We start from the raw sequence: 136,099 nt of genomic DNA, 5'->3' as shown, positions 1-136,099 counted from the left end.
AATATAGGCTAAGGAGCCGTTCACTCTTCCAGAAAGAAGGCGTTCATCCTATTCCTGAAGGTTGAGGCAAGACAAAGCTCCCTCAAAGGCTCATGGGGAAGGGTGGGAGTGGGGGTACAGTGGCTGAGCAGTTCAGAGCGTGGGTCTGACCCAGTCCTGGTGTTTGTATTGGATGGTAGCCTCCAGTATGAGCCTGACTCAGAGCAAGCTTCTCTTCTCACCAAGAAAGTCATACCCAAACGTTTGCTTCCTTTCCTAGCACCAGTGCACAGCTGGCACTGCCCCCGTGCCAGCCCCGCTGCTCCTGGGACAGAACGGAGTGCCAAGGCAGCAAATGCTGGGAACGAGAGGCTCGAGGAGGCTGTCTCATGTGGCAGAGGTCAGCCAAGACTGCAGATGCATTACCACAGAGCGCCTTCCTGTCTGTTTGCTCCCTCCGGGGAGCACGCTGCTAAGGCTGAGCAGGGTTGCGCATGGGACTGAGGAACACTGCACACACTCCCTCCAGTTCTAAAGGAGAGCAATGACGGAACTGAAAATTAGAGATGTACAAGAAAACCCTCACCAAGCCAACTTTCTGCTACGGCCTTTCCCTTAGGAGAGCAGAGGAGTCAGTCACTCTCTTCCTTCAGCACTTGGGACTCTCTGCCCCTATAACAGCTTGAGCCTGATCCATGGAGCATATGCTGGGGCTCAATGATAGATAGAAAGCTGCCCTGAATGCCAAGCCTGGTTGCCAGCCCCAGGCAGTGGTTGCCGGTAGGGCAGAGGCAGCCACTGCTCTGGGAGGGGCAGTCTTTGATGGGCCACAGGCACAAGCTGCAATGAAGATCTTGAAGCAGAGCTCCTTTTCCCCTTAGAGGTTGCAAGAACTGCGTCCTCAGCCTGCACAGAGATGGGCCTTGGGAGCACAGCCGCACTCCCTTTCCTCGCTCACACTGACCCCAGGTGCCGGATCCCAAGGCAGGAAGGTCTCCTGGAGCAAGGAGTGAGGAGCGGCACTGCGCTCTCCTCTTCTGGAGCAGCGCTCCCCCCACGTGCGTGCCCAGCACAATGCCCGACACAAGGTATCTGAAAGCGTTGCATCCACCCTGGCTTCCCTAGCACAAGGACGGGCTCTGCCCCACATGCCACACAGCAATCCTGGCCCCGCGCTGCTCCGGCTGCAGGCAGCATGGAAGCAGGGATAGCGCCAGCCGAGCAGCAGCCACTGCTGTCCTCGCAGGAAGGCGGCCGAGGGGCCGGGGCTCGTGGCCAGTGGTGCGGGGCCTCCTTCCAGGCACAGGGTTGCTGCAGATTGGCGACGTACAGCGGCTCCTCTCCTGGGCTCTGCAGGCAGTGTTTGTCGCGGTGCTCGGCACACCGCGCTCTGACATCGCTGTCATTTTCTCAGAAAGCTGGACAAAGGTTTCAAAATGTCAGAGATGCACACTCTGTTAGGATCCCTGGAGACAGGTAACAACCTCTAAAACCCTGAAGTCTCCCGAATTTATTGACCCCAGAGACAACCCAACCTCTTATTTCCGTTTCGGGCTCATCTCCTCCACCCAGCCGCGTGCCGGGGCCGGGGCCGAGCCGGCAGGAGCCCGCTCCGCTCCGCGCTCGGCTTCCAACGCCGCCTCGAATCCGCGCGTCGCTCCTCCTGGCGCCGCAGCCGCTTCTGCCGGTACCCTCACCGGAAAAGCCGCTCGAAACCCAAACGCCCTCCCGAGCGGTTGCAGCAGTCCTCTCCGCTCCTCGCGCACCCGCAGTCGCGCAGCCCGCACGCCTCCTGCGGCGCTCCGCACCGCCGCCCGGCGGAGCCGGGGGTCCCGCGCCCCTCCCGCAGCCCGACCCGAGCGGCGGCCGGCCGGCAGCGCGTCCGTCCGGGCTCCCGCTCGGCGCTGCCCCGCCCGGCGGCGCGGTGCCCGGCCCGCGGCACGTCTGCGCGCGGTCGGGCGGCTGCGGCTCAGCCGTGCGTGCGGCGGGGCGGGGAGCGCCCGGCTCCCGCGGCCCGCCCCGGCGCGGCGGCGCGGCGCGGGGGAGGCGGCGGCCGCCTCCGTGCTGCAGCGCGGCGCCGCTGGCGGGGGCCGGGGCCGGGCGGCAGCGCGCGGCGCGGAGGATGGGCGCAGCGAAGGGCCGGGCCGCCGGCGCCGAGCACCCCGCCCTGCCCCACCGCATCGCGCGGCGCCGCGGCTGCTCCGCCTGAGCGCGCCCGGCGCGGAGCGGCGCGGAGCCGCATGGCCCTGCCGCCCGTTGCCCCTGCGCGCCGCGCGGCCGCCGCGCCGTAGCTGCCCCCCGGGGAGGCTCCGCGCCCCCCGCCCCGGCGCGCGGCGTTCCGCAGCGAGGCGCGGAGAGGCATCGCTCGGCGAGGATTCGCCTGGCTCGGCTCCACCGCGAGGTCGGCGGGCGCGGAGCGGAGCGGCGCGGGCTGCCCGCGGCGGGGCGATGCGAGCGGGCTCGGAGGGCTGCGCCGCTGCGTGCCCCGCGCCCGCGCCGTCCCCCCGCCTCCCGCCCGCCCGGCGCGGTGTGTGCGTGTGTGCATGTGCGCTGCCGCTGCCCGCGCCGGAGCCGGAGCCCAGCCGCCGCGCTCCATGGGGCCGTCCGCGCGGGCTGCCCTGCCCGCCCCGGCCGCCGGCAGCCGCCGCCGCGGAGCCGCTCTAGGATGCGGCTGCTGAGCGATGGCACAGGGCAGAGAGGCGGCCAGCCTGCCTGCCGCGAGAGTCTGAAGCCCCGCCGGAGCCCGGCCGCGGCCGCCGCCGCAGGGGAAGCGCTCCGGACGCCGTCTTTCCCCGAGAGGCACCAGGTAATCGCGGAGCCGGCGGCCGTGCCCGGCTCCCGCCGCATTGCAGCCACCGTTACTTATTCATGGGGGAAGGGGCGCGGGAGGGCGGCAGCGGCGGGGTCCCGCCCGGCTCCGTGCGGGGTTCGCCCCGCGTCGGGACGGGGCCGCCGCCGGCGCCTGGGACGCCCCTCCCGGGAGGGCGACGGCGACCGCGGGGCCGCGCGGGGCGCGGGCGGGGTGGGCGCCCCGAGCCGGGCCGGGCCGGGCCGCGCTCCCATCGCTGCCCGCGGGACGGCGCCGGCGGCCGCCCGCGGCTGGGGGTGCTGCAGGGCCGCGGATGCCGCGGCGGCCGCCGCCCCCTCCGCGCCGCGGCGCGGTGCTGCCGCCGCCTGGGGAGCGCCGGCACCGCCGGGCCGGGCCGGGGCTGCGCGGTGTAGCCCGAGCCCTGTGCTGCCGGGGCCGTGCCCGCAGCCCTCCCGGGCGCTCCCCGTGGGGCCTGGCTCGGCTCCTCCGGCTGCCGGGGGGGCTGAGCTCCTCCGCAGGGAAGGGACTGGGCGCAGAGAGCTGCGGATCCCGGCTCCCTCCTCCCGCCTGCCCTCGCCGCGGGAGGCTCTCGTCCGCCGCGCCGTCCTGCTGCCCTCGCCCCGGCACGCGCCTCTCTCGTTGCGCCTCTTCCCTGGGAGGCTGCCGCTTGTCCCCGGGATCCCGGGATTTGTATTCAGTGCCGTCCCTTCCCCTCCCCTCCTTCTCGTGTGTAGTGAGCGCTCCTAGTCTGCGGGAAAGCAAATGTAGGACGCGATCAGCCTTATTTTTTTTCTGGTGGATGGCTCCCGTTAGGGGAGACAGCACGGCAGTTGTTGAGGAGCCAGCAGAAACCTTGCAGCCATGTTGATGTGGGGAACAAACAAACCTCCCGACTGCGGGGATCAGCCGCGGCTGAGGAAGGGGCCATGGAGGGCAGCTGCACGGAGGAGCGGTTCTGTGCTGCCACATCTGGGGAGCACCGGCAGAGGCGGGCGAGAAGCTGTCACAGAGCCCCTTCTGGTGTTGCTCCTTGCCAGGCGCTGGCTTGGCATCGGCACAGCGTCTGCAGCCCACTGCCACTGCCCTCTGTCATTTTCTTCTGCGATACAGGGCAGCAGTATTTCCTCTCCTGCGCCGTTGTCTTCTCTCTCTAGCCTGGTCTGTCATGGGAAGGCACTTTTCATTGCATTGAGCATCTGGAACAGGAGGGTGTGTTGGCTTTAGCTGCAGGTGTGAACATCAGCTGACCAGCCCCCAAACCGAGGAGGGGAAAGCCGGGAGCCTCTGGCTGGAGCTGTCCCTGACTGCTCGCTGGCTGACTCCCATGGAACTGGGCAGCCCAGGACACGTATGCCTTGCTCATCGTGCTGTTGGTTACTGATCTTTCCCATCCACATTTACATTCCCCAGAGTAAGGTGGTGTCCGCTCATTCCTTTTGAGAATCCTTGGCTGAATGTTGCACATCCAGTCCTTCTCAAGTGAAGGTCGCCGGACAACAAAGCAGTGGGATGGTTGGATCCTGCCTGGGCCACTGGAGCCTTTTGGGGATAGCTGTATGTCTGAGGGCTGCTGCTGCCTTGGGAGGGCTGGGCTGGTTCTGGCAGCACAGATCCTGGCTGCAGCCATCCTGGAGCGCAGTGCCCCGGGCTGCTGGGGCCATTGTGCCTTGTGGTGTGGTAGGGCCTCTGCCTGCTTCCATTAGCTTGGAGTCATCTCTGGGGCTGTGGGCTGTGTGTGGGTCTCCCCTTGGTGTCAGCCCACTGCTGCGTGGTGCTGCTGAAATCTGTCTCGGTGGGGCAGAGCTGCTGTGCTCCAAAACATGGAGCAGCGATTCCTCTCTGTAGGTCTGGGAGTCAGGTTCAGTTTTGCAGGAAGAACCATAGCAGAAACTGAATGCTCTCAGTGCCCGAACACCTTTCAGATCTACATTTCTAAATATAAACTGTACTCAAGGGATTATGCATTTGTTTAAATGCATAATAAATGCATTAAGACTGTATCAAAATGCACACCCGAGCTTGCCAGCTAGGCCTCCAGTCACAAACCTTACTAAGAAGCTTCCCATGGCATATTAACTTGCTTTTTTGTCAGAAAGAGCACTTACCAGTTTTATCATGGCAGTGCAGTCAGTGGAAATAAATCCTGGCTATTTGAGGCATCTAGCATGAGTTTGAAGCTGAGCTGGTCTACCAGTTTCGTGGCTTACTAAAACCTACATGAGTCCAGGAATGGACTCCTTGGGCTCACCGATCTCGTCTTCTGTTTTTGCTCAGGGAGGTGCAGTGTTACTCAGATGGTTTCCTACGTGTTGGCTTTGAATTGTTTGTGCAACTCTTTTGTCTGAAGAGGCTTCTATTCGGCTATATTGTCATGAACTGTGGTAGGCATTGGCTGTAAGGCAGAGGAAGGAGGATAAGGTGTTGTCTGTCCAGCCCAAGAATGAGAATGATGAGGTATTTGGGGCAAAAGAGGTGGGAACCCAAAAAGAAATGTGTCCGAACAGCACAGAAAGAAGGGAACAGAGCTTCCCCGGACAAACCTGTGAGCTGCTCCCACTGCAGTGGAGGAACATTTTTTTCCCAAGAAAGTTGAAAAGATAGGGCTGGTGTTCCCATTGGCGTGGTCTTGGCGAGCAAAGGTGCCTGCAAGCAGAGAGGAGATGGACGCCCGAAGGTACCTGGAGAGCTTGTCCATCTGTTGGGGCACATGGGGATATGTCAAGTGCTGGAGAGCTAATGGCTTTCCATTGTTGATCAATATTTCCTATGCTTTCAGATGTGCTAACGGGTCTAGTTTAATAGAACAATCTTTGAGTATTCTCTGAGCAAGCAACCCATCCAGAAAATCATGCTAATAGCTTTGTTATTAACAGGCCTGGCAGAATTTGAGCCAAGTAGAAAAGGCTTGTCTAAGTGCTGTTGCAGCGTTTGGGGCCAGGCAAATTCCATGCATTAGGAAAGATCTGTACTCCTTTGACCAGACATCACTGACTGTTGTCTATTTATATGCATCTAAATATATCCTCTGCAGACTCCAGACTCTTAGCTAGTAGTAAAATTACTTTCCAACATTATGCTATTAAAATGTGCTTGCTGACACTATTTGATGAGTTTTATGCTAAGAGATGTGTGTGTGTTCAAAATAAAAATTGTTCTTGAAGTAGTTACCTGTAATGCTTTGGAAGTAAAAGCATGTTGTTGGTGCAGATGGAGAGCGAAAAGAAACACGGCTGAACCGCAGCAGTACTGGAGACATGCTCAGGCCTCTAAGGCCAAATCCAAACCGCTACTGGCTTTTGTTGCTTAAAAGTGAGCCATTCCCTCCATAAATACATATAAAATAATTGTGTACCTTGCAGTGAAATGGGAAGATTGGCTTCTGATTAATCAGGTGTACCTTCTGGTACTCCAAAGTTTGAGACATCATTCTGGAAACAAGCCCTGGAAGAAGCCCCTTCTTGTCTGTTGCAGCCGTGCAGAGGTGCAGGCAGCCAGGCCGTGCTCCTCAGCGCTGCTCCTGCCGGCGCCACCCCTGGTGCACAGCGGCAGGACAGGAGCGCGGGATTCTCCTGCCCAGGTTTGCTGATCTGTCAGCTCCTGAGGTCTGGGCGTTTGGGAGCTGTGCTGCGTGCTGCCCCAAAGGAAGCGCCAGGAAGTAACGGCTGCTGGAGGGGCTGATCTCACCGCGTGCTGTGGGGCGCAGTAACTGCTGTCCAGGTGGAGTTTTGGAACTGGCATTAAAGACCCGGGGTAAAAGATGATGCCCCAGTTCCAGGCTGTTGCAAATATTCCCAGTTAACTGCTGCATAAGTGGTTGCACTGGTGATTCTGTGTCCACGTATGCATTTCTCTGGTTCCAGTAGGGCTCCTGAAGATGGTTGGACGCCTTTGATGTGCTCCCAGAAAAGAAACAGGATCCCCTCCGTGGGTTGCAGTGACAATGGCAGTGGCTGTCCAACTGGCCTTTAGCCTGTGAGGAAAAAGTAATAACGGTAATTTTCTGTGGCATCTTTTGCTTGTGGTTCTTGGGGGACTAAGAAAAGCTGTAGGGGAATTGAGAGCAATTGGTATCTATAGGATGTTGAAGTGGGCCATGGAGAAGTTAAATGCACGATTTTCAGACGAGGTTTCAAGTCTGGTGTTTGGTCCCCTGATGCCCAGGGACAGGCTTGTGAATCATGAATCATAGGATGGTTTGGGTTGGAAGGGCTCCTAATCATCATCCAGTTCTAACAGGAACATCTCTCAGTAGACCAGGCTGCCCAGAGCCCCATCCAGACCATCCTTGGACACCTCCAGGCGTGGGGCATCCACAGCTTCTCTGGACAGCCTGTGCCGTGGCCTTACTGCAGTTATAGGTGGACATTCTGAGATCCAGACTATGTTAGCCAGAGGAGCCCAGTGCCCTGCTGTGGATCAGAGGCACAGATTTCAGTGACAGCTGTCTTAGCTGCCAAATCATCCTGTCATTTAGAAGGGTGTAATGAAGTCTGTGGTGCCTACAGGGAGTAAGACCTGGGGGAAGGTCCCTGTCTGAGTGCACATCGAGGCAGTGCCTGGTGCGAAGGAGGATGGCAGCACTGGCTGCAGGGCTCTGCTCCACCGTGCCTCCCTTGCTTGCTGACTGTGCTTGGGGCTGGTGCTGTTCTGCTGGCCCGAGCCGGTGTAGCAGCTCTCGTGTTCTTGTGGGTTAAATCACTCTACAGATAATGTCTGTCCTGAGCAGGCTGAATAATGCAAAAGATGATTTGTCACATGGCTAATTCAGTGGCTAATGGAAACCTCAGTGAAGGCCTTTTTAATTGCATAGCACGGGGCCAGCAAACTCTGAATGCTGTAGCTGGTTCCCAGTGCTGCAAAACTTGTGTCTGTTGCTTTATTTCTGAGCTTGCTCTTCCAGCTAAGTTTCTCAACAAGAACTCAGCAAATCATTTCCATGAGAGCACACAATTAGCTAATTAACAGTTGAGTGCCTTTTTTTTCCCTTGAAGTTTTTTTTTTGTTGCTCAAGTTTCTCTATCAAGATCACATTGAACTATTTTTTGGGTTTTTTTGTTTGTTTGTCTTATAATAGAGACAGCTAAAACTGTTTTCATTGCCAAAGCATTGTTATGTTGCCACGTATCTGGTATTGCCTGAGTTTATAATTCCTCTTTCTGCATAGTCCCTGTGCCTGTCTGAGGGACACAGAGAGGAGAGAGACGGTGGCAAGAGATGCAACAGCTCAGTATCTGCTGCAGGAGGAAGGCTGACCAGCAGCAGTACAGCAGTGAGGAGAAGACCTTCAAGTAAACAACAGCGTGGTAGAAAAAGTCGGATAGATAGGAAACCCAGAAAGGTGTCAGTGCTGCTGGCCCTAAGGTTCAGACGTGGGATTTATTGATAACACCCGGCATTGCTCAGGTCAGGGACCTTTTGTGGCAGGGCTGGGTGTGTGGTGCGCGGATCATTTCCTCACAGTGCAGCTGGGGGCTGCAGCATGCAGATCCAATGGGTTGTGGAGTGGTTCCTGGGAAGGTTTCTGTGCACACCAGTGTCATGCTGCGACTCCGTGACTCACCACTGCGCCTTGGCTCTGTGCGTGTCCTGTGAGAGCGGGTCCAGGGAAGGCCATGGGGATGCTCAGGTCTGGAGCACCTCTTCTAAGAAGACAGATGACGGAGCAGGGGGTGTTCAGCCTGGAGAAGGGGAGGCTCCAGGAAGACCTCACTGTGGCATTCCAGTATTTAAAGGCGGTCTACGAGAAAGTTAGAGAGGGACTCTATTAGGAGATGTAGTGGTAGGACAAAGGGTAGCAGTTTTGCATTGTTTAAAGTGACTAGATTTGGGTTAGGCAATAAGGGGACATTATTTACTCTGCAGTTCTGCAATTCTCCTCAGAGTGCAGTTGGGTCCTGGCACAGGCTAACCAGAGAAGCTGTGAGTGCCCCATCTCTGGAGGTGCTCAAGGCCAGTCTGGATGGGGTCTTGGGCAGCCTGATCCAGTGGGAGATGTCTCTGCTCACAGAGGGGGTTGGAACTAGATGGGCTTTAAGGTGCCTCTGAACCCAAGCTATTGTGTGATTCTGTGATTCTGCTTGTGGGATAAACTTTGGGAAGGGAGTAGACTCACAGTCATGTAAAGGGCTCTTTGGGCTCCTCATCATTCGATGTCCTGGCTGTGGCAGTGATGGTTTGAGCTGCTCCAAACAAATGTGACTGTGTCACCAAGCAGTCATGTGGCAGTCGTTGCAATTTGGCAGCCTGTTCTGGGGTATAGCCTTCTTTTCAGCTATTGCTTATTTTCTTGCATGAAGCCCTCACTCTAACTTCTGGTGAACATCACAGATGCCTCACTTATGCTTCCCCATCTTTGTATCTCTATGGCTGCAAGCAGCAAGAAACCCTCCCATTATGGTCTAGTGGAAGTGCCCATGGGGATATGGTTATTCCCCTGAAGTGTGACTTTGATTGTTCCAGACAGAGGTTTGTTGAAGTTACGGATAGAAGGAAGATGTTTCAGCTCATCGTTTGTTGAAAATACAGATATGCGTGCGTGTGGCAACAAGTAGCTGCTGTGCCCCTGCTGCCACCCTTCCTGCAGGGAGCAGCCATCAGTAGCTCACTGTACGTGGCTGTTCAGTCCAGCTCCCCCAACTGTTTTTGCAATTAAAAGTTTCAGAGCAGTTCTTGTGGCAGAATGGAGTCTTTTATTATTTTATATTATTTATTTATTACATTTTCAGAAATCTTTAGCGCTCTGATGTGTAATTCTCATGTTCCAGCTCCAACAAAAAATAAAAAGTGCTTCCACTGGAACTAAGCTGGATTATGCTGGTGTCAGAGCTGAGCACGGTTTCTTGTCCTGTTGCACCCTTCACTGAGGTGCAGTGCGTCAGCAGCGTCATCTGTTTTGCAGACTGGTGCTCATGCATAATACAGCTGGGGTAGTTGGGACTGTTGGAAGGACTAGAGAAAGCAAATGCCTGGGGGGTTGTCTGGCCCTGGCCCCACTGGCTGCTGTTAGCCTTGTTGCTACAGGCACGTGGGGTCATGCTTAACTGTACTGGAGGTGCAGCATCCCCTACACGACTGCTTTGTGGCAGCAAGCCTGGTGCTCTGCTGGAGTGCGGTGTGGATTTGGCATCTGCCCTGGGTAGCAGCAAAGACTTTCCCGAACCTGTTCTGCATGGAGAATCTCCTAGAAACAGTACAAAAGTTGTGCATGCTGTGAAATATTGGTCTTTAAGAATAAATCACAGTGCCATGCGGTGTGGGGTGATTTACAGTCATATACATCTCTGCAGAGGCTGCCACCTTAAGAAGAGTGTTCATTTCTTCAAGTGGTGGTTTTATTAAATGAATGTTGGCCATTAGCATAGAATATGGAGGAGCAATTCCTGGTGTTGTGAGGATACAGTTATAGTGAGGGATGTGTGCAAGACAAACATGTGCCGCCTGCCCCTGGTGGCACAGGTGTGACCTGGGGCCGTGGGCTCAGCCCTGCATTGTGGCTGTGCTCGCTCTGGTCTCAGTCCCAGTGCATGGGAAGAAAGGGGCAGTGCTGACTGCTTGCTTTCCGAGGCACCAGAGACCCCTCCTGTGGATGTCACATGGTGGATACTGGGATCACCTGCAGAACTCCTCCCTGCTCCCCTGCTGATATGGGCCGTAGAGCCCTCCTCTGCTCGCAGCACCACCCAGGGCACCACGGTGAGTGCAGGAGTTGTGCTACAAGGCGTTCGTCCTTTTAGTCCGTGTGACCTCATGCAGGGCTTGGATTGCTGACAATAAGTAAACAAGCAGAGCGCACTTCAGTTTGCTTTTGTGTTGGGATGGCCTGACCTGTGCATACTTTGATGCAGTTGTTGAAATGGGAGGCTGCTTCCCTCAAGGCTCACGTTTCTGTTGTATTCATTGTTGCCCATTGGTGCCCTGGGTCAGGCACTCTGCTCCTGACTTGTTTTATTTAAGAAGCAGTCTTCAAGCAAACACCTTCTGTGTGTAGAAGCAACCCCCATGTCCTTCCTTGCTTATAGAAAGGAAACATGATATATACCGTGGAAAAAGGCAGAGTAGATCAAGATGAGTCGTCACAGCTGTCTGCTCGATACAAATGGCAGCTGGATGAATTTCTGTGGGAGATTAGAAAAGCAGTTTCTAAACAAATGTTCCTAGGGTAGCCCTGTGAAATACATGAAAATGAGTAAAAGACAAACTGCTTAGGAAAACGTCCTTTGATTACTTACACTGATGAGCCACGTGATTGTCGTTGGCTCTGTTTGAGTGCTGCAGCCTTGTGCCGTTCACATCCGTCCTGCTGTTGTCTTCCATGGGAGGACACAGGCAGCTCAGCTCAACATGCTTAATTTAGTCTAAGAAGCGTTCAAAAAGCCTGTGTACTGCATTTGGTGTGCACTGGAAAGCTAAAATAGCAACAAAAGGAGATGACAATAATTAGGAGTAAAATTCTGGCAGTCAGAAAGAGAGGTTCTTGGAATGCAGGCACCCTCATTGCTGACTGAGATTCAGGCTGCAGGTGAAATCGGATCCCCAGATGGTTTCCTGACGGTCACTAAAGCTTTCCTGACTTACACTGAGAACGTGAAGGGAGCTGAGGAGAGCAAAGGGTGCAGGCATTACAGTTACTGCATAAATCAGAAGAATCGGGCTCTGGGGGGATGCTGTGCTTCTCCTTTGCTGCTGGATGCAGAATCCAGCCCAAACTGTCTCTAGGGCAGCGGTGCATTCTGTGTTGGACCGCTTCCCCTTGAATGCTGTATCAGCCATGGGAACAGCAGCCTGCAGTTCATCCTCTTCAGCTTCTGTTGAGGTGCAGGGATTGTAAGAAGTGCTGGGTATGAAGGTGTGAAAGTAGAGTTTTTTGCATTGGAGGGCTGATTCTGACCTTAGAATTGTATGAGCGGGGCGCCAGGAGGGAGGCTGTCCAGTGTGCTTCGAGAGTGGCGTCCCTGAGACAAGATGCCGCTGCCTTGGCAAAGCACGCTCATCTCCCTGACTCATGTTGGCTTGTGTTTATGCTGGTGAGTGGCAGGGGGCAACAGGAGGGCATTTCAGGTGACACACTGAGTGGGTGGGGATGTGATGTCCATAGCTGTGTGCGTCTGTGGGATTGCGCTGGGCCAGCGTTGGTAGGGCTTGATGGACAGGACGGGGGCAGAGACTGGAGCACATTGAGAGCGTGGCTGTATGCTGCCCCACAGCCACTCCTGGGAGCAGCTCTGGGTGCCCATGGTGCCCAGCCCTGCAGCAGAGGGTTGTCTGGGTGGAACTGGGTGCTGCTGGAGCTGGCTGCTGTGGTGCAGGTGCTGGCTTGCTCACGTGCAGGCTTAGCCCAGGCTGGGAGATGCTGTGACACTTCTTATCTCTGTAGCTCAGAAACGCAGTGCTCAAGGCATCCTGATGGATTTGTGACACTCCCCGTGGGACTTGGTGCTCATAAACCAATTAAAGGATTACATCGTTATAATGTGGAGAGTACTCTTTGTTTATTAAGTAATGGAGGTATAATTCAATTAGTGAAAGGCTGACCTGCCGATGTCAAGATGTGGATGCCAGCCAGGTCACAGTCTTGAGCTCTGCTTTCCAGCTCAGCGACAGTCTGCTTTCTGGCTTCTGGACCAAAATGACAAAAGCTGAAGGGAAATAACTGTGCCTCGCAAAAGCCTGTTGGAGGAAGGCTGGGACAGGTGCCCCTGCAGGGCGCTGCAGTGCCCTTGTCACGGGGTGAGCACAGGTAGAGCTCCAGCCTGGCCCCGGGCGGCTTCGTCTCCTTTGCCTGCAGCCGCTCGCTCAGTGCCCTCGTGGGTCAGCGCGGAGGCAGCGGGGTGCCCAGCAGGTCCACAGCTGGAGGGACAAACCCACGCTCCGTGTGAGTAGCTCTGGAGGCTGCTGCTGAGCGGTGGTTAGAATGGCAAATGTGTGCAGATTTTTACTGGCATTCCTTTGTGATGTGGTTTCAGCTGGGTAACGCTCAGAAGGCAGCCTGACCAAACTGAGTGGGGGCCATGCCGTGCAGCATGGTCAGCCCAACACGAGTGTGTGGCTGAGGCCAGGAGGGTGCAGAAGGTGTTTCTGCACTGCCAGAACTGTCCAGAAGGACCGGGACATTTCACTGTCCAAAAACGTACTCTGTTGTTTGGTTGGTTTTGTTTGTTTTTTTTCCCATGCGATTCCATGACAAAATGGTAATTATGGTAATTCGCAGCACAGATCAGGCAATGACTACTTTGTTATGTGTTAACTGCAAATGTAGGGTGTATATACGCACCTGAGTGCAAATGCAGACATAAAATGAACTTGTGTAGCCTGTCCATGCTGGCCTCATGGAAGCATCTGACAGCACAGAAGAGTCAACTTTGAGGACTGAGGAATGGCACATAAGCCACCCCTGTGTCCTGTGGCACTTACTTTCTCAGCTGCACTTGCCATGGGGTTACTGTCTGTCAGAAGGAAGAGCCCAGCCTGCTGGGTGTCTGAGCAGAGGGCCTTGCAGCACGGGAGGCACACAAGGTAAAATAAATGGGAGCCTGGCAGTGAACCATTCCCCTGCCAGGGTCAGCAGTGCAAAAGGTGCCCACTGCTGAGCTGGGTCTGGCATTGATGCTGGGACACCAAAGCCCAGCACGGGGATTTCTGAGCTGGGAGCAGTGTGCGTCTCTGTCTGGGCACTTTGTGGAGTACTATATCATAAAATCCTGTAGGAAAAACCTGCCACAGGGAAGAAGCATGCACTTTTTTGGGTGAAAGGAGAGATGAATGCTGATTTTCCAGCTGCTGCAAGGCCTTTGTGTAGTAACCATGGCAACCAGGCTTCAAAGACAAAGGGTTAGGGTACAGGTTTCCCAACTTTTTCATCAGCAGAGAGTCCTCCCAGTGCCATCATTTCAACACCATCCCTCCAACACTGTCTCTCCAGTACTGTCCTTCCAACTCCATCCTTCCAACACTGTGCGACACTGTCCTTACACCATCCTTCCAATGCCATCCTTCCAGGATCTGAAGGAGCCTACAGGAAAGCTGGGGAGGGGCTTTTGATAAGGGCAGGTAGTGACAGGATGAGGGGAAATGGTTTTAAACTGGAAGAGGGCAGATTTAGACTAGATGTTAGGAAGAAATTCTTTACTGTGAGGGTGAAGAGACACTGGAACAGGTTGCACAGCGAGGTTATAGCATGCCTCCCTGGAAGCGCTCAAGGCCAGGCTGGATGGGGCTGTGAGCAACCTGGGCTACAGGAGGTGCCACTGCCTGCAGCAGGGGCTGGAATTGGGTGATCATAAGGGTCTGTTCCACCCAAACCATTCTGTGACTCCATTCCATGACCCTTCCAGTGCTGTCCTTCCATGCTCACAGTGCCATCCTTCCAGTGCCATTCTTCCAATGCTGTTCCCATGCGACGAGGCTGCAGGAGCAGTGAGAGCCCATGCAGCCCCAACCTGCTGGGGGCTGCCTTTCCAGCCTTGTCTGGTGCAGGGCCCTGGGTGCTCAGCCCCTACTCACACAGTCTGGTGTTCCTGCTGTATTCGTGTGCTCTTGCAGTGCTTGAAAAGTTGCACACCTCCCCCTGCACCGCTGCTCTCACAGAAGCTCCAGCAGCTTCTACAAATCCTTCCCAAAATTGTAAGATTGAGCCCGTTTTCTTGGAGGGCCAAAGTGGAAGCTTGGGATCTCTGAGGTCAGTCACAGCCGAGCAGCTCTTCCCTGATGTTTGGTGTGAGCTGTCACAGGCTGGCAGTGCTCAGCTCTCTAAACACTTTTTATTTTATTGTCATGCTGCAATGTCTTATTTTCTATTTACCTGTGCCCTGTTGCTTCCCTCTAAGGCTGTAACTTTGGCATGACATTCATTCCCATAAAGTACTTAGTACGTTAATATGGTACAACCACAGTGCAGTGAGATGGTATCTAAATACTGCCAAATGTCACTCCGTATTGATGAACGGATGCTGTTCCATCAGGAAATTAATTGCAAATACAACACCTTTGGGCATCCTGGAGCAATGGTCTCTGCAGTGCTCCCAATTACCAGCCAGCACTTGCATGGAAAAGATAATGGCACATGAATGAGTTAATGGCAGTTGGAAGGACGGAGGGGAAGGAGGATACCTTTTACAAATTAATGAAGGGGAAGAAAACAGTGGAAGGAAAATCAGTTCCTCCACAAATGAGGACAGGAATGGAAACTACAACCTGCCTACAGAACCAGCGTGATTTGAAGTTGGCTTTATCATCTCTGTAGTGTTGGCTTTGTCTCTGCAGTGCCAGAGCAGCAGCTCCCAGCAGACCCAGCTGTGGAGCTGCCTGTGCCTGGTGTCCAGGCGCTCTGTGCCTCGTCCTGCTCTGAGCAGTGCTTCGCCCCGTCCCATGGGCTGCGTGGGGACATCCTGCCATGGGGCAGCAGAGGCTTGGCCACTGTCTGTGATCCTGTGGTTTGATCTATCTGCAGGCTGAGAGCAGGGAGGAGCAGTGCTGTGCCAGACGGGGCAGAGGAGCAGTCAGGCAGAGCAGTGCTGCCTGCAGGCAGTGAGCACAAATTGTGGGTGCTCAGTGTGCAGCTCAGCGTGCGCACAGTGCTGCCTTTCCCACCTGATGCTGTGGTCAGGTCATGGTTCTGGCAGGCTCTGCTCGTGTCCCATGCAGTGCCAATTTTTCAGACTATATCGGTGGATTCCGCCTGTTATCACCGAGGACAGAGCTGATGGCTGAGCCCTTCTGCCTGTGCTGTTTCGTTAGATTCGGCTACTGAGGGACACCAGGCTTCCAAATGGAATTGCTTTGCTATGCAAAAGGCCTTTTCCAATATATTTCCAGCTGTGCTGTGGTGGGTGCATGTGCTGAGAGTGTCAAACGTTGGAAGGAAATTGCGCATCAAGACAGCTCTTTACACTGAAAAGCTGCAATAAGGATGGTCAGATCTCATTCAGAGATTGAGTAGAAGGCTGACGTGGAATCACGAGGAGATGGTGCTCAGTGCTTTTGGGATTTGTTTGTTTGTTTGTTTGCTGTGCATATGTAAATGAGAGTTTAACTGAATTCAAACAGCAAAGCAGCACATTTCTTTAATTTAAATGGGTAGAATAGAGTGAAGCATTGCTATGTTCCTTCCTGGTGCTGTGGGCTGTCTCATGCTGTGGCTCCACTGCCCTGCACTGTGTGAAACCCATTTCCTGTACGTTGTCATCTTCAGATGATATCTGTCAGATGGGGCTGTGCTGTGCTGTGTACTGGCTCCCATATCTTCAGCACATCGCTGAGCTCCCCTGGCCACTGCTGTGCCATGGAGAGGATGCAGCCAGTCATGCAGTGGTGTGGCTGCCTGCTCACAAGCACTGCCATCAGCACTCAGCTGTGGCCTGGATCCCAGAGAAGGCCGTGGTGAGGATGGAGTCTGCAGAGGGGGTGAGGGCAGGGGCAGTGGTTGCACCACAGAATTGCAGGAATTTGCTGTCTTTGGATTAAAAAGAGTATTTTCTTGCCTTAAGGGCATCTGTCCTGAGGTTCCATTCCTTTACCTGGGTGAGATGTCCTGGCAGCTGCTGTCTCTACTGTTTCTAACCATCTTATTTGTTGTTTCTGCTTTCCCAGCAGCTTCTGCATGGTACCAACGTGGCTGGGCAGTGCTGGAGATGCTGTTGCTGTCTCCAGGCTCACCACCAGCAAGGTACTGCTGGGCTGCTACCTGTGCTACTCCCCCACTAGCACTGTCAGAGCTGAGCAGGTCGCAGGGCTGAGGGATGTGGCATGTTGCACAGCTGCTGCTGTGGGTCAAGGCTGCTGGGAGCTGCTACTGGGAGCATCATGGCTGCTTGTGGTGGCCTGTTGCGCTGTTATGTATCCCCATGAAATCCCCACACCTCCAGTTGCTGTGGCCTCACAACCCCTGTGGTGCTGCTCTGGTGTTGCAGCAGAGTGCAAAGAGTTGCCACAGTGCAGAGGGGCTGTGGTGTACAGCAGCCGTGGTGCAGCTGAGTTATGGTGCAGCTGTGGTGCATCAGATCTGTGTGCAGCCATGGTGCAGTGGAACTGTGCTGCAGGAGAGCTGTGGTGCAGCTGAGTTGTGATGCAGAGAGGCCACGGTGCAGTGTTGTGCAGTGGAGCATGATGTAGCAGAACCATGGTGCAGAGCAGCCACGGTGCAGAGCAGCCACGGTGCAGTGGAAATGTGGTGCAGAACAGAAGTAGTGCAGAAATGCTGTGATGCAGAACAGGCATGGTGCAGCAGAGCTGTGGTGTGCAGCAGACACGGTGCAGCAGAGCTGTGGTACAGAGAAGTTATGCCTGGCTGCTGGATGTGGGAGTGAGAGAGACCGGGGGTGGCTTCCCCTGCTGCTGCACACCAGTGCCGGTCAGCTCTCTGGGAGGTGACATTTAAAAGCAGCACCCACATTCTGTCTGATGAGAAGAAAAACCAGGAAGTTTCTGTGCTCGGAGACTCAATCTCTCAGTGCAGTGGAGTGGCAGAGGAGGAGGGATGGAGCCCTTCAACAGACGTGCAGCGCTGGGCTGCGGCTGCGCTGTGTCCGTGGTTTGGAGACTCGCAGTCTCAAAATGTATGTGCTGATGTAGAGCAGCATATGAACACTCACACAGCGGAGTCCCACTGTGGCACGTGTTGCACACAGAAGTGCTGCTCTGCAGAGCTTGCGGTCAGAAACATGCAATTGGCACATGAGTGATGTCCAGATGGGAGCAGCCATGAAGCAGCGCCCAGACCTGCAGAGTGCTTCAGTCTGGCAGCCTGGAGGGCACAGACGTGGGTTGGTCTGGCCAGGAAGGAGCTCATCTTCCTCCCACACTGCAGCACCTGGCCGGTAACTGGACAACAGTGCAGCTGCATTGGTTACCACAAAAAGTCTCTGATGTGCAAAATGTGCAATCCTGGCAGGAAAGCATAACTGGGATATATAGAAGTCATTTATCTTTCCAAAGACATAAAAGCCCTGTTTCTGGGAAAGCTGTAGCTACATGCTCACAAAACCAGTACTTCTGAGTGGCAAAATAAGTTGGAAATGATTTCCAGCCGTGGGAGCACTGAAGTGCTGCCATGGTCTAATGTGTCCCAGTACTGGAACTCTAAAATACTCAATTTTTCTCCATCTTTCTCTCTCTTATTTGTAATTGTAAGCTTAAACAAGAAGATTAGAAAGAAGAACAAAAAGAGATGGAAAAGTGAGAACTTTGATAGCAAAACTGGAAATTAAAGCAAGAAAGTTTTGGATTCTTTAAAATAAAACTTGATTTTCAGGAAAAGGCTTTTTATTACAAGAAAGTCAGTTAGCTTCAGTTCTTTGCAGCAAAAAATTCAGTATGAGAAAATATTTGCATATCTCAGAGCCTTCAGTGCAGTGGGAGTGATAAGGATGGACCAGCAGTGTTGCTTTTGCATTTCTGTTGCTTTCTTTAGTACAGTAAAAGGAGCAAACAGCAATCAGCAGTAGCAGTTGTAGCACTGGCAAACGATGGCAGTACATTCAGGGTAGCTGTGGGGAACGATGCTTTCACACCGCCACAACATGCAGTTTGTGTCTGTGCCGCTGCACGTGCTGGTCGGAAATGGTCACCATCACCGTGTTACAACATCAGCATGTTACATGCTGCCCTGGGTGGAAGCTCTCCTCTCCTGAGGGTGTCTTCACGTTGGTTGAGGGTTGTTACCTTTACAAGGTCTCTTCTGTGACTGATGCTCTCAGTGGCTCTCTGGCCCGCAGTCTGGGGACCTGTGCAGTGCCCCGTTTCAGGGACGCTGTCATACCCACGTGCACCCATCAGCTCCACGGTGAGGCTTCTGCAGTGCCTCCACAGCACCCTGTGGCTGTGTGCAGTGGAACCTTGCAGCGAGAGGCTGGGGTGAGCAGTGCCCTCCTCTCTTGCATGCGGCATGGCTGGGCTCTGCTGACAGAGCAGCCTTCAGGTGTCCTTGGATGAGCACAGGCACAAGCTGTGGCCGTGCTGCCTGAGAGCCTGGGTCTTACTGCTGCCCTTGTGGGAAGAGGTGGCTGGAGGTGCCTTCAGGACAGGCTGGAAGGAGCTCTGCAGAGAAGAACCAGGATGTGTTATTTGTCAGCAGGGTGACCGTGAGCCAGCAGTGTGCTCTGGTGGCTAAGAAGGCCATTGGTACCCTGGGATGCATTGCTCAGAGCGGGGCCAGCAGACCAAGGGAATTTTTCCCATTCTCCATTCTGCTCTGCACTGAGGAGGCCGCAGCTGGAGCACTGCAACCAGTTCACAGAATTGAACTGGTTCTTGGTTCCCCAGCACCAGGCAGATGGGAACTGCTGGGAGAGCCCGGAGGAGGGAGCGGAGATGGCAGGGACACCTGGAGCACCTCCCTATGGGACGGGCTGAGAGCCCCAGGGCTGTGCAGGTGGAGGAGAGAAGGTGAGGGGATGTGAGCGGCGCTGGTGGATATCTGCAGGGCAGGGTTGGGGATGGGGCCAGGCTGTGTGGTGCCCAGTGCTGGGACAAGGGACACCAGGCACAGACTGGAGCCAGGCAGATCCGTATGGCCATGAGAAAGAACTCTGTGCAGTGAGGGTCCTGGCACTGAGTGGTGGTGTCTCCTTCTGTGGAGAGATCCAACTTCCCCCTTCCCCCCCCAGCCCCCACTTTCGTGTGCACCCTGCCCTGGGGAACTGTTTTAATGAGGGGTTGAACTGAGTAATCTTCAGAATTCCTTTCCAACCCCTGTGGTTGTGGGACTCTGCGATGCTGTAGGGATTCTGTGATTTGAGGGGATTGAGTGCACCATCAGTAAGTCTGCAGATGACACCAAGTTGGGAGGGAGTGTTGATCTGCCTGAGGGGAGAAGGGCACTGCAGAGGGCCCTGGATAGACTGGATCGATGGGCCAAGGGTAACTGTATGAGTTTCAATAGGGCCAAGTGTTGGGTCCTGCATTTTGGTCACAACAACCCCAGGCAACCCTGCAGGCCTGGGGAGGAGTGGCTGGAAAGCTGCCTGACGGAAAGAGACCTTGGTGGAAAGTTGGCTAAATATGAGCCAGCAGTGAGCCCAGGTGGCCAAGAAGGCCAGTGGCATCCTGGCTTGTGTCAGGAATGCTGTGGTGAGCAGGACTGGGGAACTCCTGCCCTGTACTCAGCACTGGTGAGGCCTCACCTCGAGTTTCGGGTTCAGTTTTGGGCACCTCAGCACAGAAAGGACATGGAGGTGCTGGAGCAGGTGCAAAGAAGGGCAACAGGGCTGTGAAGGGCTGGGAGAATGTGGCCTATGGGGAGAGACTGAAGGAACTGGGGCTGTTTGGGCTGGGGAAAAGGAGGCTGAGCGGAGACCTGACTGCTGTCTTCCAATATCTGAAAGGTGATTGCAGCAGAGCGGGGCTGGTCTCTTCTCACTGGTGAACAGGATGAGGGGAAATGGCCTCAAGTTGCAGCAGGGGAGGTTTAGGTTGGATATCAGGAAACACTTCTTTGCAGAAAGGGCTGTGAAGCACTGCCATGGGCTGCCCAGGGAGGTGGTTGAGTCACCATCCCTGGATGTGCTTACAAACCGTTTGGATGTGGTGCTCAGGGCCGTGATGTAGGGGTGGGCTGTTAGAGTTGGGGTAGGATGGTTGGGCTGGGGTTGGACTCGATGGTCCTTAAGGTCTTTTCCAACCTGAGCAATTCTGTGATTCTATGATTTTATCATTCTGTGATTCTGTGATAAGGTTCAACCAGGTGAGCTCTGCAGTCTGTGTATGAGGAAATAACTTGGAAATCTTCTGATGATTTTTTTTCTGCTATATTTTTTTTTTTTTTAATACAAAGTGCCATGCTCCAAATGTTTAAAGTTCAATGGCTTTTCCTTGATTCAGGCCAACTTTCTGAATACGCTGCCCTAGGATGATTGGTTGTGCATGCAGCAGGTGTGTGCTGCTGTGTCACACACCTGAGCACTCCAAGGAGTAGTGCTGCATTGCTGCATGGCTGCATGGCTGCATGGCTGCATGGCTGCATGGCTGCCTTCAGTGCCACCAGAGCTGTCAATGCTGGTGGTCTCCTGGCAGTTGGAGACATTTGGTTTCCCCGGGAGTAATTTTGCAGAAAGCCTTAAAAAGAGAAAAAGCAGTGCATTTTTACAGGCAGCCTTCTAGGGAGAACAAAGTGCTTCCCTTGATTTCTGTGCATAATTCAGGGATAACTCAATTAGCTTCAGTAAAGTCATGCTAATTTACCCTCTGTAAAAGTTTGAGGTTTCCTGTTTCTTCAAGTCTTTTCCTGCATAATGCTTCTCTTTCTCCTTTTGTGAAAAGAGACCGGTGTAATGTTCCCGATGTTAATTAAGATAGAAACAGATTATACCTCTGTGTATTCAGTGCAAAATAAGCAAGATTAGAACACAGCCCAGACTCCAGATTACAATCACTGGTGTGGTCACTGATTGGCACAGGCATCTGCAGCAGCTGGGATTTCTGCAGCTAATGACAGAACAGCGTAAGGCGGGATGTGTTACAGAGGTGCTTGAGAACTGCATCAGTTTGTTTCCATGAAAATATCAGAGATTTGGGAAGGTTTTCTTGAGGGACAGGTGCTACAGGCAGCCTCTGTGCCAGGGCCACCGGGAGCTGTGTGCTGAGGTCACCATAGGACCACAAGAGCTCTGGAGTTGGAAGGAACCCACAAGGATCCCACAGCAGCAAAGCCAATGTCAGAGCGGCGTCCAGCGCTCCCCGAGCTCCAGCAGGCAGGGCTGTGCTGCTACCCTGGGAGCTGTGCCACCGCCTCTGGGCACAGCCCTGCCCTCACCCCCACCTGCCCTCCCCTGACAGCTCCATGTGTTCCCTCGGGCCCTGCAGCTGCCACAGAGAGCAGAGCTCAGGGCTGCCCTTCTGCTCCCTGCGAGGAGCTGTAGGGATGACATGAGGGCTGTAGGGATGGCATGAGGGCTGTAGGGATGACATGAAGGCTGTAGGGATGGCATGAGGGCTGTAGGGATGACATGAGGGCTGTAGGGATGGCATGAGGGGCTGTAGGGATGGCATGAGGGCTGTAGGGATGACATGAGGGCTGTAGGGATGGCATGAGAGCTGTAGGGATGACATGAGGACTGTAGGGATGGCATGAGGGCTGTAGGGATGGCATGAGGGCTGTAGGGATGACATGAGGGCTGTAGGGATGACATGAGAGCTGTAGGGATGACATGAAGGCTGTAGGGATGGCATGAGGGCTGTAGGGATGGCATGAGGGCTGTAGGGATGACATGAGGGGCTGTAGGGATGACATGAGGGCTGTAGGGATGACATGAGGGGCTGTAGGGATGACATGAGGGCTGTAGGGATGACATGAGGGCTGTAGGGATGGCATGAGGGCTGTAGGGATGGCATGAGGGCTGTAGGGATGGCATGAGGGCTGTAGGGATGACATGAGGGCTGTAGGGATGACATGAAGGCTGTAGGGATGGCATGAGGGCTGTAGGGATGGCATGAGGGCTGTAGGGATGGCATGAGGGGCTGTAGGGATGACATGAGGGCTGTAGGGATGACATGAGGGCTGTAGGGATGACATGAGGGCTGTAGGGATGGCATGAAGGCTGTAGGGATGGCATGAGGGCTGTAGGGATGGCATGAGGGCTGTAGGGATGACATGAGGGGCTGTAGGGATGACATGAGGGCTGTAGGGATGACATGAGGGCTGTAGGGATGGCATGAGGGCTGTAGGGATGGCATGAGGGCTGTAGGGATGACATGAGGGCTGTAGGGATGACATGAGGGCTGTAGGGATGACATGAGGGGCTGTAGGGATGACATGAGGGCTGTATTTACTGTGAGTAGCTGTAGGCTTGCATTTTTCCAAGCTGGCAAATTGCAAGTTGCATTGCTATTCCACCTTTTTGTTTTTGTTCACAGCTGATACAACAAGGGTGTTTGCTTTTTACCTTCAGTCTGGCGCCCGTTGTGTTGCCCCTGGAAGCAGTGAAGATAGAGTTGGAAGGCCACGGGGGCAGGCAGGAAGCTGTGGGAAATGTTTTCCTGACCCACATGCTGGTTGCTTCTGGTGGCTGTGGCCAGGATGAGTCTTGCCTTGATAAGCTGATGGATTTGAGTTTGGGGGGCTGTAGGCGGCCGTTTGTTAAGTGGTCATTTTGTGAGACCAACAGAAATCGCGCAGCAGAGGCACGGCTGATCAATTTTTGAAACAGCAATTAAAATCTGCAGTTCTTGCCAAAGCTTTGTCTCTTATCTAAAATGCTCAGACACATTGCTGAGTTAAGAACATTAAGACCAAGAGACCCATTAAATTATCTGGCGCAGAAGAGATAGCTTGAAACCTGCAAATTTACTTGATCTCATGCTGCAGATTTGATGGTATCTTCTTTATGCACTAAGATGCAGAAAAGAAGGGAAACGACTTTTTAGAACAATTCCTCTGGGCCAGAAGCCCTGAAAGCAAGCTAAGAATTTTTTTTTTCCCTTTTTCCAATATTTGTTATAAAATGTTTTTGAATTTGTCCGGTTGAAAGGAAATCTGCTTTGTTTTCTTTTTATTATTTTCTTCCATCCTACAATATGCCTTATCTGTCTTTTGGGAAAAGACAAAAAGATTCAGCACTGTTCTGTAAGCCATTCCCAGATTAATTAAAATGATCTGTGATAATTAGATTCAGAAACTGTTCAAAACTGTAACTCAGAGATGAGGTAAGGTCACAAAAATAATCACTGTACAGCTTCCCTGTGTTTCAGTGATGCTATTAATCCCTAATCTAGTTTCTCTTTAAATTCAAAGTTGGGGGTTATTAGAAAAAGTAGCTTTGATTTAAGCTGTAGGCTTTATTTGTTAACTAATACTCAGTAAGCTTTGTGCTCATACAATCCTGACAAGCCTGAACAGTGGGGCTCATTAATGTGAAGCTACATGGGACGGTGAGAAAGAGAAGAATCATAGAATCACAGCAGGAATGGACACTTGAAGGCCATCTGGTCCGACTCCCCTGCAGTGGACAGGGACACCCACAGCCCCGTCAGCCTGATCTTGAGGGGCATCCACCACCTCTGTGGACAAGACGGCCAATTAACATGGGAAATAACGAGGTGCTTCCCTCAGCACCTGCCTGCCTGTGGCTGTGTTGGGAGCGGCGGGGCTCCCCTGCCCGGAGCAGCCCTGGGGCATTGCCCAGTCCTTGCTGCAGGCTCTGCTCCTGGCTCTGCCCTTTCCAGTGCTGTTTTCGGAGCTGCGTTTCTGTGAGACCACATTTCTGTGGCTTGTTCCTATCCCACAATGATTCCTGCTCTCTGAGGGTATGTTTTTTGTGGTGCATGCGTGCAGATGTGCTTTCTGACGTCAGAGGAAGCGCTTTAATGAAAATATTAAATCTCCCTGGGTCGGGAACCAGGTGCAGAAGGAGATTTGCATTTAGAAGCCAATAAAAGACTGCCACAGGACTGGGCCCAACTCTTGGCAAAGACAGGAATTGACAGAAAAGACGAAGGTTCTCATTGGCGGTGCAAAAAAGAGAGGACTTTTCAGTAATTATTTCTGTTTGCCATTTGCCAAGAAGCAAAAAAAATGCACACTCACAGTGACAATGAGATATTTTCTACTTCTGTGGGAACTAAGAAAAAGGTTAGAAAGTGACAGTTTAAGTGAGGCATTTAAAAGAGGCAGAGCTGGATAACTGGTACCCAAGAGTATTAAAATAATTGGCCAAGTCGCTCCCTGAGACAGCAAAGGTTTATTTTTAACAAATCCTGGAACACTGTTGATCCAGTGGAATGGGAAAGGGCTAATGAAAACCGATAAAGAAATCACACTTGATTGGATCTGGGTCCACAGGTTTGTCTGGTAGCAGCTCTGGTTGTTTCTTTCCTTCCCTTTCCCCTTCCCTTTCTCCTTCTGCTCCCCCTTTTCCTTTTTTTCTGAATACAGTTAGATTTGACTGTATTTTTACAGGCTTAGGGAGGAGATTTGCAGCTGCCAGTTGCACAAAATGCCATTGGGTGGAAGGACACCCAGCCTGAGCTCTGGGCCAGCAGCGGGAAGTGGAGCACCTCCAAACCCCCTGGCCTGTCACAGTAGGTCCTTCCTTAGCTGCTGTAGCTGCGTAATGAGCAGTCTCACATCTGATTGACTGACAGTTGCTTAATGATGACATCTGAGTCCCTGTGGTGGATGTTGGAGCCCACGATCCCTGCACAGACTGCGAGTGTTGGAGGCCTGAGCTGCTGCACACACGATGTGTTTTGCGAGGTCACGCAGTGCTGCAGGTGCAGGGCATGGATAAAGGCTTTTCCTTGGCCCACAGTGCTGGGGGCCTTTTGGGCAGTTCTCACCTGCCCTGGTCTCTGCTCGCAGGCCTTTGCTGGAGGGGAAATTTTATGTTTCAAAACTTCAGTGATTTTTTCTATCTGCGTCCCATCTGACACAGTTTTCCCTATACATTTTCCTGTACCCTGTGACCTCATATGTTGTCTGCCAGGTTTTTAAGCACTTTGGCATCATTATTCCAGTGGCTCTAAATAGCATGCCATCAATTTCAGAAAGAACTGATACAGATTGACAGGACAAGCTTGCACTATAATCTCTTGATTATACTACAGAGATGGGTGCAGTGACTTTCAGGAGGTGCTGTGTCCTCTGCAGATTCGTTCCCTCAGTCTTTCTGAGGGTGTCAGTTCTCTCTTTTGTGAGCCCAGTGACCACGTGCTGTTCTTTGCCGAGTCTCCTAATTGCTGTACCTGAGCAATTTCTCTGCTTCTGCTTTTCCCCTAAATCTGTCAGTGATCTTAATTTTGCTAATGTTCCATGCTGCTCGTCTTTACTTTCTTCTGTTGCTTTTCCGTATCAAGAAACCATAAGTATGTGTTTCAGAGCCGTCAGTTTTGTCAAACAAGCAGAGCACTGCCTCCCCAAAAAATCCTAGCAGCAGGTTTGGAGCCAAAGGGAAATCTGCAGAAATAGTTGCTCCCTTATGGCATGTTGAGCATTTCTCTTTTGGGCAAAATTTCCCCAACCTGACAGATGTATCTGAAGTTTTAAAAAATATTGGTCCCAGTATTTCACAGAAACTGTCATCTTCGGTGGATAAAGGCAAATGCTCTTTTCAGTATGCCCACTGATTTCCTTCCGATTTAGGTGCAAACAAAGGCCCACCCGTTTCGTGCTGCAGCTGAGCTCCCGTGGTTGCTTTGTGCTGTGCTCCACGGCCAAGTTATTGTGTGCTCCGTGGCCAAGCAGTGCCTTGCTCCACAGCCAGGCTCACTCCCTGGCCCTGCTCCTGGGGCTGTGTCCTCTCCCACTGCTCCCTATGAGCTGTTGGGAGATCTGGGCACCACCTTTCTGTGGTTGTATTCCTCTGAGCATATGGTAAGCACGCGCCTCGCATCAGAACAGGGAAGGGCTTGATTGAAGCCAAGCTTCAGCTCTTTGGAACCAAATTCCCTCAATTTGTCTCCTGCCCTCCCTGCAGTGGAGGCAGACACCTCTGCTCACCTGGCCCCGTGTCCCTGGTGCCCTCTGGAGCGCTGCAGTGCAGCACCCAGCTGCGTGGTGAGGAGGTGCAGGCTGCGCCCGTGTCCCACACTGCTGTACAGAGCTGCTGTGCGCTGGGTGCTTGGGAGCCCCTGGGTGATGAAGCTCAATTCTGGCCTGGTTTGTAATGGTGAACAGTGGGTTGAGGCAAGTGGGGACAATTGGTTTGGTTGCCTTGAAGCTCACGGGGTATCATGGGATGATTCATGAGGCTTGGCGCTCACTGCTAGATCCCAGCAGCCAGCGAGTCACATTGAGCTCTCAACACTTGCTCTCTGAATTGATCTAAGCCCTAAGGCCACCTCAGCACTGAACTACATTTGAATTGATTTTACCTCCAGGACTGGAGCTATTTCAGAACAGAGAGGTCCCGCTGTTGATGGGCAGAGCCGGGCGCTGCTCCCACAGCTGCTGTGTGGGGAGGGCTGTGCTGCGCCGCGGCTGTGATGTCGGGGCTCCTGGGAAGGGGGATTGCTTGGACTTCCAGGCAAGATAAAGCAATGGATTAATTAGATAGTTAAGTGCTAATAGCACTTGAGAAGAGATACACTCGCTGTATGCCCCTAAGTTTGAATTTATTAAAACTCCTTTCTGTATGGCCTATTAATTTTTGATGACTTTAGATAAATTGTGCGCAGCCTGAAAATAAATTAAAATAAGTGCATATAAATCATTTACTATTCTTGGCTTCTGGAAAACAAATTTCCATTTCAGCTCTTGTTGTCCGTTTTTATTACGTGGAGCCTGCCTGAGCGCATCATTCCTTATTGTGATAAAAATGTTTTATCTCTGTGAGATTCCCTGATCTTGCCTTTGAAGTTCTGAGGCTGCTGTAGACATAGCGCATCCTGTATCGTTTCAGCAGCTAATTTGACCATATCTGTTTTGATATACTAGCTAACACAGACCTAAATCCTGAATAGGTATCCTTTCAGAGATTTGCAGTTTGCAACTGGTATCAGTTAATGTTAAATTACACTTTGGTGCTTAAATTCCAGCGTGTGTTTTATGGCTCGTATCCTCAAGTGACATAGAGGCACGTGTAGAGGCAACTCTAATAAATGCTCATCTGGTTGAGGCTCATTTAATTTACTCCATGTTCATCTAAGAGTACGGTGACTAAGAAAAGAGTTGGCCTCAGTTAATCCTGAGACGATTGAGAGATATTATTACTAAGATAATAAACATCCATCTGGAGTAAATCATTGTTAGTTTCTTTTTCATTTAGTTTTGTACATTATGCATAAGTGAGGTGGTGGAAGAACTGAGTTATTTTTACAGCACTTAATATAACCCACAGGCTGCTTAGGCTTGGAAATCCAATTATGATTAACCCACGTCCCCCAGTTTTGCTTTGCTGCTCCACACTAATGACCTCCCTCTTTGGCACTGCTGCTTTGTCTGCCCTGGGTCCTGTCCTGTCCTGGTGACCTTGGCTCCTGCTCCGTCCCACCCAGCATGAATGGCAGCCAGCCCTGGGGCAGCCCGATGGCACCCCTTGTGATTGCAGGCGCCCTGACCTGGGGACGGGTGTGCTGCAGTGCCTGCACCCTCCTTGGCCAGGGCACAGGGGAGGGGGCACCGCACGCATCATCTGTACAGCCCAGGTCACTTGTGGCTCTTCTGAGGCCACAGCAGGTGTGGGCGATGGGGCTGAGGTGTGCGATGGAGCTGAGCTGTAAGTTGGAGCTGGGGCGTGAATTGGGACATGGTTACATGATGGGGTTGAGGTGTGCGTTGGGATGTGGGTACGTGATGGGTTGTATTTGCATCGGAGCCTGGCTGCCCAGCTGAGCTCCTGTGCACGATGGAGCTCAGGTACGTGGCAGAGTTTGGCTGGGTGTGCAGCAGAGCTGCAGGGTGAAGCTCAGGTGTTCAGAGCTGAAGGCATTGTGGAGGGAGCACTTTCCTGCCCAGCCACAGGTAGGACAGCTCACACACTCCAGGTGTATGAAATCCTTTGGTTTCTTCTCACTGCTGCTGCCCGCTCCAGGCCTCTGGTGCATGCTCAGACCTCCTCTTAAGGCACAGGAACTCACTTTCTCACGGGTCCTTGCATTCTCCTATTGAAAGATAAACATAATTGACAGGCTTCCTTTTTTTTCACTTAGCAGTGTAGTGCGTAGAGAATGTGTTCTGATTAATCACAGCTGATTATCAACGCTGTCCACATTTTTCAAAAAGTATCATGAGGTGAGTTCTGAGCATGTGTTCCTGTGGCTGCTTCAACCTGCCCGGGTGCAGGTGTGGAGCATGGTAGGGCTTTGTTGCTCGCTCCGTCTGCCTGTCTGTCGGCCTGCCTGTCTGTGTATCTGTCTGCCTATATGTCCATCCATCTGTCCATCTTGTCTGCCTGCAGCCGGTGCAGCGCAGCGCTGAGTGCTGGGTGATGTGGACAAGAGGCAGCTCTGCTGCCCGGCAGCTGGTACCAGGCAGGGGCAGGGGATGGCAGTCAGGACATGCCTGGAGAAGGCAGGCAGGACATCTGCTGTGGCACGGAGACGGCTTGGGCTGCTGCTGGGGAGCACGTTGTGCTTTCGGTACTCAAAGTGAAGCCCGTGACATCAGGGCAGCTGTTGAGCACTGCTGAAGGACGCTGTTACCTTCTGCCCTGGGAGCCGTCCCCACAGCGGTGCAGGCTGCTCACATGTGCTCAGGTGCTTTGTAGAAGTAACAAAGTGCTAAATTTCTCCAGGACATCAAGCACGTGGACTATTGGCACCACGCGTATTGGCACCCAGCAGAGTGCTGCCTTGCCCCAGCGATTGGAAGCAGTGTGTGACTGTGTGCAGCACGCACAGGAATGCAGTGCTGGGTGCTACACTGAGACACCTACGTAGGTGTGTGGGATTCTGCCTTCCTTGGACAGACAGAGCATGCCAGGGGAGCTTGACAGCATGAAATACTCCAATTTCTGTCAAAACATGCTGAAACCAAACCTCTCGTTTTGTTTTTCTGAATGGCAAGTCAGGGTTTGGTGGTTTGTTTTTTTTTTTTGATAAAAAATAATGAGATTTCCCTCATGGGAAAATTAGATCTGAGGGAGGATGCTTGCTGAGGTGGGAAATGCCTGAACTGGGCCCGTCCAGGCTGAGACTGCAGTCTCTGGGGCCAGGACCCAGGGCTTGGCAAGAGGCTTCTTTTCTAAAATAGAAAAAAACTCAGAAAAACAGCATCCTTTATTTTTGAAGACTTTTTGGTTAAATTTACTTCTGAAATTTGCATCCTGAAATTAAAGTTCTAGCAGAACTGATCTGCTTTGACAGAAGTCTTTGGTCTCTCAAGAACAGTGTTTTTGATTTCAAGAATGCCTTGTATTACAGAAATGCCTGGTGACTGCTTTCAGAACAGTTGTCAGTCATTTCCAGATGTTATACTTCTGTTAGTTTGCAATCATTTGTTTGTAACCCTAAGTGTCTGGGCTGTGTTTGGGCTGAAGCATTCCCATGGATAGCCTACCTCCAGCTAATGAAGGAGCATGTTGTGGGGCAGTGCCAGGGTTTGTGAGCTGGTGCCAAGAGGATATCAGGAAAAACTCCTTCTCTCAAAGAGTGATCAGGCATTGAAACGGGCTGCCCAAGGAGGTGATGGAGTCTCCATCCCTAAAGGTGTTCAAAAAACATGGCAGTGTGGCCTTTAGGGATGTGGTTCAGTGGGCACGGTGGGGATGGTGTGGCATTTGTGATGGTTTTCCAACCTTGCTGATTCTGGGTTCTAGGAGAGTCCGTGCCCTGCCGATTCGTGGCAGAGCTGCTCTCGTGGCGAGGCCACGTCTGTGCAGGCTGCACACAGTGCTGGGAGCTGACGGCCGCTCAGCCATCCCCAGCTGTGGCAGCTCTGCTTCCCCCCGGCCTGCTGCCATTCAGGTGGGTTTCTTGGCTCCCCGCTTTGGGTGCAGTGTGCCTGAGGCAGCCGGGCAGGTCCTGAGTCTGGGGGAGCCCAGGTGGGATAGGCCTGCTGTGAGCCCTGCGGCTGCACAGGGCGCTCGTGCCGTGGGGACGGTGCAGGCAGAAGGAAATGCAGCAGCACGGCCTTTGGAACACTGCATGGCAGAGCACCGATTTGGGCAAGCTTTGTGACAGAGGAGCATCAGAGGAAATCCTTTCACAATTCTGTTGTGTTTTGATGGTGCGAAAACTCTCAGTTTTGAAAACCCCGCTGTGGTCTGATTCAGTAAAAATGTTTTGGTAAGATAAAAGCTGTTTCGTTGGAGCAATTGTTCACTGTGTTCGCTTAGGCCTGTTCACGTTTTTCAGCTGCACAATTAATGCAGATGCTGCAGTTGGCACTAGCATATTTCTGTAGCATTTTGTACAGTGGCACTCAGCGGCTGAGGAATGGAGTCGCTAGGTGCTCCTGATTGAAGCACTGACATTCTGCACTGCTCCTCCTTGGCTCCTCACACTGTCCTGGCCAGGACCCGTGGCTCTGCAGTGGCAGAAGTGGGCTTACAGCTTCATCTGCAGGCACAGGGAATTCCCATACGGATTGGGGTCTGTGAAGGGAAATGTACTTCCTTGCCCTTCTCCACCTGAGGGATGGGAACTTCCTTTGAGAACAATGTTTTATTATAACAGTCATAAAAGAAACCGTGCTCTGCTTCCTCCGTTGCATACTGCCACATGAATAATTACTGCTGGCTCAAGGAAAATAAAGGTTTTGTAATAGGTTCTGTACAGACATGGGGGAGAGGAGTGCTGTGCCTGCTGCGTCTGCAGACCTCTGCTGCTTGCCGTCAATCCATGCACGCTGCTTCCAGTAAGTGCAGAAAGGCAAATCCGGGCAGGAGTGATGGGCAGTTCAGGTGGGAGGTGCTGCCTGCAGGCAGCCATTCCTGTACACCTGCCTCAGAAAGTCAGTGGCTCCCTGGGAGCACCGCAGATGGGTGTGTTGCTGATTGCTTCCTCTTCCAAGGACAAGGAAAAAATGCAAAGGGAAGAGCCCTCAGCTGTGCCTGCTGGAACCCAAGGAACAACACTGCCCTGAGCAGCTTGTGGGGCTGTATGCTGCGCAAGACAGGAGTGCAAATGTACCCTCTGCTTTTCATCAGGATGAATGAAACCAAGAGGCCATTTCATCTGCAGGTTGAGCATCTCAGGCCTGACACTGTGTTGGAAGAGATGGAATACAGGAGTGACACTGGCACTTGGCTGGGTGTTCCTCTGCTGGTGGAATTAGTACAAACAGGTTGGCATCACATTTACTAACCTGTACAAAACTAGGCCTGGCAGGAGACTTGCAGTAGTGAAGAAACCTCACGGGATGCCATGGCATCCTGCAGTAGGGTACCGAGGCTTTAATGCAAGCATTCTAAATCGGCAGCAGCAACACTGCAGCAACACTGGGCTGTGCTGGGCTGAGCACTGCCCTATGCCCAGGCTGTGGGCAGCACTGGTGCCACCGTGCCCCTCGCTGTCCCTCTGCCCACGGGAACTGCCCCTCCTGTGGGCACCTGGAGAGCCCTGCAGGCAGGGCTGCGGGAAGTAGGGCCGCCCCAAACCATCTCTGCGGTGCTCAGCAGCGCCTTGCCCAGCAGCAGCCCATGCTGTGTGCAGTTTAGATGCCCATCTCCTCGGGCTGGTCACGGAGCTGTGAGAAACACTTCCGGAGCTTGGAATGCTTGGGGGCCCGAGGGCGGCTGCCTCGCCAGGTTTTCTTACGGCAGAGCTATTATTAACTGACATAGCTGCAGCCTTGTTCCTACACCACTGTGTTGAGTCATGCCATGTATCACTCTCGGCTCCTTCTCTGTGCTACAAATGCCTAATGAGCTGCCTCGCTTCAGCACATTGTTCCTGAGCTTTCCTTCCTGTATGAGTCGCTCAGCACTGAATTTATTGAATTTCAGATGCATGAATTTCAGCCTGGGATTGTGGTGGCAGAGCAGCGCTCTGTGCTTGGCCGTGGTCTTGGAGCTGTACAAGCAGCAGTGGCACAGAGCTGTGCAGCGTGCGGTGCGACCACGTGGCTTCCATGCAGAGCCACCAGGATGACAGTCCCTGTCAGCTCAGTGAGTGAGTTGGCAGCAGCTGGTGGAACAGCTCCGCTCTCGGATGTTTTCAGATCAGTTGCTGGGAAAGATGTGCAAGGGAGAGAGCGAGCAAGTGGTGGGGAGCAGAACAGAAGGAAAAGCAAACCAGGTTCTGTGCCTTGCTTCAGCTGCTCCCATCCCGGTGTCACCCACGTGCATACGGCACGGGGCCTCTGCTGCACTCAGCCCTGCAGCATTCAGCCCTGCAGTGTTGATCCTGCGGTACCTGTGGGCTCCAGCAGTCCCCACATCCCATCTTCCTCACCTGGCAAAACACTGGGACAGCTGCAGGAAATGTGGGGCTTCACTGGATCCTTCAGGAACGAGCTGTGTTGGCAGCAGGATGAGCTCGCTGCCCCCAAAGTGTCCGTTCTTTCCTGGCTGCTGCTGGCAATTCTTTATCGATCATCAGGGAATCACTCTTTGCGTCACTTCCCATTATCTCCCGAGTAAGCCTGAGCAACAGTGGTGACGCAGGGAGATTTCCTACCCAGAGCAGTGATACAACCTGCACAAAGAGGTCAGCGACCAGCGAGAGACTGGGAATTAAGGCATGATGAGCAATTTTAAAATCATTAGTGGCACTGCAGGCTGAGATAATCGCATCCCACGCAGCAGAGGATGAGGGCTAAGTTAAGAGCATCCAGAAAGCGTGGCTCTGTCCTGAGGGGTGGGGGTGTGCCCATGGCAGTGCTTGCTTTGGGCTGCCTGCAGTGATCCCACAGCCCCATCCAGCAGCCGGGGGAGGCGGTGCTCCTGGGGCAGAGGCACACGGCTCACAGCCAGGGTGCTGGCAAGGGTGAGAGCGTGCATTGCGTTGGCATCGTTGATGCATCCTCTGTCTGTTTTACACTGATGAGGTCTTGGAACAAAGTATTCTATCAGAACACACTAATCTCTTGGGTTATAATAAAATAAGCGGGCAAAATAAGTGAAAATAACAACTTGCAAATTGTCTTGAAGATTACAAACAATTTAAGGAAATAGAGTTGCTCGTGAAACAGATGAACTGTGGGGAATAAAAAGCCAAAGTGCCACAACACCTCAGTCCTTTGCTGGCACATAACCTCTTTTTACTGCTTGGCTGTCTCCATAGCAGAGTGACAACGGAGAAATGTGTGAAATTGACATTAATAATGGATTCAGCTCCCTTTAATGCTGCCCAAGACGCAGCCCCTCTCCGAGCGCAGCAGCTGAAGGCAGTGCTCTAGGAGGGGACGGTGGGCAATGGGCACAGTGGGCCCTGCAGGGCTGCCCTGGTGCCCTCATCACCCTGCCATCACCAGGCTTTTGTTTCTGCTCAGCTCAGAGCAGAGGGGTTGGACCCGTCTGTGGAAGTCTGTGCTGGTTGGGCTGTGATCGGAGCAAACACCGCTGTCCTGAAAGTCAAGAGAATATAAATGGAGGGTTCAGCTGGGAGAACTGGGGGGGGGTCATGGTTCTGTGTGTGTATAAATGGCAGCACCTGGCCAGCTTACTGTGCAAATGCTTGTTGCACATATGATTTGCTAGAAGTTTTCTGTAACCTTTTAATTGAAAACTGAATAAATAAAATGCAGTGCCATGTGTTTGCAACGTGGCAGATGCGAGCACAGGAATTGGGGTATTGCAGGGTGCCCCATGTCAGTCATGCCCAGGAATGCTGGTCAAAGGCCTAATGCAGAGCTGGAGAGTGGCTTGTGCTCCGTGCCGTTGTCCATCTTCAGTCACTGAGCAAGTGCCCTTAAGAGAAGAGTGGGCCCAATAACAGAGAGAACCAGGGACTGACAGCACTGACGCTCTCTGTCCTGACCTTGGCTGTGCCAGGCGCACAAGGAGCACCCGGTGCTCTGCCTCTGCCCTGACTGCTGCGTGGGGGGGCAGAGAAAGCAAAATACCCTTCTGAGTGCACCTGAGCTGCCTTTGCCGCCTTCCTCTGAAGCCTTCCTGTTTCTGTTTTTCTGCTGTGCCTTTCCTGAGCCACTGCCCCACAGCTGAGGGCCTGCTGGGCTCAGGGGCCGATGGCCACACTCAGTTCCCAGCCCAAGGCTGATGGCTGTGCTCTCCTCCCAGCCCAGGGCAGCCTCTGCTTGGCTCTGTGCCTTGAGTTCTGCTCGTGGAGACACTGAGTGCTGTGCTCACAGGTGTCAGCATGTGTGCAGTGCAGTCTGGGTCTTACAAATAATGTCTCTGCTTTCCTTAGAAATCTTTTAAAACAGACATTTTTCACTTTAATCTTGCATGTTTAGACCTCATTATGGGGAGAAAAAAATACCTCCTTGCGTGTGTATCGTTTAAGGCTTAAGGCTGGAGGAAAATGAGGGAGGATTATCAAGTGGGTGGGCAGGAGGAGCCCTGGCTGCTGCCCACTATGCCTTGGCCTCCCAGGGTGCAGGTGATGGGCAGTGGGGAGCAGGCAGCGGGCAGCGCCTGAGTGCGGAGCTGCCTGTGGTCCCGCAGTGCTGTGCAGCCATGAGGTTCCCAGGGATGGGGTTTCCCAGGGATGGCGTGTTGCTCTGAGTGTTCTGGTTTGTAGGTGCTGTGTTTGTGTTTCAGAAAAGCACTCAGACGTGTTTACAAACCATTGACCTTTGTGAAATTGAAGCTCTGCATTTTCCGCTTAAGTCTGCGCCCATGTTCGTGTGGCTGCCAGATGCCTTTCGAGGCTCATGCCAGCTATTTCCCCATCCTTCATCTGCAGCAGGTGAATACAGACAGCTTCTGGACATTTTTCCCCCACCATGAAATTACATTTGCAAAGTCCTTGAAAATCACAGCTTCTCCGGAGGCCGGGAGGGGTAGGAAATGCAGTCAGCAGGTTCTGCCATGACCTTAGTGATGACAGATTATGTGTGAGGCAGGCACTGCATTAGCAGCTGGCTGCAGCTCGCCAGCGCTGTGCTGCGCTCAGGTTCCCCACACACTCACCGTGTGCAGCACCTACAATCCAAACAGAATTGGATGCTGCGAAAATAGTTTGCTAATAATTTACTGCATCCTGTATTCCTGCTGCTTCCCTTTGTCACATAGATCTCAGTATGAAATGAATCTTTACAGCATTGGACAAATCTGCAAAATGCTGCACTAAATATCCTAAAATGTATTACTGCTCCCAGTGAAGATGGGGAAAAAAAATCAATAAGCCACACGTAGGAAAAGGGAAGCAATTTCAGTACAGCAGTGCTGTCACTTCGTTCCTGTGTCCCCTGGTTCAACTCCAGGCTGACGTTTCAAATTCACCAGCTCTACCCATGACCGCAAGTGAGTACGTGAAGTGATGGGTGCTCACTTACTTTCACAGCACGCTGCTGATTGAGGCCTTTTATTCGAGCATGGGAGCTGCTGGCACCTGAGCCCCAGCTGTGTGGGGCAAGGAGAGCGTGAGTCCCAGGCATGGGGCTGTTGTGACCATTCCTGGGGTGCACATCCCACAGTGCTAAACGGGAGGCATGACGGCTTCCTGCATGGGCTTTATCAATGGGAGAAACCTCTCCGTAGCTGGAAAAAGTGATTAAAGGGGAGAACTTCTCTGCTCTGAAATAGGAGCAGTAATCTGGGGGCTCTTGCTTCATGTAACCATTTCAGGTCATTAAGAGGGAAGCAGTGGTGCTGTGGTCCTGGTGAGAGCGGAGAGCTGGAGGCTGACAGGGCTGTTCAGTGCTGTGAGACCATCGTAGCATCTGCACAGCAGTGAGTTCTGGAGCCAACTGTAGCTCACAGTTAATTTTTGTAGGCTCTGAATAACTCAAAAAATGTTGTAACAAAACTCATCTAAAACTTCTCTTCTGAGAGCCTTTTTTACTCGAATCACATGTACCACACAAGGAGCTTGATGGTCCTCATCTCTTTGCAAACACCAAGCACTAGATGAAAGCCCTGCATGCCTTGGTAGAAAATTAGCATTGACCCCTTTGTTTTCTTTTCTTTCTTTTTGATGCTTTAAGCAAGCAGTGAGATTTAGGCAGTGCTTTGTGAACCAGGTGAGCTGCTCAGTGCCGAGCACACAGGTGGCAGCTGAGGCTGTGCAGTGCAATGCTGTGTGTGGGTTGGCTGTTCCTATTACGTGAAATAAATGTATGTGCTGTGCTTCAGCTGCAAATACCAGTTCATCTATGCAAGACACACAGCTTTTAGAGCACTTTGTGAGCACTTGTACAAACACACAGCTTTATTTTAAGCTTTGCTCACATTTATATTGCAACTTACTTAACACTTCTAAAAGAAAAAACAACAAAAACTCTGTGAATGGTAAGGAACAGTTTTACAGGAACGGCTGGGTTCTTGGCAACGGCAGGATCCTGCAGCACCTCCGGGTCTCATTGAGCCATCTGAGCACGGGGACAGACCTCTCGTGGGTGCCACGCTTGGAGGGGAGCCATGCACCCACATTTGTCTGCTCCCTTCATTCTCCCCAGCACCTGCCAACAGCATTTCTCAAGCTGCAGCATGGGAGAGCTGACAGACCTGGCAGGGTGCTAAGTGATGATACTGGTGCTAGCTCAGCCCTGGTTAAAGTCATAGACTCGTAGAATCCTTAAGAGTTGGAAGGGACCTTTGAAGCCCATCCAATCCAACTCCCCTGCAGTGCGCAGGGACACCACAGCTCCATGAGGCTGCCCAGGCCTGATCCAGCCTTGCCTGGAAAGTCTTCAGGGACGGGGCATCAACCACACCGCGGGGTCACCTGTGCCAGTGCCTCACCACCCTCATGTAAAGGACTTTTTCCTTGTATCTAACCTAAATGTACCCTCCCTCAACTTGAAGCCATTTCCCCTTGTTGGTTAGAGGGCATGGTGGGTGTGGGGTGGGGTTGAGTTTGGTGATGGTTGGACTCAATGATCTTTAAGGTCTTTTCCAACCTGAGTGATTCTATGATTCTGTGATCGTAAGAGGTTTTTTCCAACCTTAATGGTTCCATGGTTGTATGAACTGTGAGTGCAGCATGGGACGTGGAGTGCTCCCTGCCCAGACTGGTTGCCTGGGGTGCAGGGTGCTGGGAGCTGGCACTGGGTGTTGGGTGCAGCTCTGCTGCTCTGCTGTACCGTGCTGTGCTGTGCTGTGCTGCCTGCTGCTCAGTGCAAGATGGGATGCGCTGTCTATGCTCTCTGGGCTTCCCTCTCTGGTCCCTGGAAATACAAAGGAAGGAAGCAGTCCCCAGTGTTGCTCCGAGGTCTGGTGTCCCCCTCCACTTGCAGCACTTCAGCTGCCTCTATGACCAGGCAGCCCTACCAGGAGGATTCTGTCACAGGTCAGTGGCGGTTCTCTGCTTTGTCTGAGGTCACCCTTCCCTCCTCCATCAGATTTTAACTTGTGGGGAAGTTCTGGTCCTAGCTGTAGGTAAGGGACAAGGCAGCTCCCTGAGGGAGCACCACAGTTTCTGTGCCGGCTCCACAGAGTGGCAGAGAGCAGCTGCAGCCTTGTTCCAGCACTGAGTCATTAATTAAGGGTGAAAAACCTTTGGTAGGAAGGGTCTGTGCCTGCTCCCATGACAGCCATGGGAGGCAGCATTTTATTTGCAGTGTCATGTATACCAGGAGTGATGGAGGGCCGTCGGCACAGCGCGTCCCACTGACTGAGCTGGGGAGCTGTGTGCTACTGCATCTGCTCTACAGAGGATGGAGGCAGGAGGTTGGAGGGCTTGGTTCCCTCTGGTGTGGGCAGCCCGGGTGCTGGGAAGGGTGCTGGGCAGCATAGGAATGGAGGTCACTGTGTGCAGGCTGTGAATTTGTATCTGCTTCTGACACTGTGTCAACTGAGTCTTACAGAATTGTCTGAAGCTTTGCCTTCTACAGTGTTAAAATGCACCTTGCTGACTTTGTTTTAATTTTGCCTGCTTCTGAAAACAGTGTTGGCTGAATCTGAGAAGTGCTGAGCACATTTCCTTAATCACAGCTACAGATCTAAATTAGTGGTGTTGTATTAGCAAATCTAAGCGAGGATGGTGTTCCCAAGCCAGGATGACCAGGGCCTCTGGTGGTCCATGGTCCAGCTGTGGATGCTGCTGGGCTGTGAGGTCTGTTTTGAGTTTGTGTGAACCAAATGTATGGTGGGATAGAAAATCCCATCTAGAACAGTGGCACCTGCTTGGGGAGGTGGCTCCCTGGGGTCCCAGCAGGCTCAGGGGTGTATGGGGCAGGCTACTTGTGCAGGGCTCTGTGATCCTCTGGTCAGGGTCAGAACTGTCCTGTTTGCACCTGCAGAACCGTGCTGGTGTACAGTGCTGACACAAGAGGTGTGGAATGTAACCCTGCAAATGTATGTAAATGCTGCCCGGGAGATTTGCTTTCTGCTGCAATTAATGCAAAAAATTGTCCCCAGCAGAGGTGCAAAAGGTTTCGTTCTAAAAGTTTACAGCTCCTGACAAGAGCGGGCTGCCTCCCGTGAGGATAACAGGGAAGGGAACCAATTTAATTGGTGCATTTACAGCCCAAGAATGGCCAGTTTTCGCTGAAGGAGTCCCATATAAATTGATGCCGTGTTGGATTGTATAGCACACAAATTGCACTCTCAGCTGGCTGTAAAAAGGAAATTTGTTTTTATATCCTCTTCCAGTTGTCAGATAAATACGGATTGTCTTCAGCAAGTGTTGCTGGCATGTGACAGACATGGGGTGGATGCTGGGAGTCCCCATCCAGGTGCTGCCATCTCCACGGGGAGGAGCCCCACGGGGCAGCCTGCCTGCCCTGCTGTGCAGTGCTGGAGGGGCAGTAGGGCCACAGGAGTGCAGTGCCTGCAGCCTGCAGCACGTTAGCGTGGATGGATTGACTCATCAGGAAGCCATATGTTCTGGGATTTCACCGGGGGGTTTGGGATGGTTCCCAAAACTACAGGAATGATAGGCTGTGCCTTCAGTGGTGGATGTAATCGTTATTTAAGTTAAAGCTGATGGTTGAAGACTTCTTTTTTATGTTATTTTATTATTTTTTTTAACGAGGGCTCTCTGGTTAGGATCGGTAGTCAAGAAAGGTATTAGCAAAAGAAAAAAATAGTGGTGCTGACAGGCAAGTTTTAGGGGCTGGCATCTTCACAACAATTTTCTGCAACTGCTTTTCCATGGCATAGATGGGTCATGGATGGCTGGACAACAGGAGAAATAATTATTATTTTGACATTAAATATCCATGAAGATTCAAGATTCCAACCCAAACCGTTCTGTCATTCTATGATTCTGTATTTCTGTGATGCGTCTGTATTCGGTATACGAATAGTTCTGTCAGTCCCAAAGGGAGCTGGCTGCTTCATTTCCTTTGTGCAGCCCTGCTGCAGCCAGGTGTTTACTCCTACAACTCACTGTGTTGCTCAGCTCCTGCCCACATCTCACTTCTTGGAAGGGAGGCAGATGTGGGCTGCAGCTTTGCGTCGGTTCACTGGTGTGTGGAGGCAGGGTGGCAAAGGGGCGTTCAGAAATGGGCCGTGTAGCCCTTGTGGAGTTCTTAACAGAGTTGCTGATAGATGATTGCATTTAACTTCTCTGGGCATGTCTGTTATCTCCCTTGTTTTCATACTCTGTGCAGTTCCTGGATCTAGCAATGTAAAAGATAAGGATAATTGAACTGTCAGAGTTTCTGGGATAGGAGTGCGGTGCTGCTGTGGCATCAGGGGAAACAGCAATGCTCTGAAATTAGCCCATATTCCACTATTATTCAGGTGTCTGTTTTCAGGAGCTTTCTTGATATTTTTTTTTCTTTGTGCACATTATTGTTTTTTGAATGACATAAAATTAGCCCCTTCTGGGTTTACTCTGAAAATAGCATTAAGAGCTTAAATGTTCAGTAGAACTGGTTACAAACCTACTGCGTGATTTAGAGGTCGCTGAGGGTTTCAGCTCAGCAATTAAAGCGTACATGAAACATCCCTTTTTCCAGTATGTAAATGGCATAATCATAAAGTAACTCCAGATCATGAGGCCAGAGTGTCAGTTTAAAGCCCTGTGGTGGGAATGGTGGTGCTGGATGAGAGGCACCACTGCTGCAATGCACAGAGCCACCAGATGCTTCCAAACCGCACTGTTATCTGCACATGGATGTGTATATGTGCATATATGTGTGTGTGTGTGTATGCATACATACAACAATCTCAGTTGTCCTCCATGTCAGGATATGGACAGTTGCAAGACATCTGGTAATGAGATGAGACAGAAATTCTGTTCTGTGAACCTGTTTCGTGATTTAATCATAGACAGTTTTCCTCTGCTTCTGTTATGATTTCTGTTACGATATACTTGCTGATCTTGCAGGCATTAACAGACATTTATTCTTCCTTACAGGCTCGTGAACCTGATCTACAATGGAAAAACTGCTTTTGTTTCTGCTGTTCATTGGCATAGCAGTGAGAGCTCAGATCTGCCCAAAGCGCTGCGTTTGTCAGATTTTGTCTCCAAACCTTGCGACCCTTTGTGCCAAGAAGGGGCTCTTATTTGTTCCACCAAACATTGACAGGAGGACCGTGGAATTACGGCTGGCAGACAACTTTGTTACAAATATCAAGAGGAAAGACTTTGCCAACATGACCAGCCTGGTGGACCTGACGCTATCCAGGAATACAATCAGTTTTATCACACCTCACGCGTTTGCTGACTTGCGCAATTTGCGGGCTTTGCATTTGAACAGCAACCGATTGACTAAGATCACCAATGACATGTTCAGTGGGCTCTCCAATCTTCATCACTTGATACTTAACAACAACCAGCTGACTCTTATTTCTTCCACAGCTTTCGATGATGTTTTAGCTCTTGAGGAATTGGATTTGTCTTACAACAACCTGGAAACGATCCCCTGGGATGCTGTGGAAAAGATGGTTAGCTTGCACACCCTCAGTCTGGACCACAATATGATTGATCATATTCCTAAGGGGACCTTCTCCCATCTCCACAAGATGACCAGGTTAGACGTCACGTCTAACAAACTGCAGAAGCTACCACCTGACCCTCTCTTTCAGCGAGCTCAGGTACTGGCAACCTCAGGAATTATCAGCCCTTCTACTTTTGCGTTAAGCTTTGGTGGAAACCCTTTGCATTGCAACTGTGAGCTCTTGTGGCTGAGGCGTCTCTCCAGAGAAGACGACCTGGAGACGTGTGCCTCTCCCCAGCTGCTGTCGGGCCGGTACTTCTGGTCGATCCCTGAGGAGGAGTTCCTGTGCGAACCTCCTCTCATTACCAGGCACACCCACGAGCTGAGGGTGCTGGAGGGCCAAAGGGCAGCGCTGAGGTGCAAGGCCCGGGGGGATCCAGAGCCAGCAATTCATTGGATTTCACCTGAGGGCAAACTTATTTCTAACGCAACAAGGTCTGTGGTATATGACAACGGTACACTCGACATCCTCATCACAACAGTGAAGGACACGGGCTCTTTCACCTGCATCGCTTCCAACCCAGCAGGGGAAGCCACACAGACGGTGGACCTGCACATAATCAAACTCCCTCACTTGCTGAACAGCACTAACCACATCCACGAGCCTGACCCTGGCTCCTCGGATATCTCAACGTCCACCAAGTCGGGCTCCAATGCAAGCAGCAGCAATGGGGATACAAAAGTCAGCCAAGACAAGAAGGTGGTTGTTGCTGAAGCGACATCATCTACTGCTCTGCTGAAATTCAATTTTCAAAGAAACATACCTGGAATACGCATGTTCCAGATCCAGTACAATGGCACTTATGATGACTCTCTGGTGTACAGGTATGGCACGGCCAGCCCAGCCCAGCCCCTCCCCGTTGCTCCACACTGGTTGCTGGTGCAAGCGTTTTGCTGCCCACTCCTCGGAGGGCTGTCAGCCTGCATCTCCTAGCCACAGCCCGGCTCTTGGCTGGTGGAGAGGGTAATGCAGATTGGGAAATGGCTGTGGGTTGGGTTATTTCTAAAGAATCCAAAACAGACCTCTGATCCTCTTTAGTAATCTGATTAGCAGAAGGATTGTGAAGTTAGATGAGCTGAGTGGATCTTAACGCGCTCAGTTTAATGACAGCATGGGGACGGTGCTGCCTGCAAACACGTTTCTGCAAGCACACCCTGCTGCCATGGTGGTGATGCTTGGGAGGAGTGAGCGCGCGTGTCCTGTGCATTGGGTGACTTTGTTCTGAGTCTGGGCTGTAACCGTCACACCTTTCAGAACTGTTGTTTTCTTAATTTCATCTACAGTTGCTCTCAGGAAGGGCTTTGCCCAGACAAACTGTGTGGGGGGAGCGTGGTGCTGCCCGCCGCCAGGGCAGGGCTGCGCTGCCAGGGGAGGGCTGGGAGGGGGCTGCGGCAACACGGGTTTGTTAACGCCGATGTCCTCGCCCCCAGGATGATACCTCCCACGAGCAAAACCTTCCTGGTGAACAACCTGGCTGCTGGGACCATGTATGACCTGTGCGTCTTGGCCATCTACGACGACGGGATCACCTCGCTGACCGCCACCAGGGTGGTGGGCTGCACGCAGTTCACCACCGAGCAGGACTACGTGCGCTGCCACTTCATGCAGTCCCAGTTCCTGGGCGGGACCATGATTATCATCATCGGCGGGATCATCGTGGCCTCGGTGCTCGTGTTCATCATCATCCTCATGATCCGGTACAAGGTGTGCAACAACAACGGGCAGCACAAGGCCACCAAGGTCAGCAACGTTTACTCGCAGACGAACGGGGCCCAGGTGCAGGGCTGCGGCGGGGCGCTGTCCCAGTCTGCCTCCAAGCAGGCGGTGGGGCACGAGGAGGCCGCCCAGTGCTGCCGGGCCGCCGGCGACGGCGCCGGACCCTCGCCGGAGCCCAGCCCCGGCCCGGAGGCCACCACTACCTCGCCCTCTCCTCACGCGTGGGCCGCCGGCGCCTCCGCTGCCCAGAAGCCGAAGCGGAAGCCGGGGCCAAAGCCCAGCAGCGAGCCGCAGAGCGAAGCTGCCACGAGTATCGAGTCCCAAAACACTAACAGAAATAACTCCACTGCTCTGCAGCTAGCTAGCCGTCCCCCCGACTCTGACCAAGGGGTCCCCACGTACAAAAGAGCACAATCCAAGCCAAGTAAGTTCCTCACCTTGCCGGCCACCACGTCCAGAGCCAAGCGCAGGCTGTCACTGGGCGGCGAGCTGCTGCTGTGCCGCTGCCAGCAGGACGCGGGGCTGTGCTCCCGGCGCAGCCTCTCCATGAATGGGATGCTGGCGCAGGCGGGCCGCTCCGGCGCGGAGGGCGGAACAGCGACGTTCTCGAGCTCTGAGTGGATATTGGAAAGCACTGTGTGACCTGCCTTTGGGGTTTTTTTTTAAGTTTACCTTTTATTTCTCTGACAAACAAAATGCCAAACGTTGTGTGAAGTTCCCTCTCCTGGGGAATTGGATTCGGAAGTCCACTGTTGTCTCACTGAGTGATGGTTTGTCCATGCGGGGTTCTCTATAAGCCACCCAGTGCACACGGGGTTTTGTTTAGTTTCCATTTGGTTTTATTTAGTATCCAAACAGAAGGCAACATTCAGAGTTTAAAAAGAAAAAAAAAAGGGAAAAAAAAAAAAGGTTAAGGGGTGAAAAAAAGCATGAAACAGCACCAGTGCCTTCCCTGCTCTAGGACTGGCTTCCTGGTTCTGCGGTAGCAGAAAACGCAAGAGAGAGTTTTCACAGAAAAAGCCTTTTATAAAGGAAATGAAATTTCCTCCAAGCTAACAAATAACCACTTCTGGATCAATCAGTAAAATGATATTTTTTAAAATGGTCAGACTGTATATTTCTTTTCCGTGATAATGGTGTTGCCTTTGTTTTTAGGCAGATGCTGTACAGAAACAACAACGCTGTGTTGTTCTCTTGTGTAAAATAAAATACTCACTCGGTACACCCAGCCAGCCTGGCAGTGACTGCCCGGGGCGCCCAGCAGTGTGCAGGGGATGCTGCTCCCTTCCTGTCCCGCGCCGCAGTATCGGTGCCACAGCTGGGAACCCCTTCCAACAGGACCGGCGCCTGATCGGTGGCTCCCTGCTTTGCGATGTGGAAATGGAATGTGTTGAGCTCCTGTGTGTGCCAGCACCTCGAGACAGCGGGGAGTGAGGGGCAGCAGTGGGCAGAGGCAAGGGCAGCGCTGGGGGCAATAACCTCGCTCGTTCCAGGCTTGCAGGGGCCTATCTCCTGTAAGCACTGTGCTTTGCATCTGTAGTCCCTGTGCACAGCGGGGTGGCTGGGAGATGTTCGCACCTTAACAGTGATGTGCTGCTTGGCTCCGTGCCCCTGGGATGCTGTCAGGCCACGGTGTCGGCCTTGAGCATATGGCAATAGGTGGTAACAGCTCAGACACCCCTGTTGCGAGGGTGAGAAATGTGCTTCTGCTGCTCTGCTCATTCTGAAGAAAATTTGAAAATTAATACTAATTAAACTCATATGGTCATCACATTTAAATCAAAGGCAGCTTAACTGAGCCGTCTCAGCGCATTCTCAGATGCTAAACGCTGTTTTTTTATACGGGCTTTGCGACCACTAAAGCGATAGAACAGTTAAATTTTACACCCTGCGTTCTTGTGCTTGAAGGAAGCACAGCCCGGCAGCTGTGTGCAGGTGCTCTGGCTCTCAGGCACACACACACATGCAGTGCTGGGCCCCAGGGCCGGTGTGGGAGAGTTGTCTCCTGCAGGGCATTGCGCTCAGGGCTGGGTGTGCAAAGCCTGCGGGTCGTGGTTGTGCTTTGCTCCAGCGGCTGCAGGAGCCGGGAACTGGAGGCGGGCTGGAAAGCGCAGGGAAGGAAGAGGCTGTTTCTTTTTTAGAAAGCCCTTTTTCTTCTCTTTGGAAGTACAGAGACCAGAAAGGAAATGAAGCACCAAAATTAGAACTACCCATTTCCTGCTGGAAAAGCTAAAAAGAAATCCCTCCAGATTTCTCTGGAAGACCGCAGTCTTCTAGAGGGGGGCATACGGACAGAAATAGGCTCACAGCGCACCGCCAGAGTCCAAGTTGTGGAAGGTTGAAAGTGAAGGCATGGTGAAGCTGGGCAAAGGGGGGTAATGGTCCTTGGAGGAGCTGGATCTCTGCAGCCGGTCCCTTCACCTTACGATGGGTAAGGAGGCACCTTTCCGTGTGCTCTGCTGAGGTACTTGTCCTAATTGTGCGTTTTGGAAACATCAAATGGAAATGCTTTGTGTGTTGTCTAAAACTGGACGCGTGTCTGATGTCTTGTGAAAGTGCTGAACTGTTCATAGCTTCGGGGGGGGTTATTTTTATATTTTTCATTTCTTACTCAAAGGAATCGATTTTCCAAACGCTGAAGCTGAGTAATCTATCTGCAGTACGTTTGTATAAGCAGCTTAGAAGGACCATATGTCACCGTGTTTTGTTTAACTCTGCGCTAACATTGCAGACCTGGGTGGCTTTAGGGCTCTGCTCACATCGGAGAGGAGCGTCCTCTGGTTGTGCACGGGGTGTTGGTTCTGTGCCATCGCCACAGGGGTGAACATACAGCGGGATGTTCAGGCCTGGTTCATTCCAAGTGTGGGAAGCCTTGGAAAGGGGGAAATCTGTCCTTTCTGTTCTGCAAAACCAGAGCTGTAGCAGATAGATGCAGAAAAAAGTGCCAAGGTATCTCTTGATCAGAAGAGTGACACTGAAATATTTGTTCAGTGATGTGCTGGAAGTTTTCTAATTCTTTGGAAGCCAAAACACTCATGAAAGAATCCCAGATGTGGCTTTACCCCATTGTGGTCACACAGCACTGTCATGCAGGGAAGGCCTTGGGGAGGGGTGTGGGCAGCCAGGAGTTGCTGTTCTTGAGATGAGCCCCTTTGGGCTGCACGAGTGAGTGTGCAGCACCCTGATGCGGTGTGCAGCACCCCAGGGCAGTGTGCAGCATCCTGACCAGCACCCTGCTGCTCGTGCTCTATGAAAACGGTCACCAACACTTTGGTTGTGGGAGGGTCTCTGTGTTTCACAAGCACCAGGCAAGGAGAAGAAAATTCAGAAATGTGTTTATTTGTACTGAGATTTCTGACACACGCTTTCTCTTACGTATTTCTTAAATCCACTCCTAACCCTTTTTCGAAAAGACACTCGTTCTGTTAAAGAGGGCTGCTTCAAGTTATGTTTGGATGGAGAAGCAGGGTTTTGTTGGGTGAAAAGCTGGTTGTGTTAGTTGTTCTCTGTGCTGCCTTTCTGCTGATGTTCTGGGCATGTTCTTGATGGTGAATATATGGTACTGTTCAGTTCTGGGTGCAAATGTGGCTTTATTTCTGCCAACGTGCTCTGGTTGCTGGAAAACTCTCCCCAAGCACCAGTGCAGATCTGCAGTAATGAGCAAAAGAGGTGTTGGGGCATGGGGACGAGTGTGGGGCGGGCGATGCCCCCAGTGCTGCAGAGCAGTGCTGTCCCACGGGGGCTTTGCTGTGTGTCACCATAGGGACGCATCCCACAGAGCCCTGCAGGAGCAGCAGGTGATGGCAGGGCCCATTCCCATTCTCCTGTGGTGAAGCCCCTCCAGCAGTCGTGTGTGCAGCAGTGCCAGCGCCGGGCCCGGTGGTTTCCTGCAGCCATCGCTGCACCCTGTGGAGCTGCTGGGGGCTGAGCTCTGCTCCGTGCAGCACAGAGATGTTGGCATTTCTCAGAGTACACCAGGACTTTGCTGGTCACCACCTCGTGCCTGTGTGTTGCAGTTCTGAGTCACGTCAGCCCAAGCTGTGGTGGATGACAGTTCTGTCACAGCCAGCTGTCCCTGTGTCTGTGTGTCCTGCAGCCGCCTGTCCCCGTGTCCCACTGCTGCCAGCAAATGCTGCTCATGTGTCCTTGAAGAAGCACAGCGTGGCTCTTCCTGCACCATCTGCAAATGCACCCCGAGCTGCAGCAGGCACTGTGCAGAGAGGCAGTGGGGGTTTATCCTCAGTGATTGACCCAACAAGCAGAAGTAATGTCACAGCTGCTGTCATTTACTACTGCTTCTCACTAATTGGGAGAAACTGGAGCCTTGGAGGTACTGCTTGCAGAGTGGCAGCATTTGTCAGACTTACAATATCTCAAGAAAACGTACTGTCCTGTTCCTTTAAGGTGCTGTTGTAACAAGTGATGTGCGCTCACTCTCTAAAAGGAACAATAGCAGCTGTAACAGAGTAACACAATGCCTCTCCCATGGTAATTTAGGAAGTAATTTTAAGGTAGGTCAAAGTTCTGGTTTGAAAAAAAAAAACCCAACAAATCACAGCAAGATCAATAGGGTCCTGCTTACTGAAACCATGCATCCAATGCTTTCTCTTTGAAGACATTTTTCTGCATGCCTTTTAGTTCAGTACTGGCTGTGACACAGATACAAGGATTGCACTGAGCTGCCCCTGCACCTGCTGAGTGCTGCAGCAGCATCTCCTGCCCTCTGTGCAGATGCACAAGTGTGCTCTTTTGTCACAGTGTGATGCAGGTGGCTGCATACTATCATTTTAAAGGAAAATGGTCTTCCTGTACGCAGAAACCCTTTTCCTCTATGTAACCAATGTTAGCAGCCAGAGCATCAGTGCTTTGCTAAAAGAGCATCAGCACCGTGGCTGTGCTGCCTCAGCTGTGCAGGGCGCCTGGACCCACAGTGGCAGCCCCAGGTAAGTATTGCACTGCAGCACTGTCACCGCTGGCACATCCACAGGGCACGCAGGAACAGCAGCACTGCAGGCAGGTGGGGACAGTGGCTCTAGGCCTGCTGCCAAGCTGTGCTGCACCGTGCATGCATGCTCTGAGTGTTGGACAAAGGCAGTGCTGGAAATAAGAACAAATGTGCCGTATTCTGTCTCTGCTTGGTTGTGGTCGTGGCGTTGCTTTCATGGCAGCATGGATGGGACGCAAGTGTGCAGGGTATGGGGTCTGGAATGGGTTAAAGCATCCACACTTTGCATCAGTAACGTGAGCCAAAAGGCAGAGCTTTCTGATCTTGCTGATAGTGAGTGCTAATGCCATTGATTTATTCACAAGAGCCAGGCGTGAAGGCTGATGCTGTGGCAAAAAGGAAGCTTAGCTTGCAAGGAAAGAGTCTAAAAAAGAAAAAAGCAAATGTGGCAAATTGTTGGCTGCAGAGAGACGAGATTGAAGCTTTGTCTGTATGAAAATAAACAGAACGAGCTCTACTGCCTCTGTCATGCTGGAACAAGCCACGTCTGCCAGGTCATTCGAAGTTGTTACTCGGTTCGTATCAGCCTTCAGCTTGCCGACAGCTGGTATCAGTTCATGTGGATTGTTACCAGTCTGCAGGCAGGGACAGGTCACTACTGGCTCAGTGCTGACCCGGGACTTCCAGCATCTGGGAAGGGCTGATGGAACCTCTGGGTCCCCCTGGCCTGCAGAGCCCTGCAGAGCCCCTCAGGAGTGGTGCTGAGATGGAGAGTGGTGGCGTTCCTCTGCTTCTGCCTCCGTTGGTACCCAGAGTGAGGCAGGCAAGGAGAATGTTCACTGTGCACTGTGTATGGGGTGCACACACCTGCTGGGAGCTGCTGGGGCTGTTAGTGATGTGGAGATGCTGCCACAGCACGTCCTGATACTGTGGAGCCACACAGGCAACTGCTGAGTGCAGCGCGTTCTGGGCACAGAGCAGCACTGCAGCCCAGGGGAGCGTGGGACCTGGACCTGCCTGGGTCTCCCTGCATCATGGGGATGTGTGCATGTGCCTGTCTTGCACAGGAATTCAATTTGGACAGGAAAATGAGAAAAAGAGTCACGGTTCCAGTGCAGCTCCCTTCTCCCCATGCTCACTTGGGCAGAGGGTGGTGGGCAGGGAGTCCTGCAGGCCCCGGTGCACGGCTGCAAACAGCTGGAGAGCTGTGTCCTGCAGCAAGCCATGGCCACACTTTGTGCTTTGCTTCTGGTGCTGAGAGGTAAGTTGGGGCCGCAGGGCTGGCAGCAGCGAGGTGCAGGGCTGCAGTCACTCAGTGGAGCTGCAGGGCCCCACACTCCCATGGGACAAGACCAACAGTGTGGCTGCTCAGGGACAGATGGGCACACGCTACACGTTCTGTGCATGGTGACTTTTCACTTGCATGTAAGCCTGGCAAGGACCAACGCTGGGCTCGTGCCCATCCACTGCTTCATGTTGGTGTTTCACCTCTGTGCCACTTCCAATACTGCACAAAGAGGTGAAAACGCTGTCGTAGAAAAGGGCTTTGCCTGCGGGGAGTCAGGAGCAAATCTAGAGAGTGGGGAGTTCTCTAATTGTGGAGAAGTGAATGTTCCCATTCCTTGCCATGGGTGTTGCTGTCCGTCCGTCCGTCTGTGTCAGTCATTCTGTCTGGAGGTTGCAGCACGGTGCTGGGCACTGTGGGTTACCCTCACTGTCTCTGTTCTCTCTTTGCACAGAAGCTGGGGCTGACCTGAAGGACACCCACACTGCTCCACTCCCTGAAAGCAGTTGCCCCAACGTGGTTATGCGGCAGAAAACAAAGCGATCCCAGTGCACCAAGGATTGATGCCACACCGTGCTCACACTGCCCAGACAATTTCTTCAAGTCACAGCTGAGGCCAGGAGGCTGTGGAGGTCGGCAGTGTCGGACAAACATTCCTTCCCAGCTCACAGATTCCCCATCTTCCATCTGCCACATTCAGTCTAAATACCTTTTTTTCTGGTGTCTGAGGTTTTTATAAAACTAACAATGAAAACTTGGGTGGCAACAGCTGCAGTACCGCTTGTGTCAAACGTTGCCAGTGGTGACTTCACAAACTGTAACCATGGTAGCTTACATCACTGTAACAAATAAATGTTTTACTACAACGGAGCTGGCACTGGGCTGATTCGGGGCAGCGATGCCCGCTGCGGCCGGGTGTTGGCACCACACACTCCTGCAGTGCCAGCCATGCTCTGTACTGTGGGGTTGGAGCCTGGGGGCAGCCGGGGGCCGAGCGGAGAGCTGCAGCCCTCCCACCCATAGCGCTGCAGCCCCTGCCAGTCCTGTGCAGCACTGCTGGCTGCTCCCATCACTTCTCGCTTTTCAAACGAGATCGAGAGCTTTGCTTTCCTTCCCTCTCACTAAGAGTTTTACACGGCTTCCAGACATCATTGTCACTTCTGCAAACACCACAACTCATCAGCCAGCTTCAGCATGGCTTCTGCAGGACAGCTGGTCTGTTTGTGTGCGTTGTCAGTGGGCCACTGATGTCGCTGCCCATGCTCTGCTGCCCTGCCATACCTCCCAAGGCTCACAACAGCAACCAGTCACAGCAGCAGCTGTCACACAGGGACAGCCACATCTCCCCACGTTGCCCTGAGCTGCCCCCAGAGCACCGTGGGCTCTGTATGAGGCTGTCTGGGGCAGGTTGAAGGCCATTGGCTGGGCTGTGAAGCTGCCGGGCTGAGCAGTGGGCACAGGGCTCACCCTGGGGTTGGGGATGTGCAGGAGACACCGGGTCTGGCCTCCAGAGCCAGTGGCAATGTTTGGGGCAGGACCCTGCAGGAAGGCAGTGTGGGTGTGCTAAGGGGACACCCAGCAGCCTGGTCAGGAATTAGACTCACAGCTCGAGTTGTCCGAGGTTTTTCTGGCACTGCACACAGCCTCAGCCTGAATTTATATGGATTACAGTCACAGCAGGTGACCTTAATGCACGGATGTACAACCAATGAATATACAGATGATTAGTATATTTGAGAGCTTGGCTCATGTAATTATTATACTAGAACAGAAAAGGACGCTCACCCTATCCTGGGCTCACGTAGGAAACTCCAGTAGAGTGGATCTCCAGACGAGATCCTTCCCCACTGGCAGTCAGCTCTTAAATGGGCCTAGGAGAGCCGCAGCCAGGCTGCGCCCCTTCCAGCAGCACAGCTGCATTGCCTTCACCTGTGCTCCTGTGGCTGACTCAGTGCCACAGAGGTTCAGGCTGTGATTCAGCTGCTCCCATACAACGGAACAGTTGGGTTTTCTGGAAAAGGAGGAGCCCCAAACAAACCAGCTTTCAAAAATATGTTTGATGAAAACAGTTCACAACTGCTCACACCTTGTAGATGCAGGTGCTTCCCCCAGCCTTGCAGCACCGCTGCCTTTTCCACCCAGGAAGCAGATGGCAGCCCAGGCTGCAGGACAGCCCAGCAGAGTGCAATGTAATTCAGGGAAGGAATGAGAGGTGCTTTCCTCCTCTGGACATTCTGCATTGGGCTGCAGAGATGTTTTAGCCCTTATAAAACAACAAGCTCAACATTCTTCCTGCAAAGTCTGTATCAGCTCTCAGGATTTCGTTTCCCATTAATGCTGTGTTATTACTCTTATTTGATGACTTCAATTTCAAGCTTTCATGCACATAGTGGAGCTGCTTTTCCCTTGCTGGTGTTTTCTTACGTCCTTTTAATTAATTGTCAAGGTAAGTTCCACCTGTCAGCTCAGTATTAGTTAGAAATCTGTGTGTCACTGTGGTCAGATTTGCTGAGGTTGTGAATCAGGTTTTGCAGAAATACCTACAATGTCTATGGAGCAGAGTGTGCCAGCTGCACGCTGTCATCAGCAGTCTGCTGCTGGACCAACAACAGGGGACAGCTTCAGCGAGGATGGCTTAATGGCATTCCACCCGTACAATGAGGGGGAGAGGAATAGCATCATACCAACAGGCAAAGATGGCCTGCTGAAGAAAGATAGGATTTGGATGCTCGGTGAAGAGTCAAACAGATGTTGGCTGCTGAGAAAGCCCAAAGTAGGTGGGCCGCCAGCAGCACTGCCTTTTCCCAGCAGGTGCTGCCCTGGGCAATGCTGCCTGTATCTGCTGTTGTGCGAGTGGGTGGTGGGACACGGGCTGAGGGACATGGGCTGCAGGGACCCCTGATGTCCCCCATTGCTCACAGCCACCCGTGTGCCCAGCAGAGCAAGGAGTGCATCAGCAGAAGCACATGCTCAGGACAATGCATCTGCAGCCACCAAAGAGCAGTGGAAATCAGAGTGGGTGGAAGAGATGAGCACGCAGCCCTCAGTGAGCCCAATCACCGCTGCCCAAAGCACCCTGAGGGGAGGATGGTCGGTGGCAGCCTTGGTGCCTGTGCTCAGCTCCTGCACTCCAGTGGTGCCCCAGGGAGAGCTGCTCAGGAAGTAAACTCTTCTTTCACAGGAATCTGCAGACCTACCACAGTCCTGTTCAGCTGTTGTTGTGTCTTGGTTTGTTTTTATTTTTTTTTTCAATGGGAGACAAATGAGTTAAAGAAAAATTTGTATTCGGACAAAAAAGAATCCTTTGAGCAGCTCAGGACTGTCTGCAGGCAGCCCAGGCTGGAGCAGATCTGCAGCAGGGATTCCTGTCTGCATTAGCCATGCTCCACGTGCACATCGCTTGCTGAAGCCTCGAGCTGGACCCTTGCATGGGCACAGGCCTTCTTCCTTTATGCCCCACCACGTGTGTGCTGCTGCCAAGGGAGTGGGTGCAGCTCTGCTTGCCATGGTGTGGCCCTGTCGGCTCACAGCTGGTTTGCAGCATGGGCCAGGAGCGCCCCTGGGAGCATTGCTCTGCACTGTGAGCCTCCTGTTCCTTATGCCCCTCCTCATAAGCCTCCGTCCTGCTGCATCCATGACAGCATCACCTTCACAGCTCTGCACACAGCTCTGAGAAGAGCAGCTGTGGGTGTTGAGGGTGCTTCCTTAGTATTAAACAAGACTGAGTTTAGCAGACTCTTCGAACAACATTTGACTTTTTTTTCCTTTTCATATTTTTTGATGTCTTCAAAGCTGCAGCCATGGGGTCACTTCAGGTGGCCCCCAAGCTGTCCCCCCAGCACAGCAACCAGCAGAGCAATCCCTGCAGGGGCCTGGGGCCAGCTCATGGCCCAGGAGGGAACAGGAAGGCAGGAACCACCTCCTAACTCTGCCATGGGTAGCTTCAACATGTTTCAAAAGTGTTTTTTGAACAAATGAGTGATGAGAACTCTGAGAACAGTATGGGAATGTGGAAACAGCTCCCCATGTTTGTTTGCTGTCATTGAAGTGGATGTGCCCAATATTGCATCGCACTGAAGGTGGCTCTTCAGCTGCCACAACTGCAACTCACTGACACCAGACACGAGGAGCTCCTTTTCCTGCGGTGATGAAGACTTAAACCAAGAGATCAAACATACAGTTTTAATATGGGCAATTTTATGAAAAACAAAAACAAAACAGCCTGATCTGGGAATAAAGCCAAGCAGACATGGAGAATTCCCAGCAGGGCTTGCAGCTCCCAAGGCATGGAGAGCACACAAGCGAGGTGGACCAGAGCTCTTCTGGAGCATGGTGGAGTGTGGCTGCTGGGTGCAGGGCAGCTGCCAGCTCTGTGCCTCTGCTCCCCCCAGCTGCGGTGCTCAGCGGTGCTGGGGCAGTGGGAAGCCTTCAACCCTTGGGCACCTTCTGAGATTCCACATGCTTTCCAGAAGTGATCTCTAAATTCTCATATATACATGCTATCTGAGGCAGATTGGTTCAGCTTTGACACAAGGCAACAATGATAGATGTCAAACATGCTCTCAAGGAGGCTACAGAGACAGATAAGATAAGGAGGAATGCAGCGTGCTGCTGTCAGTGCCTGGCGTAGACATCTCACAGCAGATGAATGATCTTGCAGCCCCTTATTTTTCTGTTCTATTAGAAATAAGTCATCCTTTCAAGTTACAGTATCCACTGCTGTATCTATGCACAAACTTTCGAACGACAGTAGTTGTACAGCTCTGAAACATCCATTCTTTCCTCAATCTGGAGTATTCATCCCTACAAAAAGTCTGACCTTCAAAGTCCCAGAACCTGAAGGAACTTTAAAACTCATTGAATTCCACACGTCCAGCCCCCACCTGCTCTGGTGTGTGCTGCTTCGTCAGGAGCAGCGCAGAACACGCTTACCCCTCCTCTCGTTTCAGTCGCTCCATCATCACACTGCATTTCAGTTTCAGCAGCTTTGCCATTTCCTTGAAGGACAAACATGCTGCTGGGGCGTCCCAGGGCAGCACATCACCGTGCCCAGCAGTGATGCTGCTCCGCAGCCTTTGTGGTTACCATGTGCAGCCCACACAGACAGTGTGCTCTGACAGAGGAGGGAGACGAGGGGCCGTGGCTGCCACAGAACATCTGTGCCAGGGGAGACCCTGGGAACGGGGCACAGCCAGCAGAAATACCACTGAAACCCCTTCCTAAAGTGCTGCTATACAGATTGGCTCCAAACTCTCCCCCTCTCCCCTCAAAAGAAGGGCAAACCTGGAAAGGAGAAGGAACAACCCTCATAAGCAGACATTTCAAGTTTAGCTTTTACGATAGGCTTGGGCAACGAAGTGCAATGAGCCCAGTGCCAGCCAACGAGCAGCACCTGCTGCAGACATATAAATAATAAGGATGAAAGAAGGCAGCTACTGCACCTCCTGGCATGTTGCAAAGCCAGCACAGTATTTGGGTGTGCTCATGGGGCTGTGCCTGGGACCATCCTTGCTCATAAAGGTGTACATGTGTGTGCATCTGTTCCCCTGAGAGGAAAAGACAGGCTGCAGAAAGGAGTCATTGTCCCGAGGTACGTCCTGGGCAGCCTCCTCTGAGAGAAAGACAAATACAGGTTTAGTGCTGATGCTTTGCATGGCTTTTGTGAACAGCTTTTTTTAGATTCTCTCTTACCCCTATGAAGGGGAATTACTGACAGCAGAACTCTCTACAGTAATGCAACTCAGCTCCTGGGTTTTTGGGGAATTAATGGACTGTAGGAAGACAGAGCTCCATTGCAGTGTGGTTTTGTGCAGTGGTGTGAAAGCTACTTCATGCACTTAAGCTTCTGATGATTCACAAAGCTGAAAACAGCTCAACCTTCCTGCATCCTGCTTTCATGTCTCTGTTGTTCCCCAGCCTGAGGGGAGGCCGTATGGCTGCTGGGGTCTTGGTTCTGGTTGGCACTCAGCTCTGGAACTGCAGCCTGAAGCCTTTTGCTTCCCCTAGCCAAACCAGTGCTGCTTTGCTTACTCAGCTCTGGTTTCCCTGTCTGGAACAGTTGGGATGAGGGGTTTTTCTCTTGTGGCCCTGCTGGGTTTTACTCTTTGATCTCATTCCGCATCTTGAGGGAGAAGGGGCCTGGCAGTTCAGGGCAGTCTGAGCAGTGAGCTTTTATTTTTCCTGCATCAGCTGCTGTGTGAACACCTAAGAGAATGTTAATTTTGTAATCAAACAAACAACAAAATAGCAACATAAACAACAGAAAAACACTTGCAGCTTTCTCAGGATGCTCCAGCTCTGACCCAGCAGAGCTCTCCCAGCAGCTCAGCGCAGCCCACCTGCACGTCACGCTGGCTGCATGTGTGAAACTTTTGCAGTCATTAAGTGGGGACTGGATGTGACACAGCACAGACACAGGGCCCTCTCTGGTGAGTAACTGCGTGGCAAAGCACCGCTGCAGGGAGCGCTGGTTTGGAATATGCAGTGTTGCTCTTCCTGTTACTGTGATGCTGCTGAGATGATGTGGAACTGTGTTGAATTCTGTTTTAAATGACATTGAAATGTATTTTTTTATTTGTCTCATGTAAGAGACAAATGTAATGTACAATATCTTTTCTCCATTACTCCACAGAGCCATGTGGAGTCAGGAGCTGGATCGGATGGTCCCCGTGGGCCCCTTCTAACCCTGGGCATTGTGATTATCATTCTGAGGTCGGTGAAATGCAATGGCACATGAGTCCCTGTGCCGTGTGCTCTAAGCCCTCAAAACTGTGTGCCTGGTCAGGCTGCTGGGATAGCACTGCAGGAAATGGCAAAAGCTGATGTGGGCATGGCCATCAGCTCTGCAGGTGCAGCAGCTGGCAGGCTCTGTTCAGACACCAGCTCAGGTTTTCTTACCTCTGCCCCCACAGCAGCAGAGTTCCAACCTTCTGCTGAGTGGGGCACAAAGACAGGGACAGCCTTTCTGCCTGCTGCTGTCCCAGCACAGCTGGCACACATTTTGCAGGGCATCACGTGCTTGGTTCTGCTTTGCTCCTGCTGCATTTTCACTTCATGACTACCCATCCAGCTGCTGTATATTTCTGCCTTCACCCCTCCAAGTAAACAACAACAGGAGCTGATGTTGCATGGTGGCAGATGGAGCCTAGGAAGTGCTGTCTCCGCTCAGTGTTTGCGTGGTACAGAGCAAACACTGGCAGCACTTACTGATCTTTGGAGAGATTGGTGCCAGCTGCACGTGGAGAAGATTGCTGTTGTACCTCTGCTATGAGGGGCCTTGTGCAGCACCACACCCAAGAGTGCAAAGGGGATACACTGATGTATCCCCACTGATGCAATGCGGTGCTGTCTGCATTACATTCTGTGCCACGGCAAATGCTGTGCTGAGGAGTCGCCCAGGAGGGGCCCAGAACTGGCAATGGCAAGGAAGAACCCAGTTGCCCCCCTGCCTCTGACTGCCAGGGTAGAAGTGGTCCCAGCTCAAGGAATGGGGACTGTGGCAGGGCCTGCAGGGGCGAGTTGATTCCCCCCATCCCTGAGGTCGCAGGCACTGCCCCCTCCTCCCCAGTGCCTGGGCAGCAGCAGTGCTGGCAGTGGTTTGGCAAAGGAAAGTCTCAATGTGGTTGGCAATGTCTTCAAACCATGCGGGTCACAATGGAATGGGGTGGCACGAAAGGAAGACTTGCAGAGGAGTGTGTATATGCTTTGGTACTGGGACTGTCCTTCATTGCTGCCGTGTTCATCCTGGCTTCAGACCTTGCTGCTTTACCACTACAATTCTGGGCAGTCTCAGCACTCTGCTTCTGAGCAGAAATGCAATGCCAGCTTTTAAGCTTTTTGGAACGCAGTTCTTCCCCCCTTTTCTATTCCGTTTCGCTTTATAAGCCCCTCATAGCCCAGATTAGCAGCCTGCTGTGGTGTTGGGTCCTGGTGGTGGGGCTTATCCTGGTGATGCTGTCAGCTCTGTTCACCCCGGAGCCCCGCTGTGGAATCCAGAGAAACAGCAGTGAGGGATCACAGCTCTATTTTTACTCCTTGTTTGCCTTTCGTGACAGTGCAGGTGCTGGCTTGGATGGGAGTGTTCACACAGCTCAGCCCACGTCGAGGTATTTCTGTGCCAGGGGAATGTGTGGGCTCTGCCAGAGCTCCGCCGATGTCTGGCACAGCACAGCCCTCTGCTCATGGCTCTGCAGGGGAAACCCCACTGCTCCTGTAGGCACTGGGTATGTGCTGACTGCACTGTGCTGCATCAATGCCTGTGGTCGTGCCCTGCGCTGGGTGAGCAGTCAGGGACGGCAGGGGCTGGAGGTGCTCATGCATCCTGTGCCTGGAGCAGTGAGCCCCAACACTGCTGGCATCGGCAGCACTGTGGTGTTCCTTGTCCATATCAGGGTGATTCCTTATGATAAACAGAGCTGTGATGAAGAACAGGAGGGCTGGTGGATTTCTGGAGTTGTTTGTCAGCGCTCTGCCTGATTCCTTGGTGGTATCTCTGATCCAGACAGGCTGCAGATCCAAAGAAAACTGAGCGAAGAGTGAGGTTTTTGGCACTGCTGAGGATGATGGGAGATGTGGCCTTGCAGAGAACATGTGGATGTCCAGAGTCCCTCACAGTTGGTCCCACTGTGCACCTGCCAGGGGACAGCATTGTCTGCAGCGGGTGGGTGTCCCAGTAAAGAGTGAGAGATTCCATGTTTGGGTGGCACATCTCCCAAGAAGTGGCCCTTCGGGACAGAGGGCTTTAAAATATGGTCACATTCTTTATGTATGTTTAAAAAGAAAAACTGGGGGTGGAACGTGTGAATCAGAGGAAAGGAATTACCTGCACTGTGCCCAAGAGAGAAGCAGAAACAAAGTGTGGGTGTGGGGAGCAGAGATGGGAGCTGTGTGGGGCAGTGGCTCTGTGGTGGGGACTCCAGTGAGAACAAGCACCTCTTTGAGCAGGAATCCAATTCTGGAAGGAAATACAACCGAGAGCCTCTCACTCTTTGCCTAGAGCGAGCTGCTCCTGCCTCTGCTGCTTTGAAGTAACTTCTATATGGCTTGTAGAGTGAGCAGTGAGTCAGTGGATGCAGTCTTCTATCCCAGTGTGCCACCTACAAAGCTCCTGGAGGTGTCTCTGAGAGAAGAACGTCTTGAATCACACCAGCAGTCTGTTCTGAGGTAATGTATGGGAGTTCAGCCACAGAGGCATTGAGCAGTTTGTTTAGGAGGCAAATACATGCAGGTGGGCACTGACAGAGCAGTAACCTCAGCCAGTTCTCTCCAGCCATTTTGTTACTGCACACAGTGCTTGGCGAGGGGCTTTCCTTGCTATCTGTCGTGGCTGCAGCCCCACTGTGTCACTCTGGGCTTGTTTGAAAGATGCTGATGGTAACAGGGAACAGTTTTGAAGGACAACGTGTGAGTTCTGGGGCCCCTTTTTAAACATAATTAAACCATGGTAATGATAACGTGGGAACCAGTGATGCTGCAGTTGAAAATCTTGGGAGGCGAATCCTGGCCACCACAGGTCCCAGCCTGTGCAGACCCTCTGGTTCGGATGCTGCTGGGTCTCGGCTCCTAACATTCAGTACATCAGCAGTACTGAACTGCTTCCTGGTGGAGCAGCAGGACAGCACTGAGCCGTGCAGCACTGAGCCCATGCCTTTGTGTGCAGTGCCTGCTGAGCTGGTGTCCACTCGTTCTTCACTGCTCCACAGCTGCTATTTGGAATGTTGGCTGTTCCACCTGGGAAATAGTTGGTGTCTTAATGATTCTTCCTATTTGGCTCTTGTGTCAACAGTAACTGAGGAGCAAAATTAAGTGTCCTTAATAGGCCCTTGTGGGGATCTTATCAAAAGGCATTTACGACTCTTCACTTTCCTTCTGCTTTAGATAAAGAGCAGCTGTAACACCCAACAAGGACTGTCACAAGGCTGACTGCCCTCTCGTTGTGAGGAATGCCTCAGAGGATTTTTCAGGGACCAGATCTTTTGTGAAAAAGTTTTAATTTGCGATTTCAATGGTGGGTGCAAGCAGGAGCACCTGCTGTGAGAAAAACGAGCTCTTCTATCTCCTAGTTCTCGCTGCCCAGTCCCTGCCCTGCTGCCGGGTTCATGTTCTTGGTGCACACATCCCCAGGTAGTTGACAAAGTCCATCTCTCTTTGTTTCTCTAAGTAAGCCGAATCCACACATTGGTTGCCAAGCCAGTGTCTCGTGCCATAAATCTGCCAGATCGGTTTGCTGCTTCTTACGCAGCTCTGGGTGCGGATGTGTCTCGCAGCCTTTCCCTTTGGCTGCCCATCCTCCCTCCAGTGATCTCCCCAAGGCATGATAGCGCACAGACCCAGCCAGAGTCTCCTCTCTCAAAAATACACATAGTCTGTTCTTTAACCACGAAGGCCTGTTTTATGTCAAGGGCCCTGAGGTGTGTACAACATTCTATTCTACAAAACCAGTGTGCCATCTCCCACACCACAGCACTGCCCGCAGTGGAGACGGGGTAGCGGTGGGGCGGCTCAGTCGGGGCAGGGTGTGCATCGCTCCTCCCCGGGGAACCAAACCCTGCGGTGCCTTCCAAAAAGTGACATCAGCGAGAACAGAGCGGGTCTGGCTGGAGGTGGTGGAGGATTCCGTGCTGGGATTTTTGGTGAGGAGAAACTAGGCATGGAGCAAGTTTATTTCTGGTGGGTCGCGCTTGCACGGTGAAATAGCCGGGCCGTGTTCTTTCTGGAGCCAGGCAAAAGCATTCCTGCCCGAGGGGCGACCCGTGCAGCCCCATCGGTGCCGCAGCGCAGCCCGAGCCCCCCGGCCCAGAGGTTCCCCCCGGGGCAGCAGATCCACGTCAGATTCACGCGTCCGGCTCCAGCCTCGCCCGGCTCTTTGTTCGCTGATAATTGCCGTTAAATAGGCTGCTGCTCATCCCGCTGCTATTCGCTTCGCCTCTCTTCCTTCTCCCCAGCTGCGAACCCGCGCTTGAAGCAATAACTGTGTTTAAGAAATAATAGAGTAAGTGGGAGGAACCGGCGCTTCTTTCTGCTTTTCCAGATCATCTGTGTTTGATGTGAAAAAGAAAACTGTCTTCTTTAACGGCTCTCCATCCCCCGGTCATTTAGTTCCTCTTTCCTGGGATAGCTCCCTTTGCTTTAAGTGCGTCTCAGCATTACTCATCCTCACGCCCTATTCAGAATCAATGAGGCGGGGAGAAAAGGGAGATTTACATGAGAAGCAGTATTTTGTGTATTTTCGCGCAGTTCTTGGAGCGTCCCCAGACGATGTTCGGGCTGTTTCACGAGCAGGGTACCCAGCCCGTCTGAGTTCTGTTTTAGACGAATCTGCCTTGTTCCTCTCCCCGTCTGGCCCCGCGTTCAGCTCCCTGAGCTTTCCCACTGCTGTGCTCACTGATACTGAAGTCATCGCAAACACTTTTCCCATCGGAACGCATTAGGCAAATAATTCTCCACCGTGGTGCTTTTTCACGTGTAGGCTTCAGTCTTACACGGCTTCGCTAAGATGAAGTGAAACTTCCCCCAGCGCAGCCCAGGAGACCGAGCCTGGCAGCAACGGGGATGGACGGGAGGATCAAAGCGCTCCGGGTGCGAAACCCAACCCGCCAGGGTTTGGAGCAAAGCTTCCAGCCGGCTCTGATGGGTTACATTTGTACTTTACTCTCTTATGTTCAAAAATCTTTGACGCTAATGCTGCTAATTATAGATACCGTGCTGTAAAATGTGGAGTTTCGAGTATCCTTCGGTAGAAAGTGTTCGGAGAACTGAAAAAACAGACGGGCAGAGGGGTCTGCGTGGTGCTACGGAAAGTCACAAGCCCAAGCTGAAAGGAAAGGCAATTGTAATCCCTTTGGAGCTGTTTTGAACCAGTGAACACACGAGGACCCTCAAGCGTACATCTCGGTGCTGGGAGCCGTTGTCCCGGTGGTGTTTGAGAGGCGCAAAGGGGGGAGGGGAACCTTCAGGTCAGGGCTTGAACTGGCAGTGGAGCACCTGTGAAGGGCTGTGGCTGCCCAGCCAGCACAGGAACGTGGTTTGCAGCTGTGCTCCACAGCTGAGCAGAACGGCCGGACCCAGAGAGGAGCCTCCATGGGCTCATATAAGAGCCAGCCAGTGGAAGGAAAATCTCTTGGACCTGGGCAGCTTTCTGAGGAGGTGCTGTGTGCAGCCTGAGAGCCCCTTCACCAGCGGGGTGAGTGCAGCTCTTCTTTGTCTTCCTGCTTATGGCTGTTGGCCTACCTGTGAATGCTTTGCTCGGTGCTGCCAAGAACCTTTCAGAAGAATTTAGCTTCTTCGTGGGCAGAACGGGGGGTGTTGTGGGGTGGGTTGGAGTTGGACTCGGTGATCTTAGAGGTCTTTTCCAAACTTCAGTGATTCTATGATGCCAACAGCACTATACCGTGCACTTCTCTTAAAGGATTAGCATTTACACTGTGAATCTGTGGGTAGCTCCAGGTGAGTTTGAAGTTGGCATCAGGACTCGGGGTGCTCCTCCACACCGCTGCTCCAAAGGCTTTCCTCAGGATGGGGTGAGCCTGTGTGTTCTCTGAAGTGCTGCTGCCAAAGTGGTTGGGGCGAGGCTACAAGTGCATTGTGATTAAAAGTTTAATAAGTCAAAGGAAGCTCTTAATTGATGCCAGAAAGAGCCTTATTTGTAAGACACAGCACTGCATACTGACATGGCAGTGTGAGCTTTCTGAATTCCTATTTTTTAAACAGTGTAACTTTAACGGTGAATAAGTGCGACTGAGCGCAGCTCTGGTTACTGCTCTCGAGATGCAGGTTCTGCCTTCATGCTGTGTTCTTTGCTCGCTGGTGGTGAAGGGTGAGGGCAGTGCTCGGGGCTGAGCTTGTGCTGCGAGCAGCAGCGGCTGGTGGTGGCTCCTGCCCCCCTGTTCCTGCTGTGGTTATTCATAACTAATAGCGATTCACGTGGCTGCATCCTGGGGCTGCACCTCTGGTTCCCGCAGAACTGCGATGGAGTGGATGCGTGCACTCTGGCTCCCTGCTCCTTCCTCCTGTGGGAAATAATCCAAGTAATTTTGTCAGGACGGTATCTCTGATAAAAGCAGAATTTATTCGCGATTGCAACGGCGGCGTCTCGCAAGCAGGAGCGCCTATGGACACAACATGGCAGCCTTTAGACCCTGTTTTCTCCCCCTTGCCTCCCCCCTCCCCTGTTTCCCCACTGGCTGGGTACTCCAGGTTCGCAATCTTACAGAAGGTTTACATTTGCTATTTACTTGTTCATTTATTTGTTATCTGGTGTCAGTCAGCAGCCGTCCTGTTGTTTCCAAGCTGTCTCGGTGCTCTCCTTGTCCTATTGATATGGTGATTTTCTTTAAAGTCGTCGTTAAACAAAGAGCACTGGGGGATGATGCCAGGCCTTCCGATGTCTCTTCAGGCGCTTCCTCGGACAGGCCATGGCTGTTCTCTGGTTTGCTCTCGTGCAGGATATTCTTGCAGTGTGTAATGACAAAATATACATCTATACACCTCTATACAGTGTGTGCGTTCCTGGGAAGGTTCGTCTAGAGGAGCAGTGACGTAAGCAATCAGAGATCTTCCCCAAGTTAAGTAGAAGGACTCCCAAAAAGAACTGTGATAGTGGAGATCATGAAATAAAAATATTATACAATTCTAATGCAGAAACAACACTTGATTCCCACACTCCTGGGGCTGTCTCCTCCTTCCATGGGCTCCCGAGTAACTTGAGGTGCCTTCTCCTGGTATTTTTCTCCATACAGTTAACTACCCGATATCTCATTAAGTTTAAATGTGCTGTTGCTGAGTAGAGCCATGGGCTCTGTACCGGCAATGCAGCACAGCGTCAGCCTTGCATGGACTTTCTGTGCTGCAGGTGACTTCAGCCCGTGTTCTCTGGAGCAGCAACCACCCCGTGGCTCAGTGCTGGCTGCCTGAATGTCCTCCGACATCGGCTGGGCTCCTTTCTGTTAATTACTTGCCAGTGCTGTCAGGAAGGGCTGCTGGCCCTGCAGGTGCCCCTGCCCATGGGTTGGTGCTGGGAGCTCTGCTGCAGAACCCCAGCCAGCAGGCTTGGCTGTGCTTTTAACGACTGATTTAAAATAAGGATTGGGTAATTTGGAATGGAGGTGTTAGTGCTGTTGTAACTGGATTAATAACAACTGCCTCTTGTATTTTGATTAGGCCAGTAAAACACTAATTAGAAGAGCAATAATTTCTTGACACCTTGGATGCGTGCTCCCATTTACCCATAACAAGATTTTGAGTATGACGAATGCAGTGGATATACTTTTATGGGATGCCATAACACTTCCTCTGAGGGTTCACAGGATGATTCCAGCTAATTGTCCTTGACTTCATTCTGAGAAAACTCTCAGCTGTTACATGCAGAGGCAGTTTCAGGCATGGCATGTGATGTTAGTGAGGCAACCTGCCAGAATTTCTGTGAAGTTCTGTTTAACGTTTTGGGTTCCTCCGTCGTTTCTGCTGACTGTGGTTCTCATCGCGGTGTCATCTGCCTGCAGCAGGGCCTGTCTCCTCACTTCTTGGTGCAGAAGCAGCTCCTAATTTCCTAATTGCTGGATTAATGTTTTGAGCTGTGAAGTTAAACAGAGGCAGAACGTGGCACAATGGGCCAGCTGCGGAGCGGCAGCGCTCTGCCAAGGGAGAGGCAGCGCCGCCAATTATGTGGGATCCTCAGCAGCCTTGGTTGGTAATTTGCAGTCCATTCACTGGGATTATTTCACAAACACATAAAAGCAATCACTTGGACGCGATTATTCACACACATGGAATACATAAACATCGAAAATGAGATTTATGGATCTTAGTGTGACAACTCTGCTTTCCTTGCTTACTGAAGCCCCTCCTTTTTTTTTTTATTCCCCTTTTAGCGTTTCAATGAAGACAGATTTTAAAACCTCAGGATATGGATCATCATCCTCACTGTCTGATTTCTATTACCTTCTGTGAAGAGCTTACAGAGCTCTTCTTGCCATTGAAGTTTTCTTGTACTCTGTTTGTGTTGGAGGCTTTTTTGTTAGGAAAGCAGATGCGGAGCAGGCAACAGATGCAGTCACAGAACTGATGTTTTGCAAATCCTTTAACGTTTTCCACTCATACTGATGCAAAACCCGTGATCAGGTTGTCAGACTGCCGACATACGGATCTGTGCAGTCTGTCAGGAGCAGAGGAGCTGGGACAGTGAGCCAAACACAGTGGGATGTGGGGAGGAGTGAGAGCGGATGCATGGAAATGGGGATCTCCCCACCAGCCCTGTGGCATTGCACCTCATCCTATGATGGCACTCAGCTGCAGGGAGCTCCTCATTGCTCCCCAGGAGCCGTTCCAGTGCTGACATGTAGCACTCTACAGATGCTGAACCTGAAGTTGTAGCTGGCTAAATTTGTTCAAAATCTCATGGTTTGGGTAAGGTAAATGAAGGAAGTTACCAGGCATCTGAAAGAAGTGCAGTGATTGCACTCTTGTGCCAAAGTCCTGTTGCTATTAGCACGAGAAAGCAAACCTGAGAGCGGGGCAAAGCTGGTGGCTACATGGTCTTGTTCTTTTTGCTGTGGGCACAGTTGTGAATGATGGGAGAAGCATGCAGAAACCCCGTGTGGAGAGTAAGGTTTGGGCTGAGAGGATCTTGAGGAACTGGGTGGCCCCAGCTCTCTGTGGGGCTCTGGGAGATTTGTGGTGTGTTCCAGTACTGCTGATGCTGCAGGTGGGGCAAACAGAAGCTGATGGCAAAGGTCCTTTGGTTTACTGCGTGCTGACTGCAAAGTTCCAGTAGCCACGTATTGTGGAACTGAAATGCTTTAGTGAGCTGAGATACCTCATCGTGGGAAATCTCATAGCACTTTTATATTATTTAACTCCTTGAGAGAAATGCTGCAAATTCATATAAATTTGTTATTTTATAGCCTTCTTGTCTCCTTGCAGAGTGCCTACGTGTGGCCCCAGGGCAGGCACTGTGCCTCAGCTCACAGCTGATGGATGCGCTCTCGTTAACTTGCTGATGCTACAGGAGAGACTCATTAATTGCATTGAGGGCTGATGGCAGTGGCTGAAATGTGTTCTGATTATCTAGAAATGGTGCTATACAGGCTGACATGAGGTTTGTTTTTTTTTTTTAAAGGGCTGCTCCTGGCTGTTGTCCTCTGTGCACACGTTGAGCCCGGCTCTGCTCAATGCATGCTGCCAGCCGGTGTGGGATGTAGCAGCAGCTCGGTGCGCAGTGCTGCTGTGTGTTCTCAGCAAGCATCACAAGATGATACTTTGGCATTGTGCATCTGAAAACAGCCCAGCTGAAGCCTAGGGAGGGACTGAGGTGTGCTGCTGATGGCCACCGGTGTGCTGGGCTCCTGTGCCAAGGGAGGGTTGGGTGTGGGAGGAATGGTTGCGCACTGATGGATTTTACTACTTTGGAAGTGAACTTATAATGCTATAATATTTGTGGTAAAATTAAAATACAGGAAGCAGGCATTGCCCTGTGGGTGCCTTTGGGTGTACGGAGAATAGAGCAAAAGAAAATTGATTTATTTTCAGTTACAATTTAAAAGAAACTTGGCTAATTCTGGGAGGTGTATTAGCCAAAGCACGGGTGAAAGAATAACAAACGCTTTCTACATTACTGTGACTTGTTTCCTTTTGCCAGGACTGGCATCCAGCTCAATGCTAAGGCCTTGCAATAGGCTCACACCAGAATAAGACTTAGAAAAGTGTCATTTCTGCATCCCTGAAAGAGAAGGAAAGAATCAGTCTGTGTGGTTTGTTTTTTTCTGGTTTTTTTTTTTTTTTTTTTTCAGAGTAGTAGGAAACAGCAAGTGCAAAACAGAAAAGGAAAGCAAAGCAAAGCCACCGAATGCAGTGCCATTACAAAGCAATAGAATCTGAGCTCAGAGTCTGTGCACAGGGATCTGGTCTCCAGCTGACTTCTGTTAAGTGAGGCACTCTCCTCAGTGAATGCACTTCCAGAAGGAGCCTGGTGTTGGATTCTTTCATATAAATGCTTCAGCAGAGGGGACCCTGGAGTGCTGCTTTGGGGCCATGGCTTGCATTTCAAGTGTTCTTACAGAGTAACGTCTTTCCTTTGTGGAAAAGCATCCAGACAAAACTTACCACAATGGTGCTGCACGGCTGTTGTTGTGCACAGACAACCAGAGCAGAGCATTTCTTAAAAATAATTGGTTTTCTGGGATGCTGGCATAGTGCACTGTGCAGACAGGGAAAGGAATCTCTGCCCGGCCTTGTGCCCCTGCAGGGCTGTGCCAACCCCTGCTGACATGGGCAGGTTTTGCCCTTGTTACTGAAAACTGTAGCCAAGAAAATTCTCCAAACCAAATGATGGTTCAGAAAGCCGACATGAGCGTTCTGCAGTGCTGGGTGCACAGGGGATTTCTCCTCCTGGCATACATGCCAAGGGACAAAAGCATACTCATAGACATTAAAAAAAGAATATTTATGTGATTTCCAAGAACTGCCCATCAATTTCCAGGAAATCTAACGCTGTGTATACTGATATATTTGCCACACTGCCTCTGCACCACGTACTGAATTGGTTCCTTGGTGGTCCCTCAATTTACCTTTGCATGGTACTGATGCTGAGGAACATCCTGTTGTGCCTTCTTGGCGCATATGCTGCTCTTTAACATGTAGGTTTATTTATTTGCCTGGAGGCCCCTTCTCCCACACAGTCCTGCCCCCACTTTGTCTGGAGCACAGAGGGATCTGCTGTTTGAATTGTTCTTTGGCATCAGTTTTGCTCTCGTGAATCTTCACAACAAGAAAGCAAATACATCTTTAGCAAAGAAATGCTGCATATGAATCACAGGAGAATTGAAGGGTCTTCCAGAGCCCTGCAAAGAGCTCTGCAACCATATTTTGTTGTTCATCCTGTGTGGGACGTGCTGCCATGCAAAACTGCACAGCCCCAGCACTGTGGATGGTGGGACTGGAGGTGGGATGTGGGGGAACATGGAGTTATGCTCTGAGATAGAGGAAGAACACTGGTTGTCCTGGACAAACTTCATTTTCTTGGGTTTCCTATTCCCACCTGTGGCTAGAAATGCTAAGGGTCTTGTCTTTCACATTTTATTAATTTTTAATTACAGCACACTGCAGACAGACCATGTTATATACATGTATTTTTGTGTGCTTCACCCACTGCAGCAGAGCCCAGCTCACACCAGAAGTCATTGGAATGTTCTTAATCCCAGTCAAAGCACTCCCTGTGTTTATCTCTGAAACCTGGATGAGGTTTCTGGTGTTGACTTTCTCTTTACGTGCTCAGTTTCTTACAGACTTCTGCCTGTTGGGCTCAGCTGTATATTTTTGCTCTGTACTTCAATAACATGAATTATAACAGAAATGTGAAAATGACAAAGCTTGCTTTAATGATTATTAAATCCAAAGAAAGCCATACATAGCATTGGGTATAATGTCTAGGAAGAAAAAACAAACATGCAGATCACAGCTAGAAGCATGAAGTGCACCACAAAGCTGACTGCTGCTTGCAGGATGCGTGGTGCTGCTGGCACCCAGTGGGAACAGAGCAGGAGGAATGCATCCTCTGCCCTGACCTTGGAGTGTGCTGGAAATAGCATCGCCCCTCACATGAGAGCCCTCTGTTTAATCATCAGGAGTTGGGATTTCCAAGAGCCTGACGAGCAGCTGTATGTCTGTGACATTACCTGCTCACGTGTTGTGTGACAGGCAGCTTGCCAAGCTAAGAGACTTAGCACGATCTGTGCCAACCCTTGTGTATCCTCCAAACAGATGAAGTGCAGCTCAGACGGCTGCTGGGCAGCTCGAGGCTCCTGGCACCTCAGCCTCCCACGAGAGGCACATGAGGACCACACTGCTTGCAGGTGAGCCGCGCACTGACTGGGCCCCGTTCTCTCATCCAAGCTGTTGATGCATATATTGAATAGCACTGGTCCCACTACTGGCTCCTGTACTGGCATAGGATGTAATTAGGAAAAAAAAAAAGCCTCACAGTTATCTTCTGACTTAGCTTGTGCACAGCTTGAACAGGACCAGAAAACTAACAGAAAGCAAAGAAAAGGAATTGAGAAAAAGGTGCTAGGAGGCCTTTGTGTGCTTTCTTTCATACATGAACAGGGGAGAGAGACCTCATTGCTCCCCACAAATCCCTGACAGGAGATCGGGGTGAGGTGGGGGTCAGCCTCTATACACAGGTAACAGTGATGCTCCACGTGGTGTGAACCGAGCTGGAGTGTCTCCATCTGCATCTTTACTGCAGTTGTTTCCAATTGCTTGGCCACTTAGTTCTAGTTTAGTGATTCCTTTGATGGCATTTTGCTTGCACAGGTGTCACTAAAGATTGAGGTGACAGTGTGAGGTGTATTATTTGGAGCTTCCCCCACCCACAGGAAGAAATGTGGCCCAACTGTCAAAGCTTTGCAGAGCTGGCAGCTAGGAATAAAAACATGTTTTAACAGCTCTTTTAATCTAGCAGAAAGAAAGTCTGGTGAAAGTCAGACAGTGAAAGTTAAAACCCAGCAAACTGACTAGAAAGAAGAAGCAGGTCTTTAAAAAAGGCTGTGATTAACCAGGGTTGCAGTTTGCTCTGGGGCACAGCTACTGCTTGGGGTCTTTACTCCAAAGCCTCTTGGACTACTGGGTTGCTTTGTGGAAGAGGCAGCCCTGAGGATGGGGGAGTTGGTGCATTCCCCTGTTATTTCCCCTGTATCCTGGTTTGCAGGGGCCTCTTTGCAGCCATAGATGGGAAATAACTTTATTTTGGTGGGGCTTAGAACTGTCGTGTCACAACAGCAGTAGAGAAATGGGCCCTTGGGTCTTCTGTTGTTTCCTTGGGTTTAGCGATCCAGCAACGTTGCTACCAATAATTGCTATGAAAATGGCTGAGATGCACAATAGGGGATCATTCTCTACTCATTTATCACTGGCAAACTTTACTGTGTGACAAACTGGGCTAGTGGGTCAAGGGTAGATGTGATGTATCTAATAGTAAGTGAGATGCTGCAGAGCTGAATCCCCACAGTTCAACCAGCAGGCGTCCTGGGTGGTGAATGGAGATTCCACTCTGTTCTTTCTTCCTTGGCAGGTCGCACACACCAGTAATTCCAGCACTCTTGCCTTAATGAAGTTCTTCTTTACCTCTCTGTAAACTCTTTCAGCCTTGTCTATGATAGCTGAGCTCAGTGTTGTTTCCCCTTCTTCTGTTGTTACCTTCTGAGACATCTGGTGACTTTGGACATGACAAAACTGCTTCTCCTTATGGTTATGCCAGGTAGCAGTTTGCATTATTTTTTTGTTCATTAAAATTATTTCAAAAAGTACTATGGAAAAAGGTCAGATATTCTAAGGGGTTACTTAATGCACAATCTTTCAAGTCAATACATGAGTTACAAGCTGATACACTGCGTTGCTTTCTACCTGATTTGAGTTAGATGGTGAGCAATTTGGAGTAGGAATGGTCTTTCCCTGAGCACAGTCAGTGCTCGGTACAACCATTTCCTCAGTGTAACTGATGGATCTAGCTGCTTCCAGCTGTGTTGTTAATGCAGTCTATGAGAAGTAGTCCCTGAAGTAGATACAGACTGAATTGTCGCCTCTAAATCAATCTGTGAGGATTATATGAAGTTCTGTATGAATTAATAAAGCCTTAGGGGTAACATTTCAAGACTTAAGATTTTTTTTTTTAAGACTTAAACTTTCAACTTTCAAAATTTCAAGACTTAAACTTTTCCATGAAGTAAGTTGAAAGCCCCTTAATCCTCCTGAAGCTGTTTGTGGTGTTGACTGGGTTGGACGTTGGCAGACGCTCTGGATGTACCACTGCAAAGTCCCAGTAGTGGAGCTGGGTTTGTGAGATGGTGGAACCCTCTATGCTCCTGATGGCACCCAGGGAGCTCCTGTGGGTGCCAGCAAAGCAGTGCAGTGCTGATAGCAAAGCATGGTGCTCAGCAAAAGAAAACGAGCCAGGGGCTGACTTCATTGGCAGAGTGCCCCATATCCCCTGATGTCTCTGCAAAATCAAGGCTGCCATGGTTTCCTGCTGTGTCACAGCTTTCCCAGAAGATGCAACTTTCACATCTCATTGCAGTGACACAGCAAAAAGGACCTTCCCTTGGTTTGGTAGCAGGGTAGAACAGCAGCCTCCTTGGTGCAAACCTTCACTGCTTGTGGCACCATTACACAGAATCACAGAATCACCTGGGTTGGAAGGGACCTCAAGGATCATGTAGTTCCAACCCCCCTGCCTAGCAGGGCCACCAAACATCCACATTCAGATCAGGTTGCCCAGGACCCCGTCCAACCTGGCCTTGAACACGTCCAAGGATGGGGCATCCACAACCTCCCTGGGCAGCCCGTTCCAGGGCCTAACCACTCTCCTTGTGAAGAATCACCATTCTGTGATTCCTCCTTGATTTTCAGCCTGGGAGTCCCCTGGCAATGGTATGTAGGAGTGCTGCAACGCATCTCTGCAAGCAGTGGGCATGGCTGTAAAGCAAACGTTGGCATGCAGCACTGGAGTGCCCTTTGGGCTTTGATTCTTCTCAGTTTTGTCAGTGTGGGTCAGTATGCAGGAACTCTTGCTGGTGTGGAGGAGGTGACTGCTTTCTCTCTCCCTGGCAGGAGCTAAGCTGGCCGGTGCTGCGAATCGCTGCCCTCCGGAGCCCCCAACCCGTCTGTGCCAGAGGGCTTTGCTTTGCTGGGCAAGGTCTGTGCTGTCTGGGCAGGATGCTTGCTTTCACTGTGCTGCAGAAGGGAGAGAACCTGTGACATTTAAGAGCTGACCCTTTCTTTTCACGTGCAAGTCCTGCTGTTGGAGATTTTGGGCTGTACTGCAATCCCCAAAGATATCTTTGGAGACTGCTTGAGTTTTGTCTCACATCTGATGGAGGGGAGGTCACAGTTTTCTGATTTGAGGTGCTGTTGGTGCAGCTGTTCTCAGACATTGCTCTCCTGCAGCACAGAGGCACAGCATACATCGACAACCCCTGGTGCTTGTCACTGATCTCTGGTGTCTTTAGGAGTGCTGTTGTGCAGTGTGACCTCTTGAGCAGCGATGTTACAAATACAACGCACCAGTCATGAAGACATCAGACTTGCTTTTAGAATGTATTCTTTCTACTTATATTATAACCCAAAGAAGTCTCCTTGACTTTTAAATAGAACAGTGCCAGGGAGTCCTCCCGTTTCTCTGCAGGCTGTTAGCATTCCAGAGCTGAGTTCCTCATCACTCCCAGACTCTGTGTTGCCCTGCTGTGCTTTGGGCTGCCCCTGCTCTGTGTTATGGCTGCAATCACAGTGCAGGCAGACACCGATGGCTGCCAGGTGTTTGGTCTGTATGATCTTAAAGATCTTTTCCAACTTTAATGATTCTATGGTTCCTCATGCTGCTGCCCTCACAGCTCAGCATTTCCCTTCTGTCCTTGTTGACATTTTTCCTTGCTGCCCAACCCTACGCTCCCTCACTGACAGCTCTGTGGCAGCTCCTGCATAAGGCCAACCATGGGGTCGCAGCTGCAGCTCACACCAGGAGCTGGGCTGCATCCCTGGGCACCTCACCTGGGTACGTGAAGAGTTGGGAGCAGCCGCTGCCCCCCCCTTCTCCTCCTCTTTATTTAGTGAGGATGTATCAAGCTGTAGCTCAATATGTAGATCATGCAGACCTGGGTGCAGGAAACACGTTTGCACTGTTGGCTCTGGTTTAGTGCCAGTCTGTCGTGTGGGTCTGCCAAAACTTGAGCTCTGCTAGTAGGGCCCCGGGGGCTCCTGCTGCAGGAGATGCCCTGGAGGTCTCCCAAGGAGAGCTGCTGAAGCGTTTGTCTCACGGCTGAGTGCCACTTTGTGCAGCCATGTGCTCAGCTCCCCTCACCATCCTTTGCATGAAAGCAGCAGAGTGCAATGCCTGCAGTGCTGTGTGAGCAGCTCCACCCTGGGCCTGGAGTGAGGCACAGCTCTGGTGCAGAGCTGCACCGTCTGTGGCTGAACTCAGGGTTCACTCACTGCACCAGCCGGAGCGGCCCCACGGTGCCAAAGGCAGAGCAGCACTGGGCTGAGCCCTTGGCAGGCCAGCACTTTGTGTTTTTATTGCTAGAGCACAGAGGGCCCGTGGCTCTGGGCTGGCAGCTGCCCCCTCCTCAGGGCGGGACGAAGCATTGCTGCTGGCTGAGAGCACAGCCAGTGCAACTCTGGGGCTGGCACTGCCCTCATCCTCCTGCAGCAGTGCTGGGAGTGATTGGCACCGCCTTTAAGTGCAGAGGCTTCTCGGGGCGTTTGCCATCTGGTACCACTTAGCACATTAATCGGAGTCTGAGGGCTGAACAAACCGTCTCTGACTTGAGATTTCAGAAGCAACTGGAGTTCTACGTTGCAGATGCTGTTATGGATAGGTCTGAAGTTCTGCGTTCGTATCACTGCTTCTGTGGAGGAAGAAAAAAGAAATCCCTGAGAGCCAAATCTGAAATCAGAACTTGGACTCATTTGATTTTTCACGCTGAGTTTTGGCAAAGTGTGGTGCCTGTATTTCTGACAGTATTATGGTTTAAACTTTCATGACCCAAACTGAAAAACACACCTCTGGCAATGCTTTAATATTGATAGGCAAAATTGTGATTCATCAACATCAAACTGTTTAATTCATTAGCCCACAATTTCTGTGTAACGTGGGAATACATTTAAAAGAGTGAGATGAGACAAAGCATTAATTATGCAGTCATTGCAGAAATTAATAATCTTATGCCGTACCGATCCTTGTATGTATGAATGCTCTGGAATTGCCTTCCTGCCATTGGTTTTTAAGCCCTCTGAGGTACCTGTGGGTACTGGGCGTTTAAATGAACTTTCCCCCATGTGATGGGCAGAACTGAACGTGAGACCAACGTAGCTGAGCCGTGCTGTGCTCAGAGGTGACGCTTCTCCTCTTTCTCAGCTCCCTCGTTTCTATTTGTGCTTGTGGTTCTCGTAGGCAATTGTCCATACCCTCATTGAGGGTTTTGTGCCCTGTAATGGTTTTGCTGCCTTTTACAGCACTTTCTTTAACTACACGAGCATACTGATGTTTGATTCCCAACCCACCTGAAATGCTCTTTGGAAGTAAGAGGAAGGGGGGCTGGAGCAGTTCTTGAGGGAATTGGCATGGGGAGCCCTGGCTGTGCCCCCAGCTGGGGATGGTCCAGGAGGGCCGGGTGCTGCCAAACCCTTTGGACCGGTGGAAAAATGCCATTTGTCCCCAAGACAGAAGCTGGATTTTCATCTTCGCCGCATTGCCGATGTTTAATTTTTAATTGCTGTGCAATTTGATCATCTCCATAACTGACTATGAAAAATCTAAATTTGACCTGAAGAAATGAAAGCTGCCGAATGCTCTTCAGACCAGAGCTTGAGCCGAAAGCCAGACTGAGCCTTCCGAGACCCTGAGCATCCTTCATGCAGCACAACGCATGCAGAGGGCCAGCAGGCATCAGTGGCACAGAGCTTTTGAGAGCAGAGGCAGCCTTTACCCGGCTCCGAGGGGTCTGGAGAGCAAGCTGAGCCCCAGAGATGCATCAGTCTTTTGCTTCACACCGTGCCATTACAAAGTTGTGAGCCGTGGTCCCTGAGCTGACACAAAGCTGAGTTCAGTGGTTGTAGGAGCAAAGATCTCAAACTGCATCCCGCTGTGCTGAAACATATTGGTTGAGGTGAGAGTTAAGCTGGAGCCAAATGCTACGTGCTTTGGCTGAGGTGATTTCTCCAAGAATGTTTTCCTAATTAGGAATGATAGTATGATGCTCCTGTTTCTTGGCTCTTTCCTACTACTGGCTGAGATTTCATCTGTTAACTGCTTGTTACTAAAAACTCAGTCTGCTTTGCAGCTACTTCACATAGCAAGTGAAAACACTTCTTTCTGACAACCTTGTGCTCATGAGCTTTGCTATTTCTATAGTTTAATTGATTTTACAAGTTACATGATCGCATTTCTGTTCCTTGATAGAGGCACTATTTCACTATTTTATTATTATATTTATTCCCACAGGCTGCCAAGGGGTGCTGGCAGGGGTGGCCTGAAAGTTCCTTCAGCCCTGAGAATGCTTGGGCTCCATTTGCTGCTTTGCATACTTCTGTGTGGCTTCAACAGATAGTTTTTGGTAAACAAATTCCTCAGCTGCTCTCAGTAAAAAGTTGGAAGCATTTATGGATGACTGGAAAATCTAATCATGTGGTTTTAAATGCACAGGTACTGCTCACTCCCTTCATCAAGGATGCTGTAGTAGTAACACCCAGCAGACTCTGATATGAATGTGTGTATTGCCATATGTGTATAACCATAAAACAGTGACAACTATAGTCTGTATTTTTCTAAACATTTACTTATCCCAAAGTATTTAGAATTATTATTTTTAAACAAATTTCAGAGCTTTTCTGTTTGTCCAGCTGGAAATGGGTGCTTTGGGTGAATGGGGAAAGGAGGACCTGAGCTTGCTCAGACTTCTGTGTCCTCTCATATTTGCTGGTGTCAGCCTCTCCCTGCTGGTCAGTCTCACCTTCTGGGGCACAAAAGACAAAGTGGAGAGGAATGGCTGAGATGCCCTGAACTGTGCCACAGAGCCCAGGAATGGCAGAAAGGCTGGGATGGTACACGAGGGGTTACACTTCCCATACGAAGACTGGAATTGTTTTCTGTTTTGGGAAAGAAGGGTAAGATCAAGAGAGCCATGGAAAGCCAGAGCTGAGCCAGGAAAATGTTTACAAATCCTCCTGCAACAACTGAATCAATAAATCTATACATCCTGCTCTGCTTACCAGGGCTCAGGCACAACAGGTAGTTGTTGGTTCTGGTGTTCGAGGGGAGGCAGTTTTCTTTCTAAAAACGCCTTTTTCTCTCTAAATTTCATTTCACTATAAGCAGAACACGTTTATTTCAGGAGATACAAACAATAAAGAACCAAACACAGTTTTGAGAGAACAGAAGGCTTCTGCAGATGTACTTTGAGAGTTAAGGTGCTGACATCCTGGGAGGCAATGATGGGGCTGTTTCACAGAGCAGTGGAGAGTTTGGGTCCGTTCTGGAAAGAGGGGGCACAGAGCCCAGCTGGGCACAGTTACCATCAGAAATGGTAAAAGCTGGATGTACAGAGACATGGCGACCAGTGGGCTTTTATCCATCCTATGCTGGGAAGGCATAGGAGGGAAATCTGGATAATTGAATTTCCTACATCTAGTTATCAGCAGTGAACTCTGAAGCATCTACTGCAGACAAGTGAACGTCTGTGCCTTCCTCGTGTTTGATGTGATAAGCATAAATATTCAGCTCAGTCTCTCAAGAAAACATGAGGTTTTACACAAGAACAACTATCCCAGATGAGCAAGATTTATAGCTTCAAAATGGTTTGGCTTCATAATTTGCAAAAGCTTTAACCTTTCAAGCATTTCCAAACCTCTTTTAGCATGCAGGGAGTAGCGATGCACAGACATTAACATTAAAACTTTGTGTGTCTCCAGTGAATATTCTTACAACGAGAAGCAAAATGTATCCTTTTTCTTATTGCCTTTTCCAATACTTCAGTGATGTTTGTTTCTATGAAACAAACAAATAAAAATATGTTCTGATAGAATTCACAACTACTGCAAAGCTTTAGATACCAATTAGGGTGATTAATTTAGCATGCAGATGTCAGCGTGTGACAATTCTATGCTTCATCTGTCTGTTCACCAGCTTATGATAGAAATCGGAGGCAGATGTGCTGAAGCAGATCTCATTTCCTTGAAGGTCATCTGAGCAGACTTTCAGATTTTCTTTCAGCCTTCAGGTGATCCTGCTGATGTCGGGGGGAAAAAAGCAAAAAACAGCCAAAACAAAACAGGACCCAAGGCTGGAGGATCTTGAGAACCAAAGCAGATAAATCATGCGGCAGCCCTCGGTAACCTGGCGTCAGTGTACTGGTGCTGCAGGAGTGTGGAGCAGACACTTAGCTTAGCTCCCACTTGCAGAAGTTGGCTGCCCAAATGTTGGCTGCCCTTGGAGAGCTTCACACCTCGGTCCTGGGCTGCTGGGCCTGCATGGCTCCCACTGCCCACAACGCACAGGGCAGAGTTGCTCCCACATTGGCTGTCGCTGTGTGCAGGGCGTGCATCAAGCATTTCCCTGGCTTGATGACCTCTTCTAGTCACTGCTGCCTGCGTGGGAATCACAGAATCACAACACTGTAGGGGTTGGAATGGTTCTCTAGGGATCATCAGGTCCAGCTCCCCTGCCAAAGCAGGCTCTGTGCAGCAGGAAGGACAGGGCAGAAGTGGCATGGCCAAGGGCATCACAGGTCTGCCAAAGGATGCTGGTAGTATTTCCCTGAAAATCCTGTTGTGTGCACAATTGGGTTCCAGCACTGCCGCCACTGCAGTGAGTTGGGCTGAAAGAAGAGCACTGATCCTATGAAAGAGTGGTAATGCATTGGCACAGCTGCCCAGAGAGGTGGTGGGGTCTCTGTCCCTGGAGGTGTGGAGATGTGGCACTTATGGACGTGTCAGTGACTGTGGTGGGGTGGGCTGGAGGGTGTTGGAGGTCTTTTCCAACCTTAACGATTCTATGATTTTATCTTCCTGTGATTTTAGTTCCTGTTTTTATCATAAGAGGACTTTGCACAGAATTCCTTTTACGTGAAAGCTTGCAAATCAGGTTGAAAACATGCCTTCTTTGGGTATGTAACTGATTTTAATGTCTCTGTCTAATAAAAAGAAAAAATAACCGATCTGCTAGCTTGGTGTGGACGTCTTGCTATCTGCCTGGATCTTGTTTGCTGCTCTCCAGGCTAAGCACTGGTACTGGAGCACATGAATTATGCTTGTAACAGGCTGTTCAGCTTCTTATAACACTGCTCTCTTTAAAAACAATTATGTTCATATTTCGGAGAGGCAGTTTGGTAACACAACTGCTAGATCACATGTATCTGCTGCACTTGTGGAGTGATCCATATCTGTCATCATCACTGACAGAATCAATTGTACCAGCAAGTATTGACAGCCTTAGGCAGGAGAATAGCTGAGCGCTGTGCAGGCATCTCTTGATGCTGTCAGCTAATGTGCAGGCTTTTCAGATGTACTGTGAACCCAACGTCCTCTTCTGGCAGTTCAAGCGTTCCAGTGATGACAAAGTGCTGGCAGAGTGGCACGCCTGGATGTGGGGCTTCCAAACACAGAGCAGTGATGCAAGAGCAGTCCTGTAAACTTTGACAGGGGAGGCACTCAGTTTGGAGGCCCAGAAGTTGCTCTGCTGTCTTCCCCGGTGTCAATTTATAAACGTGTTTAAATACTTCCCTTGCTCCGACCTAGAGAATCCTGCTCACCTGGAGCAGTACTGAGCACAGAAGCACTTTGAGCTTTGCATCCCGTAATGTCCAAGTTTCCCCCTTGTACAGGATTGCAGAGCTGCCCTTCTGGCTGTGACTGCCCTGGTTGTCACTCTGGCACATCTGCAGAAAATTGTCAGTTGGAAAATCAAAGTGCAAAACTTTGAGGTTGGGTGTATCTCCTACTGAGCAGACAAGTTTGGAAGATGACAAGAAAATTTAGGAATGGATTGTTGAACAAGTGTAGTAGGATGAGATGACATAAACAGTGCAATGCCTTTCCTCATACATTGCAGATTTGGGGCCAAAACAGAATCGTCAATTCTGTTTGGTCTGGATACGGTTTCTCAGGAATTCAATGCTTATAGTTATTGTCCTGCTTTAAAACCACAGAGCAAATGTGGGCAGTGCTGTTCCTGGGGGCTGATAAGTCTTTCAGCCAGGCTCACTCAGGGGACAGAAGAGAACAATCCCACCGACCAGAAAACATCAGACTTCCCATCGCAGACCTGACGACCCAGACGTGTCTGTGAAAACTGCTCACCATCTCCACATCCTGGGAACACCTGCAATGTTTCATAATTTAACAAAGCACGGCGTAAGACATTTCCTGCAGTTATTCCTCATTAATCATCTTCCACTCAGCAGCCTGTGATGAATTGAGAGGTTATAATCAAAGGTGCTAAGTTTTCTTTCCCTATCAAGGGTGGATGTTCCAGCCTTCCTATTTATGGATAAACCAAGCTTACAGGTTACTATTCCACAGCAGGGTGTTTGGCAAGGTTTACTTTTCTTTTGTGAAGAAATGTGAGTGATTTAGAACACTGTTAATGGTTTTGATTGTTCTGATCAGAACTTTCCTCGAATATCAACATAGAAGACAGAGGTACCAGACCAGCCTGGCTCCGACAGAAAGCACAGCAACCAGAATGCAGTGCTTTGAAATTACAGCACTCAAAGGAGCATTTTGCTACCATAGCTGCAGGACACCTCGCACAAGCAGGACTACAAAGAGGAGGGGCTGGAAATCACAACGAAAGACCTCAGTTTTCGGGAGGGCTCAGAAGTTTTCTGGAAGGATGCTCGGAGTCCCTGGCTTCAGAAAGAAATTCCCGTGTGCTGTACAGGCTGAGAGCTGCGCTTGTCTCAGTGCTGAAGCTCAGAGCATGTTGCAATCTGATGTCTCCATCATCTGTCCCTAAGCTATCTTCACGTCCTTATGAGGTAAATCAGTAGGGCAGCAGTCCAGACTTGGAGCAAAATACTCAGCACCAAAATAATTCTTCTTTTAGCTCACTTAACTGGACCAGTCATATGTCAAAGAGGTCTTCTGTCAAATACGGAATCACTAAAATGATCAAGGACAGCTGAAATAAACTGAGTGGGTATGAAGTGTTTCAGTGACACAGTGCAAAGCCAGCGTGAACGCTTCCCGTGCTGACAGAACCCTGGAAACTGCAGGGAGTGAGCTTCAGCAGAGAGATACTGAAACTGCCCAGGATATGAAGGAGATTAGATTAATGCTGCACAGCAGAAAAGGCACAGAGCTAATGGGGCATAGTGAATATGGGAAGCAATACCTGCAGCACCCGGAACCATGAACCTCTCCGCAAACTGGGCTAATTTCTCACTGTCTCCCAGCTAAAATCTTAATCTTCATGCACTGAATTGAAAGCAAACTGTATCACTGCACAGCCCTTACAAGAAAAAAAGGTTGCTCTTTCAATGGTTACACCCTTGGCTGCTGAAAAGTGACCTAGACTGCTTGATGTGAAATGGCAGATAAGTAGAAGGATTATTTTTGAAGAGCCTCTCAGTGGTCGATGTGTAACTGACTTGGCATTTGGCCTCAAACTGTTTCTTTTTTTACCCCATCTTTGTTTTGACAACCAGAAAGCTCAAATCTGTGGAGATTAAGAGCAGTTCTCACTCATCTTCTTCTGGAAGAGCAGCGCTGTGGTGTCCTGTGCTATGAGCCTCAGGTCTGCGCAGAGACACGGGAAGCACGCGTTTGCCATGGAAGAAAATTTATTTTTTAGAGAATTTCCTACAACTTTCCAAGCACTGTCATATCACTGCAGGCCAGAAGGGCTCGAGAAACTCTCTTCAGACAGTGGCCGTTCATGTGCACCTTATTCAATGGTGGTAACGTGGAATCATCTGCTGGCTGAGCAGATCTGCCCTTAATTCACTCTGCTGCGTTACAGTAGAAATGGCACAAAAGGTAATTTCTTACACTAAGATGTAACTTTGTACCTCACTGGGCTAATTGAGGAAAGAACAGAGACTGTGGGAGAAGCTGCATGTCTGCACCAGGAGCTGTGCACAGCTGAGCACTGAGTGCAACGCACGAGCAGCATGGAGGTGGGAAGGAGCTGGGTAAGCTGCCTGCCCTGAGGCACCGAGCACATCTCCCTGCTTGTGTCTTCTGCCACAAGGCTGTGTGCCACTCGGAGAAATGTTGTGTCCCATCTCAGCCAGATGCTCTGCACTGACCACATGGCAGCGATGGGCTGGTGGCCGGACCTGGCGGTCTTCATGATTTCATGATTTGGTCCCAAGGCTCTGGAGGAAATTTTCTGTCCAGTCCTCTGGAAAATGGAAAATACTGGAAAAACGGTATGAAAAAGACACTAAGGAGTTCAGTGGAGAGAAATGATAATTTCCTTATTCTGGTGGAAATGGAGGATGGCAGATCTGCATCTGGCACCAGGCTGCACTTCACAAGAGGACTCAGGAACTCAGGTGAAGTGCAGGAGGACCTGAGTTCATTGAGCTGCGTTGGTGCAAGGAGGCGACTTGTGGGCACATGAGAGCAAAGGCAGGCAGAGCCCTGCAGCCCACTTGCTGCCCAAGGGCAGAGATGGCTGGGGCTGGGCAGTGCAGGCTCTGGGAGACGGGGGAGTGCAGTGCATCAGGTCAGTGTCATCAGCTGAAATACCTCTGATGTCCTCTGGAAACTCATCGATGCAGCTGACAAGGCCCTGCAGCCTCGGCAGTCACAGGAGCATATTGCAGATGTCAGCACAACCTCTGAGGGTGAAGCTCTGAGCACAGCCCGAGAGAAGGGCTCAGTGAGACAGCTGCAGTGAAACCCAGCCTGACTGGGACCCATAGGAAAATTCTGCATCTCCAGCTGAAAATCAAATAACCTGGTTCTTAGAAATACGTTCCTCCTCTGTGCTTCTACACAGTCTAAATAGCACTGCGTTTGCTGTTTAACAAATCTCCCTAGAAAATGTCACTCTCTAAAATTACAGATTTTGAATAAAAGCTAAAGTCTCAGCATGCATGATATATTATTCTTGTCTGGGCCCATAGCCTTTTATCCCAAATAAGAAAAAAGCAATTATTGAATAGAAAATTCTCGAGCATTCTCAAATTCTCAGTTGCCACCACCCACCTCATCACAGGCTGAGGAACCTCAGTTCTTTCCATTAAGGGTATGCAGAACATAAATATATTTGTGCACACAGATACACAAGTATTACATACAAACTAAAGCTCCAGGGTTATGTACCTTGCAGATCACGGTAGAACCAGTCTTCAGTGTTGCTGACGTTACAGCAAGTCCTTAAAACTAAGGGTGCTCACTCTGTGCTCTATCCCAGAGCAGAGCTCTGACCATGGGGAGGGAGCAGCTGTGCCAGGCTGTGCTCAGCATGGGGCTGTGAGAGCGAATGGAGCTGGGGAGGGGGGAGTTATCCCTGCAGGCATTCAAGGCCAGGCTGGATGTGGCTCTGGGCAGCCTGGGCTGCTGGTTGGCGACCTGCACACATCAAGGAGGTGGAACTGGATGAGCACTGTGCTCCTTTGCAACCCAGGCCATTCTATGTTATGATTGTATGAATGCTGCACTGACTCTGGGCCATGGCAGAACGTTCTCATTTCATGTTATTTATTATGGTTTTGAATTCTTCTGAGTGCAGGGCATACCCACCCTCTACACAAGGCTCTACTTGAGCAAGCAGAATACCTGCCTGAGGTCGCTCAGCCAGTGCTTTCCCATCCTCATGTCTTCATTGCTGCACAGACGGGACTGGGGAGATGTGGAAAGGTGAAGGCAGTATAAATCATGGCATCACAGCATGTTTGGATTGGAAGCCTGCTCCCCAGAACTGTGAACAGGCCAACCCCCCACCAGGGCAACAGGGCTGTCTGTGCTTCCTGCAGCCACAGGCACACCAGAGCCCCAGTTGCTCCCCATAGGCACCACGAACTAATTGCTCCTTTTCATCAACACCTGACCTTTCCCTGCACTGACAGCTGCTCTGTTCATCACTGTTGTAATTGGGCTCCCTCATTCTACGTTGTGTACAATTGGATTGTAACACCTCGCTTATTTAAACTTTCCAAACTGCTGACACCTTCTGATTTATTTCATCTTGAGAAAGCATTGTTTTCTTTTGAAATCCGTTTGATGATGAAGGAACAGGTTTTTTTGATGCAAGGTGTGTCTCACTGTCATCACTGTTAGTCTCATGGTGTGGGGAGGCAATTCGAGAAGGCTGACGCATTGCTTACAGAGGAAGCGACAGCATCCCCCAATGACACAGCACTGCTTGTTCTGTAGTAGTGCTGTAGTTTGGCTGCCCAGTCCTCTGAAGGTACAGCCGAGGCCGGCAGAGCAATAATATTAATTACTGTGTTATAAAAGGAAGAACGTTTCTGTGCCTTTTGTATCTTTTTATTGCTTTAAAGCCTTCAGCAACTGTTTACTAATTCTTTGAGCTTTACAAGATTGAAAATGTAATGTTTCCTTTTTCTCTTTGTTTACTTTAGCTTTTTCTGTTTGTTTTTGCTCACTCTGATTTTTTTTCCTTTCGCCCTGAGGCTCTTCGACACTAAATAGCATTCATCTCCTGGATTACAGCATAAGTCAACCCAATTGCTTTGTAAGGTGCAGCTCTGTTTGGAATATGGCAACAAATGAATCGTCCAAGGCTTCTGAGGTGCTCTGGCATTGCTGAAGCAGAGACCTGAGAGGGGCACCTCCGGTGCATCCCTGAGAGCAACCTGAGGCTGTGGGTCTGCAGCCCGGCTGTGCTGCCATGTGCCCCAGTCCCACTGTGAGGCTCCTGGTCACCACTTGCACTGCCTGGGAAATGTCAGTCCTTGTCTCTGTGACAACGCATGAACACGAAAAGCAAAACTGTACCAAGACATGCAGCAAAGAAACAAGATAGAAAACAGCTTAGAAGTCCCTAAGGGTGCAGTTTGGTCAAGTGAGAGGAGTGTTAGATGAAAGCGTGCTGTAAGGAGCTTCTGCATTGCTGCCTAAACTTTCCCTTCTTTGCTCTGCACATGTTGTAAATTGTTGTTTACAAGAAAATGAAAACAAAACCATGGTTTTTGGCGTTCAGTCTATGAGCTCTGAATGATGCAGGAGGTGATGGCCTCGTGTTGAGCTAGGGGAGGCTGGATTGGATCTTGGAAACATTTCTTCTCTGAAAGAGTGGTGCTGCAGAGGCACAGCTGCCCAGGAGGGCTGGGACCACTTTCCCTGGAAGTGCTCCAGAGCTGTGGAGATGTGGCACTGAGGGACGTGGTCAAGCATGGCGGGCTGGGCTGGGATTGGGCTTGGTGATCTTCAAGGTCCTTTCCAACCTCAACGATTCCATGATTCTATGACTTGTTTGCAGGTGTTCCCAGGGGCACTTGGCTGAGGGCTGAAGGTCAGTAGGGACTAAGAAAGCAATAGGTGATCCTCTTCTTTCCTTCTTGTGAAGGCTGTCTTGCATAGCCTGCCTCCCATCACCGGAACCTGACATCCTCTCTTCCCCATTTCCCATGAACAGGAGCTGGACTTCATTTGGGAAGGTGCCAGTGGGTTTCCCTGTAGGTCTGTTTCTGCTCACCTGCATGCAGCCTGGCTGGGAGAGCAGCTGTCTCCTCTTGAAAATCTGCACTGCTCTTCCTAAAATCAGGCTTCCTTCTCTTAATAACCGTCCTTTGCCTCATTCTCATTTAAAGGGCAATAATCCAGTCTCTAATTAACCTGTTAACTGTTCAGATTCATTGCCTAGTCTTTATCCACAGATTAGTGGATTTAGAGATTATAAAGCCAGAAGGGACTGATGTTACTTTCCACCTACCAGGGGCCTCAAGACTTCCTGCAATTAACTCCTGCTTGATCTAGAGCGCAGAAGAAAAAAAACACACATTATTTTGATTTAAAAGTGCACTGCTTCATGCTGAGCTTGTTGGACTCCTGCCTCAGCACCAAGCATTGGCCCCTCTGCTCTCCCCAAACCCTGCTGAGCAGAATCCCTCCCCTCTGCGCTTCCTCAGCCCAAATCATGCTATGGGCTGTGCTTATGGCCATACAGTGTTGACAGCCTGTGGCCCACCAGCACCCAGCCCCTCTCACCCACTGGCAGCAAATGGCCATCAACTGCCCATGCTGCAGGATGAGTAACAACTTGGTATGCAGTGTTTTCATTCAAAAAGCTCAACGCATCACCTCACAATGGGTTGAAAAGCAGCTGCTGAAAGATTCCAGAATGCCCCAGTGAGGAGCATGGTGCCCTGGCTGCTCGCTGGCAGCAGGAATGGCCACAGGGCAAGGAACATTGCTGGATGCTTGAGCGTCCTGGGAGACTCCTAATGGTGAATCTTCTCCAAAGGGAAGATAATGAGTTTTGCAAACCAGCACTGCCTGTATTTTATCCTTTTAGCTCTCCCTTGATGAACTTCCATAACAGCTGCTCTGTTATTTTTTCCAGCATTGATGTTGGACTGACAAGTCTATAATTATCTGGGCCATCTTGCTTATTCTGTTTCATAATACTGATACACTTCCTCTCTTCTCATTTTGAGCCAAATATTTGTAGAGAGATTTTGCGCCAGCTCCTAGAAGAACTCTAAATGTTACATTATATATAACTTCTCCCATGCTAGGTGCAGAACATATTGATTTTAGAAATCTGTCTTATGAGGTGATCATAAATCCTGATGACAATTCAGTAGTGGCAGAATGAGCCTTCCAGTACACACCATTCTCACCAGAGCTCCTCTCTGCCAAATATCTCTGTCTTAATTACAACACTTCTTGCCTAATGATATTTTGGTGGTCTGCATCTCCCACTGCTCTGTCTGTGGCCATCCATCAGGACGTCTCCAGACACTTCACAGTCTCCCATTGCCTTGTCCAGCAGGGCTGTATTTGCTCCTTCTCATCCAGGGTTTGGGGAGCGTGGAGACCAGTGCCACCAGAAGATTTCTGTTCCCAAGTCTGTAGGCTGATGTTCCCTTGCGTGTTAGCAAAGCTCAGACTATTCATAAGTAATTTGCCATTGATGCAATTAAATGTGAATGTTCTGTGCATCAGTTGATGTTTCCCACATCATGTGATGTTTCACACGTGTAGTTCTGCTAACTGCATCCTCCCTGAATGCTTCCTTTTCAAACTCAGTGTCCATCTGCTGCAGATAGCTAAGCCTCGAGCTGGTGGCAGCATGCTGGGGCAACCCCAAGGCGAGAGGCTGCCTGTCCTTCCTGAACCTCCACGCTTCCTGTTTCACTCCTGGACCTCTGCACCATGGGAGACTGTGTGAAGGTCCCCTTCGTGGACACCTCCAGTTCCTCTGAAGCTGGTTGCCATCCACAATGGGCTCAGCAGCTCTGCCCTCTGTCCCTGGGGTGTGCCCAGCACTGTGGATGTGGCTGTGCCTTGGGTCAGCTGTGCTGCTTTGCCCTGGCCCTGAGCACTGCACTCCAAGCAGGGTCTCTGGGACAGGGTTCTTGCAGACATGGCTGTGGTGCGAGGCTGTCTGGCAGCAAATGACATTGTAAGCAACCTCGTCCCAGTCTGCAGCGTTGAGAGAACGTCGAGCACTAAAAATCAGTATGGGAGTTCATGGGAAGCAGGCATGAGGTCATTGGTGCAGCCTGAATATTGGGTGGGTTTGATTCCAGAGTACTTAGCCGTGCGTCTTTAACATTTGTTTAACATTACCTGTGTCGATTGAATGTATTTGAACTTGTAAGGAGTCAATTGTTTTTCACACTTCTGCTAGTAGCTATCTCCATGATCTAATAGAAAACTGAACTTAATTAGGCTTATTCCATGGAGATTAAAAGGGTCTTTTCCACCTATAGTATCTATGATTTAATGAAGTGCGCCTCTGATTGTCTTTCTGAATGTGTTCACCAAATAGAAAACCAATCTGGTGCCCGTTTCCTCTGAGCAGCATCCAGAGCTTTACACAGCTGCTGTGTATGAGCAGCACAACAAGCACTGCCGACTGCCAAGCAACAGGGCAGATTTATAAGTGCCCTCTGATGCTTGGCCACATGAAGTTCCACCGTGCAGCTGCACCTGAGTGCCCCTGGGCAGGTGTTGAGGTGGTTTCCAGCTCCAAGCCCAGCTCACACCCAGCAGCCACACTTCTGAAGTCCAGCCCCTGGACTGCGCATTCTCTGTGTGCATCGCACGCTTATTCAACTGCAGAATCCCTCATTGCCTCTTAGTCTAAACCTCACCAAGAGTTTGCAGAATTATCTTCAGAACTGAAAGGTGTGGACAAAAAATTCTCTATGCGCTCTTACCGAAATAAAGATAAATGTCAGTATTTATTTCAGTGCTTAATGCAGGTACAGGTAAACACTGCCCCCAGAAGTGACCCTGCAGACCTGACCACACGCAGACGCCCAATGTCGATCTGTAAGATTTGCACCTGAGGTTTCAGGTTTAGGAAAACCAGGCTACAGTATTCACTGGGAGCCTCGGCTTGCCCTGCGGAGCTGAGTGAATTATTCAGAAGGCAGTCGGAGGGCTGCAGAACGCTGTGTCACTTCTTGATGCAGTGCAGGCAGGCGGGAGGCTGCCGGAGTTTCTCGTTGCTAATTGAAGCCCAGAGGACTTGGAAAATGGTGGAGAACAAAAAGATAAAAGAGGAACCCAAATGAAGTTCTCCAGCGTGTCTTAAAGAAACACTTTTTGAGGGCGATTTAAATAACAAAAAAGTATCTGTAAATAGCCTCGGTGCTGAACTATTCGTATGGCAAAAAAAAAAAAAGAAAAAGAAAAAAAAAGAAAAAAGAAAAAGATGAAAAAGGCAAATACAAAGGCTGCTCCTTCCAGTGGAAAAAAAAGTCAGCATCGTTTAGGACTCTCACCTGCTTTGGGAGGATCTGAAGGAAATGCCGTGCTGCTGAGGACGGCTCCCGGATTGCTGCTGCCTCAGCATTCATCAGCACTAGTTTGAATTTTCCTTCACTGCTCATTTCCGAGTGTGATGGAAATTGGTGTCACCCACAATGAAAGACGTCGTGGAAACTGCTAACGATTCCCATCTAACTATGAGAAAGAGAATATTTAAAACAGGAATGAGTGCTCAGGACATGCCTGCTTGTAAGGTGTGCGGCAGAAAGCCCAGGAGACGTGTGCCAATTTTTGCTGTAATTGCGTCTGAGCTGCACGCCATGCTGTGAGTGCTACTGCAAAACGCAGGCTGTTTCCAGAGCTTTCTATTTTCTTGAATGCTGTGTGCAAGTTCCACCTCCCCTCCATCTCCCTAGAAGAAAAGTAAGGACCCCCTGAAGCCCGCAGCCAGGGACCAGTTATCCTGGATTAAGGCCAAATCTACAAGGCACTAACAGGCCTCTGATATCCTACCAAGTGCTGCTACATTTCTGGGAGCAACACGTTTTCTTATTTGAATGCCCCTGCAGTATTTCGTTCTCCTGAAAACAACCAGATCCTTCCCTGCACTGCAGAAGTGCTGTGTTTGTTGCAGTGCTGCCCTTGTTCCACTGCCAACAGCCATAGATGTGCCCTGCTGCCGTATGGAGGCTTCCAGCACGGGCACCAGCAATGCCTGTCTGTAACGTTGAGACCTCAATTGCAGTTTTGCAGGAAATAAATTCTCACGTTTGAAAGAGAGAGATCCAATGGCAATCCTCACCTGTCCCCAGCAGCACACGTTTCCCACTGTAAGGATAAGCATCACGATCTGCTGTTCAAAGTGTCTTTCTGCTTATTGCAGAGATGAGTAACAAAGAAACACCTTAACAACAGGAGAATAGATGGATTCCTAAGGTCTTCATATTGAAAAACAAAGCGTACCTCAATTGAGGTGGCATTTCTGTTTATCATTAGTGGGCTGTTTATATTTACTACCAACTTTGAAAATAGAAGAGCGGTAAGAACGATCGAAAAGATCCCCACTCTCTTCCTTTTCCGAAGATTGACTTACATACAGATAGTTCAGGATAATATGAATTAATGGCAAAGTAAAAATGCGTTCAGATGCCCCTCATTAATTTTTTAAACTAAAATAATCACTATATTGATGTTTTGCTGCAATATTATGGCAATTTCTAAAATGGTTACCGAGCTGGTAGGCAACAATAGAACGTTATTCGTATCGAAGTGCTACTGATGGGATCACAATTTGTATATATGGAGTTTTCCAGTACTATAAATAGATGAATGTATTTCCACCCCCCAACAGTTTTTGTTGTTCGTTTTGCAGGCAGTGTAATTGCTATCAGTTCTGTGCCTGTGAATTGTCTCCTCTGTTCCTCTCCCCTGGTGTGTGAAAGCTCTCTTCAAACAAGACGAGGGAAACCTTTGCCTTCCTGGGGCACTGCTCAGAGCAGCTGTCTGCTTTTCTCCTGCACACTGATTTTTTGGGAGAACACAACACAGCATTCCTTTAAATCATGTTTCTTATCTTCTCCATTTGAGAAAGCTGCACTGAAGCTCTTTCACCCTCCCTGGGTTCACCCTACTGAGCCAGACTGCACAGTGGGCTCTGCCTGGCTGGGGAGGGAGAATGCACCATCTTCCTGTCCTCTGGGTGTGCTGCACTCTCCTGTGCTGGCCCCAAGCCCCTGCCTTGCTGCACCCTGAATTCTTTCTAGGGTTGGCTTGCCCAGAGGCCAGCTGTAGAGCTGTAAGCATCTGCAAGGGCTTGTTCTCTGTTTCCATCACTACGTCCTCTCTTTCTCAATCCTGGAATTTGCACAAGCTTCAAGCGTGGTTCTTTTTTTAATTGCTTTTTTCTATAAGTGCATCTCGACTCAGTAGGTTTGCTGTCGAGTTTGAAAACTACTACAGTGATCTGTGAAGCTGGAGCTTCCTGCGTTTATTCACCCATGAAAAAGAGAAATGCCTTGCCTGCCTCAGCCTGAGCACATCCGAGATCTCTCATGGGCGAAACAGCTGGGCACCAAAGGGAGCTCCAGTTCTTCCATGTCCCATGTCTGCCAACACATACTTCATTTCCTCGCTTTGTAATAATTGATGCAAACTACCTTCCCTTAGCCTTAATTAACCAAACCTCCTCTTTGTTGTCAAGGGGCCACAGGGCTGCAGACTGGAGGGAGCCTCCAATGGACTTCAGGCACTGTGCTCCGCAGGGAGTTGCACGTGCTGTTGCAATGCACCAGGAGCCCTCCTGCAGTCACTTTTACCTCACAGCATCAGTCTGTGCATGGCCAGCAGCTCCATTTCGCCATGATGAGCTCTTATATGCCTTCACTTGTTGGATTTTTTTGACCTGTTTCATGCCTGCTCTTTCCTAAGCAAATATTTAGCATGCTGTCTCTCTCCTGCTATTAATAATAACTTCGTGCTTGTATTCTTTGTTACATTTGAGCATGGAAGAATCCACCCCAAACTGGCAGGAAGGTATGTTGAATCATATTGATTATCCTTTAGCATTGGACTGCTTCCTGGGCCTCCTCATTTCCAAACATAGCGCATGGCAATTACTGCTTTCATTTCATCTGGGAGATGGAGATGGTGTCCATCCCACTGTCAGAGATGGGTGCCACTTAAATTTCCCCTCTGCCAGTTCTGCATATAGGAGTTTGGGCAGGAATTGCTGCCATCTTCCTGCTGCCTGACTCATTGGAACAGCCTACCTGCTACCAGCAGAGCTGAATAACAGAGATGCAAACAAACAAGAAGTAAGCAAACAAACAAACACATCAAAGAACAACAAAATAAACTCTACTATTCTAGTTATAACTGTGAGTGACAATGCTGTAAGGATTGCCCTTTTTTCCCCTATAGCCAGTCCAGAAATAATCTAATAATCTTTCTAAGAGAAAATGCCTTTTGGAGAGATGACAGTACAATTTGTGGCCAAGAATATCACACTAAGGTTTCTTCTGCCCAGGCTTCTGAATGCTTTCCATGACTTCTTGTGGTCTACTAATTCTCCTGGGATGGTTAAATGATTTGTGGTATGAGGAGAGCTACTTCCATGGCAATTTCAACCCAGAACATATGATAAAATATTGCTGTGATTCCTTATCACAGGATTTTGAATCCTCTACTCCGTGTGATTATTTGAACAATGCGATGGGATTTTTTTAAAAAGGCTTTTATTTTGATAAAGTAGGCTTGACAGACTGCAGGAGAGAAGTGCACCAAGCACATGTCTGCATGAGGGACCCATGCTGCTAGAAAATCAGCAAAGCCCACTATTGCATTACTAGCATTTCTGAAATCGTCCCCTGTGATGACTCAGGCTGTTGCACAGCCCTGCTGAGCACTCTGTAGCAGTTCTAATGAAAGATGTGTTTGGCTTTTTTCAGTCCCTGGCAGCAATTATGGAATGGAGCAAATTTACTGCGGGACGTGGTGAAAGTGCCATCCCACCGTTGTTAGCAGGTGGTGAGAAGCCATAAAGAACTGATGGACTTCAGCAGGTCCTGCAGCGTTTTGAATAAAGACCTCAAAAAGGATTAGAGAAGGGGATGTCTGGCACTTCTGCCAGCATATGTAATTTTGACAGCCCGTTGTCATCTTCCCCTGGTGCCCTGTGTTTTGCATAGTTATGAACAGATTCGTAAAGTGTGTGCAAAATTGGCACCCCCCCATCAACAGTGAAAAGAGCGAGCTCAAAATGTGGCATTTTAAATGCTTGAAGTTGGTGTAAATCGACTGCAAGACCTGCAGACGTCGCAGCGCTGGGACGCCTTTCTAACGTGCCTCACGGGGTCTGTGACCACCTGCACAGGTGTGTTTGTGTGCTCCTCTGCCTGTGAAGAGTGCCAAAGTAAAATAAACCTTGCTGGCAATTGGGTTACAAATATCAGATAAGCATTTCTGTGTTCATTGACTGTGGGCTTCAGTCCTGACCTCTAGCAAGTAACAGTCTTGTGCTGACATGGTGTGGGGTGAACTCCAAGCTGCCGTCTCTGAGAGGTCTTGGAACACGCCAGCAGCTCCAAGGCACAGGATGGCTATAGCAGGATGCCCCAGGCCCTTAATTATCTTCGTTGCTCTCTGTTAGACCCTTCCTAGGACATCCATCTCCTTTTTTGAAGTGGGGAGCCCAGATCTGGACACAGTGTTCCAGAGTCGCCTCACCAGGGCAGAATAGAGGGGGAGGATCGCCTCATTCAACCTGCTGACCACATTCTTCTTCATGCACCCCAGGATCCCATTGGTCTTCTTGGCCACCGGGGCACACTGCTGGCCTACACTCATGGGGCCAGCATCCCACCAGGTCCTTCTCTGCAGAGCTCCTCTCCAGCAGGTCAGCCCCTAACCTCTGCTGATTCACTCAGTTATCCTTCCCCAAGTGCAAGACTCCACACTTGCTCTTGCTGAACCCCATTAGATTCCTCTCAGCCCAACTCTTCAGTCTGTCCAGGTCCTGTTGAATGGCAGCACAGCCTTCTGGTGTGCCAGCCACTCCTCCCAGCTCTGTATCATTAAGATCAAGTCCAACCATCAATCCATCACCAGTGATGACCAATGAATAAAATCCCTTCCAATCTTTGTATGATTCTTCTCCTCTAGGGAACTCTTTGCACCAAAAATAGTGCTGCTTCTATGAGTATGGAGGAATGTGCCAGAGACCCAGCAGCAAGTCCTTGTTTGTGCTAAGGACCTGGATTTTGGCTGGAGAGGAGTGCAGTGCTGCCCTTTGTTACGTGAAGGAAGAATACCTGCAGTCCCAGAGGCATGAAATCCCATCTTTTGCAAGGGTTCCAAGTGCTCGGTGTAATTCTTCTCTGTTCTCTCCAGAGATGGGAAACTGAAAGGTCCATTACTAAGATGCTTAAGTATTTACAGGGAAAAAGAGTGCTACATAAGGTTAAAAAATAGCCGTGGGGTTTTAATCTCCTTGTAAAGGTGATGATCACTGTATGTTTTACCTCTGACTTATTGTTCCTTCAAAGATAAGAGCATACAGTTAAGGTCATAAAGCATGGAAAAGCATTTGTGGGAAGCATTGATTTAAAACATAATGGAAAAATATATAAGAGAGCAAGCAAACCTGCGTGGATTATTGCATGACATAACTGTGAAGAGCAGGAGAAGGTGTGGAATAGTCTATTAAAAGAATATGACAAATATTTTCAGCTGAAAATCATAATAGCACTTCTGATAATAATTGCACTTTTTATTTGAATGTTTTTGTATAAAAGAATAATAGGCAATTGGTGAATTATTGCAACTCTTATATTAACCATGAATCCTAATAGTAAAAGGCAGAGACGCTGCTAGCTTATAATGAGTCAGAAGATTCAAAACAGAATCCAAGCAGAAGCATGAGCACCTGCACCCAATGGCAGCTGTTCTGCTAATGTTGCACCAGATGAACACCTCAGACTTCCTACAAGCTCGTGTCACAGCCAGGAACTGGTTGGGAGATCGTCAGGTAGAAGAGGTCTCGAAGGCAGATGTGGTTCTAATTGCTGGAACGGCTCTTCATCCTCACAGCTGGGCTCTGCAGCACGGCACAGAGGGCGCATTGCAGCTGCACGCACAGGTGGTGGCTGGGATGGGTAACTGGTTGGTCACCAACTCATTTTTTGATAGCATGGGCATCTTTTGCAGCTCGTGACGAACTCTAGCACTAGTGCATCACACCTCTGTCAACTCTCCTGTAAGTCTGACCAGCAACTCCCACTTCCCAGTCCTTGGCTGGTGAGGATCTCACCCTGACCTCTGCACACCACTCCTGTGCCAGAGGGTTGGTGGACAGTTGGGCCAGTTGATATTCGAGCTCTTTGCCAACCTTAATGATTCTATGATGGCATTGAAGCCTTTTCTCCAACATCTTTCTCCTGTAAATCTTTGTGATCTCTATTCCTGACTTCTTTTTTCCAAATATGGCTCAGTGTCGCCACAAAGCAGAGCAGAGGCCCCAAAGATTCTGAGTGAATGCTGGTAGAGCACTCTGAACCTCATGATTTAGGAAGCTATATTCCCAGACTGGGTTTCAGTTATGTTGAAGAAGACTTTATGATCCCTCTGACAACCTTTAAAGCTTTGTTTGCCTATCGTACAGTCGAACAAAGTAACTGGGCAATTTTTATTTTACATTTACTGTCATTATTTTATTTGTCCTACCTGGATTTACGAGCTGAGCTTATGAATCTGAGCACTCCTCCACAGCAGCTCTGAAGCAGCTCTGCTGCTCTGAATGTGGCATGGGCTCTGTCGTACCTGCCGTGCTCTGACAGATCTTCTCTCTAACCCAACAGCAGGGCTGTGGGTCGCTGGGCTCTTAGGTCACCTTCTCAGATACCAAAAGAGATTGGTGCCTCCTGAGGAGCAATTCTTTGCTAGATATACAGCTTATAAATGCTTTTTTAAAAAATTATTGCTTAGATCATGCTCCAAAGTATCCTCCTCAGTGAAATATTCCTTACACTGACATTCCTTTCAGTAGCTAAAGGGGGGCTGTAAGAAAGAAAGGGACAGACTTTTTAGCAGAGTCTGTTGTGACAGGACGAGGGGAAATGGTTCCAAACTGAGAGAGAAGATTTAGGTTGGATATTGGATATGAGAAAGAAGATTTTACACTAAGGGCAGTGGGACGCTGCACAGGTTGCCCAGAGAGGTGGTGGTGCCTCATCTCTGCAGACAGCAGAGGTCAGGGGATGGGCTGTGAGCACTGATGGAGCTGCGGGTGTCCCTGTGTGCTGTAGTGGGACCAGAGGGTCTTTAAGGGCCCCTTCCAACTCAAACCATTCTGTGATTCTGTAATGCTTTTTCTCTCAGCTTCCTGGTGAGCACTGTGTGATCTGGGCCACCGGAGCTCTTTAAAGCCTCTGGAGCATCGCAGCCAGGTGCAGGTGAGAGGCAGGCTGTGTCAGCTGCAGGACAGGGCAGGCTCCTGCAGCACGCAGGGAACCAAGGCTTCTGCCCCCGTGTCCTTGTGCCCGAGCTCTTTCCAGGCAGCTGCCTCCAGAGGAAGTGCTGTCAGCAGCCCTGATCTGTCTTGCTATACGTTTCACGAGGCCCAGTGAGACCCTCATTGATTTCACAGTTACCTTACACAATATAACCTGCCCTACTGATGCTGAAAGGAAAAAATGTGCAAAGTTTTGCAGCTAGGAAGAGAATGATAGATGGCAAGCTTCCTTGTCCCTTGAAATTACCTGAAGGACCTGTGTTTCCCCAGTAATTTAGAGCAATTATCCTTGCACATAACCCACTTTTTCCAGGTTTTATAGCTCCCATCCTAAGGTGGAAAATACAATAAGAGACAATTTTGAAATTAAATAATTTCTCAGAGAAATCTGGAAGTGAACGGCGAACTTTTGTTGCACAAATCCTGCCCAGGCATTGCTCCTGAGGCTGTGCCAGCACTCCTCACTGTGTCACCTGGGGGAGAACAGCTGCTGCCCTGGGAGCCCTCCTCATGCCATGGCACTGTGGGTGTGCAGGCAGCATGCAGGGCTGCAGCACAGTGCGGGCAGTGGGTGCTCCTGTATCACCACTGCTGGGCAGGCACTGGGCTGGGTGGGCACTACCTCTTGTCAGCAGTGGCTGCCTCGTTTTGCTCTGGAATGAGAATCATAGAATCACAGAATGGCCTGGGTTGCACAGGAGCACAGTGCTCATCCAGCTCCAACCCCTGCTGTGTGCAGGTCGCCAACCAGCAGCCCAGGCTGCCCAGAGCCACATCCAGCCTGGCCTTGAATGCCTGCAGGGATGGGGCATCCACAGCCTCCTTGGGCAACCTGTGCCAGTGCCTCACCACCCTCTGGATGGAAAACTTCCTCCTCATATCCAACCCAAACCTCCCCTGTCTCACTTTAAAACCATTCCCCTTGTCCTGTCACCATCCACACTCACAAACAGCCTTCCCCTCCTGTTTACATGCTCCCTTCAGGCACTAGAAGGCCACAACGAGGTCTCCCTGAGTTGGTGCAAGGTGCTAAGTAAGGGTCTTCTGAAAGGTGGGGGAGAAAGAAAAAGGAAGATTTGAGGCACCAACTCCGAGTCCTGACTGAGCCATTATGATCTGCAAAGGGAAATAAAGCTGGGCTGCATCATTCCCAGCCTGGTAATGGCTTTCCTGCAGAGAGGGATGTCTCCAGTGGCGCATAAAGGAGCCGTGAGGGGAGCCCCTCAGACAAGGAGATGGATTCTGTAATTCTCAGTCAGTGCCACGGGCTGTTCGTACGGCTGTGCTTGTTTCTTGCAGTAGCATTAGTGAGACAGTTATTGAGTCGAACACAATCATGTACAAATGTTTGGGTGGTGCTCCAATTACAAACGCTGAGGAATTTTTATTTATTTGTTTGTTGGTTTGTTTATTTATTGCGATGCCACCTATCTCTGTCTTTTAGGCAGGGGAGCCAGATGGCAGCACTAAAAGAAAGTCAACAGCAGCACTTCGGGGAAATAAAACGTGTTCATTTAAAAATAAATAAATAATCCTTGCAGTCCATTAACCAGAGCTTAAGGCAAACAGCCTTAACGATTTTCTTAGTTAAAAGGAAGGAGCCCATTCCTGGAGCCTTGGTGGACGCCGGCAGCCCATGGCTGCTGCTGGGAGGGGCTCATCGTCTGCAGGCTGGAGGAGATGGCAGTGAGCAGGGAGCTGAGGGGCCCTGCAGGAAGGGCAGCACGGAGCTGGGAGCTGCTGGGAAGCACTGTCTGCCCTTGGGTCCTTCCTAGAATTCTCAGTCCTAATGATTGCTTCGTTACTTTTCTGTCAGAATTTTACGCCAAGTGATGAGTTCAGTTGTTCCCAGCCCGTTCATTTGCACTATTTTGTACTTGTGCCAATGTCTGCTTTTATTGTGTCTGCTGTTATACACAGACATTGTTTATCTAATTTCATAAAGAAACCTATGTTTTTCTGTTTGATTAACTGTACTTGTTAAGATAAAAAAACCCGTACCATTATGCATGATAATAACTGTTTGAAGAAGCCAGCTGGCTTCATTTCGAAGGAGACATTGAAGTACGCAGATTTCAAAGCTGAAGAGCAAGTTTTTTCTCTGTGCAGAGTTTTGTGCAGTCCTTCATTTGAATCCTGATGCATTCAGACCACCTCTTCCCTCTTCCATTTTTTTTCTCCTAGCAATAATTTCCTTCTCATTCATAGTGAAAACCACTGAGCTTGAAGCCCTGTGACCAAAGTGCCATTGCTCCGCACAGACGTGTTTGTGCTCATTGTACTGCTGATGGCTGTGCCACGTGGGGCCCATTCCACCCATGAGCCTTTCCCTCCTGCTGGCTCTGAAGAAGGACAGGATGCCCAGGGAGGTGGTTGAGTCACCATCCCTGGATGTGCTTGAAAGCCGTTTGGATGTGGTGCTCAGGGCCATGATGTAGGGGTGGGCTGTTAGAGTTGGGGTAGGATGGTTGGGCTGGGGTTGGACTCGATGATCCTTAAGGTCTTTTCCAACCTGAGCAGTTCTATGACTCTGCCATGGTGTATGCAGCAGTACAGCATTAAGCTGTACTCCTAAAATACGTCTACGTTAATTTCTGTTTGCATAGAAGAATGCTTGAGAACAAAGGCAGAGAGAGCTTCATTAAATAGAAGCTGATATTGTGACCACCTGAGAATATAGTTTAATATTTGGCATTTACTGTATTTAAATGGTGTGCTGTCCCCCATCCCACGGCTTCCCCCAGCACAGCAGTAGCACAGGGCTGGCACTGGTTGTGCTCAGGCCCTTTTGGTGCCCAGCAGCGCTGCAGGATGTCCCCAGGCATCCTAGGAATTCCTTGCTTGTAGACTGACTTGCTCTCACGAGGACTTACTACATGCTGGGGCAGATGAGGTGATGAATGGGACTTTGGTGTCCTGCATCCTGAATATTAATTCAGACTTGGGCCTGGCACAGCGTTCTGCAGGATGGTAATACAGTGTAAGAAGGCGGTCTCTGGCTGTGTGCTGAAGGCAGTAAGGGCATTAAAAAGAAAGGAGACTGAAGCCTTTGACACAACCTGATGCAGAGGACTAGAAACACTAGCTGGTACCTCAGATTCAAATCCTTGTAATCATTAGCATTGATGAAAGTAGCTCTTTGATGTTCATTTTTCTTTCATTTTTAGTATATCTTTCTGGATCTAGAAAGCTTCAAAACTGCTCAAGTTCTCAGGCCAACTCTCTCTTATTTCTGCTTTTCTCTCCTGGAAATGCTTTCATCTTTGATGTTTCTAAAAAATATGCTGTAACAGCCAATCTGTTACTGAAACAGATATTTGGGGTGAAAGTCAGAGATAGGTAGCAGTGGAAGGGGTCTTCTGATGTGTCTTAGCAGAACGTAACAGGGCATAACAGGTTTCTGTAGCATTTCCTTTGAAGGCTTCAGGCAATATCTGCTCTTGCCCTTTGCAGTCCTGCAGCCCATCAGCTCTGCTGAGGCTCCATCACCCTCCTGCCAGGTCCAGGTGGGTCGCCTCCCCTCCTCCTCCAGAACTTCCCACTCCCAGTGCAAACTGAAATACTTGCCGTTCTGCTCAGCTGTGTTTAATGAATCATTAAGCTTACTGTTACAATGACTATTACCTGGTTTAAATATTGTACTGTCTCACATCTTTCTCTGAACATTTGTATAGATTTTCCTATGGCTTTCACTGGGAGATTTTCCTATTTCCCATGGACAATGTATGCTCTAATTCTCCTTCAGGTTTTCATTGTATGCAGCTGTGAAAATCAAGTGCTATTGCTGTTAATATGGGGATATCATTAGACTTCTCCAGGACAGATTAATTAATAGCTGGCAAGATGGATTAAGTAAATTGAGCACCATCACCTGCCGAAGCCAAAACTCACAATGAACTTCGCAGGAATTGAAAGACAATAATTTTCACCTGAACGTTTTTGCTTCCATCCCTCCCATAGATGTGACTGCAAGGGGATGAGAGCAGAACCTCATTGGGAGGGGTTTTCAGACCAGGTTTTCACACTGTTACTGAAGTTTGAACAGGTTCTCAGAAAAGGAAACACGTAAGTCCCCTTAGTTAGCTATTAAATTTGAGCTTGTGCTATTTCTTATGATTTCTCAGTAAGTTAACTTGTTCACTGTGGAATACCTGAAACATTTGTGTGCAGTGCTGACAAACTGCATCATTTTCAACATCTCTGAAAGCTCACAAAAGGTATAAAAGAATTGCCAAGATGATTATTTCTGCAAATCATCACCACGGTTGTGAATTTCATGACGCCCCAGGGATCCAATCATGGCCAGGAGATCCTTAACAAACCTCACTGCCCCTCCGCAGCCCTGCAGCACCCGTAGGATCTCACGACTAAAAATGCTCTTACGAAATGGGGAGCACCAGTACAAGTCTTCGTTCATAAATGTTAAGAATAAATGACTTTGCCTTCTCTTTCATTCACCAAGATAAAGAAAGTGGAATTTCCAGTAACACCTTACAAAGAGATGAGAAAACACAATAGAAAACAAATCTTAATCAGACTCGTCTCCATTTAACACATTAAACTCAGCATTTTCGCTATGCTTATGTGTGCAGTTCATTTAGATTCCAGATCAACGTGGTTAAATGGTTTTGCAGAAGAGAAGGCTCTGGGGAGACCTCATGGTGGCCTTCCAGTGCCTGAAGGGAGCTTATAAACAGAAGGGAACAGCTGTGTGTGAGGGTGGATGGTGACAGGACAAGGGGAATGGATTTAAAGTGAGACAGGGGAGGTTTGGGTTGGATATGAGGAGGAAGTTTTTCAGCCAGAGGGTGGTGAGGCACTGGCACAGGTTGCCCAAGGAGGCTGTGGATGCCCCATCCCTGCAGGCATTCAAGGCCAGGCTGGATGTGGCTCTGGGCAGCCTGGGCTGCTGATTGGCGACCTGCACACAGCAGGGGGTTGGAACTGGATGAGCGCTGTGCTCCTGTGCAACCCAGGCCATGCTGTGGTTCTGTGAAATAACGAATGTTTAGTGGAATTTCAATAAATATATCAATTAGCTGAATAAGGGCTTTGCAAGGTACGTTTCTATAAAGGTGCAAGCTGTGATAAGCATAGCTACTCTTAAGAGATCCATAAATGATGGTGTCATTGAAAAAATGCAGCAAGTTAAAAAAGGAAATACAAAAGAAAAGGGATGAATGATTCCCCCCTTTTTTTTCCATAGAGATGATGGTGTTTGATTTCATACTGTGCTGATGCTGAAGTGAAGTGCTTTCTATCCAGTACCTGCAGCATGGCTCCTCTTGCAGCTTCAGCAGCCCCAGTGAGGGTGCTGTGCTAGGAGATGCTTATTAAACCAAGGTCAGATGTAAAGAATGTGTGCCTCTTCCTCTGTCGTGATCACAACATCTTCAACCAACTAATGCCTGCTATTTTAGTAATGTAGTAATGGAGTAAATGTCACATTCTTCTAACATATTCTGACTTATTTTTAATACAAATGGAAACCAATTCACCCCTGCAAGCTAAATATCTTCTCAAACAAAATGCACATGGCTAAGGGGTAAAAAACAAAGCAACAAAAGAAAGCTGGAGACAGAGCAGGGGACTGCAGAGAGGGGTCAGCAAGCACTGTTTGCGTGCTTTGCCATCACTTTGCAGGCTGACTCACTCATTGGCATTCCAGTTTACAACCAAGAGTGTCAATGCTTGAGGCACGAAGCTGAAGAAATGTTCAAATAACCATCTCATAACGGAAGTGTAGCAAATAACTTTGCCTAATTCAAAAATATACATATATGCCTGGCAAGCATCAATGCAAAACGCACGTGGAAGTACAGCATTCCTTGGTGCAGGAGCAGTGAGGTCACCCAAGGAACCTGCAAGGCAGCCCTGGTATCCCCCACTCTCCACAGCACAGGCACACAGCGCTGCCACCTCCTGCACTGCCTGCTCTGGGTGCCTCCAAGCGTTACGTTCACACTGTGGAGCCCAGAGCTGTGCACGTTATGCTGATGTTCTCTCACTGCGTGTTTTCTGTCCATTTTGCACTTGGTCCTCCTACAGATCTGCATGGGGTGATCCTCCATGTCAGGTGCTGCCTGTGAGGCTCTGAGGCTTGCATCGTGGTTTGATGGCTCACTGCATCCCTTGGATGTGCTCCCTGGAGGCTTTTCCTTGCAGCTATGCACATACCAATGGAAATAGCTGACATCTGGAGACTAAAAGAAACCCAAAGCAGAATGGATGTCCTCGGTGGCTTCTGCTGTTCACCATTGCAGCTCTCTGCTGCAGCATCACTTCTGTAAACGCTGCTTCTGAACTGTGCTTCTGATGACGTTTCCTTTCTATGGCTTTTTCACCCATCCCAGTTTGCTTTGAGGGATGTGGGGTCTTTCGTGGGCTGAAGGATTCCTTCCCATTCGTGCTCTGCTATCATCACTACCCCCTGCCTCCCCACTTTGCCCTGGCTCTCCAAAAGCTGGCTCACTGCAGGTGTTCCAGCCAAAACTTGCAGGCAACCATCACCCCCACACAACGTTCTGTTCCTCAGAATAGACTGGAGGATATATCTTTTACTGTCTGCTTTTTGTGAGGCTGATGCTTCTCTTTTATCTAAGCACACTGGATCTTGTATGAGCTTACAGCACGAGGATCTGTACTTTGTGTGCACCTGTTGTACATTCTGAGCAGCACCATCAGGTTTAGGTCAGAGTCCCCTCTGGCAGGGATGCTGAATAAAGCCTTCAGTCTTATCTGCTGTCTGCAATTGGTGGAGTATTCTCTCGGAGCACCTTGCAGGTATGCAGTCCATCAAAAGGGCATGCTCCCAAAGAGCTATCTTCCAGCTCCAGCTTCCAAGTGTCTTTGCAGATGTTTAGTTTTCTTTGCCTGTATGATCAGCTGAACCTGAATTCCGTATCTAAAATGTTGAGTGCCACAGGGGGTTCTAGGAGTTATTGTCTGAGTAGGTAAGCTGCAGGGCTTCTGCTCTATTTCCCTCTTTATATCTAGAAGTTGAAGAATATCCACGCTTACTGCTGTCCTTTTTAGCTGCAGCCATCAGGTGACGACCCCTTCTGAAGGTATCCCCATTTTCTGCTTACACCTGCTTGTGAGTTCTAAGAGAAAACAGCTGTGACTATCTAATGTCTGTTTGGTCCCGCACTCAAATCTATTAAATGTCTGATATTTAACAGTAACACTTAAAAATTTCAGCTATGATGGCACTTAAAGCTCCAAGAGTAACTCACGCTGCTAAGTAAACCCCCAGGGCCCCCTCAGAAGCAGCTGTTTTGTGACCTCTGGTTTCCAAAACAAAGGAGGCGAAAGAAAGAAAAGATGTGTATCTGGTACACACTTGCCATAGGTATCAGTGACTTTTTGGTTCTGAAACACAGCTGGTCTCTCTCGTTAGAGGCATTTGGGTCATTTAATAAACAGTATAAAGTGATATCTGAGAGGTAACATACTAACTGTGTCTGTAATGAAGCCTGTGTCATGAACTGCTTGGTGCTCAAACGCCTCACAGAGTGATCTAACTTGTGATTTATAGATGTGTCAGAGCTGAAGGTAGGTAAGGGATGCTCAATTTCATTGAATCACAGAACATCCTGAGTTGGAAGGGACCCTCAAGGATCACTGAGTCCAACTCCTGGCTCCTGTATTCTGCTGGGTGCTGGTGGGACAGAAGCAGCAGCCTCAGCTGCCCCTCTGAGTACCACAGGGCTCCTTCCATACAGCCACCCTGGAGGAAGTTCAACGTATTCTTCTCCTCCTAAGAGCATTACAACTGCCTCATGCAGATACAGCTCAGAATTAGCATACTCCATTCAGGTCTACCTCTGATTTGCATAAGAAGTTCAGAGATAATTCAATAAATGCCATCACATTCTCAGAAAATCTTGTTGAGATTTAATTGGACTGAACAATAATTTTATCTGGTGTTCATTGTATTAGGTGTTCCAGCAGTGTATTCATTTTTAATTGAAAGAATTAATTTTGTAATTATTAGTATTCACTTCTTCTGGGATGTTACTTTGAATATATTACCTGCTTCATTTGTGTCTTCTGGCATCACCATAAAGGCTGTGTCTCAGAGTTTTGCTTTTTCCCTTCGTACCCATTAAGCCGTGCCTGACACCGTACTGGAAATCAGTGCAGTATTCAGAAAGGGTTGATCGCCGTGCCCCCCCCTGGACGTCCAGCAAAGACCCCCCTGCACCATGCTGCGCTGTGCAGCCCCCCTCTGCTGCCGTGTCTGCGCCCTCCTCACTGCTATTTGCTGCTTCACTGCTGCTGCTGCCACTGGGGAGCTGCACAGCAGCGAGGGCAGCGGGCCTCTTCCTTACCCATCTGTTAATGCACTCTGTGTGTAATGACACTCGGCACATTGAATGCTCAGAGCGATGTGACGGCATTAATGGACCGACAGGAGCCACAGCCTGCAGCTGCAGATGGCAGGATGGAAGCAAGGCAGGGGCTGTTGTAACAGGGCAAGGGGAAATGGTTTCAAGCTAAAAGAGAGGAGACATTTAGACTAGATATAAGGGAAAACAAGTTTACGATATGGGCAGTGAAGCACAGCACAGGCTGCCCAGAGGCAGTGCTGCCCCATCCCTGCACACAGCCAAGGTCAGGGGATGGGCTGTGAGCACGGATGGAGCTGTGGGTGTCCCTGTGCACTGCAGGGGTTTTGGACCAGAGGGCTTTGAAGGGTCCCTTCCAACTCAAACCATTCTGTGATTCTGCGATTCCCCTCATTTTATGGAGGCCATTTTCGTCTACAACATTTGATAGATACAATTAATAAATGTTCAATATTATTAGCCAAGTGTTTTATATAAGGATAATAAAATTTAAACATTAATGTAATTATTAACAATATTTTAATGGCAGGCAGCTTTTAAAATATATTCACTGTTACTGTTAATCATTTCAAACCTAAATGCCCCTCACTGCCTGATGCTTTACTATTTCCAGTTTAAGGGAAAAGGACTCCACTGCTTGTAGAAGTCTCTGTGAAAAACCTCTCTACTGTTTTGTTGTTGTTTCCACCAAAAGAGCCATGGAGTTCAGCTGCAGTCACAAAGACTCAGCTGCTTCTGTCTGATGGCCGCAGGAACAAACGTTCCTTGGGCGCTGCTGTGCTCTCCTCAGTGCAAATGTACGTAGTATGGCAAGATGCAAAACATGCATTTGTCCTCTCAGAAGTGAACTTGAATTAATTTCGTTTTCTTTTATGGACTGTACCTAACAGAGAAATTATTTCTTGGGATCATGAAGGTTATTCCCAGTGACTTTCAGGGAGGAGGACAGGCAGCCCGCCAGGCAGCAGCACTTTGCAGAGCCGTGTGGGAGGAGCTGCAGAGCCGTGGCACTGCTGCATCCCCTGCACAGAACGATGCCAACTCTTCACAGAGGTACCAGGAGCAGCGTGGGCTGTGGGTGCTGGCAGCCTGGCGGGTCCTTTCCTGAGCCCCTGCCTTCCCCATGCAGCCCTGGAGCTGAGGTTTGGTGCCTGCATCCAGGCAGTGCTGCCCCATCTCAGTGCTCAAAGGAGAGATTGAAATAAAGGTAACGGTGCCCAGGAGCAGCTGCAGGAGAGGGCACACAGGTGAGCTGAGCCCCTCTGCCCACCCTGCACAGCGTGCTGCTGCTGCTGCTGGGGGGAGGACCAGGGATGCTTCTGACCTTCTAACACAGCTGCAGAGCTCTGTGAAACCAGAGGGACACACGGCATAGCTGTAGGTGCCTCTGTTCACTGCGGGGAAGTCGGACCAGATGGCCTTTAATGGCCCTTCCCACTCAAACGATCCTACGACCCTATAGTTCTATATGGGCACTCCTCCCCATCTGCTGCTCCCCAGGAGCACAGCCATCGCACCTCAAACCCCGAGATACTGCTGCTGTGACAAAGCCTCTGCAGCTCCACCACCCCCGGCTGCACCCTCCATCCCTCTGCAAACCGTGTGGCTGCACACTGCCGTAGCTGAGCTTTTGGCTGCAGAGCTCCTCTCATGGAAACCTGTGGGCAAAGCCTCCCCAAGGCAGCGCGGTGTTGGTGGTGTTTGTAACTGCCATTGAGGGAAAGGCTTTTACTACAGCACGCTGCACTGCTGCACAGCAGAGCTTCCTGCTGCACGGTGCTTGCGCTGCTCTACCTCGTGCTTAGCTCCTATGGCAGATGGAAGGCCCAGGTGACATTATTTTATTTTTATTTTACTTCTGATATCCAGTGAGGAACAAAAGGAGTACTTTTAAAGAAATACGGAACATATGCGTCTGAAAAATGAATACAAAGTAAGTCCATCATTATCAGTGTTATTACAATACACTTAATTAGCTCATCATAACAGCACACTTGCGATAACATGATTTTAAAGTGCTAAGTCTCCATTAAGCGTTGCAAATGACAAATGAACTCCTACAGACATACATGTGACAGTCACATCAATAAACAATGAATTAAGTGGCTCTGATTTATAAAAAGGATTTCTGCCTTTAATTATTTTTCCATCATTTTTTGATCCCTGATAGCACTGCAGCATCCTGGCTATGAGGGCAGGCTTGGGAGTCACCACTGCTCTGCCAGATCCCCACGCTGGGAAAAGAAAGCTGAAAGAAAAAAGGATGAGTTACCAGAATGCCTATCAAAAGAAAAAATCATGGCACAATAACCCCAAAAGTTGTAAAGATCACAAAAAGCGAGGAAGAGTCTTCTCCTTTCCAGCTGCGTGAGGGTTCCTGAGGACAGGCTGTGTGGTGCTGGGCATGAGGCAGTCCCACACTGTGTGCCCAACATCTGTACTTGCTGAAATCTTCCGGAGCTGCAGCCTAGGGATGCAAGAAGTATTATTTCTTGTGTCTTGGATATTTGTAGAACTGTAGATCAACAGGGGCTGATTTCATTCCATGCTGCTCCTGAGGACAATTCCTGTGCTGCTGGCTGGTGGGTGTGAGCTCCTGAACTGCAGCTGGCAGAGACCTGAGCAGTGTGGGCAGGAGCAGAGCAGGCAGGGCTGTGCAGTGCTGGGCACAAGCAGGTGCTGCTCTTGGGGTCGGTGCCGAGGTCAGGGGAGCTGTGAGAGCTGCAGGTTTTCCATGGTAGTTCACGTGAATTGAGGAGCGAATCTGCATCAGGCACTGATAATAGGACATTTCAGTCAGAGGAGCTTCAAGAGCCCCCCCCCCAGGGACAGAAGATGCAGACTGGCCATCAGCCACCTATCCACAGCAATGACAAACCCTTGGTGATAAAGAAACCCAGCAGGAGGGAGGAGCAGTGCCTTCCTTGCTTGAAGTGCACCACCACCGTGCGGGGGCTCAGACAGTGGGAGCCGATTGCTCTGCTGCTGCGGGGGAAGTGAGGCTGCCACCTGAACGTCCTGGCTGCCAGTTGAGCCGGTGTGCTGCTGCAGAAACACCCCTTTGCTCCCCAATAGCCGCACTGAGCTGCCCTTTGCTTCCTAGGGAACCCTCATGCTGGCGAGGCTCCCACTGGGCAAACCCCGTGGCTGTGAGGTGACCCAGGGCCCCACTTCCCTCTGTCACATCCCTGCAGGGAGGGAACAGACCCACGAGAGGGCTGACTGCAGCTGAGACTGTTTTCTCTCTGGGAAAAAGAAAATAAACCCGAAACACTTTAAAGATTAACAGTCAAGCTGACAGCTTCTGCTGAGTGTATGGAAGTACATTACCCCTGTGACAGATTTCATTCCTGTATGACTTCCAAAGGCTATGTTAAAACCCGTATGCTGGCAGAATTACAGGGCAGGCTTTGTTGTGCACATAGATAGACTGTTTTAGAAAAAAAAACTGGTTTATGAGTGGAAAGAAAGCTCACTTCTGTCTGTGGTAGATCAGAATCAGAGGTTCTCAGTGCATAGCTGATGGATCGTGCCCTCAGTTTTCCTGTCTGGCTTATCTGTTTGAACTCCTTGGCCATCTCCAAGCTCTGTAGGGCATTTACTCTTAATGTAGTGTCCCCATTCTGCAGTCAAAAAAACAGAAGCAGCAAGGGCAGAATGTGAAGATGCACGCACAGCTCTTTCTTTTCCATCGGCACCAAAGAGTAGCGGGACATAACCAGACCTCAGCAAACCTTTAGGTTAACACAAACACTCCCAGCAGCCCATTGCTGCCTCTCACCTGCATCCCACTGTGTGCTGCACCTGCCGTGGCTCAGAGCAGCACCGTGGGGCCGTGCTCTGCTGTCCTCAAGGACCTGACCCGGCTCTCCCTCAACCAGCAGCACAGCCCATCCCACAGCAGTGTGCTCATCCGCCGACCCGTGCGCCCCCTCCAGCGCCCAGCCTCCAACAGCAGAACCAGGTATCCCGGGTTATCAGTACATCTGGAGCTCTGGGCTCAATTCCTTTTCAGAAGCTGTGCCTCTGTGTTAAGTTCTGCAGCTTTTAGTCACACAGTGACTCCGGCTCACTTCAGTGTGAAGTAGCCTAGAGTGCTTTTTGAAAGATAAAGGATCTGATGGAAAGACTGTTTGAGGCATTTTTACAACAGCTTTTTTGTTTCCTTACCGCTGCCATCTCCAGAAGGCAGTGTCGGGATGACTTACTGCCTTCGCACTCCCTGACAGATGCAGCACTGTGTCATTCTCCAGAAATCCCAGAACCACCATTTACCTGTAGCTCTCAAACCTGCTGTCACCACACTCACGCGGCGGTTTGAGCTGCTTCAGGGCTCTGCATATCCCAACCCCTTCCACACCACTCCTCAGTTCCCTCTCTGCCCCCGGTTACAAGGGAGTCCTTGCAAACTCGATGCAGGCTTAGACTTGGTATGAACTCCTGGGGATAAAACGAGATTCACTAATCCCTTTTGATGCAAATACTGTCACAACAGTAAAGAGGGCGAAGGGCGAGTTCTGGAGTCAATAGAACGACAGACAAAATATTTTTAAGGAAGACATTGATCTCTTGAAGATACACGCAAACACGTGTCCCCAAAGGCACACATGTACCATGCCCCATTTGCCAACGTGTCTCTTAGAAGAGGCTCCTGCAGTGCTGTGTTGGTGAAGCCCTTCTTTGTCCCCCTCGTGGCAGCACTGGGCTGCCTCACACCCACTTCACTCTGCTGGGGCAGCATCCAGCCTGAGTTGCACTCTGGCAGCCCAACTCCAGCCCTGCACAGGGAGCTGCCCCTGCCACCTCACCAAGGCTGCAGGGTCAGAGCGGGCTGCTCCGTAGCTCATCTGCAGCACAGATGGTTCCTTCCTGTCCTCTTTTTCCCATATTGATTTGCTCTTTCTTGCAAGGGCTGCAGCATATGAATGTGACATACAGTGATGATGGACAGCATCCCCTAAAGGCTGTGGCTGAGTAACAGGAAGAGGCTGTGTGCTCCTGAGCAGCACTGGCTGGTAACACTTGCTTGTTCTTCTTTGCTCACTGTTATGTTCACATCCCTTCTGGGGATAGCAGAGGCACTGCAGGTGTCACCCTGGCCCGCAGGAGGCAGCAGTGCCTGGTGCTGCCCTTGGCCAGCATCCCTGGGATCCAGAGTGGTGGACATCCCTGCTGCTGCCCTCTGATTCTCTCTTTGCACGATGGTATCCTCAGGTAAACAGAAGCACTGTCACAGACAAGACAGAAGCAGCATCTTTAGTGGCAAGGGAGCATTCAGATGGGGGTGGACAACTGAAGTGCATAAAGCCAGTGTTCCTGCTCCACCTCTCTCTTCCTTGCTGAATCCAGCAGGGTTGCTTCTTTCTGCGCACTTCCTACCTTTAGGAAAAGAGCCTTTAATGGTTTTCATTCCCTTTAGCTATAGCGTTTGTCACAGCAGTGTGTAAATACTTCACAAACAAGCCAAGAACAGTAAATGCAGCTTTATTTGCAGGTGTGGGGAGGGGTGGTGCTCCCACTGCAGGAGCCCAATGGCCATGAGCCCTAAGGGATGCCCCGAGCCCCTGGCTCTGGGATGGGGTGTGGGGACACAGGGGCAGCTCCTGCTGGTGCTCGAGCATCACAGAGTGCATGCACAGAGCCTCAGGGAGGACATCAGCATTGCCACCCCGCTGTGCCAATGCGGGGCTTCTCCTTTCTTCCCCCTTTTTTTTCCTTTTATTTGTGTGTGACTGAGACCCTGCGATGGCCTCTGCAGCAGTTCTGCCTTTGCTGAAATTAAATTCAAGCAGTGGAAGGAAGGTGAAATAACATCAGAGGACGGGGGCATGTGAAGCAATTGGTTCTGGTGGCTGACACGATATGGATCTCATGGGGAAATTGTCCAGAAATGGGATGTTTGGAAAGAGAGAAAAATGTGAAAGTAAACAGGGTAGTTGCTTTTAGAGGGAAACCTGTTTCTCTTGTTGCTGTTGTTTGAAAAATTCATGAAAATATAAAGAGGTAGGAAGCAAGAAGAATGGAGACTGAATAAATGCATGAAGGCAATTCCAGATCTTACCATCACAGAAAACATCTGATTTGCTCCTGAGCTGCTTTCTACTTCCTGTGAAATGCACCACAGCAGTAATAACTTGTTGTGCAGCACCTGACAACCCCATTATATTATAAATATGTAGTAGCTGTCAATAATTCTCCCCGTGTTACGCTGAGTTAATATGGTAAATCACTTACATTAGTGCGGTGTTTATCTACTTGCTGAAACTCTTCAAAGATACGTTAAATGAAGGTAAAAGCATTAAACGAAGAGAAAGAATCATTCCAGATGGAAACATTTCATGATGAAGGAAAACAGGCTTTCGGTAATAATACTTAATGAAATCAAATGTGTACATGTGTGAAAGATGGAGATGGATGAAGCATCGTCGCAGGGCCGGGGGCACTGGGCTCTGCCCCGGCTGCGGGGCTGGGTTGGGTGCTGCAGCTGTGTCCAAGAGCAGTGGGCAGTGTGGGCAGAGCTGGGTGATGCTGTCCTGGCAGGGCACAGAGTCAGCTGGGCATCCCCACATCCCCAAGCACTGCAGGTGGGCAGGCAGGGCCATCCCTCCTGGGGTCACACTTTATTGAGCCCTTTGTCAGCGATCACCACGCAGCCTTTCTTTCATCAGCTCTCTTCTCCAATATTGTATTTCTTATTCTTTTGGGAAAATAGAGCACAGTTTAATAAGAAGAGCAGGTTGTTTTGGTACATCTGAGCACTGATGATTGACTTTCAGACTTTTTTAATAATTCAGCTGCAGGATAGGCCCAGTGTATTCAAAATCAACCTAAAAATGCCCCAGAGAAGGAAGCTGAGTTTGAAGATTTTCCTGTTTGATGCTGGGGGCTGAGACTCCCACCGAAAGCAGCTGGATCTCCCCAGCAGAGGCAGCTCCAGCTCGGGTCACTGCCTGCCCCAGCAAAGTGCCAGGAAATGGAGCCGATGCAGCAACCAGCCACAGCCAACAGCTCTGCTGCTGCAGGCAGGGAGCAGAAAGCATGGCAACAGATCTGAGGACAGGCCATGCCCAGAGCACAGCTTCGTGAGGTCTGAATCATTGTGCTCCATTTGAACCTGATTCTTCCACAGCAGATTCCTCCTAAGTAAGGCTAAGGCACTTGAAGCCTAACAAGTTCATGTTAGCAGGAGAAACCAAAAGCCCTGCCCCGAAAATCTGTTATGACTTTTTGCATTGGCTGCAGTCAAAGTAAACCCTGACACAGAAGAGATGAAGCAAGGCTCCACTAACACCTCTCGTGATGCTTCTCATAGGGAGATGCACAGAGGGCAGCTGGGCACGCTGTCTGTGTATCTGATGTCACGTGTATCTGATGAAAGGACCTTGCTTGCAGGAGAACAATTCCTTGGACATCAGGCTGGCTGCAGCTCTTCAAAATAGCTGAAAGAGAAAAAGAGATCGGTCCCCCATCACCCAGGCAAAGAGTTCTGAGTGCTCTCTGCAGCTACTGCTGCAATTCACCATCATGTTCCCTGAAGAAAAGCATTGTTGTCTGCTCTTCTGACTACTCTTAGGTACACTTGCTGTCACTGTTTTAATATGAGGATTCAAGACTATTTCATAAGAAGACAAGATATCTACTCCATCATGTAATTTTGTGTTAAAGTATTTACACGGCTTTCTGAACAGTCATCAGGGCAGCAAATCAGAATAGTGCAGGGGAAAAGGAGGTCTGATTTATCCCATCAACTGCACTTGAGCAACATTCATATTGGTTTATGGAAGCTCGTGCATACTGGTAACTGAGGGAGGTAAGTGGTCTGCAGGCAACACAAGAAAAAAACAAGGATGGGTTCTTCAAGAACGCAACTGAGGGGCTGTATCTTAAAGGGCCAGGAGAAAACTGTGCTTTATTTTTTCCTGACATGAACACTACAAGCACATGTGCATGCACCAAATCCAGTAGCTAGCTAGAATTTGTTTCTTACCCCCGTTTTTCCAAAGGTTTAAATGGTTTTCCCCCATGTTCTGTTAAGTCTCTGCAAAATTTTCCCTTGATTTCAGCAATAAATTAGACCCTGTGTGAATCACAGATAAAATGCTAGCAGGATACAGCAGTGTGCTGGAGCTGCCTTGCTGTGCAGCAAGGAGCCCAGAGAGGCTCTGACTCCTTCATCTGTGATCATTTAAGCTGCCAAAATACACCCAGTTTTCAGCACCAGGATGCATACATGGTGCTGACAGATGATTCTTACTCATTCACTTTACCATAATGTTTTGTATCCCAGTGTGATGTTCTGCTTTTAGCTGTGCAGAAATAGCAAGGTTGCAGCAAACCTGAAACACTGTTGTCTGTAGCAAGGAGTCATACAGTTTAGAAGGGATTTTAAAGGAGGACACTTAAACTGGCATTTATCATAGATACATACTGGGAGTTACTCAAACTGTCCAGTGAGCAACGTGGGCCATTTGTGTTTCGTTCAAGAGTTCCAGAAGTAGAGAGTGGTTGTGGCCCTACTGAAAGCTAAAATGAGAGAAACTGTCTGGAAGGGGGGCACTGTCACAGAAAGAGGAATCTGAAGGAGACTGAATTGTTTTACAAGCTCTGAAGAAATCCACTGATGCTTCACGTGCTGATGCCTGCCTACATCCCCTATTAAGCTTTGGATTGTTGCCATCCTGTACAGCTCTCTAAATAAACCAAGGAAAAAGATTCAGAGTTTGGCTATTTTAATAGTCTTTACATTTTGCTGTCCCCTTCCTCCTTAGGCTTCATCCTAAGGACAGGATAGGCTTCAATCTGTTGTACCACCGCCAGTGTTTATCACGGTAGGGATTGAAGAGTATGGAGCTCCTTTGTGACTGATGCCAGAAAGGCCTTAAATCTGAAATCCTGTCAGGAAGAAGTGAGCTGATCAGGGAAGGCGTCCAACTCCAAGTCTGAGGAAGCAGAAAAAGCGATACAGAACAACTGAGAAAGTGAGAACTCTGGTATGACAGAATACAGAGCTGCACGTGGGAACCACCAAATAAAATAATCGATGGCTGTTACTGAAAGAATCCGAATCTGCAGCCAAAGGAGTTTCGAAGAACAAGGCGGAATCATTCAGGATTCCACAAAAAGTCTCACTGCAATAAGTGCAGCTCTACCATAACACTTCTACATAACAATGCTGAAAAAGCAGAAGTATTTTCTGCTGCTCTGAGGAACATGTAGGGGATGCGTAACTATGGGTGAGAGAGGAAAGAGACATTCCTATTATTGTCGGTGGCTGGGGAAGTTATGCAGCTCCACGACAGTGACACGATATAAAACAGCTCGTGTTCGAGTAGAGCTGCTGTTGGATTTAGCAAACTGGAGATGCCCATCTGCAGGCTCACGCTGCAGCTCCCGGCTGCACTGCCCACCCGCTTCCCCACGGCTTCCTCAGGTCACAGCAGCTGTTACACAACTGTGGTCTTTGGTTGCACATCGGATAATTGCTTTCTGAGGTACCCAGTCCCCAAGGATGCAGGGAACAATTTTTGGGAGCTCAGAGTCCCCATAACATAGAGTGCATTTTGGTGCATTTCAGAGTTTTACCTGAAGTTTTCCCTCTGCTCAGCTGGTTTGATGATCACTCCAGCTATTTGTATGGACAACCCAGCACACGCGTCTCTTCTGAAAGCCCTATTTCTCTCTTTTCTTCCTCATCTCCTGGTGGGTTTACACACTTTTGCTTTTAACCTCATAATCTGAACGTCTCTGAACTTGTTTCACTGCAATCCTCCTGGAAAAGCCTGAGGTCAGTTAACCCTTCACAGCCTTGGTGAACTTCCAGGGAGAACAGACAGCTGCGCTCCCACAGGACTTGGCTGGTACCAAGGCCTGGTGTGGCTCCGGCTCCTTATCTGCTGCTTCTCCTTGTGTGGACGTGGCAAAATCCCTCTGTGCTTCCTCCAGGACTACAGCTGTCATGTCAGAACGCATTAGCCACTATTAAAGTTCCACAGCATTTTCACATTCCTAAGGATACTGGTAGTAACATTCTCAAGCAATGTTGAACTTCTGCTCTCTGACACCAGTTTGAGAGATGATACAGGTAAAAAAGGTGGTTTGTTCCCCTGCCACCCTCCTCTAAAATTCAGGGCCAGAACCCCAATTCAGGGCATCAGCTGGTGGAGGCTCCCGGTGGGACCAACACCCAACCTCTGCAGGCTTCCCATCAGCTCTGCTGCAGCACAGGCGGGGTCTTTGTGGAGCTGATGAATATATTCCTGTATTTCCCACCACAACAAATGACACCAGCAGACAAAATGGCAAGATTGTCAAAAGCAGCTCTGAACAATAAAGAACACAAACGTTTCTTGGATTCTCACCTGCCAGCCAATGGTCACCAGAGCCCTGGTGGCCCAGCAGCAGCAGTGCTGTCCTGGCATATGCCTGCACCCACACAACAAGCTCCTTCCTACTTCTGGTTCCTGGAGCTCACAGCTGTCCCAGACACAGGCAGCAAGGTTCCACTGCTTCACAACTGCCCTAAGACAGGAGCTGCTGCTTTAGAGGAGGAGTCCCCTGCATCATTATCAGCTGCCTCATATCTTTCTCCACCTTGCAGTCTCCTGATGCAAAGAAAGTCAACTGGCACGCAGAGAAGGGATGCTTGTTAACTAGAAGTCACCGTGTCAGTCGTGATCTTCTGCTGACAGCTTTGTGCCTGAAAAACAATTTTAGTTTCAATCAAGAGGAATAGAATAACAAGTTTAACATTTGGAAAACTCATTACTGGAAACTTTATTAATCTTAGGGCTAACAAGCTTGATTTACTGCTTGAAAGAACAATATCTTTTTGTTTAAAAATGCAGATATGAGAAGATTTATGGTACCTCAGCCAATTACGATACTGAACCGCAGCATTAGGCATTCCACGCTCTTTTCCCCCCTACTTCTCTCCTTTTTTACGTATCAGTGCATCTAACTAAGCATAAAGTCATTACCATAGAACATTTAGTAAAGATGCTGCTGGATGGGATTGAATTAAGCATTCTCTGGGAGTGCTTCTGCCTCAAATGACACAAGCTGTATCTTCCGTACCCAAGAAGGGGAACGTAGAAGTCATCAGAAGTGAAATTTCTGACTGATGACAAGAGGAAAAGCCCAGTAACAGAAGAAAAAGAAGAATGCATGTGTTGGCATGCTGTATTTAGCTAGGCTGATGCACAAAATGACCCGCGGATCACTTCATAGCTGAGAATCCTCTTTAATTTAGAGTCAGTCTGGAAACAGTGTCCTCAACCTCCACTTCTCACATAGCAACCACAGCCTGCCTCACTCCAAGGCTCGTGTAATGTGCTGCTCTGATAAACCATTGGCATACTCCAGAACACAGGGAAATACTGGGACACGTTTACGACCCCAGTGTCCCTTTTGGACTAATAGAGAGCTGAAAGTCTGCTAGCAGTACTGTGTCTGCGCAAACTTAATCTGTGTTCTAGGAAAGCCAAGGCTCTTGAACCTAATTTACCCAGAAACATTCTCAGATGTCCATGTTCTAGGGATGGATGAGTCCCTTATTTTTCCAGGGCTGTATCTTTAAAGGCTTTCTCCAAAAGACAACCTGGAATCAGAATTGCAGCACTTGCAGACCCTGACAAGCTGTGTGGTGGAAGCACAGCGGACTGTTAAAAGGCTCCATGGAATTCCCGGTGCCCCAGGATTACACTAATTGCTCCTGCTTTGGGCTGAGCAATCACCTACCATAGCAGAAAAGAAGCTGCTCCTCCAGTTTCAGTCTCCAGCTGAAGCACGCAGCTACAGCTGCTGGCAGGGGAGCTCTAGAGGACTCACAGCAATCCTGCTGCCCCATCAGGCAGGCAAAGGGGGGGCTGTTACAGGCATAGGGAGAGAAGTGTACCTTCCTGCTACCACCAAGGGCTGCCTACAGCCTCGTGGCAGCAACCAGAGAGCGGCACCAAGGGAGAGCAGAGCCTGGAAACCCCAGCAGAAGCAGCACGTCCCTGCTGCCGATGCCCCACTCAGTGCTGGTGTTTGCAGAGCAGGCTACCCGTGGAGAGACACAGACCTGGGAGGTGAGGACTGAGCTGCTCCCCAAACCAGTGCCAGGAGGCCCCAAGGATCTGCGTTTCCCACCTCAGACACCACAGCAGCTGCAGTCACCAGCACAGCAGGGACGAAGTTTTTCTTCAGAGCACAGCTATCTCACCCTGGGGCCGAGCGCTTTGTGTCTCCGCTTTGCCTAAGGCTGGGTCCTTCTCCCTTCCACCTGCTCAGGAGCAGCTTACTCAGGCAGCTTTCCTCAGGGTCTCCCACCAGCTGGCTCCCCGAAGCCACAAGAAGCCCATGCTTCTATTACTGTTCCCTTCCAGAAGCTCAGGTGAGGCTGTGAGAATTTTTAAGCATCTTTTCTACTCTTTGGCAGGGAGTGAAGTTGTGGCTGCTGCTGCTCCCAGCATCCCGCAGCTCATCTGTGGCTGAGGGTCCTCAAACCACAGCCAGCCTCAGGGCTTTGTAGGCTGCCAGTCTGACGGTGTCCCTATGCACTGGATTGATGGCAGATCTTAAAAATATGAAATAAGTTTCTGATTTTTCTTAGTGTAGGGTTACATTCTCTAATAGAAAGTGATGTAGGCCCACTGCAATCAGCACAAGTGCCAGTAAATGAAGGCACTCAGAGTTACGTGGGCTTCTGCTCCAGAGAACTCTCGCCTGTCCATTTGCTAAAATAGAGGGATTTATATCCTGACACTTGCTTTTTTTTTTTTTTTGCAGGTTTTATTTTATGCATTAAAAGGATTTTTTTTAATGCACTCACTAATACTGAGGAGCTACAGCTGTTTCTGTTTATATACTGAAGAGCGATAATGAAGACAAAGGGCAGCAGGGCTGTGATAGGCATTTCTGCTGCTGACACGACCAGTCTCAGTTATTAGGTCAGTAAACTTCAACAATAAGTGCTGAAATAAATGCCACTAAAGTCAAAGCATGAACTGGTTTAGTTTGGCAGAAATGGAGTGGTTTATTTAGGTAATTATCATTGTGGCAAAAGGAATAATCTTTCAATTAAAATATACTTGTGTGCTTACACAACAAGACATGAGTACTTTCAAATGTAAACCACGCAACTTTTTCAGATAAGATACAGAATGTAAATATTGACTGGAGCAGGGAGCTGCATGGGGCCCGCTGGCCAGCAGCCTGTTCTGTGCAGCTCAGCCTGGGTTAAAGTGTGTGATTTCATTTCTTACTTGCAAATATGATGTGCTGTTTTTCAGCGTCCATATATCCAACTGGTGTTATTCTGCCGACAGCAGAGGATGCATTAGCTATAGCTAATGCCTTTCTTGGGTAAAGCCTGTAACAGAAACGATTTCTCAGCTTGCAATGAACGTGAAAGCTCTGAAATCCATTCTTTCGCCCTGAAAAGTGACCATAAGTGCTCTGTATTCCAGACCTATAATTCCTTCTGTTCTGCTAATGTTTCAATTCTGCCACTGGTGCAAAAAAAGCCATCCAAGCGAAAGCTAAGCTCAGCCCTGCAACGAACCAACACGCTGCTCCCACCATGCTCACGGTAAGGACTTGGGGCGGTCTGCGCAGGGCTCCAGGTCTGCAGAGGAAAACAAGCTCATTGCTTTCCTGGTAACTCATTCCACACAGCTCAGCACCGTGGGTGCTTTCAGCTGGATGCAGCCCTCAGCTCTGACCCACGGTGTGGTTGCTGGGGGCTGCGCTTGGCTCAGCGCTGCACTCCTGACATTATCGACCCGTGTTAAGGGCTGCCTGATGGACCGAGCCTGCACACCCAGGCAGCGTGACCTTGAACTCACAGAAACGTCACATGAAAATGCTCGAGCTGCAGTTTTGGTCTATTTGTTCTTCTGTTAACAGCTTTAACAACTATTGATCAAAACACCAAAAAAAATCTCCAAGTGCTGTTTCCATCAGGCGAGTCTGAATCAGCAGCACTGTTCCTCCCCAGCCCTGTGCCCACCCTGCGTGCCCTGCTGCCCAGCAAGGCCTCCTGTGCTCAACGTGCACAGCAGCACTGAGCAATAGGCTGTGGCAGTGCCTCAGTACTGCTGTGTAACCGAAACGCTGCTGAATCAGAAGTAGTGAATGACGAAGACAGAGACTTTGTAGGGTGAAACCAATAGCGGTGTGGGCTTGATGCTTTTGAAATGCAAGAAGTTACTGAGCTTTCAGCAGTGTGCAGTCTGCAAAGGGCGGGTTGCCCCTTCCATGCTTCGTGCTTCTCTGCATGGCTGCTCTGACACCAGGCCAGGCACAGCCCTGCTGCCCTGCTCTGTGTGCTCACCTCTCTGGGAAAGCCATGGGAGTCAGTGCTCGGGCCCCTTCCTTCTCCTCCTCGTTATTTGGATAAGAAATTAATTACAGCAAGATAATTTACTGAATCTCTTAAAACTAAACAACTTTGTTAAGAGATCTAATGCTTCATCTTAATTGGTGTTGTGAAGGTTATCGTATGCTCTATCTTTTCTTGTTTAAATAAATTATAAGAATTAAATATTCATGAAGTTCCGTTGTTTGGTTAGTACGTTTGCTTCCTGTAGTATCATTCATTCAACGATTTTGTACAAATATATGTCTTTGTTTTAATTGCCATAACATAATTTACAGATTTCTTCCCATATGGCTGATTGCAATAGCACATACAGCAAAATATCAGCCGGCAACATTTGCTTAATAAATTGTGTCTCTGAGCAGGAAAAGCTGTATTGTTTCAGTAATTCATAGTCGCTAAGCTTTTATGACGGGATCCTGGCATGGTTTGCAGTCAGTGCCCAACGCAGCCCCCAAGGCACAGCGCTGCCAGTGCCCACACCCAGCACCTGGGGTTGGGGGCAGTGCCACTGGGAGCCCCCACCTGCCCTCAGCCATCCTGTGGGTGCCTGGAGGTGTTTGCTCTTAGCTTAGCAAGGATCAGCCCCGAAAGTGCCATCAGCATTTGTCAGGAGAGCAGAAATGATACCATCTGGTTCCTGTATCTGCTCACAGTCAGTGAATTTCAGACCCAGTTTGCTCAATTTTCTGAGTCAAACAAGGTCCCTCTCCTGAACACAGCTCTGAAAGGGCTTGGGTGTCCTCAGTGGGCAAACCAACCCCAGGCAGTGGGAGCGGGGACATGGCTTCGCTCAGCTCAGGTGGACTCTGGCCCTGCTTGGTGAGGGGCTGCTCTGGGGACAGCCCTGGGCATTGCTCCCCATGCTCAAGCCAAACTCTGCAACAGAGATCACAGAATCACAGAACGGCCCGGGTTGGAAGGGACCTCAAGGATCACGAAGCTCCAACCCCCCTGTGCCATGCAGGGCCACCAACCTCCACATTTCACAGCAGCCCAGGCTGCCCAGGGCCCCATCCAACCTGACCTTCAACACCTCCAGGGATGGACGCGGCATCACAGCCTCTCTGGGCAGCTGTTCCAGCACCTCACCACTCTCACAGCACACAACTTCCCCCAGACATCCAACCTCAATCTGCCCTGCTGTTCTCTCCCCTTTCCAAGAGTTGATTCCCCTCCTGTCTGCAGGCTCCCTTTAGGTACTGCAGGCTGCAATGAGGTCACCCTGCAGCCTTCTTTTCTCCAGGCTGAACAAGCCCAGCTCCCTCAGCCTGTCTTTGTAGGGGTGGTGCTGCAGCCCTCGGATAATTTCGTGGCTCTCCTCTGGACCCTCTCCAACAGGTAGAGATGTTGTGATCCAGCTCCGCCTTCCTTCAGCCCAGAAGCAGCAGAAGAGCCTGAGCACAGGTCCGGACACCAGACAGGGGGTGTCCTGCTCTGCTGCCATTTGCCCTTGGGCACTGCTATAGTCAATGCACGTAACCCGCTTCCAATACTGGCAAATGCAGTGGGGAAAACGAGACCTTTTTTTGCACTGATGTTTTTTTCTCTCATTCAGCATTTGCATGCACATGGCTTTAGCGGAAGAACCAAGCCAGCACCAGCTCTTTTCTCAGGCTAACGAGGGCTGACGAGCAGCATCGCAGCGCCCCGAGCTCCACGCGCTCCTACCCTGGGCTCCGGGCTGGGCGCTGAGGCTGAGCCGCCGCGGCAGAGCAGCGCTGGGAGCCGGGGCTGCCGGTCCGCACACGCAGCCCGGCGTGACATGGAGGCGTTCCCGTGTGCCGCAACGGCTGCGCACGGCAGCGCTCCTGCGGGAGCTGCGATGGGCTGTAATGAGGGCAGGGTGCAGCGTAGCCTTAAATGCGACCTGAAATAACCAGAAACAAACCGCATTTGTGACAGCTCTGCTGTCGTGAACATCCCATTCCGGGAATGCGAATACCGACACGAAGTGTGAGGGAGCTGTGTAGCACTGGAACTGGAATGTCCCTGTGAGTGTGCATTAGGGCAGTTTCCATAGCGTCTTCTTCACAACTTCTCTGAGGCTTAAGCTATCTCTCATGCAGTCAGGTTTAATAACACAGATGCGTCCTCTGTGCTCAGTTCATGTTAATGATATGTATTGACTTCTGCATATTGTAAATTGTGCATGAAATGACCATTTTCTGTCTACTAGAAGTGTTACTGTGCAATTATTGCTTTGTTACACAGTCTGAAAAGTGAGCTTTAGAAATATTCCTTTTCACTCATTAGCAAAGTAGTGGATCCTCATTGAGAAGTACATTCCTGGATGATGTTTTCTTCACGGCAGAGCCTGAAGAGTGTGTCTTTGAGCTTCAGCACTTCTGCCTGTGCTCACATGCAGCAAAGGGCAGAGCTGAGCCCTCCTGAGCACCCCTGGCCCTTTGCATGGCTGCAGCTGGGGTGGCTGCGTAGAGCAGTGGGGCTGTGCTCCTTGCCGTGGGAGTGCAGCACTGCTGAGTGGGCTCGAGCCATTGCAGCATTTATGAGAGCACCACAGTTCTGTATTTCTCCAGCCTGTCCTGTGTATGTTTTATTGCCCCAAAGGTACGGATTTACACGGTCTGAGAAGTAGATGTCATGCAAATCATGGTGCATAATTCTCACCACCTCTTGGTACCACACGTGCTGATGAATGCAATTTATCTGTAGGAAGGAAAAGAAATTTTTCACATGACAGGTCTTTCTCTTCTCCTGTTTTGCTCATTGCTTTGGAATTAGATGTGACAGTTTTGTGCTTATGTAGCATCGTTTGTTCTGCCATGCTAATAGCAAGCCAGCAAAAGGTTAGCCCTCCTCCCACTGGGCTCTGGGCTTTCCTCCTCCTGTGCCCCTTTGCACTGCACGTTTCCCACAACACACACACGTTTCTTCGAGGAGAACAGACCTCAATCAGAAAACTGAAGATGTGCATTAACCACTTACGTAACACGGACACGTTACCTTACGAACGGCAGAGCATTCCTGCAAGCAGAGCCTCATTCTGGCATTAAAATGTTAATGCAGCAAAGATCAGTTCAGAAACAAGTTTACGTTGAATGCAAACTCAGAAATCCATCGTGGCAGCCTTCGTGCGCTGGTAGGAGAAGCCCCCGAGGGCAGTGAGCTGTGGCAGTGACTCATGGCCGCCTGCCGCTGCCGCGCCGAGCTTCATGCACCGCACAGTCATTGGGGATGGCAGGGGGGGCCGGCTCATCCCATGCCCAGTCCTGCCCTGCGCCCTGGATGTGCTCCCAAGCCACCTGCAGATCCCATCCAGCAAAGGACTGGGCCGGTCCTAATCTTTAAAACTCAAAAAATTGCTACCATTTAAAAGAAGAGGGCACAGGGAGGGGAGGGGTGTTTTCCCAAAGCGCTCTCGTGAATCGAGATGTGAGCAGACAAACTTCTTCCCAATATCTTGCTTCTTTCTCCCAGTATTTTCAGAGCAGTTTATGTTTTCAGTGAATTTACTCCTGGAGCTGTTTTTCTCCCAAGGCACTGGAAACAGCAGCGCAAACACCAGTAAGAAGCAGAGAGAGCCGGATGCATTTCGAGAAGTAGAAATGAAGAACAGAGGGATATAGGACTGATATGATGAAAAGGAGTGCAATAGAGCCTTGTATTTGCTGATTTATGGTGTCTCCAGGAGTGAGGCAATAGGTTTCCTATCCAGCCTGGGAGGGATTTCCATAATGTGCCTGAGCCTCCTTTGGTTTCTGGTCATTGAACGGCTTCAAACTGAAACCTAACAGAATGAGGCCAGATGGGGCTATAGCCTCACTCAGTGGCAGTTAGAGGGTTGTTTCATTGAGCTCCCTCCTTGCCAGTGGAAGGTCCTTCCTCTTTCTCATCCCCTGCTGAGCCTTTAGCTTCTCTGTGTTATTGTGTTCCACCACACTGTCCAGTGCTGAGTCCTAAAATTTCCCTATGGGACTGTGAGCGTGCACAAATACAGCTGTGTGTTTGCCCTGCATGCCCACAGTCAGTGCCACCAGCTGCAGGATGCTGGGCTGCAGGGATCTCTCTGTTGTGCCTTTGTTCTGGGGATCAGTCTTGTCCTGAGTTGTGCTGCATGGACCATGGCTGTGTGCATCCACTGGGCCAGCACCCATGGGGCCATTGCAGCAGCTCAACAGATCCCTGGCTGGTTAGACAGCAATCACATTCTTACCAGAAAAAGTACTTGTTTTAATTGCGTTAATCTGATGTTTGGCTCAGGAGCACCTGCTCCACACATGCAGAGCAGCACTGTGCTTCGAGCTCTTCTATGGGAAGTACAGCTGTGCACTGTACGTGGGATAGCATTTACTTCTTCAACGAGCAGAGGTTTTGTAATTGGTTTATGCCCCAACATGACTTGTAGTGTTGTCTTGAATAGAGCTGCAAACATTGCAGAATAGGGAGGAAAAAGGAAATAAGCTTTATTCTTGTTCTTGAAAGAAAATTTGCCTTTTCTTTGTCAGTCCTTACTGATGGTACTCTACTAGCAAGGAATAAAGCAAAGGTTGCTGTAAGCAAGAAGCTGTGCAAGGCCAAGCCCTTGGAGCCCTCGTATGCTGCTGTCAGCCTCTGTGAGCCACATCACAGGGCTGCAGGGCTGTGGGGACAAGTACAGCTGCAGCTGGTGTCAGTGGGGCTGGGGAGCTGAGGGAAGGCTGAGTGCTGGCATCGCTTCTTGGCTGCTTTTGAGCGCTGACTTGGCGGTGGATGAGTTTGTTGTGATAGAATGTGAGCATCCCTGCAGACACTCCGTATAAGTAGAAGTACCCATCCGCAGGCCAAGGCAGCAGAGAGTGTGGTGCCATGGTGGTTCCATGGTGTCCAGGAAAAAGGGAAAATAAATCTTATTTCTACCTGGTAAACAGATCTGTGGTGATAATTATGGTGGCCACTGGAGATGACATGAACATGACTGTACCATCCTATGGCAGGAAGGAGCCTCTCTGCAGTTGCTCCCCTTGACTTGAGGACCTGGGGGCTGTGGCATGAGCAGACCTGCTCCCCAGAGTGTGCTCTGCAATGGGTTTGTTCCTCAGGTGAACCTAGCAATACTTGTTGAGCGTGCTTGAAGGACTTCACAAATGACATAACCTCTGCTTCGTACCTAGAGGTGAACCAAGTTAAACAGCATTTGATTTTCAAAGCAGGAGGGGAACCTTCAGGTCAGGGCTTGAACTGGCAGTGGAGCACCTGTGAAGGGCTGTGGCTGCCCAGCGAGCGCAGGAACGTGGTTTGCAGCTGTGCTCCACAGCTGAGCAGAACGGCCGGACCCAGAGAGGAGCCTCCATGGGCTCATATAAGAGCCAGCCAGTGGAAGGAAAATCTCTTGGACCTGGGCAGCTTTCTGAGGAGGTGCTCTGTGCAGCCTGAGAGCCCCTTCGCCAGCGGGGTGAGTGCAGCTCTTCTTTGTCTTCCTGCTTATGGCTGTTGGCCTACCTGTGAATGCTTTGCTTGGTGCTGCCAAGAACCTTTCAGAAGAATTTAGCTTCTTCGTGGGCAGAGCAATGTCTGTAGTTTTTGTCCCCACTTGTTGGATAAGGAGAAACAAAAGCAGTCTGTTCTCTGCTGGGTGAAGTACTGAGAACAACCAAGTACAACAGCTTTTCTAGCTTCCTTTTTGTTTCATCATGATAAACACAATAAGGAGCTGAAAAAAAAAAAGTAGGCTGTGCTCGTAACAAAAGCTGGGGTTTGGGCTACGTGGTCTCTAGATGTCCCTTCCAACCCCTGTGATCACATGGTGGGACACTGCAGCAGGAGGCAGGGATGGGGCTGCAAAGTTCTGGGGCTGCATGGGCTGGGCTGAAGCAGTGACTGCTGGAGTGGGGAGAGCTGCAGAGCAAGATAGGGAGCAAAAACTCAAAGCTTAGAGCTGGTAAGAATTTAAAGCTTAATCTCATAATAACCCCAGTAACTGATATTTCTTACAGAAAAGAGCCTTTTGAATTCATCCTATCCTAGAACTCACACGGACTTCTCCACAGTCCTAAGTAACTCACCAGCTATGTTTGTATGCCATTTTAGTTTAGTATGTTTCCTTTTTTCTCACTTTCTTAAGGATTCTGTATTTCAGTAGCTCTCTCACATATTTCATTAACAGTGTGCTTTGTTAATATCTTTTTACAGTGATTAGAATTTTAAATGCACATTTGAAGAGAACCCAAAGAGATTAAATGAGTGTTAATAGAATTTATACAGTCTATTAGCAACTTTGTGCCATGTTTGTAAAATTCATGAAGCGACGTCTTTAATTATATATGCTGATGAAATCTGGGATTGAGGGCCTACCAGTGAATTATTGTTTGAGGTTGAACCAGACATCCATCTTCTGGTAGAAGACACTGACCAGTGCTGTCAGAGCCTCGCAGATCCATTTATCACCGAGGCACTGGCCGTGTATTGAAGGTAACCTGAGAGTTTGGTTGCCTCACCCTGGAGCTGGGTCTGTTTTCTAATGTGCTCACGCTCCATAGTGTCACAGGTCCTGTCTGAGGACAGTGGCATTGCTGGGGCAGGCGCAGACAGTGGGCACGCGATGGCTGTGCTGGTGGCAGAGTCCTGCAGTGCTGTGGATGCTCACCAGTGGCCTGCAGCCTGCAGCACCTGCCTTCAAGGGCCTCAGAGTAGTGCAAAAATAAAGGCCCAGCACTGGGAAGGAAGTGGTGTAATTTGTCCCCAGGGCATTTTCTCTAAGACTTTGAGGCAACACTTCAACTCCCTGCAAACCTCTGTGGCTGGTGACCTGATGTTTCTTGTCCTTAAAGATCTCTTTCCTGGTATGCAATTCCAAGTTCTCTACTCCCAGTTTAAACCTTCATCTAAATTTAGGAGGAAATTAAACACTGATGCTCTAACAGGAGCAGGGACAGGTGTCCAGCTGAGAGCCTAATAGCACAGTGCTGCATGAAATCAGTCTCTCACACAATAATTACCATTTGGAGCAGACCAGATCCCTTTGTTACAAGTGATCATATGCCTGCACAGCTCTGCTGTAATTACACAGCAAGTCTTGCACCTTCAGCCCGATGGCCGGTTGCAAGCTGCTGTATGCATGAACCCAAGTTTGGGAGCAAAAGTCCTTCAGCAGTCAGATATGTGATGGAAATGCCATGTTAAGGCTTCTAAATGCTTGAGATGATTGCCCTACGTGTTCCAGCTGTGCCTGGGTTGTTTTCTAGGCACTGCTCCTGCCCTTCTCTCTGCCTGGTGGCTTCCCTCCCACACAGGATGGCAGTGCTTTGGGCAGGAGAGACTTCCAACACTTCTGCATGATGGATTGACTGGAGGATCTGGCCAAGGCCTGGGGGTCAGATTTTATATCATTTCTCCTGTTAACACAACGGGGTGGATTTCAGTCCATACTGCTGCGGGAAAAAAAAAAGCCTCAGCTGATTGACGTTTGCTTGACAATGGAGAGACTTAATCACTTAAGTTCTTTTTTCCTCTTTTTATATCTTTGTTGTTTTCTTGTGAGAGTACACTTGCTCTCTGTGAGCCGTGCATTTTGGACTTCCTACTGTGGGTGGTTTAATGCTGGTTTCATAGCCACTGTGTATTCTCCTGAGCCTGATTCACAGTGCTCGTGCTGGTGTGATCTGGAGATGATCCAGTGTACAATTGCACTGGAGAATGGGATTTCATCAAAATGTATTACAAGAATGTGCTAGTTCCAAAAAACTTTAATCAGAGAGGGGATCTTAGAGCCAGAAGGTATTTTCTGTTGGGAAGGGGCACTGGTGAATGCAGTGCATCTTCAGTGCAGAAGCTGTTTTGATGTTTGTTTCCTACTTGGCAAAGCTGGTGTTTGAAGAGAGATGTGATTTTTTTGTTTGGTTTTTTTTCCCCTCAGTCTCTGGGCTGCCTGGCTCCCAGCACAGCTGTGGGTCCCATCCGTGGGGATCCCACACAGGGCTCGGTTTGCCATGCATCACGGCAGGGCCACATCTCACCCTTCCTGGCAGGGTCTGTCTTGGGATCAAACGGGGCTTTAAAAAATGGAATAAAGCCCACTATTTTCCATGGCATGTGTCAAGAGCTGAGCATGGCCTGTGCAGTAGCAGGCTGCAGGGAGTGGTTGCAGGCTGTGGGGCCATGAAGGGTGGCCATGGTGGGGCCTGGCCCAGGCTCTGTCCCCTAACATGGCACAGGGGGCTGCCTGGCTGCAGAAATGCTGGAGTGGGAGCAGCCTGAGTGCAGAGCGCTGGAGCTGTGTGGAGCACGGTGCTCTCATCTGACAGTGTCTTGTGCTGCTCATTCACACTTATTAAAAAAAACTGCTGGACTGCTTGGTACCTGAACGTGCATCCTCTGTGCTTGGCTGCTCCACGGTAGGCTGGTATCCCACCATGGTTGCTGGGTGCTCTTGGCACTGTCTGCAGCTGGGGAGGAACGTGGCTGCTGTGGAGCACCCTGACGGAGCCCTGCACCAGCCCTGCTGGCTGTTGGTGCTGTTGGGGTGGATGCACAGCAGTTCTCTGTGGCATCGTGCCACCTCCTCACAGCCAGCACCTGTGCCAATCTGTGCTGCCTTTACCTTCAGCCCTGTCACCACGGGCAGCAGGCGTTCCAGGGTGGCTCAGCAGATCCCCTGGGAGCTGTGCTGCACCACGTGCTGTCAGGTATTACACCTGCTTGCAGATGGCTGAGGCCCTCGGTTGTGTTTAGCAGGCTCTTGTTCTTTATTCCTTTCTGCTAGCTGTCAGGAAGTTTGACTCCTGAGCTGCAAAGAGCCAGCTTGTTCTTCCCCACTTTATTTTGATCCTTTTGAAATGCTCAGGTGCTGACCCATTGTAGATGCTGAACTTAAGACGTAGCAGCTGCACTGAAATACAGGTTACTGTTTATATCTTTACAGAAGGATCACATAAACCCATTCAGCTGAAGTAAGATCTGTCTGTGCAAGAACAAACATGAGTTCAGGGGCAAAACGCAACTCCAGTGCCTTAAAATAAAACAGAAACAAAGCACTTTGAGAAACCTGAAAGAGGTTCCTGGAACACTCGTGCTGCTATTCAATCTATGCACAACAAACAAACCATTGTTATTTCTTGCTGCATGATAAACAAACTGCCACTATTTCTTGCTGTGCAATGGTCCTCCTCTCAGGATCCCACTCTGGCATTCATCAGTTTGGTTTCAGGCAGTGCTCTGCAGGTGCTATGCAGCCTCGTGTTGTGTTGAAGTGGCATAGCACTGGCAAACTGAGCTGGAACATAAATCAACTGAAAATATCAATAATAATCCCCTAAATTGCTCGGTGGTTTTCTGGGATGCTTTTTACTCTGTAAGTATTCTTTATTCACTAACAACACTGAAGGAGTGATGGAGGCAGGAGGGGGCTGCCAAGGCAGGGCTGCTCTGCTGAGACTTGGTTGTCCCACTTTGTGGGTTTGGACCTGGGCTCCTGGTGCCTGAGCAGCATCTGAGTGGCGTGCTGTGTATCAGGGCAGTGCCACATCTCCTGGCAAAGTCTTGCAGTCCTGAATGAACAATGCAGAGCACATGGAAAACCAGGGGAGCTCCATGAAAACTTTTGACTAGAACCTGGATGTTATTTCTCAGCAGCAAGCCCTCAGGATGATTTGTTCAACTCTTGGTTGCAATTCCGTGACTTCCAGTTCAAGAGCATTTCAAAGTAAGCAATCTGCCAGATAAAAATAATCCTTCATTTAGTTTCCCTGGATTTATTAGTGTGTCTGCCTCTCTCTTCTGGTGCTGTTGAATCTGATGTAGTTTTGAAAACTCTCACCCACAGAGATCACTGAGGATGTGTTGCTGGCTGTTAAGGGTGCTCAGTATGGAAGCATTTCAGAAGAAAGAAGGGAGAGTCAAAGCCACAGCAAGATGTATTAGCTAAATATCAGCAACAGGCATGTGTAGGAATGGTTCCTTATAGTGTTGTTCTGCTTTCAGAAAGCCATTCCAGCAATTAGTGCTCCAAACCTGGATGCACAGAAGTTCTTTATTTTTTTTTGTGCTTGCCCAGATTCATGTTAAACACATCCAGAAATGCCTTGTGTGAATTTTGTCAGTTGATACAGAAGTACAGCAAAGAGATGGAGGTACCTACTGCCTTACGTAGCACAGAAATGCAGTATCTAGAGAAATTGTCTGGGAAGTAGGCAGAGAGCTGTAAGGCCAGTCAACATTGTGCTGCACTTTAAGCAAGGTCTAATTAAGTAAACTTTTGAAGAGGAATTCGTTGAGATAAGTCAATGGGAAGAACTAGCTCCCCTGGGACTGGATTTCAGGCACATAAATGTGGATGTGAACACTTCTTTATTATAAAGATATATGTGTAAAATTGAGAGCTATTTTTATTTCTTGTCTCTCTGCTCTTGAAGTTGGACCTCCAGCTGATGTCCTAATCCTCTGTCACTTAATTGGCAGCTGGTAGTATTGCTTTCTTTGAGCCTGTGTACAGCAGTAACTGCTGCAGCATTAACACCATCTCCAGCTGCCCATGCTGGGGGCAGCACCTTGTGGCCACCACTGCTGTGGCATTGTTTCCTATGGTGCACCTCTGTGTTCCCCAGTGCATGGCAGTCCTTTCCCCAAGATGCTTTTGCCAGCCCGGGCTCCCAGTGTGTCCACGTTCTGTGCATGTATGGGAGGTGCCATGGCCATCACTGGCACTTTGCTGGAGGCAGTGGGGAGGTACCCACGGGAGAACATTCATCCCACTGGAGGAGAGCACAGATCCCTTGGTTCCATCATTCTGCCGCTCCTCGCTTCTTCCTTTCCATTTATGGAGCCTGCATCATCGTCCCCCGCATCCCTGCAGAGCTGTAGCCTTCTTCCTCTCTCTTCTGGAGACGGAAACAACTTGTTGGAAAAGTGTGTGGATGGCTTTAGTCACAGGCAGTCGTTCTATCTGTTGGTTTAGAAGATATCCAGCTGTTAATGTTTGCCTGCATACCGTTGTCAGTGCTTGTGCCATCTCAGCCTGCTGCCAGCCAGCCACAGGCCAGCAGGGAGCTGTGTGTGAGAGCCACGTCCAGCCACCACTGCCTACTTTGGGCACCTTGGAGTCTTGTGAATGCGTCCCATAGGCAAACCATGGCAGAGCCTCCAGGGCTGTGACTGCTGGGAGGCTTCTGGATGTGCATGGGAACGGCCACCAAATGCCCTTCCTAGTGGCAACTGAGGTCCTCTGCTGACTTCAGCAGAGCCGTGGCATTTACATCAGCTGGGATGTGGCTCAGTTGGGACACTTCTAGTCTACATCACTGGAAGGTATGGAGTGTGTTTGTTCATTTCCTTAAAAGCACAGGGATGGGGAAAAAAAAAACCAAAACACCTTTCTGCTCAGTTAAGAAAATAAATTTCTGCTGATGTGACTTGAAATTTTCACCACTGCAGTCAGCATCATCGATAATGTTTGCAACGATTGCACTGGTGAAAATTTCAAATTTCCTCAGCAGGATCTCCCAGTGAGTATTTCCCTGTTATCTTTGTACGTCCCTTTTAGCAGTAGCACCTCATTTTGTGAGTAATGCAAACATAATCTCTCTCCTGTTTACAAAAAGAGAAAAAGATTGTTTCAGCATAATGTAATTAAAAATGAAAAACAAATCAGATAAGCTCATAGCTAGAGGGGCTTTATTTTTGCAGAATTATCCTCTGCTATTTCATAAAATTAAAGGGCAGAAAATGCATCAAGTACTTTCTAATACCATCAAAAATTTGACCAGTTTAATTGACACTTTTTAATAGGATTAATTTAGTACTTGAGAGAGAGAAAGGATTGATAGGATTGGAAACTGAAGGCTGTAGTTTGTAATATGAGTGAATGTCATCAGAAACAGCAGTGGGCTTCAAATGCCCTGCTGTTCTCTTTTAACATGTCCTGAACAGGCTCTCGAGACAATAATTCAGCTCAATCTCATTTTGTGTTGGACCTATACGAAATGGAGAGTGACAATCATTACGAATTTTGCTGAGCTTGGGGATGGTTTGGGACTAAGAAACCTGGTGTAATATTGAAAGTGCTGAGGCCATCACATTCACTTGAGTGATCTGAAGAACATAGAGGTGAAAGTCCAGCATCCAAGGAGAAGCTCATTCAGAAGGCAAGATGTATTATTTTGCTTCCTGCACAGATGACCATCTCCTGAACTAATGCTTGCAATTTAAATGCCATACCAAGGACATCCTTTGGTTTTAGGCAGGGACTGTTTGCTATGAATTATGAGATTATGGCTTATTTGTGCTACAGATGAAATAACATACTTGTATTTCCATCAGAATTTGAACAGGCACGAAGATACGAGAGAGGTAAGAAAATCAGGTGTTTTTTCTGTTTTTTTTCTTCCTCTTTTAGAGCATGAGGTGTATCTGAAACATTGAACAACCTTAAACGTTCCTTAAAGTTCACTGTAGATGGAATAAATGATCCGTCCCTTAGCAGGTCATCCTGTCTGTACTTACACGTAACTACATTAGCGCTCTCTCCTCGAGTGTAGAAGGCATTCTGGCTGACCTTTACTTCTCAGACTGTGGGCAGCCCTCCCTTCCCTTTGGCACCAGTGACCGATGGAGACGGCCGGTTGTTGTGCTGCAGGGCGCTGCGCTGTGGGGTGGCAGCAAGCTTGGCAGAGCTGCCTCTGGGCAGGTGAGAGCAACGGCCTGGGGGGAGCCGGGCTGCGAAGCACTGGGTGAGCAGTGCTGTGATGTGTGCTGGGCACATCTGGGGCTGTCTGCACTCCCTCCATGGGGCAGCCCAAAGCAATGTGTGGATTTCCACCTGCAGGTGGTCACTGCTGCGTTCGGGGCGCACATGTGGCTGAGGAGACCCCGTGTGAGCTGTGTGCAGGGAAGGACAGAGAAAAGGCAGAAGCGTTCAGCAGCCTGACAGTGTCCTAGCAAGCACAGGTAGTCAACAGTCAGGGAACGCAGTGTGTCTTCAGAGTCATTCACATACGCAGGCAAAGGGCTGCATTTATCCGATAATGCACTTGAAGTGCACAATTCAAGTGCTGATCTTTAAAGTGCTCCATGAAGTGCCGCTGAAATGCTGAAAAACTGTTCTTAAGCGGCTTCTGGGGATGCTGCTTTTAAAATACAGATTTCAGTTCTTTTGTGCGGTGTTTCAGGTCACTGGTCCTTTGTTCCACTTCTCTGAGCCCTTGTTGGAAGGCTGCCATTTCTCATCCTGCTTTGATTTCCAGCTTCATTTGAGGAGCTGCTCTGTGCAGATTGTGTAATGAAGAGGATTTCCTCACGCAGGAAGAGCTTCCAATTCTTCTCTTTAAGTATTGGGGTGGGTGTTTTCTTCATTGAGCGGTGACTGCGTTTAACAGTTTTGTTTCTTTAATTATGAGTGATGAACTTTCCCTCTGTTGCTCTTGTGTGAAGTCACAGTTCGTGGCATCAGTCCTGCAGAAAGAAAGAAGGCAAATACTGGCAGTGATTCTGTGGGCAGTGAATCTCACTGAGGCTGGTCCACCTTGCACCAGATCTGGCTCAGCTCATTTCGAGATGCTTTCCTCAGTGCTTTACCAGTGCTACAGCTGGAGTGAGCTTTTGAGATCTGCTGTTAAGAGTGGGAAGTCAAAACGTTGCATAGATCTCAAGAAGGAAACAAAGCTGGGGGTACCCAGAGTGTCTGAAGGGGTGCTTTAATTTCTCTGTGCCATTTGAAAAGGAAGAAAGATGGAGAGAAAGGGGGAAAGAGAAAATGCTCAGCTGGAGGCTGGGTGGCCGCAGGCCTGGTGCAGCTCCTCTGGCCTTCAGCTTGGAGGGAATTTTACTCTGAAATGATGCTTCTCTGAAAGGCAAACTGTAGCAATTAAATTGAAGTGCAAGCTCTCTTGAATCTTGTGTGGGTAAAGCCTGTCTAAAATCAGTTTATTTAGTATTCTTTCAGTTGGAAACCATGTTTTTATAGACCAGAATGCAAATTTATTCCTCACCGTCACATTCTGATGAAGAGGTGATAGGACATATTGAGCAACACGCCATGCATATTCCAAGGAGAACTACTAAATCTGTATGCAGAGATGTTTCCCATATGCCTGTACTCAGCCTCACTACCTGTCACAGTCTGAAAGGAAAGAAGTTTTTTTTATCCCATGTATGGGCAGTGGCCATCCATCCTGCTGCAGGCGTGGTGCTGGTAACAGGACCAACAAGCAGAGGTGAGCAGATGTGCTGCAGGAGCACGCTTGCCATCTCTTGTACCCAGACCTTCGCTGCAGAGCTGTTCCTGCAGAGCACACGACTGGCCCTGTGACATACGGCTTGTGGTAACAAGCTGTAGGCATGATGGTGATGTCAGAAAAAGGTCTGCAGCTTGGGCCCAATGAGTCTGACACGTGGAAGGGACTAATGCCAACGTTTCATTTCCTTCCCTGGGGTTGATTTCCCACAAATGCTTGAGCAAAACTGGAGTTTGGCCATGGTTGCAGTTTAGTTCTGACCGCCGTTTCCCAAACTGCATTGGTTGTGTTGGATGCGGTGCTTCCTCTTGCTTTCAAGAAGTCTACTCAGTAAATTATGTGATTTTAGTTTTTACCCTTTTGCTTTGCCTTAGGTAATATCAGCAAATACTACAGAGAAAAGTTAATTTCAGTATCTGAAAGTTATTTCGGTTTTCTGCTTCATTTTTGTCCTATTTTGTCAGGTTGGGATTTCTGCCCAGTGTCAGACCACTGCTCTTTGGAATAGCAGCAGATTTTGATGACTTTGTGTCCATTATCTCTTTCTTTTTATCCCATATCTCCTTCCACCCTCCCATTATTTCCTCCTTTTTCTTTTAGTCTCGCTTTAGATGAATACCTTTTTTCCAGATTTAATTCTACAGCTAAATAGAGTAAGTATGTGTGTACAGGTACATATTTCTGTTAGAAACTGTGGGAGGGAGGTGCTGAATTCTCATAAAACTGAAGCCATCAGTAAATGGTTGTAGCTTTCAATTCTTCAACCTCCTCTTGAAAGGTTCTATGCATAAAGCAGCTTCAGAATGGATTTAAGCCCATTTTCCTCTTGAGAGGCAACACCATCGCTTCTCTCTTTTATGACTTTTTTGTATTTTATATATGGAACTTCTTCCAGTGTTCTGCCCCATTCAGGTTTTTCCAATGCAATGAAACACAAAATTGGGACTGGAACACTCCTTACTGTATACTCCTTATGTTTGCCTTGTCCCTCTCTTTTTCACTCTTAGCTTTTTTTGTTGTTGTTCACTTGTTTTAAATCTAATGGAGAATGAAGACTTCTGCATAATGCAGAAGATCTCAGCCACCTGGAGAGGCCTTCCTAGGGATCTGAAATGATATCACAGTGAGGTAGCATGTTCTTAGAGATGAGAATTAGAATGAGAAATAGAGATGAGATGAGAATCTGATTTCCTGTGCTTTCACAGCTCTGGGGAGCTCCATGCAGCAAGGCAGTGACCCCTGGTTCCTTCCCCACACTTCGGGCAGTGCTGACAGTGAGCATCATTCCTATCCGTCCTGGGACAAGACCTTCTGACTCCTGCAGTGTTTTGTGGGTAGGGAGAAAGAGCAAGCAAGGAGTCTGAAGCTACTGGGTGTCTGCATCCAACCTTCCATCCCGTGGGGCTGGTCTCTTCTCACTGGTGATGAGACGAGGGGAAATGACTTCAATGTGCCAGGGTAAGTTTAGGTTGGATATCAGGAAACACTTCTTTGCAGAAAGGGCTGTGAAGCTCTGCCATGGGCTGCCCAGGGAGGTGGTTGAGTCACCATCCCTGGATGTGCTTACAAACCGTTTGGATGTGGTGCTCAGGGCCGTGATGTAGGGGTGGGCTGTTAGAGTTGGGGTAGGATGGTTGGGCTGGGGTTGGACTCAATGGTCCTTAAGGTCTTTTCCGACCTGAGCAATTCTGTGATTCTATGGTGAGCAGCAGTGAGATGTGCAGGGTGCTGAGGGAGTAAGGGAGCTCTGTTGGGAGGAGGATGCCCAGTTGGTGTGAGCCTGGGAGCTGGCAGCCAAAACACTTCTGGTTCCTGAGCGAGGAGGAAGGAATGAAGGAAGGTAATCAGATTTATCTGGCTCATTTACTACAATGCGCCGTAGCTGCTGGAAACCAGGGGTAGATATTAAGTGCCACTTGATAACATCTCTACTAATGACAGTAAGTGATTTCCAAAGTGAGATAAGGTGTCACAGCCGTTAACAGGACTACTCAGTATTTCTTAGAAATAATTATGGTATTTTGGGTTTTTCCCTCTTTAGATCCACTAGGCTGCCTAGAATGAGTGAATAGTGACGTGTTTTCTACGAAGTCAGTGTTGTAATTGCAGATTTGAGATGGGAATTGGGAAAGAGGACTGTGGTCTGTTAGCTCTAGAAGAAACACTCTTTTCCACAGTTACTGTTGAGATAATCCAGCACTGATTACCGATGATCCATGATCCAAGCTTTCCTTGAATCTGGGGGCCAATTTTCTGCAGCTTTCTCAGCACAAATTTCCTACATTAACTCCTAATTTCTGATAAGAATACAGATGCCAGCTTCCTTCTGTGCTGCTTTGACTGCACCGCCCTCTCCTTGCACTATCATTTTCACTTCTTTCAATTGTTTTTGGCAAATGTAAGACCTTGATCTTCTACCCCAAAGTGTGCCCAGCTGATGGCCATTGCCATGCCCAAAGCAGACTCTGTTCCTGGCTCTGGGTGCTCTCCAGCTGGAGGCTGGCAGTGCCACATGGAAGGGCTCTGCATGCTGACTGCTGCAGTGCCTCTGTACTGCTTTCCCTGAAAGCTCATTTCAAGGGCCTTAAGTTTTTCTAGGTCTCATTCTCATCTGAAATAAGTTTCCAGGTTATCTTGGAAGCCATCACTCTTTCAGGTGCTGGTTTCCATTTCAGGAAAGCGTGTTTATCCTCAAAAGCCATTTCACATGGCTTTGAATTCAGAACTCTACCAGCCTGCCTGTAAGTCTGAAGCCTGGCCTGTCTGTGCTGTGATGACTTGTCAGTATGCTTTCCAGGCCTGACATCGTGCTTTCCAGGCTGTGGGAAGGGAGGTGGCCGCTTGCACTGAGCCTTTGCCTTGAAGTCTATGTGTCCTGGTGCAGCAGGAGGGACAACAGAGTGGACCGTGGGCAAAGGGGCAGAGGGCTTAGCAGTGCCAGCAGGCTGGCTGAGGGCTGTGTGGTGCCAGCAGCAGTGTGGAGCACTGGGGTATGGCTGCAGTTCTGCAATGCTGAGCAGTCCCAGCTCCCTTCAAGGGACTCTGGCAACTTTGCAAGGGAAGGCAGCGTATAAGCTTGTGTTCATTCTCGCAGAAGTCCAGTTTAACAGACCTCCTCCATGGGCTGTGCAGCACCTCTGAGCCTCTGGTCAGCTTGCCTTGAGAATCTCTGCCCTGTGTGCCTGTCATTACCTGGACCCATGTTCCTGTAATCTTGTCAGCAGCATTTACCATGCCAGAAAAAAGTCTGTCAACAGCAGGAAAGTAACAGTGGCTTTCTGAGCATACTGCAAATTCTCACTGTTAACCTTTCAGTTCTTGACAGAATTTTGCCAGTTAAATTCCAAGCCAGTGACAGGAACATGGAAATGTGGATTTAGGAAGCTGACAGGATGGAGATGCACCACTCCTGCAGAGGGCTAATGCCTAGCTATGGGGACGTGTGGTTTAGAAACAACTGCAGGCACATGTATTGTGTCCTCATTATCACAGGCTGCTCTGGTTAGTGCCAGTTGTCAAGCAAATAAATGCTATTTATTCAGCTGAAAAATGTGGCAGTCAGTTTATTATTCATCCTTTGTGTAACTGAATCTTTCTTGTTTTTGAAATATCTACATTTTTCTGAATATTATTTTCCCTGATTTTGGGCATTGTAGGACCAAGTTTTGTGTCAGTGTGTGTATTACTCTGTATGCAGAAGTACAGGAAATAAATACATTGGGACTTTTTCTCCCCGGTGTTGCCTCGTGCCTTCTCCATCTGGGCTCCATCCTGGCTGGGAGCCGGGGGCTGTTCCTCCTGCAGGGGCAGGGCTGCTCCTGGGAGGCTCCATCTCCCTGTGCAGGTCAGCTGCCTCATTGTGGGGTTCCTGGTGGGAAGCAGTGCTTGGGGTGACCCCCCCCCCAGTGTTGTGTCTGCCTGCAGGAGGTGTCATGCGATGCTGGCACCCCAGCTGGCTGCCTTATCCCTCAGCTTGGAGCACTTGCCAGCTGTGTGCCTGTGCCCCTTGTTCTATGGGCTTGTTCTCAGTGCAGGTCAGCAGCCCTCTGCCACCCCAGCCAGTGTCGCTTCAGGCTGGGCACCAGTGTGACCCCATCAGCTCTGCTGAGCCTGGAGGTGCTGACAGCATCGTTCATCCACCGTCTGCCCACCTTGATCTCAAGGGCACGATTGACAATTACTTGAGAAACCTCTACTAAAGCACCTACTGTCCTTGTGTTTAAAAAGCCATTCAAAGAGAATGTTTTTATTTTAAGAATTTAGCTGCCACCAACTATGGAGAATGGGCAGAGATTTTTATTCGTTATGGCAGATGGGAAAAGCAAGACAAATGCACCTTGTAGGGTTTTTGTCAATGTTAGGTATGTTATCAAAGCTGGTAGTGGGTCTGAGGTGTCGATACTTTTGTTATTGTGTGCATTTGATGCTGTCCTATTTTAAGAAATGCTGCTTCTGTTCCCCCACCTCTGCCGCATTCTGTGCTCTAGGAAGGAACCTCCTCTCTTCTGCCTTGCAAGAACATCAGCAGTGATCTGCTCTTCCAGGATCCCTCTAGCTGAAGAAACCTGATGCAGTGATTGGAGCCATTTAAATATTTCACAATGAGACACTAAATTTGCTGCTTTCCCCAAGAGATGCTTGGGGAGATGCCCTGTCCTTGACTGGCTGCTGACACTGAGCTGGCTGCTTCATTAATTGCAGCGCTGCTGGGCAGGGTGTCGTAAAGCCACTGCTCAGCATTCATAAGTGGGGACTGCGTATTTATACTCAGCATTGTGCTGTGCCATTAATTTACCAGAACACAAACTGAAGTGGTAGTTATTAGCAGTGCCCATTTATTATAGCCGTTTTATTTTTCATGTCCTTTGAACATTAATTGCTCTTTTTAATAGGATAGAGTTGGTCGAACAGATGTGAAATAAATGATACAGGTCTGTTCAGTAAATGCGTTTTAACTTATTTCCCTCTCTTTATTAATATCCCACCTATGCAAACGCACCATTTGAGATTATTCTGAGTGCTCGATAGACTCCCGTGGCAAAGTGTCACCAACAGTTATCACTGACTTTAAAATCAATCGGTGTCGTGATGTTCTGGCACGGAGTGGTTCAGCAGTGGGTCGCTGTGCTGGGAAGCACAGGGAGAGCAGTGCCCCTCCGTGTCGCTGCCAGGCACAGCCACGCTGCGTGGGGCATTGCGATGGAAACTGAAGGCTATCGTGGGTGATGACGTTCCGTTGGTCGGATAGCGGTTACTTCTGAAGCTTACATGGCAGTAAATAATTTAATTCCCTTCATGCAGTTGTATTACTTAATGGGGAAAAAAGTAGGTACCCAACCGTTTGGGTAGCAGCTCACCATCCCTGGTGACGTTAAGTAACTACAGATGTGTTATCTGGAAGAATTCTGGGAGCTTTCATTGCAAACAACCTTCAATAATAAAATTAATGGTTGTGGTTATGGCCTAAATTAATTTCTGCGTTGCCTCACTCCTCCTTGGCTGAGTTGCTCTCCTGTCTGTGTGCAGGGGGAAAGGTGTTTTTTGGGGGGGGATGTGCTACTCAAAATTTACCATAACTTCTTTCCAAGAAAGCACAAAAGAAAATGCTGAGGTGGGTTCTGAAAGTGTCTGCTTTTATCCTTTGTGAGTCAGGAAGCTCTTGACCATTTGATGCTGTCATATACAAATGCTTGGGTCGCTGTGTCCTTGTGGGTGATGCAGGAGTGTCACTGTGCTCCCGGAGCAGAGCTGTCTTTGTAGAT

The 136,099-nt window shown here is 49.8% G+C and overlaps 1 protein-coding gene and 1 long non-coding RNA gene across 6 annotated transcripts; both read left to right on the top strand.

Moving 5' to 3' along the window:
* Window positions 1-2,609: 2,609 nt before the first annotated feature.
* Window positions 2,610-49,921, top strand: LRFN5 (leucine rich repeat and fibronectin type III domain containing 5). Of its 4 annotated transcripts, none has more exons than XR_008209707.1 (4): window positions 2,610-2,785; window positions 40,526-41,933; window positions 42,540-45,256; window positions 49,510-49,621. XR_008209707.1 is itself a non-coding variant. In XM_052696571.1 (4 exons), the coding sequence occupies exons 2-4, from the start codon at window positions 40,546-40,548 to the stop codon at window positions 49,617-49,619; spliced, it is 2,208 nt and encodes a 735-aa protein (XP_052552531.1). In that variant the 5' UTR covers window positions 2,610-2,785; window positions 40,526-40,545; the 3' UTR covers window positions 49,620-49,921. The 4 variants fall into 4 exon arrangements, 2 of the variants coding, with proteins under 2 accessions (XP_052552531.1, XP_052552530.1); XR_008209708.1 differs by having other exon boundaries at window positions 42,540-45,289; window positions 49,510-49,605; XM_052696571.1 differs by having other exon boundaries at window positions 42,540-43,249; window positions 49,510-49,921.
* An 11,148-nt stretch (window positions 49,922-61,069) lies between these two features.
* LOC128087274 (uncharacterized) lies at window positions 61,070-135,809 on the top strand. 2 transcript variants are annotated; one of them, XR_008209743.1, is made up of 3 exons: window positions 61,070-61,236; window positions 131,543-131,795; window positions 134,825-135,809. It is a non-coding gene; the product is annotated as an uncharacterized LOC128087274 (long non-coding RNA). The 2 variants fall into 2 exon arrangements; XR_008209745.1 differs by lacking the exon at window positions 61,070-61,236 and adding an exon at window positions 121,376-121,567.
* Window positions 135,810-136,099: the final 290 nt, after the last annotated feature.

Source organism: Tympanuchus pallidicinctus, unplaced genomic scaffold (assembly GCF_026119805.1).
Source record: "Tympanuchus pallidicinctus isolate F22 unplaced genomic scaffold, pur_lepc_1.0 scaffold3, whole genome shotgun sequence".
Classification (NCBI taxonomy): Eukaryota; Metazoa; Chordata; class Aves; order Galliformes; family Phasianidae; genus Tympanuchus; species Tympanuchus pallidicinctus.
Note: the sequence above shows the minus strand (reverse complement) of the source record. Positions and strands in the feature narration are given on the sequence as shown.

Excerpts from the sequence above, each read along its gene's own strand:
- LRFN5 (XM_052696570.1), top strand. The coding sequence starts at position 40,546 with ATGGAAAAACTGCTTTTGTTTCTGCTGTTCATTGGCATAGCAGTGAGA. Across the intron at positions 41,934-42,539 it reads GATGACTCTCTGGTGTACAG|GATGATACCTCCCACGAGCA; the intron begins GTATGGCACGGC and ends CCTCGCCCCCAG.